At 43.0% G+C, this 109,774-nt stretch overlaps 3 protein-coding genes across 16 annotated transcripts in view; 1 reads left to right on the forward strand and 2 right to left on the reverse strand.

The window, feature by feature from the left end:
* adm2a (adrenomedullin 2a) overlaps positions 1-448 on the reverse strand; it is a 16,541-nt gene extending 16,093 nt beyond the window's left edge. The window contains exon 1 of the mRNA XM_024416030.1: positions 361-448. The gene's annotated coding sequence lies outside the window, so the exon portion shown is untranslated. The remainder of the gene's footprint in view (positions 1-360) is intronic.
* A 10,621-nt stretch (positions 449-11,069) lies between these two features.
* LOC112247333 (SET binding factor 1) lies at positions 11,070-87,794 on the forward strand. Of its 11 annotated transcripts, none has more exons than XM_042311116.1 (44): positions 11,070-11,317; positions 41,412-41,497; positions 42,198-42,335; positions 46,562-46,687; positions 46,921-47,031; positions 47,649-47,735; positions 52,222-52,251; positions 53,729-53,834; positions 56,372-56,504; positions 56,737-56,860; positions 57,886-57,999; positions 60,834-60,911; positions 61,170-61,283; positions 61,533-61,661; positions 61,759-61,857; positions 64,064-64,274; positions 66,287-66,399; positions 68,079-68,228; positions 68,488-68,556; positions 68,676-68,834; positions 69,017-69,309; positions 69,540-69,712; positions 69,990-70,063; positions 71,709-71,901; positions 71,982-72,109; positions 72,312-72,487; positions 73,872-74,008; positions 74,207-74,414; positions 74,861-75,075; positions 75,392-75,529; positions 76,359-76,454; positions 76,784-76,858; positions 77,622-77,794; positions 79,790-79,966; positions 80,156-80,257; positions 80,459-80,644; positions 83,159-83,285; positions 83,508-83,638; positions 83,861-84,103; positions 84,223-84,330; positions 84,584-84,789; positions 84,887-84,974; positions 85,050-85,181; positions 85,327-87,794. In XM_042311116.1, the coding sequence occupies exons 1-44, from the start codon at positions 11,263-11,265 to the stop codon at positions 85,423-85,425; spliced, it is 5,910 nt and encodes a 1,969-aa protein (XP_042167050.1). In that variant the 5' UTR covers positions 11,070-11,262; the 3' UTR covers positions 85,426-87,794. The 11 variants fall into 11 exon arrangements, with proteins under 11 accessions (XP_042167050.1, XP_042167053.1, XP_042167051.1 ...); XM_042311119.1 differs by having other exon boundaries at positions 74,861-75,057; XM_042311117.1 differs by having other exon boundaries at positions 69,017-69,297.
* A 1,010-nt stretch (positions 87,795-88,804) lies between these two features.
* Positions 88,805-104,022, reverse strand: LOC112247335 (serine/threonine-protein phosphatase 6 regulatory subunit 2). Of its 4 annotated transcripts, none has more exons than XM_024416082.2 (23): positions 103,667-104,022; positions 100,070-100,235; positions 99,263-99,517; positions 95,538-95,724; positions 95,314-95,451; positions 95,111-95,176; positions 94,764-94,990; positions 94,361-94,487; positions 93,943-94,095; positions 93,525-93,764; positions 92,913-92,977; positions 92,662-92,777; positions 92,465-92,550; positions 92,249-92,329; positions 92,077-92,174; positions 91,895-91,952; positions 91,669-91,796; positions 91,411-91,556; positions 91,129-91,273; positions 90,856-90,929; positions 90,545-90,725; positions 90,086-90,208; positions 88,805-89,808 (listed from the first exon to the last, which is right to left on the reverse strand). In XM_024416082.2, exons 3-23 carry the CDS (start codon positions 99,487-99,489, stop codon positions 89,757-89,759), a joined length of 2,718 nt encoding a protein of 905 aa, XP_024271850.1. In that variant the 5' UTR covers positions 99,490-99,517; positions 100,070-100,235; positions 103,667-104,022; the 3' UTR covers positions 88,805-89,756. The 4 variants fall into 4 exon arrangements, with proteins under 4 accessions (XP_024271850.1, XP_024271851.1, XP_024271848.1 ...); XM_024416083.2 differs by having other exon boundaries at positions 91,129-91,210; positions 91,384-91,556; XM_024416080.2 differs by having other exon boundaries at positions 91,384-91,556.
* Between the last annotated feature and the right edge of the window lie 5,752 nt (positions 104,023-109,774).

Here is a 109,774-nt window from a genome sequence, read left to right on the forward strand (position 1 = left end):
AAAAGTAAATACAATTGTCTAATTTAATCAGGATATTGATTAGGTTATATTATCGAAATATGCACGAAATACAGTTATTTTGCAACAAATATTCAAGAGTGCCTGTGGGACACCTGCAAGTGCATTATTCACTCACTATTCAGTAGCCTAATCATGCGTATAAAGTGTACGAACCACTCTATGTGTGGCCAATTGAAAGCTATGCATAAAGAAACCTCAAGCACTAAAGATTTAAAAATATATATATATCCAGCTAGACCCATTTTTCATATTTTACACAACAATTATATTGCATTTCAAATTATAGTTATAATAACTCATATAAAATAGTACATTTTATGAATGTTAGTAATATCTTACGTATATGAGGATTTTCAGAAATATTCTCGTAGGTCTAAGTACTTTCCCACGGATCTAACAAGTGTTGGTCAAGATGAAATTCTCAGATTCAACTTCTGAAGTTGAGCGAGACGACATTGTGCGTATAAATACTGAGTGGGCGGGACTCATTCTGAACCGGTGTACCTGGTAGGCTCCGTGGTTTGGTCGGATAATTTATTCCTCATTCACTAAATGTCATGGATGTGTGCATGTTGAAGTGTGCCATTTACAACTATGTTGTTGGTTTTGGTGGCAAATGCCAACTGAAATGCCAAAATGATGATGGTTCTTGACTGGTCAAAGACCTTCCAAGAACTTAGTTATAGATATTAATATTTAAGATAGATTTTAAGAAAGATCCATACTAATCCTTAACCAACCATTGATCCAAATGTTGTTTTATTAACAATTTCCCATACTATATGTCATGCAAACAAATGGTGGCATATTCTCAAAATTATTTTCTCAGACTTCTATCATGTATTTTTCACCCCCTCCCTTTCCCTTCTCTCTTATCTTTGCCTTCAACACCAAGTGAGCCTGAGGGATAGGTATAGATAGTTCTCTTTCAGATTCCTCTGAATTTTGGACAGACACACCCATGGCTACACATTCTAAGTACTGCCCAATGTGCTATTGATACATTAGATTGCTTCCTGATTATGCCACAAACATGTATTTATTCTACATTTTCCAGAACTATAAGGAAATATGACCTCACAAAGAGTACCATGTGACCTATGAGTGGTTACAGTGGCTATCATACAGATTGATGCCACCAGGTCTATAAAGATCACGTGCAGCTAATTTGTTTCATTTTCTTCCTGTATACAATGAGGATGTTGTCATTTGTGTTTAGTAACCTTACTACGGCGTTGTAGATGTGTCAGTCACATGTTTATCCTAAAACGGACTCACACGAGTCATATTCCACTCAGTGTCCGTTGGGAAAGTGGGTGAGTCTGTATTGTCTCCCGAGCTTAGCAAGCATGAACACCTGTGCTCTATCCTGTTTGTGACATGTTTTATTAATTAGGCTGCATAGTCATAATGTGCATACCTGATCCACACAAAACACAGAGGAGAGTTACGAAGTTATGCAACCGTCATTTCAGAGAAAACTGACCAAATGTGTTGCCAAAGGTTGAGTGTCTTTCCTAGTTTAGGAGAGCCCCCTTGAGCTCCAGCTTGGGTTAATATAAACTATAGAGTGGGGAAAGTAAATGTAGGGAATATAGGTCTGAAACAGAGCACCCTAGAAGAATCACATACATTTTGTTTGTTAAGTCAGTCAGACAATTTTCCACATTTTGAAATTCTCCATCCCCCCTGTTGTTATGAATTGTGTTTTTAAGCAATGTTCATTACTCGCCAAATCGTCTGACTGCTGCCAATTTCCCAATTTCTCACCCTCCACTGTTGTCACTGTGTGTCTTCCAGCAGTGTTGAAGGCTTTGAAGTCCTCCATTAGTCTCTCATAATCATTATTATAACATTAGTATCAGTGCCCACACAGGTAATAGCCGCTAGCAGCCTAATCCAGCCTGGGCTGAAATTAAAGGATCCACTCCCTATAATCTATAATAATCTGTGGTTTGGTGTTATTTTTCCAGGGGGGATCATAACAATGACACAGTAAACCAATCAGGAAGTCAACTCACCTTCTTCTTGACCTCGAAAGGCATCAGACAGGTCTAGCCTGTTACAGTGTTTAGTAAAAATGTACATTATACCATACATTACCCATCCATAAGCATGTTATAAACATGGCATTATAGCTACATAGAGCATTGTGATGTTCTGACCCTAATGAATGAGACATGTAATTCTCCTACTCTGTAGACGGCAATTAAAATTTGACCAAAGGTGAGTTCCCAATCAAGATTTTTTTTAATTGACAAAAAGTCCAATAGTATATAACTTCACCCTTGCAAAACCAAGAGATGAATATCAACCGCAAGGATTCGGCAATGCATTACAGGTATCTGAATTGGTAACTGATTGATTCAAACTGAGGTTAGGATGTATTGGATATCAAAACTGGACAGCTCTACCAGGATTTTGACCCATTTATGTAGCAATGAGCAGGCATCGTGACATCGGCCCTGTGAAGCAGTGCCCTCAGTGTACTGATGAACAGAGGGGTTACCGCCTGGTTTGATCTCTCAGTCTGTCACGACTCCCGCCGAAATTGGCTCCCCTGTCTGTTTGGGCGGTGCTCGGCAGTCGTCGTCACCGGGCCTACTAGCCGCCACCGATCCCTTTTCCTTTTCTGTTAGTTTAGTCTTATTAGTTGCACCTGTTCCTATTTGTGTTTTCTTGATTTGTTCGCCTATTTAAGCTTGTGAAGCCCGCTCTTGTTTGTGCGGGATTATTTTGTGTTCACGTTTTGAGTTGGAGGTGTTGTTGTGCTCCGGGCCGTGTTACCTTGTCTTTTGGGTTGGTCAGTGTTTTTCACCCGGTGTTTGGGCAGGACCATTTTGTGCCGGAATAAATTGCCATTTTTCCTTGAACCCTCTGCTCTCTGCACCTGATTCCTACCTTCCACTCCTAGTCATCCGTGACACAGTCATGCACTGGCGTTACTGGTTGTGTAATAATGTGGCAATTAGTGTACATGAGTAAGTGCTCTGTGCAGCACACACGGTGCTTGAAAAGATTCTCCAACTTTTACTCACTCTGGCTTTGAAATGGACCGACAGAGCGCCGTGATGTCCTGTCGAAACAATGTCTTGGTCAAGCAATCAAAGGACATGGATCTGTGATTGTGCGACCCTGCTTTCTTTTTATATATGTATATAATTTAAAACAGGGTACACATACAAAATTATGCACTTGATTAAGAATCATCGAGGATGAACACCAAAAAGTCTACGACTTATTCCCATTGTGGTCCTCATTTTCATGATAGCACGTAGAAAGTTTGGCATGTATCAGGATAAAAAAAAACAGAAGCTAAAATTGAAGGCAAATTGGTTATTTAGTCATAACAACACAACATATCCATACTATACACAAAGGAACGTTATTTAGCCATCATCAATGGGCGTGGAGGGAATTCTCACAGAGGCACACTATCCAATAACCGGGATGTCACCTTCCTTTAAAAGCTACACAGATTGGGAATAGTTTTAACAGAGGCTGACTATTCCACTCAGTGGCTCCTTAGTATAAAAAAAGTACCTTTCTCTGTCAGGCTTCTGAATCTATACACACACGCACACACACACACACACACACACACACGCACGCACACACACACACACAATCCTAGCTTTAGTGTTATGGTTGTGTGAGTCTCAAACATGGGGGAAGTAGTCAGACAAATACCTTGGGGCTGCCCCATGGATGATCCTATGTACCAGACTAAGCCAAGTCTGTGTGACCTTTGACTCAACGGGCAGCCAGTTGAGCTCCTGAAACTGGCTTCTACCAATATGAGTACGTGGGCTCAGATTCAACACCAGCCTAATCAACTTGTTCTGGGCTCTCTGAAGCTTGCAAAAATACATATACAACAATGTATTTTCATTGTCACAAGAAATGCACAATCTCCTGGCCTACGTAATGTCCAAATACTATCTTCAGCTCCAGGAGCGCCGTACAACTGTACTACAAGACAGACTTCAATATCACACAAATAACACTAGGTTTATACATTCCATTCACATACTCAAACAGACAATAATAATGTGTTGCCACGGTCACGGAGGGCGTGCCCAGGGAGAAGGAGAGCAAGTCTAGGTGAAATATGGACGCCAGTGCCTAAACACACTACATGTACAATAATTCCTATTTCTCATACTTTATTAAAAAACACCATCACTGCTCCCGCCCTCCCAAGGCAAGCCAACCAGCACATAGTGAGGGGATCCCCTGAATGACACAAACAGGAAGGGTTTTATACAAAAGGCCACACCCTTAAATAACAATGACACACACCTGGCGCAGGCAGACCAACAAGCGTGCGTTCAAAATAGGTAGACGGTTCTAACCCTTTACACTAGCATAGTCAAAATGAGTGCATTAGCTAGCCCTTTCTTACCACGTACCTTAGTGGCCATACTCCCCCTCCGATGTTGCCATCTAGTGTACATTCTAAGTAATTGCCGACTGTTTTGGCTGTGAGTACCTCTCCCGCTAGCTGTACCCTGATGCCTGAGGACTTGCTTAGTTTAAATTTAGACCCCAACAGAATTGCTTCTGTTTTGCCAAGGTGCAGAGATAACTTGTTGTCTATGAGCCATGCATGGATGTTAGTGAGCTCTACATTCATTCTGCAGTGTGGTTTAGTTTTTGTGAGACACCAGGAGTGCAGAATCCTCTTCATACAGAAACCGGTTACATGAGCAAGCATACTTTTTTTTATCATTAATGTACAGCAGGAATAACAGAGGCCCTAGCATGCTCCCCTGTGGCATGCCACAGTTTATGGATAGCCTCGGAGGGAAAACCATTTCCCTCTACCACTTGTTCCCTCCCCAACAAGTAGGACTCCCCCCATTCAAGAGTGGTACTGCCCAACCTCCTCTCTTCTTGTCTCAGCGTATGTGACATTTTTGGGGTCACAGACTGGCTGATTGGTTGTGTAAACGTTCTGAAATTGCAAAATGTTTTACTATAATTTCACTGGAGCCCTTATAAACAGAGGCTCCCCAGGGGCGAAACAGAACATATTACACACCATAATCTGTGTAGAAATCATCTGTGCTGTCTAATGTTGTGTACATAGGGGGGTCAGGGGATATGTCTGCTTATGGTTTCTGAACAGGAAGCACCACATAAACACATTACAGAGCTGAAGTGTTCTGATCATTTCTCTCAAAGTAGGTGGCTTCATTGCGAAACAACTTAATCGTTTTAGTACCAGTAATGTGCAGTCAAATGGCAGAGAAGATGTGCATACAAACAAACAACACCTGTGGGCTGGGGGAAGATTTATGGAGTCTCCCAGAGTCCAAAAGTTCCCCCCTGTTTCTGAGAAAACCTCTTGATAGATCCCTAAAAATATTTTCTTCATTATAGTACTTCATTTTCCGTATGTACTGCAAACAGTTACAGTACAGCCCACTAGGCACAGACATCAATTCAACGTCTATTCCACGTTGGGTAAAAATAATTTCATTGAAATGATGAGGAAACAACATTGATTCAATTTCCCAGTGGGTACCCAATAGCTGCTTTTCTTCCTTACACAGCAACTTGATCATAACTCAAGAATGATTTCTCAAATATTAATTTCTACTTTATCCATCTTCCAAAAATTCCATGTGCATCTATTCATTCATCCATCAATTCACTCATTTATTAATTTACTTCCTGCTTTTTCTGTCATTTCACTTTGTTATAGTGCAGTTCACTGTTTGTGAGTGTCTGCACAGTACCAGAAACCTCACTGTATCTGGTTATCTTACAATTGCTGCCCCCTAGTGAACCTCCTATCAGTCGAATGTTCTTCAGCAGAGGACAGTTACTGAGGCCAGCTGCAGAGGCACACATAGCTGAGCCCAGTGGAGCTTTGCCAAGCACAAAGGCTTTGACCTCCAATGGGGCTGGGGACAGACCAGATTATGTCCCAGATAGAAGATAAACATAATTTGTCAGCATTTTTTAAAACACAAGAAAACAAACATGATCAAATTAGGACTTTTTGTAATGTCAAGCAGACCCTTGAACCCTAAGTATGAGGCACCATTAAATCCTCCGTGAGAAATCATTTTGGAGACATGGTCTTTCCCACTGGGATGAGCATCTCCGTCTCCCCTGTGTGCTCACAGGCATAGTGGCTCCCCCCATCAAATTTGTTTACACCGCTAGTTTGTAGGGGATTGGGGCACAACCAAGATTGTTTGCGTGGCTAGTCGTCTCTCTGACAGCTCACAGTCAAGTTTGTTTGTATGGCTCTTGTTACCAGCGAGGGGCCGAAGGTGACAGGGGTTGGAGGAGATGGCCTGATTGAGTTAGGGTTTTGCCCAGTGTGCCCATTTCATGCGCAAATGAGGGATCACTCCTATGTGTGGTGAAAGATGTTAGCACAGACGGGGGGGGGGTGCTTGTTGCTCGGTGGGACAGTGGAGGCAGACAATAGTGGTGCTTCCAGAACTGACAGCGCCTGACTGGGCCCTTTTTAACTGGCGGCAGGAGAACAGGAGATCACAGTATCAAATAGCCAAACAAATAAAAGATTGATGACAGTATCATGGCTATGTACACTGAGTTTACAAAACATTAAGAACACCGGCTCTTTCCATGGTATAGACTGACCAGGTGAATCCAGGGGAAACCTATAATCCCTTATTGGTGTCACTTGTTAAATATAAAGGGTTAAAGAAGATTATTAAGACTTGAGACAATTGAGACGTAGATTATGTATGTCTGCCATTCAGAGGGTGAATGGGCTAGACAAAACAATTAAGTGACTTTGAACGGGTTATGGTAGTAGGTGCTTGGCACACCGGTTTGTGTTAAGAACTGCAACGCTGCTGGGTTTTTCACACTCAACAGTTTCCCGTGTGTTTCAAGAATGGTCCACCACCCAAAGGACATCCAGCCAATTTGACACAACTGTGGGAAGCATTAGAGTCAACATGGGCCAGCATCCCTGTGGAATGCTTTCGACACCTTGTAGAGTCCATGCCCGGACACATTTAGGCTGTTCTGAGGACAAAAGGGCAACTCAATATTAGGAAGGTTTTCCTAATCCTTGGTATACTCAGTGTAGAATAAAACAAGGTTTAACCTACTGCAATTAACCTACCTCATGCATTCTCTCAGAGGCATGCTTGGTTCATTAATACATTTACTTACAGACCTGGCAATGACCATGGGCAGGTGTTAAGTTTCTTTCAACTCATTGAATGGGCAGGAATTTTCAAAATACAACTTGCTTATAATATATATTTTTTATATACAGTAAATTCATGTGACCTTTAATTCACTTTAAATACATGAACAGAAGAGGTCTTGCACCAGAGAGCTCAGGAGAGACATCTCTGACATCTCTACCAGCCTTGAAGCTTTTTCTCTGTTATGAGTGAAAACACTAATAATTACATAGCAGGAATATAGAGTTTACTGTACACAAAGCCCTTTGCTACATTTCCCATCGCCTGCGGGTGTGTGCGTGCTCCAGGCACCTGGGTACCATGGGTACTCTGTGGATCTCTGACCCCAGGGAAGTAGTGAGGAGGCTGAGCCTTGCAGCCTGGGTCAGGGCCTCTCCTATCAACCACAGATTGGTCCAATGACCACTTCATACAGGCCTCAGTCTGTCTAACACATGCATTTGGTTTGTTTTCTCAAATAGTAAATTCCCACGGCAGATAAACATCATAGGCTCAATTACTATTGTGTTTATGTATACTTAGATGGTATCTGCCTCCTTGAGAGGAAACATTCTGTATTATTGCAGCACTATAGACGTCAGTTGGATTGACATCCTGAACTATCTCTCTTCCTTCCACAGTGGCAGCACTGCAGTATATATAGACCAGATTGGACCTTTACCAGAAAATCATAAAACAGTTCCCCTTTTCACTTCTATCGTCAGATACAGTACAGTTTGAGACCCTTGGGGAAGTGAAACCTTTTGATCTCTACTCTTCTTGTCCTCATTAAGGACATTTTCACGCTTGCATAATCTCAGAGGATGAGCAATTGAACGCTTGATGCCCCACGAGAGCTATGATTTGTAAGAGGCTTTCAACCCACTTCCTGTCTGTTGGTTTGTTAGCAGGAAGTTAGCAGGAAGTCAGAGGCCTGACAGTTCTTCTCTTTGTGTTCTGAGTGGGCTGTGTGTCATGAGTTACAGAGAATCAGTGACAGGAGGAGCTGGCCCTCTCTGTCGCTGTTTCTGTCTCGGTCTTTTTCTCTGTTTGACAATAATAATTGATGTAGGAACTGAGATCAATAACTGTAGCCAATTCTCTCTGCTTAAAAGTCCGTTTTCACACGCTAATGGCACTTTCAAGTGTAACTCAAAATATTAACTTATTAATTTTGCTTAGTAATATTAGCAACACACAACATAATAACAGTGTATGTATGCCAATCTGAGATGTTGCTATCTGTGCTATGTCTACCCAGGGCATGGATGCTCCTAACAGGGGAGACACATGAGCGGTGAGAAGGACCAGGAATGTCAGCATCGCTGGGCTGGGTCGTCTTCAGAGGGGAACTGGAACTGGATGTGGAGATGAAACAGCTGCAACGGACAACTTCATTAGTTTGGACTACGGGAAAAGGAGGACTGAGCACGCCCCCATTCTCATCGGCGGGGCTGTAGTTGAACAGGTTGAGAGCTTCAAGTTCCTTGATGTCCACATCAACAACAAACTATCATGGTCCAAACACACCAAGACAGTCATGAAGAGGGCACAACAAAGCCTATTCCCCTCAGAAGAATGAACATTTGGACCATTTTGCATGGGCTTTCAGATCCTCAAAAAGTTCTACAGCTGCACCATCAAGAGCATCCTGACTGGTTACATCACTGTCTGGTATGGCAACTGCTCGGCCTCCAACCGCAAGGCACAACAGAGGGTAGTGCCTACGGCCCAGTACATCACTGGGCCAAGCATCCTGCCATCCAGGACCTCTATTCCAGGCGTTGTCAGAGGAAGGCCCTAACAATTGTCAGACTCCAGCCACCCTAGTCATAGATTGCTCTCTCTGCTACCGCATGGCAAGCGGTACCGGAGCGCTAAGTCTAGGTCCAAAATACTTATTGTACAGCTTCTACCCCCAAGCCAAAAGACTACTGAACAGCTAATCAAATGGCTACCCAGACTATTTGCATTGCCCCTCCCCCCACACTTTTACGCTGCTGTTACTCTCTGGTCATTATCTATGCATAGTCACTTTAACTCTACCTACATGAACATATTACCTCAATTACCTCGACTAACCGGTGCCCCCGCACATTGACTCTGTACTGGTACCCCCTGTATATAGCCTCGCTATTGATATTTTACTGCTGATCTTTAATTATTTGTTATTTTAATTTCAAATGTTTTAGTTATCTATTTTTTACTTACCACTTAGTTTTCTTAAAACTGCATTGTTGGTTAAGGGAATGTAAGTAAGCATTTCACTGTAAGGTCTAAGATACCTGTTGTATTTGGCACGTGACAAATACAATTTCATTTGATTTGATTTGTCTTTCTCAAGGCATTGTGGGGGAACTTGATCAGTGTATCCATTGTAACTAAGGCCAGAAGGCTCTAGGTCGTTCTCTCAGGTCTCTCTGTATCTACAACACCTTTATTTAAGCACCAGCAGGGTTACTGCAGTTAACAGGGCAGTGAATATTGCTACCTTAAAGCCTAGTGCTCAACCAGGAAAGCCAAGGAGATGGATCTTGTGTGTTTCCCTCCCTCCTTCCTACTGGCAGTTTGTCAATTGAAGTTCAAGGCCATGTGTCCCGTCAGCTGTAAGAAGCATAGACCATCCCCCTTGACCTGACTCACTACAGGCATAGGAAAATAGCATCACTCTATTGTCAACAATGATTTATCTACAGTATATGCTATTGGGTTGACACTGTGCTCACTAAAGGGGGAAGGTATAGGGTGTTTCTTGACATACATTTTTTTGCCAACCACCCACAGTGACAGTCTATCATTCTAAGTCAAGGGGTGATACCAAGTGCAGTAAGAGAGAAGGCTATACAAAACAAAAACAAAAAACAAAAATGCTTAAGAGCCATGCTTGGTTTTTAATCCTGGAGTGTTAAGTACTTTGGGTCAAAGGTCACAGTGCAGGAAGTGTTGGAATTTTCTCAGTGGTGTTACGGTGCCAGCATCCAAGGACAGCAGGCTGCACGAAACAGGGCCTCTGTTTCAGAGGATGGATAAATGTCATGGAACAATGTCAAGTGCTCTGCAGATTTACGCTGGAATTTGACATGGGCATGAATGTATTGTGTAACAGGTACTTTAGTCCTGTTCAGGCGATCACGAGGAGACAATGCGAGTGACGCTTGTGGTTAGGATCACACTGGCTATTCAACTGCACACAGAGGTGATGTTCTATTTAATCTCTCTCTCTCTCATACAAGCATACTGCGGAAAACTGAACATTTATAAATCCTATTTAATATTGATTATTTTCTGTATAGTCCAAGATTACATTTCAACTATATGGGCTACCATCTGTTTTGACCACACACACACTGCGAAAGCAGGAATTCCTGTGGGCTGTCCTCTGATCAGTTCTGGCAGACCCTCTGATTCTAGAGTAATTTCAGCAATGACATGCGGGCTGGGGAACACTTGTGACAGATATGAGGAAGATATGGTCTCTAGTTTAGATAACCAAAATATTGACAGTGAGTGCACAGAAAGGTTATGATACAGTTTTGTCATTTTCACTGTAAAAAGTCAATTTGGGCTGTCAAAGCCTTGTTTCAACGTGTTTATTTGATATGTTGATGTGCATTGGTAGACTACATAAGGTTTCCCAAGTACCTTGCCTTGTAGCCAAGATGTTATTGATGCATGCTAAATACACTAATTGTTCAGAATCATTCTACCGCAAATATTGCATGTTTTCAGTAACATAATTGTCAGCATCTAGCTAGCAACGTGTTGCATTTCTAGGCAATAGTGGTTATAGTTTTTTTGCAAGAGATCTACACCCAACTACATTCATTAATGGGACGTCGTGGGACATTCTTGCCGTGCGCCCCTCCCTGTAACCCAGTGCGCAGAATCATCACACTCCGCTGTCAGCGCAAGACATACTGACGGTATGGCGGCAGGATACAGCAGGAAGGATGCTACTGTCGCCCGTGATGTGTCTTTCGCCAACAGAATGTGAATGGAATATCGACGGTAAAGGGAAAGGATACCGCAATAAAGGCCTGTCTCCGTGAACTCCGAGATGGCCAGGCTCGCCGACTACTTCGTGGTGGTCGGTTACGACCTCGATAAGAGAGGTGAGTTTTGGGCTAGCTATTTTCCTAAGTGCTAGCTAGCTAATGCTGGCGTATTAGCCGCGGTTCAGCCCTGGTAAACATGAGGAGGCGGAGGAAAGGGAGGCGGGGACGGGCCGGGACAAAACGACGTCCCACAGTTGTGGGGTGTCTTATCCGGCAGAGCACTGAACTATAAATCGCGGATGTCAAAGGCCTCTCGTCTGGTGTCATTTCAAACCACGAGGAAAGAGTTTGAGTGAATGTCTGCATTCCATTTTTTTTTTGCTGTCATTCATAATTTTCATAGTCAAACGAATAATTTTCAAACGAATAACTGAAGTGAAATTGCCAGCTAACTAGCTTAGTGAAGGATTCTTGTTAGCTTGCTAGCTAACGACTTGTTGGCGGCGTTGGTTAGAGTAGACTTCTAGTTCATACGGATTTATTAAATCAACTTGTTAACTAAAGCAAAACCATTTTCTGTCACCTCGCCAAGCTAACAGGAATGAGCTAGCAAAGCAAACGTCACACATTCGTGTCGAGATTTTACATGATGAGGTCGAAATTATAAGGACCAGTTGGTCATTCTGAGAAGCAAAGCAGATCTTTGCTTGATAAGCGTACTATTTTTTTTTTATTGCCAATGCTTGTGAACAACTAACGTATGTTTTAGAAATGAAAGTATTGTTGGTTGTTTTCTTTGTCTGTTTTTGTTTGTGGACTAACCTAGATGGCTTTGCCCCTCCCCAAGCCACTTGAACCAGAGTGGCCGGAACCGAGCCCAGTAGATGCTCAGTTTTCTTCCTGTTGTGTTTCGGACGCTGAGCGTTTGGGACCGTTATCTGACGCTCCCCCGGTTTGTGCGGTGTCCTAGATCTGTGCGGTATAATGGCCTGTTCACCATGAAATATTAAAGCCGCTTTATCCGATGAATATATTAAGCTATTTGGAAACTTGTAACGTCTTTTATTTATAGAATGGATTCTGTTTATGATTTATTTAGATGGAGCATGCAGAAACATCGTAGCATGACAAGTTCTCAGCGTCTAAAATCAAGCAAGAACTGGCTTGTGTACTTATTTCTTGGTTGGAAGGTTGAGGTTGGACAACAACGAACATTTAGTTTTTCTTTACATACATTTAATGCATGTCTGTCTTTGAAGGGGCCAATCCCTGCAAGGTTGAGTGGCAGGATGTTATGATGTGGACGTTGCACACACTGCAGAATGTCTCTCCTTCCTGTATCTACCCTGCTGTTCTTGCTGCTGAATGCAGACTAGGCCTGTAAAGCATCTGGGAAGCAGACAGTAAAACCCCAAGCGCTGAGGTGATCAAGGAGAAACGAGGCCTACGTACACAATAAAAAAACAAGACTTGGGGATTATGATTTGTCTGTCGTTGAAACCCCCGTTTACAGCAGCCCAATGCTTAATAAATACATGCATTGTAAATAACTTGCTGCAACATATGCATCTGACATTTTATTCTTTAAAGTATGCACTTTACTTTTCAGCAACACAAGCTTATTTTAGTCTTACCCCCTGTTCCTGAACACTGACCCCATACTCATTACCTAAAGTGGCTACCCACTCTTCTGCAATCAGATCGATACTCCAGTTTGATACTCTTTATTCTGTTAGGCTGACGCATGCTCCCAGGGGCAATGACATTGTCTTCTGACATCATTCTCGCATACCAGAGAGAGCTTGGTGCTCCCTGACATTTTGACAGAGCTGTAGTCCTGCCATGTCCTGAAAGCACAGATGTGGAGGTGTTGCTTCATCTGTGTTTTGACTGACACACATTTACACAGGCCTGGAATGTTTCACAACTGCTGACTAACAGGTTGGGTGTGTGAGCTCATCTGTGTTTGCAAGTTACTTCCACTGTCTGAGTTGAAACATCACAGTATTTCTAGAGAAGATGCTTCCCGGGGGATAACATCCTCAACATAACATTCAGGGATGGAGAAAAGCTTTTACCTGCATACACCCATCCTTTTAATTGTATGTGACCACGCTTAGAATTAGAGTCGACAGTGTACAATGTAAAGCATTCATCAGTTGAATTATTAGAAGAGGATATCCAGAGAAACAAAACCTCTCTACACCCTGTGGGGCAGGTTTTGCTACTGTACTGTTTACAGTCAATGTTGTGGTTGTAGGGCACGCCCCTGCCCTGATGACCACTGCCTACAGCTCCCATTCACACACCCCATTAGTCACTAAGGTGTCAGGTAGCCTGATAGTTGTGCTCAACCCAAACTCTCATCGATCAGATAGACTTCACATGGGGAGCCAAAATGGCCGGGATATGGTCAGCCTGACTGGGGCTTCTTGTGTAGCTCTGTTTTGACAGCCGTCCCCTTTTGTGCTGAGAACACTGCGGCGAATCGGATACTCCGTCCGCGGGGCTCCTGGCCCAAACAGGAAATAGGAGAGAGGACTCTTGGGAGATGTTTAGAGCGAGAATCCAGGTTGTCCCTCTGTTGTGTGTCTGTGTTCTATGAAAACTGGGAGAGGAGGAGGAGGGGGGGGTTGTGTTCTCATGTGGGTGGGGAGCTGTATGTAATTTTGTGGAAGCCAAGATCTCATTCCATGATCAGCCACAACACACACTGCTCTCTGTTCTGACCCCTTTTCTACTTCCCTCCCAGGCAGTTGGAGGAGTGTTACTGTTTGTGTATGCAGCAGTGGGGGACTAGACAGAATGCACAGCAGTTGTTTTTCACCCAGGAGTGACAACTCTGGCACTGTGAGAGAGCCTGGACCAGAGCTCAGCGTTGTGCCTCCGCTCCCTTTACAACAGCATGCAGCTCAGCTAGAGGTACACAGATCTGTATAGAGGAGAGAAACATGAAGAATGCCACCTACTGTAGTATTGTCCAATTCATTATAAAACAAAATACCTATCAGCGACAAGTGAGCAGCATTCTTGTCATTGACAGCCAGGAAATTCACCCAATGCTTCTTTAGGTCAGGTGCATAGATATGCCTATGTTTTGCTGGACGATTTGAATTAGCTTTACATTTAGAGACTGCCAGAGTGAGACTGAAACACCACAACAACCATTGCAGCGGAAAAGGACATGAGAGAGAGGAGTGCTGGGTTCTTGCCAGCACTCCTCTCGTCTCGATCTGTGGGCTACCACTTCCCCCCTGGTTCTAGAGCAGGCCAGGGTGCAGCCACTCAGGGCTTCCAGAAATAGACCTCACAATCTGTCTTTCATAGGGGACGGGGGTGCTGCTGGAAGGGGGACAGAGCTGTGTGTGTGTGTCGGAATGTCTCTACCATGGGACTCGTCATGCCGTGGTATCTTGGTAACATTACTGCTTCCCTGTCTGTTAGGCTGTAAACAAACACTGCTTGTCTCAGTGTGAAACTACACTGAATACTGGCTGGTCTGGTGTCTCTCTGGGCTTGTGCCGGATACTTCTCTCCCTGCAGACATGATGTAAAGTGACTCTCTGGTCCCTGCTCTGACCTGGATGTAAGCCTACTGCTCTTCTAGTGAAGGACTTTTGTTTATGTCCCTGCCCCAGCCTGGGGCTGTGTGCTTGTGTGTGCGTGTGACTGTTTCATCGCTGTCTGTCCGCTGAAATGAATGCTCCTTGTTCAGGAGGCAGACGAGTGCCCCAGGGCCCTGCAGCCTGACCTCAGTGACCCACTTCTAGAAGCTAGTGATGGGGATAAAAATGGATACAGTTACATATTGGGATATTATTTGACGATACATCTTATTGCTTTGCAAATTTCACAATATTATTTTTGCGCTAGTAGGCTGTACCTGCACCAATACTCCAGTATTTTTCCTTCATAGCTTGTTCTCAATCTACTTTTTAAATAGGGAGTCAATTGTTTAGAATCTCATTACGTATTGTATTGGCACATAAATATTGTGATACTATTCTATCGTGAGGTCTCTGGCAATTCCCAATCCTGCTTTGCTTTGATGGTCTTCCATGGAATTTGGAGAATTTATCCCCCTCACCCTTCCTCTCCTCCTGCTGTTACCCCTCAGGGCAGGACTGGGGCAATCCTGTTCCCAGTCAGCCTGGGATTAGAGGAGTAATCGTTCCAATCCCCCCCAGGGTATATCAGCGGTGGGACTAGATTGTCTCTTAGGCCAGTACAGTTTTATCTATGATCAAGACCCCCTCCCCTTCATCATTACCATCAAAGAAAGGAATTATAATCTGGTGGCCCACTGTGTTTGGCCTAATCCCGCACACAGCATCTGATTGGTTGAAAGGGACAGAGGAAGCAATGCTGATTGGTCCTGGGCCGGAAAAGGTTGCTCCTGATTGATGATTATTCATCTCTGGTGAATGGATGATTACATTTAAAAAAAAATGTTTTTAACAGTTGTCAACCCCACCCCCTTCCCTCTCCCAGGGAAAGCTGTTTGATTTCTGGGTTCCAGATTATTACTGTGTGTTGTTCACCCCCCCAACCCCTGCTGTTTTTTGTATGCACCCATCCTTGTAGGTCACTCCAGATTTGATTGTCTATTAATATGCAAATGTGCTGTGTTCCTCAAAGTGTGGTCCACTGGCTCTTTTCTCGGTGTCTCTGTACCCGTCTGTCTACTTGGCAGCATTTTCCAGTAGAGCCGGCCGGCGGCTAATCAGCGGGATACAGACTCATTTTCAGCAGGCTGTTTGTCCGTACGTTAGTCACACGTGATAGCTGACACGATTTTGACGAAACTTGGTAAATGATGCGTCTTGCCATATAGATATGGCATTTACAAAATTACACACATTTTCCAGCTGGTGATGCTATAACGATATTGAAAATGCAAACTTTGAAAGGACCCAAACTCATGAAATTTGGTACAGATGTCCTTCTCCTCACAAGGAACACATTTATCCCAATGTCCCATAAGGTCTGCCATTATGGTTCAGAATTTCTTGAAAAACACTTAACACTACTCTTCTGGCACCTAATGACCGATCTGCACCAAACTTGATATATGGCATCTATGGACAACGGTCTCTCGACGCAATATTTTCCAGACTAGTACCTAATGAATGATGCATCATGCCATAGAGATTTGTCATTTACCAAATTACAAGGATTGTCCCAAAGGGGGCCGTTGCATCATTCGTGGGGGACGACCTGTTTACTGTTGCCATTGTATTAAGTAGGCTACTTTTCATTTAAGTTTCAATTCTCTAGTCCGTCAAGCCATCGCCCGCTAGAAAGAAAGATCTGCATCTTCTAGTGATCTATTGATAGGATAGGTGCCTGTCGGTCACAAAGCGAGCGATGACAGGGAAATGCAGTCTGTTTTCTGTCCTGCCTCCTGGTACAATTTGTGTGTGCTGTGTTTGGTTGCAGTCAAATTTCTTTACACAGAGAAAGGAGAGAGCATGATGCTCGTGAATTTGCACGTCCCCATGTAATGTAAGCAGTAACGATGAGAGAAGTGACCATATACACGTGGATAGGTATATGCCCGCTAAAAACCACTTAGCACCTCGAGTGATGGAGTAGCCACTATTAACCACAAAAAATGAGTGATGTAGGCGAAAACAGTGGCAGTGATAGCCATGGAGAAAAAAACAGCTTCCAACGAAGAAATGATTGATTCAAAGGGTTAAACTGTTTCAGTAATTTGGAAGTGGTTTGGCTCTTTGAAGTCCGACAAAGAGCAGAGCAATCAATGTTCAATGTAAATTGTTCCGTAGACAGGTGGCTACGAAGTCTGGTAATACGTCAAACCTTTTTCAACATCTGAAGCAAAATCACTCTTTGGAACATGCAGAAAGTTTGAGTTTGTGCCTTGGTATTTATAAACGCCCATCAAGCACCAGCCAATCTAGGGATGTTTGCAAGCAAACCTTGAAAAGACAAAGACATGACAAATGCTATTATGCATTGCATTGGACATGCTACCAATTAGCACAGTCGAAAAGGAAGGTTTCAAGATGCTTATCAATTTAATTGACCCCAGGTACGTGCTCCCTGGCCGCAAACATGGAACATTTTTCCTTGAAGTATAATTTTATGTGTAGCTCACATAATAAGAAAAAATGTCACCTTTATTTAACTAGGCAAGTTAGTTAAGAACAACTTCTTATATACAATGACGGCCTATTGGGGAACAGTGGGTTAACTGCCTTGTTCAGGGGTAGAAGGACAGATTTTGTCAGCTCGGGGATTCGATCTAGCATCCTTTCGGTTACTGGCCCAACGCTAATTATCGTTATCGAATGAAAAAATATAGATATCGTGATAATTTATTTGCCATATCGCCCAGCCCTAGTTACATATCGTAATATTGTTATGGATGCTATATCGTGCCCTTCGTCACCACAAACGACTTCACATCGTAGACCTCAATACAATAGAATTATGAGAATTGCAATACATATCGCATCAGCACTTATTTAGTGATAATATCGTATCGTGAGGTCCCTGGCAATTCCCAGCCCTAGTGAGTGAATCTTCTATCCCCCAGTTTACTTGCTTTAAGTGAAGGGTAGGGAGAGGGGTTTGATACATTTGATTGCTGTAAATCTATTGTTTGAATTTTCTGAGCCACCCTCCCCTGTCCCACTCATTGGGGGACGACGACATGGGCATTAAGCCATAGGCCTTCTATCTGTTGTGGTCAATCTCTGTGGTCAATGCCCTGTGTAACAGCTCTCCCCATAGTCACTCTGTTCTCTGTTAACTTAGGGCCAGGCGTCCTGTGAGCGGGACACCTGTCGACAACTTCCGGTGAAATTGGAGGGCGCACAATTCAAATAAATAATAATAAATTATGGATATTAAACATCTAGGTACATACAAGTGTCTTATATCGGTTAAAAGCTTACATTCTTGTTAATCTAACTGCATTGTCCGATTTACAATAGGCGTTTACAGTGAAAGCATGCCATGCGATTGTTTGAGGACGGCGGCCCACATCAAAATATTTTTCAACCAGCACAGGCTTCGTAAAATCACAAATGGCGATGAAATATTTACTCACTTTTTGAAAATCTTCCTCTGATTTGCAATCCCAAGGGTCCCAGCTACAACATGCATGGTCGTTTTGTTAGATAAAATTCTTCTTTATACCCCAAAAAGTCTGTTAAGTTGGTGCCATCGATTTGAGTAATCCACTCGTTCAACATGCAGAGAAAGGAATCCAAAAAGCTACCGCTAAACTTTGTTAACCTCACTGGCGCAGGCGTTTAAGAAGTTAATCTTTAAGCCGATGTATAACACTTGTATTTTTTATTTGTTTATTATGACCATTTCTGTATTTTGAATTTGGCGCTCTGCAATTTCACCAGATGTTGCGCCAAATTCAAAATAGAGAAATGGTCATAATAAACATAAATAAAAAATACAAGTGTTATACATCGGCTTAAAGATGAACTTCTTGTTAATCCAGCCACGTTGTCAGATTTCAAAAAGGCTATACGGCGAAAGCATACCATACGATTATCTGAGCACAGCGCCCCGCTTACAAAAGCATATAAGCATTTTACAACCAAGTAAAGGAATTACAAAAGTCAGAAATAATCACTTACCTTTAAAGATCTTCATATGGTTGCAGTCACGAGTCCCAGCTACACAAATGTTTGTTTTGTTCGACAAAGTCCCTCTTTTATATCCCAAAACTCAGGTATGTTTGCACGTTTTGTTCAGTAATCCACTGAACAAAACGGCGGTCAAAACATGCAGACGAATACATCCTAATAGTACCGGTAAAGTTCGTTGAAACATGTCAATGTTTATAATTAATCCTCAGGTTGTCAATTGTCTAAATAATCGATAATATTTCAACTGAACAATAGCGTATTCAATGGAAAGGAGAAACAATGAAGGTCACGCGCGCAAACCAGCTCTGCATTCTTCCTCAGTCCACTGACAGAAAGGTCTCATTCTTCTTAATTTTTCAGAAAACAAGCCAGAAACAATGTCTAAAACTGTTGACATCTAGTGGAAGCCATAGGAACTGCAATCTGGGTCCTAACCCATTAGGTTCTCTATAGGCATTAAATTGAAAAGTACCCGCATAAAAACAAAAATCCCACTTCCTGGATGGATTTTCCTTAGGTTTTTGCCTGCCATATTAGTTATACTCACAGATATTATTTTAACAGTTTTGGAAACTTTAGAGTGTTTTCTATCCACATCTACCATATGCATATCCTAGCTTCTGGGCCTGACTAAAAGGTAGTTTACTTTGGGCACGCTTCTCATCCAGATGTTGAAATACTGCCCCCAAGCCATAAGAAGTTAAAACAAGTCAAAATACATTTCTATTCAATCCTCAGGTACCCTAAAATGTAATTAAACTATAATATTTCATACGGAAAGAAGTATGTTAAATAGAAAAGCTAAATTAGCAAGTGTGCATCCTCTTCGTCGCGTGTGCACACAAGACTGATTTCCAACTCTGACTCAAGCTTGAAACCTTGAACAAAGACTATTGACATCTAGTGGGAGCCATAGGAATTGCAATCTGGGAGCTGGAATTGCATAGGACCCATAGCTTTCCAATGAAAGAGCATGGGCTCTCAAAAAAACAAAAAAAATTCTGGTTGGTTTTTCTTTGGATTTTCTCCTACCATATCAATTGTGTTATCTCAAATTATTTTAACATTTCTACAAACTTCAAAGTGTTTTCTATCCAATGGTACCAATGATATGCATATCCTGGCTTCTGGGCCTGAGTAACAGACAACAGTTTACTATGGGCATGTCAGTCATACAGGAAGTGGAGGAAAAATAGACCCTAGCCTGAAGTTTTAAAGACCGCACCAATAAATATATACATTTATTAAACTTCACAAAGAGATTGAAAAACCATCCTGTCACTTTTTCAAAATACCTCTGTATAGGGTATATATGGTATACCGCCCTAGCCTTGTTGATGATCCCTGCTCTAGAAGTCACTGACCACTACAGGCCTAAAAACTGTAGGCTATTGCTGTTAGCATAGCATAGCACTATGCTAACATGCTGAAGAGTGTCACTGATTAAAGTTGGAGATATTTGGATCCTTTCCCCCCTAGTCTGTCTGCATACAGCTGTGATGTAAATGTGATATGTGGGCAACACTAGTTTAGTAGCTTGTCACCTAACAGACTGTGCTGCTGCTGCTGCTGGCTGGCCAGGAGTGTGTTGTGCGTGAGTAGTTCAATGTGTGTCTGCCATGCTCCACAAGGAATGTGACGCTTATGAACTCTTGCATGATCAGTTCTCCCCAAACCTGACCCCTTCCAAGATAAGTGAAAGCCAAAACACTCTTTCTATACCAGGGCACTAAGGGCTTTGAGACAGGGCAGGTAGATACTGTAGGCTGCTGTATTTCCATACCGGTAATGTAGAAAAGACAGGGGATCAAATGGAGAAGTCTGATACAGAACAGGCACTTAGTTTGGTATTAGAAAAAAGTCTGACCTCTGACTTCACAGTGCTTAGATTCATTGGAAAGTTTACACGTGTGGGTGGTCATTGCCAGAAAGTAGTAGAGTAGGAGGAGAAGGAAACAGACCTCAGAGACAAGCGCAGACGACTGCAAAGGAAGCGAGTAATTAAAAAAAAATATATATGTTTATCAGTTGACCATATTTGGAGGTGAACAGTGACCTTGACTGTTTTGCTGCAAAACAAAAAGGGAAAAGTTAAAGTGAATACTTGTTGGCCACATCTCTCTTGTCTGAATGGTACCATATTCTCTATGTAGTGCACAACTTTTGACCAGGATGTGCATTTCAGGTTACCTACATAGGGTGCCATTTGGGGGACAACCTTCTCTCTCGCTCTCGTATTTCCTCTCCTTGAAAGGCTGTGTTTTTGTTTTGGGGGTTTGGGGAGGGGGCTGACAGAGGGGGCTATAAGTTTAGCAGGAAGGATGTGTTTTTTTCCACAAAGAAAATGACCCTCATGGTCACTATGGCAATGGCGGTTTCCCTTTTTGGTCTGTCTGCAAGCCAGTGTTGGTTGCTAGTAGAGATTGCTTTAAAATGGATTGGGCTAATCTTTTTTTTGCCTAGTGATTATTTTTTTCCCCTGCTGACTACTATTTACAAATTCTGGGGGAAAAAAAACATTATAGAGATATTTGGATTCTATTTATTTATTTATTTATTGCCATACTCTCCAGTGACCAGTCACATTGCATCCCACCCAGTGTCTCTGAGCCAAGTAGAGGTCTGGGCCTGCACTGCTGCTTTTAATCAGAGAGAGTGACTCTCACTTATTCATATTACACATCAACACTGTGTGTGCGTGTGCAGCATAGAGAGAGGACAGTGTGAGTGGGTGTGGTGATAGGCTTGAAAATGATATCATGTTTATGTGTGCGAGGGAGAAAGCGTGCATTGTGCATCGGGCCTGTAATGGATCCACTTCTCTGGCCATGTGTGGTTTGGCCTCAGGAGCCTGAAAAATGCAGAGCTTGCACAGTGCAGTAACCATGTCACGCTAACCTTGTTAGTGTCCTGCTGTCTTTTTTTTTTATCGGGTCGATACATATTTGATCATGTTGAAACTATAAAGATTAGATAAAATCATGACATATGTGCTAAGGATAAGTGATGTAATGTGAAGGCAGGTACCAGAGCAGCTCCCCTCCTGTCACCATTTTAACCTGTCAGTTGCAGTAACCAGCTGTCACATCATGGTGGTTTGGAGACGAAAGCGAGAAGCTGTTGTCTGTTCTGATGCCAAGAACACAACATTGATTGGTCTTTCACATTTAGTAGATGTTATCGCGGGTGTAGCAAAATGCTTATGTTCCTAGCTCCAATAGTGCAGTAATACCCTTGACTGTCCATCCAAGACAATGATCATTTTCAGTCAACAGCCAGTCACTATTCCAACTTGTATATTCTCCAAGATCACTCAGTGTTTCATGGTCATCTAAGACCGGGTTTCCCAAACTCAGTCCTAGGCCCCCCCACCCGGTGCACATTTTGACTTTTGCCCTAGCACTACACAGCTTATTCAAATAACCAATGCATTGTCAAGCTTTGATTAATTGACTCAGCTGTGTGGTGCTAGGGCTAAAACAAAGGGTCCTGGGGCAGTTTGGGAACCCCTGATCTAAGGCCGCCATCTCAGCCCCTTGTCAGCATAGGACCCCTTCCCAACTTCAACTCCGTCCCTGCTTCACCAGTTTCTTACCTTTCTCCACCTATCTACCCCACTCCCTTCCTCTCTTTCTCCACCTCCAGTAGTTTTTACCCAACAGCATGTCCTGCTGATAGTACTGTGTCTGATATTCCCTCACGCTGCCCGGCTCAGTTCACATTCCAGTCACGCTCCAGTCTGAATGCTCTGCAAGGAAACCCTGCTCTTACATCAGACTCTGTTACTTCGTCACCCAGGAGACAACTAAAGTCGAGTCTACCTGACTGTCCACGTTGGCCCGGACTCACTCTGCTGAGGTTTCACTGTTGATAAGCTCACATAGTTGTACCTGAGCCAAGACAATCAGGGTCTCTCACCATATCTAATTTAGGCCCAAGAGCCCAGTTTTGAGAGTTCCTGCCTGTAACACACCTGATTCAATGAATCAACTGGGCTTTTGATGATTAGTGGAATCAGTTGTGTTAGTGCAATGCTGGAACAAAAGCCTGCACAGTCCCTGTGAGTAACCTGGAGTTAGGACCAGGAGTGAGAACTCAGGTTACTATGATGTCTATAAAGGTTACTATGGTCTCTACAGGTTACTATGGTCTCTATACAGGCAATCTCCATGTCAGCTTTCTTTCTAAGGGGGAGGTCTAAAGAACTTAGAACTATGGTCAGGGCTGCTACCAACACGTCAGGTGTCGAGTGGCTACTTCTACCTTGTGATGCAAGGGGAAGCACTACAGTACTGTCTAGTGGCTACTTCTACCTTGTGATGCTAGGGGAAGCGCTACAGTACTGTCTAGTGGCTACTTCTATCTTGTGATGCTAGGGGAAGCACTACAGTACTGTCTAGTGGCTACTTCTATCTTGTGATGCTAGGGGAAGCACTACTGTACTGTCTAGTGGCTACTTCTATCTTGTGATGCTAGGGGAAGCACTACTGTACTGTCTAGTGGCTACTTCTATCTTGTGATGCTAGGGGAAGCACTACAGTACTGTCTAGTGGCTACTTCTATCTTGTGATGCTAGGGGAAGCACTACTGTACTGTCTAGTGGCTACTTCTACCTTGTGATGCTAGGGGAAGCGCTACAGTACTGTGTGAGACATTTCCTCTTCTCTGGAAGAGCAGAACCACCCGGTCAACACTTAACATCCGCTAACTTTCTCACCTTGTGACCACGGACCAAAATGAACATCACCTGCATAGTTTCACTTCACCTCCACCGTGTCACACTTAGTGTGTCACTGGGCCTCTCGCAGGTTTTATTTATTTTAATTTACCTTTATTTAACTAGGCAAGTCAGTTAAGAACAAATTCTTATTTTCAATGAGGCCTAGGAACAGTGGGTTAACTGCCTGTTCAGGGGCAGAACGACAGATTTGTACCTTGTCAGCTCGGGGGTATGAACTTGCAACCTTCCGGTTACTAGTCCAACGCTCTAACCACTAGGCTACGCTGCCACCCCAGCGGCCTCTCGCAGGTGGGTCCTACTGATCAATGGCCTGCAAACCTCACTCATGAAAATATCTGCGTGTTAAAAGTTCACCAGGCATAGGCCTAACTTTAATTTTGACATGCTGCTGCCAACTGCCTCTGCCTCTCCAGAACTGTAGCTATGATTCATATTTCAAATCATTATAATTTAGTTTGTGTTTGCAGTTAACACCCTCTACTGTAAATGTTGATAGTGCCTCCAGGGCCTAAGGTCTAGGGCCTGTTCTTTTCCCATCAACCATACTCTAAATGGTTCAACTTTCACCTACAGGGTGAACTAAGGATTAACTAAGGATTATGCAAGGGCTCCTGCTTGTGCCACCGCTCACCAAAAATGTAGGTTTTGAGAATAACAGTTGCAAAATCATAGGTAAAGGCCAAAACCAATAGCAACAGCCACTTTAAAGGGGTAATCTGCAGTTGCTACATCATTTTTTGATTAATAAATGAATGATAAACTTAGTACCAATTGATTCTTGAAGAATGTAACTTATAAAAGACTCATAAGCTTAGTTAAACTGTCGTACCCCATCAGAACCCCAAATATATGCTTGTTTTACGCCAATGTTTGTAAACAAAGTAAAACACTATATAGCCTCAACATGGTTGTAACTATAATGTTGATATCACAGATGGTCAGTCCTTGCATCCATATCTCTGTCTATGAATTTGAGAGCGGTTGCATTTTTTTCAGCCCCATCCCGCATATTATTACCGAAAAAACTTTTGTTTCAACTGCTGATTGTCACTGTAAGGCAAACAGTAATGTTTAATAATTTATCTGACCATGTCATTGACATTGCTCTAGTACCTGGTGCCACCCTGTGCTGGCCAAGCCTGGTACACCTTTGTAGCACAGACCTTTCTAGGGACCAGGTCCCTTTGAATGTTTTAGACTTGCAGACAGTTGCCGGTCTATTGTTTCCTGGTTAAAAAATGTTGTCCATTAAAATAACATCAAATTGATCAGAAATACAGTGTCAACATTGTTAATCTTGTAAATAACTATTGTAGCTGGAAACAGGAGATTCTTTATGGAATATCTACATAGGTGTACAAAGGCCCGTTATCATCAACCATCACTCTTGTGTTTCAATGGCACGTTGTGTTAGCTAATCCAAGTTTATAATTTTAAAAGGCTAATTGATCATTAGAAAACCCTTTTGCAATTATGTTATCACAGCTGAAAATTGTTTTTCTGATTTAAAGAAGCAATAACACTGGCCTTTAGACTAGTTGAGTATCTGGAGCATGAGCAGTTGTGGGTTCGATTACAGGCTCAAAATGGCCAGCAACAAAGTACATTCTTCTGTAACTCGTCAGTCTATTCATGTTCTGAGAAATGAAGGCTATTCCATGCGAGAAATGACCAAGAAACTGAAGATATCGTACAACGCTGTGTACTACTCCCTTCACAGAACAGCACAAACTGTCTCTAACCAGAATGGAAAGAGTGGGAGGCCCGGTGCACAACTGAGCAAGAGGACAAGTACATTAGTGTCTAGTTTTAGAAACAGACACCTCACAAGTCCTCAACTGGCAGCTTTGTTAAATAGTACCCGCAAAACACCAGTATCAACCTCAAACGTGAAGAGGTGACTCCGGGAGGAAGCTGCCATTTGAGGACTTGTGAGGTGTCTGTTTCTAAAACTAGACACTAATGTACTTGTCCTCTTGCTCAGTTGTGCACCGAATATCTACCTATGTAGATATTCCGTTTAAAAATCTGCCGTTTCCAGCTACAAGAGTCAATTACAACATTAACAATGTCTACACTGATTTCTGATCAATTTGATGTTATTTTAATGGACAAAAAAATGTGCTTTTCTTTCAAACACAAGGACATTTCTAAGTGACCCAAATCTTTTGAACGGTAGTGTATATTGTCATGGTAAGCTTCATTACATTGCAGACTTCTAGGCTCTGTTGTCCAGTACATAGAGACTGTTGTTATGACAACCATGTTTATTTGAACAGTGGTTTGTTTTTGTGCAGTGGGTGTGTGCATACATGCTCTTCCATGATTCTCTATGCAAAACTATAGTGAAATGACTTTTTTTTTAAATGAAGTGAAGGAGCCAATGACTTGAGTGTTGTAAAGTGTTTTAAAGTGGTGATATCCCACATAGACAGAACCAGCAGCAGAGAGGAGATCCATTAGCAATACCTCTGAAACACTATAAGCATCCCTAAACGTGTGTGTGTGTGTGTGTGTGTGGTCCTCCATGCCATGTATTAATGGAAATCTTTAGAGCCTGTTCTGTTTCGCTAACTCAGCAACATAAATATCCTGAAATGGCACCTGGGAATGTTGGAACCTGAGTGAGACTTTAGTATTCCACCATCAGCACTCAGGGAGTCAAGGAAAGTCAGCTTGAGTGTCCTGTTCCAGATGGCTGGCTGAGCACACAGCCACTGACAATTCATCACATGGTCTCTGATAGGCTGAGGGAGAGTGGGGGACGGAAATAAGAAGAGGGAGAGTATGATGGAAAGGAGGAGGAGAGACACTGGAAGTGATGGGTAGGATGACTCCGGTACAGTGATGGAATGTACACTGACAGACTAACTGTGCACTTTCCACCAGACGTGGTGTTGGCAGGAGAATTTCGGGGGGACCTTAATTAACAATATGCAAACAATGTGTGTTTAGCTTTTCAATGCTTCAGATGTACAATGACAGGGGCGCGTTGCACATGCCCGTAAGGCCACTAATGCCATCATACTGTGGGCCTATGGCTGACAGCCCTGACTATTAAATTGCTATCACAGGAGGTTGGTGGCATCTTAATTGGGGAGGACGGGCTCGTGATAATGACTGGAGCAGAATGGGTGGAATGCTACCATACATCAAACACATGGTTTGCAGGTGTTTGATGCCATTCTATTAGCTTCGTTCTCCCCTCCGCAGCCTGTTGTGGTTCCTGTTGACTCTGTCGGTCTTCATAATTTTCCCCTCTAGGATAAATAATGACCTCCCGTAAAATCTAACTAGCTAGTAGACTACTCTCTCTCTTTCTGGCAGCTGAAGAGGCAAATCCGTTCAACCTCCTCCATGCCTGTTATCAACACATGCATTTGCAGCATGTGTTTTTAATTTACAATGAAAAATACATCAAGATAACAAGCTAAAATGAAGTTAGCTAGCTGATTATATTTATCTTAGCTATACAGTATGTCAGGTTGGCTAGCTAGCTAGCACCTCATTGGCCTAAACACAGTGGCCTGCTGTAGCCAGCTAGCTACTAGGCGACATTCTGTTAGCTGTCTGAAAGCGCTTAAGAAAACACATTGCACCGAAGTATGGTGTGCTGTTTGTCTGCCACAAATGTTTGCTTGCTGACTACACAGTGTATGTAAGGGACCACCCGCCTGGGCGTCTGACTGTTGCCATTTTTGTCCGTTTTGCAAATTATAGCCGCCACTTTGTTCAGAAGTGCTAAGTACTCTCGGCCGGCAAACACTTGAATTGTGTCTGTGCCTTAAGGCAGACTCCTTCCCTCAGCTCTGCTTGGTAATATCACCTTTACCAGATGCAGAATGTCCTGCACCCTGGCTTTGTACTCAATGCCATAAACAGCACTCTTATCTGCACTATATAGCCAAGTTAACGTTATTCCTTGTGTTTTTTTTAATGGGGGCTGGGTCAGCTTTAATATTGCAGATTGTGGTTTTATTCCTTCTGTTACTTTTTTCTACTATTTCTCTTGTTTCTCTGCATTGTTGGGAAGGGCCCGTAAGGAAGCATTTCACTGTTAGTCGACACCTGTTTACGAAGCATGTGACAAATACAATTTAGATTTTATTCTATCCACCCCAATCACTGCCCAAGGCTGATAGCATATCTCAACCTTGTGGCAGAGGAATCACTCTGCCAGGGTGTGTACCTGACTGTGTCTGTTATGGTAACTGTAGTCTATTGTGAAACGTTATTATTATCAAAGGTCATTTTAGGTCACTAAGTTTGTATGGAGGGAAATGTTACTACTGGGCCCAGTTACTCCATTTTCACTGAAGATTTACCCTGATTTACCCTGGCTCCTGGGACTCACTGGGCCATGGTCTCAGTTGACCTGCTCTGACTTGGGGCCAAGGAAGCCCTAGTTTTGTAAATACAATTTCCCTAGTATAACATCAGGATGTCTGCATTATTAGAGGTCGACCGATTAATCGGAATGGCCGATTTAATTAGGGCCGATTTCAAGTTTTCATAACTATCAGAAATCTGTATTTTGGGACACCGATTTGGCCGATTTTTAATTATATATATTTTTTTACACCTTTATTTAACTAGGCAAGTCAGTTAAGAACGCATTCTTATTTTCAATGATGGCCTAGGAACGGTGGGTTAACTGCCTTGTTCAGGGGCAGAATGACAGATTTTTACCTTGTCAGCTCGGGGATTCAATCTTGCAACCTTACAGTTAACTAGTCCAACGCTCTAACCACCTGATTACATTGCACTCCACGAGGAGACTGCCTGTTACGCGAATGCAGTAAGAAGCCAAGGTAAGTTGCTAGCTAGCATTAAACTTAATCAATCATAATCACTAGTTATAACTACACATGGATGATATTACTAGTTTATCTAGCCTGTCCTGCGTTGCATATAATCGATGCAGTGCATATTCGCGAAAAAGGACTGTCTTGCTCCAATGTGTAACCATAAACACCAAAGCCTTTCTTAAAATCAATACATAAGTATATATTTTTAAACCTGCATATTTATTCAATATTGCCTGCTAACCTTCCTCGTTGCGAACTCTGTGAAGACTATTTCTTCCCAACAAAGACAGCCAACTTTGCCAAACGTGGGATGATTTAACAAAAGCGCATTTGTGAAAAAAGCACAATCGTTGCACGACTGTACCTAACCTAAACATCAATGCCTTCCTTAAAATCAATACACAGAAGTATATACACTGCTCAAAAAAATAAAGGGAACACTAAAATAACACATCCTAGATCTGAATGAATGAAATATACTTATGAAATAGTTTTTTCTTTACATAGTTGAATGTGCTGACACCAAAATCACACAAAAATGATCAATGGAAATCAAATTTATCAACCCATGGCGGTCTGGATTTGGAGTCACACTATAAATTAAAGTGGAAAACCACACTACAGGCTGATCCAACTTTGATGTAATGTCCTTAAAACAAGTCAAGTCTGTGTGGCCTCCATGTGCCTGTATGACCTCCCTACAACGCCTGGGCATGCTCCTGATGAGGTGGCGGATGGTCTCATGAGGGATCTCCTCCCAGACCTGGACTAAAGCATCCGCCAACTCCTGGACAGTCTGTGGTGCAACGTGGCGTTGGTGGATGGAGCGAGACATGATGTCCCAGATGTGCTCAATTGGATTCAGGTTTGGGGAACGGGCGGGCCAGTCCATAGCATCAATGCCTTCCTCTTGCAGGAACTGCTGACACACTCCAGCCACATGAGGTGTAGCATTGTCTTGCATTAGGAGGAACCCAGGGCCAACCGCACCAGCATATGGTCTCACAAGGGGTCTGAGGATCTCATCTCGGTACCTAATGGCAGTCAGGCTACCTCTGGTGAGCACATGGAGGGCTGTGCGGCCCTCCAAAGAAATGCCACCCCACACCATGACTGACCCACCACCAAACCGGTCATGCTGGAGGGTGTTGCAGGCAGCAGAACGTTCTCCACGGCGTCTCCAGACTCTGTCACGTCTGTCACATGTGCTCAGTGTGAACCTGCTTTCATCTGTGAAGAGCACAGGGCGCCAGTGGCGAATTTGCCAATCTTGGTGTTCTCTGGCAAATGCCAAACGTCCTGCACGGTGTTGGGCTGTAAGCACAACCCCCACTTGTGGGCGTCGGGCCCTCATACCACCCTCATGGAGTCTGTTTCTGACCGTTTGAGCAGACACATGCATATTTGTGGCCTGCTGGAGGTCATTTTGCAGGGCTCTGGCAGTGCTCCTCCTGCTCCTCCTTGCACAAAGGCGGAGGTAGCGGTCCTGCTGCTGGGTTGTTGCCCTCCTACGGCCTCCTACACATCTCCTGATCTACTGGCCTGTCTCCTGGTAGCGCCTCCATGCTTTGGACACTACGCTGACAGACACAGCAAACCTTCTTGCCACATCTCGCATTGATGTGCCATCCTGGATGAGCTGCACTACCTGAGCCACTTGTGTGGGTTGTAGACTCCGTCTCATGCTACCGCTAGAGTGAAAGCACCGCCAGCATTCAAAAGTGACCAAAACATCAGCCAGGAAGCATAGGAACTGAGAAGTGGTCTGTGGTCACCACCTGCAGAACCACTCCTTTATTGGGGGTGTCTTGCTAATTGCCTATAATTTCCACCTGTTGTCTATTCCATTTGCACAACAGCATGTGAAATGTATTGTCAATCAGTGTTGCTTCCTAAGTGGACAGTTTGATTTCACAGAAGTGTGATTGACTTGGAATTACATTGTGTTACCTTTTATTTTTTTGAGCAGTTTATTTTTAAACCTGCATATTTTGCTAAAAGAAATCCAGGTTAGCAGGCAATATTAACCAGGTGAAATTGTGTCACTTCTCTTGCGTTCATTGCACGCAGAGTCAGTGTATATGCAACAGTTTGGGCCACCTAATTTGCCAGAATTTTATGTAATTATGACATAACATTGAAGGTTGTGCAATGTAACAGGAATATTTAGACTTATGGAACGGTTCCGTATTTCACTGAAAGAATAAACGTCTTGTTTTCGAGATGATAGTTTCCGGATTCGACCAAATTAATGACCTAAGGCTCGTATTTTTGTGTGTTATTATGTTATAACTAAGTCTATGATTTGATAGAGCAGTCTGACTGAGCGATGGTATGCACCAGCAGGCTCGTAAGCATTCATTCAAACAGCACTTTCGTGCGTTTTACCAGCAGCTCGTCACTGTGCTTCAAGCATTGAGCTGTTTATGACTTCAAGCCTATCAACTCCCGAGATTAGGCTGGTGTAACCGATGTGAAATGGCTAGCTAGTTAGTAGGGTGCGCGCTAATAGCGTTTCAAACGTCACTCGCTCTGAGACTTGGAGTGGTTGTTCCCCTTGCTCTGCATGGGTAACGCTGCTTCGAGGGTGGCTGTTGTCAATGTGTTCCTGGTTCGAGCCCAGGTAGGGGCAAGGAGAGGGACGGAAGCTATACTGTTACACTGGCAATACTAAAGTGCCTATAAGAACACCCAATAGTCAAAGGTATATGAAATACAAATCGTATAGAGAGAAATTGTCCTATAATTCCTATAATAACTACAACCTAAAACTTCTTACCTAGGAATATTGAAGACTCTTGTTAAAAGGAACCACCGGCTTTCATATGTTCTCATGTTCTGAGCAAGGAACTTAAACGTTAGCTTTTTTACATGGCACATATTGCACTTTTACTTTCTTCTCCAACAGTTTGTTTTTGCATTATTTAAACCAAATTGAACATGCTTCATTATTTATTTGAGGCTAAATTGATTTTATTGATGTATTATATTAAGTGTTCATTTAGTATGGTTGTAATTGTCATTATTACAAAAAAATGTTTAAAAAAAATGTCCGATTTTAATCGGTATTGGCTTTATACACGGTTTACAAAACATTATGAACACCTGTTCTTTCCATGACAGACTGACCAGGTGAAAGCTATGATCTCTTATTGATGTCACTTGTTAAATCTTCTTCAATCAGTTGAAATGAAGGGGAGGAGACGGGTTAAAGAATACTGTTTACGCCTTGAGACAATTGAGACATGGATTGTGTGTGTGCCATTCAGAGGGTGAATGGGTAAGACGAAACATTTGAAGTGCCTTTTGAACGGGGTATGGTAGTAGGTGTCAGGCGCACCGGTTTGTGCTAAGAACTGCAACACTGCTGGGTTTTTCATGCTCAACATTTTCCTGTGTGTGTCAAGAATGTCCTTTGGGTGGTGGACCACTCAGCCAACTTGACACAACTGTGGGAAGCATTGGAGTCAACATGGACCAGCGTCCCTGTGGAACACTTTCGACACCTTGTAGACTCCATACCCTGACAAATTGAGGCTGTTCTGCGGGGGGGCTCGATATTTGGTGTTCTTACTATTTTGTACACTGTATATATTGTGAATCACCCATATGTTTGAACAAAAATCAAGATATGATTTTTAGGCCATATTGCCCAGCCCTAGACTAGTTGCATTGCAAACACAGATGTGTGAACACTGGCCAGGCCACGTGCATGTAGCAACAGACAGGTACTGTCAAATATTCTACTTTAGACCAATTATTGGTCTCATAAGCTCTTACTGCACAGATTAACCCATTCAACATATACTACGTGCACTTACACACACAAAATGCATGAGGACTATATTCTGTGAGATAGACACACACACCTACCTGTGCTACGTGCTGAAGTTCTCAGAGCCAAACCTTAAGGAAGTTTTTATGAGCTCCTCTCTTCTGTCACAGTTTACAGTCCACCACTGAGGAGTACATGTAGAAAACACACCACCACCACCTGGCTGCCACTGAAACAATACGTTTCAATATCCACTCTAGCATACTACTTAAAATGAAGGAATGTATTTTACATGCACTTGTAAGTGGTATTCTAGTATGGATAATTTAGCCAGATGTACTATTGATAATCTACCACTAGCCATCCCGTCACTTTATATGCTACCTGCACATCACTTAATGTAGCACGAAGGAGGTCTAAATTAATAAACAGCAGTGCGATAAAGTTGAAAATGTAAATTCCTTCCTGGTCCCTGACCCGCTGCTCACGTCTGTTTAGACAGAACGTGAGTGGTGTTTTAAACGAATGAGAGAGTACATGTAATATGAAAGGCTGGCTGCCTGCATTTCTGCAGCACTGTGTTTGACTGGTCAAAGTGTTTTTGACACCAGAAAGTTTTTAAAAAAGTGCTCAGGAATGAAGGACAGCTGGTCTACTGAACACAACCCACTGTCTCATGACTCCCACCTTCTCACGAGAAAGGGAGAGCGAGACAGGGATGGTAGCAAAGGTGAGATGAGTAAGAGGAGATGGGTGAAGGGGAGAAGGAGAGTGTGCAGAAGAGACGATGAGTAGGCTATTTCCTTCCCATCTGTGTGTTTGGTTTTGGGAGCTGCCTGCCTGCCCTATAGTTGTTGTTTGTATTGTGACTGGGCTTAGCGGGCTCTTGGTTTTGTTCCCCGGGATAAAGAGCCTGAGACTTTTGTTATTCTCTCAGACTGATGCAGCATTCAACCACAAACTCTCTCTTCCTTCTTTACTTTGTGAATAATGTCTCTTTCAGTGATTGGTCTCATGCTGTGATATAAAGTGAATTCTGTGTGAAGACGACTGTCTGGACAGAGAAGCTCAAATGATGGTTAACAGAGTGATTTGTAGAGGTTATGTAAGAAGGCTTTTGTCATTCTGCTAAGACAAGCAGCACTGACATCTTAGCTGAAGTCTGAAGATAAATCATACTGTGTTCGGGAATAATCGCAAGGGCGTTGTGCCAAGAAAGTGTGCCTATTAGTGAGGCAGCCTGGAACAAGGCCAGTCCCTTCTGGGTCATGATCCCTCAAGGCCAGGTTTAAGGCTCACACACGTTACACAAATGTGGATCCAGCGTTCGTCTGCCGATCGTTCAGCGTGCTTTGTTTTAGGGACCACCCACTTTAGATGTTTTTCTGCCGACATTCTTCATGTGAATCTACAGTACATGTGAAATCTGTGCACGCTCAATTTGCAAATTACATGCAGAGGTGAAGTACTCCCGGCCAGCAAACGCCGTTGATGTGTCTGAGCCCTTAGACTGAAAGTACCTCAACCACTGTGTCAACAATAACTGTGTCATGAAGTAACAGTTTGGCATTGAGCTCATCTTTTTCTTTACGACAGACTGACAGTAAAGTGGGGGATCAATAGTTACATATCACAATACTTTTTAGTTTAATTTATTGGCACCAAAGAAAATAAGTGATCGACAATACAGATAACAACAAATAAATAAATAAACTGTGTAGGTGTGGTTAGAAGCCCAAGGGCCTTATATACTGTAAAAACCACACCACAAACTATATACAATTCAAGTACAAAAATAGAAAAGGTTTGTTAAAACACATAACAAAACCCACTAATCGTAAATGTACAAATGAACTGATCAGCAATCACAACACATTATAAACAGTTTGTTTTGTTTAAATGTCTGTGTGAGAGTTGGGCTATATGGAGGAGATTACTGAGTAGTTTGGTTCATCAGGCTGACCCCCAGTCTTGCCTTGAAGTTATTGAGGGATGATGATGTTTTGGCAATGTGAAGATAAGAATTACAGAGTATGGTACCTCTGTATCTGATAGAGAATTGGCTATGTGAGGTGTGGCAGTTGGGAGGGTGAAGGTTATCGCAGTGTCTTGCTATATAGATAGATTTCAGAATTAACCCGGAAGAATCCATTGAAGGGTTTCAGTAAATTGTCTGGGAGGTATGAGTTTCGTAAATAAAGGTGCAAATCAAAGTTTATTTGTCACGTGCACTGAATACAACAGTGAAATGCTTACTTACAGGCTCAAACCAATAGGGCAAAAAATGTATTAGGTGAACAATAGGTAGGTAAAGAAATAAAATAACAGTAAAAAGACAGGCTATAAAAGTAGCGAGGCTACATACAGACACCGGTTAGTCAGGCTGTTTTGAGGTAGTATTTACATGTAGATAAGGTTAAAGTGACTATGCGTATACGATGAGCAGAGAGTAGCAGTAGCGTAAAAGAGGGGTTGGCAGGTGGTGGGTGGGACACAATGCAGAAAGCCTGGTTAGCCACTGTGCGTGGGCACTGGTTGGTCAACCCTGTGGATGGAGCTAGGTTATTAGAGGAGGTGGCTTGTCTTGGAAATGTATTTTCTATGATGAGTAATTTGTGTAGATAGGAGGCATAGGTGCAGTCCCATGTGGCTCAGTTGGTAGAGCATTGTTCTTACAACAACAGGGTTGTGGGTTAGATTCCCACGGGGGTACCAGTACGGAAAAAAAATTGAAAATGTATCCACTCAATACTGCTCTGGATAAGAGCGTCTGCTAAAAGACTAAAATATAAATACTAGGGATGCACTGATATTACATTTTTGGCCGATACCGATATCCAATATTTTCCATGCCAAAAAACGATACAGATAACCAATATACAATTTTTTCTGCTGCCTTTTTAAGAATTCTAGTGCAGTTAAATAGTTAACACACACACAGACGCAGTGGTCTAAGGCACTGAGTCTCAGTGCAAGAGGCATCAATACAGTCCCTGGTTTGAATCAAGGCTGTATCACATCTGGCTGTGATTTGGAGTCCCATAGGGCGGCGCACAATTGGCCCAGCGTTGTCCGGGTTTGGTTGGGGTAGGCTGTCACTGTAAGAATTTGTTCTTTAACTGACTACTTAAATAAAGGTTACGCGCGCACACACACACACACACACCAACCACACCGACCAAAAAGTTATTTTGTTGAAATTTACACATGTTTTACTGGTAATGGGGACATAATCAAAACCTATTTCTTTCACTTACTTGCTGTACTGTTTTGTTCATTTATTCAGTCGTTTCATTCTCAACCAGGATTTCATCATACATGTCAAGCACTGAAGTTTCAGCTCTGTCTGTCCGTGGCCTCACTTCCTCGGTGCGCACTGTCATTGTGTCCATTTCCATCTTTCCATCTTGTCCAGCTGTGTATGTAACATTTCACGTAAACCCTGTTTCTTTTCTGCATCGAAGTAGCATTATTTGTACCTAGCGTCGAGCATGGTGGCGACACAGTAAAGAGGCTTATCGAGAATGCCACCGAATCGCTTGTTCACAGCCTCGAGTAGTTTTGTAAGTTTTAACGCCACAATCACGTCTGCTGCAGATGCAGTTGAGCTTATTTCTCGAGTCAGTTGTTTGAATGGAACTAGGAGTGTTCATGTTTTAAACATGTTCTCAAATGCCATTGAAATGGCAGCAGCGTTATGAGAACCAGCACATTCTTGAGCGTGCAGTACGGCTTCAGTTCGAAATCAAATCATTTTATTGGTCACATACACATGGTTAGCAGATGTTGTGAGTAAAGCGAAATGTTTATGCTTCTAGATCTGACAGTGCAGCAGTATCTAACAAGTAATATCAACATTTTCACAACAAAACCAAATGCACACAATCTAGTAAAGGAATGGGATAAGAATATAGAAATATATGGATGAGCAGTGACAGAGCGGCTAAGATGCAATAGTATAGAATACATAGTGTAGGATACAGTATATACACGAGATGAGTAATGCCATATATGTAAACATTGTGGCATTATTAAAGTGACTAGTGTTCCATTTATTAAAGTGACCAATGATATCAAGTCTTTAATTAGGCAGCCACCTCTCTGCGCTGTTTAACAATCTGATGGCCTTGAGAAATAAGCTGTTTTTTAATCTCTCTGTCCCAGGTTTGATGCACCTGTACTGACTTCGCCTTCTGGATGGTCGGCAGTGGCTCGGGTGGTTTGTCCTTAATTATCTTTTTGACCTTCCTGTGACATCAGGTGCTGTAGGTGTCCTGGAGGACAGGTAGCTTGCCCCCAGTGATGCGTTGTGCAGAACACACCACCCTCTGGAGAGCCATGCGGTTGAGGGCGATGCAGTTGCCGTACCAGGCGGTGATACAGCCCGACAGGATGCTCTCAATTGTGCACCTGTAAAAGTTAGTGAGGGTTTTCGGTGACAAGCCACATTTTTTTTCAGCCTCCGGAGTTTGAACAGGCACTATTTCAGTTTGTTGGTGATATGTACATAGAGGAACTTAAAACCTTCCACCTTCTATACTGCTGTCCCGTCGATGTGGATAGGGGGGGTGCTCCCTTTGCTGTTTCCTGAAGTCCACAATCATCTCTTTTGTTTTGCTGGCATTGAGTGAGGTTATTTTCCTGACACCACACTCCGAGAGCCCTCACCACCTCCCTGTAGACTGTCTCGTCGTGGTTGGTAATCAGGCCTACCACTGTTGTGTTGTCTGCAAACTTGATGATTGAGTTGAAAGTGTGCATGACATGCAGTCGTGGGTGAACCGGGAGTACAGGAGGGGGCTGAGAACGCACCCTTGTGGGGTCCTAGTGTTGAGGAGGGGAGATGTTGTTTCCTACCTTCACCACCTGAGGGTGGCCCGTCAGGAAGTCCAGGACCCAATTGAACAGGGCGGGTTTGAGACCCAGGGTCACAAACGGAGCGGTAGTCATTTAGTTCAGTTACCTTTGCTTTCTTGGGAACAGGAACAATGGTGGTCATCTTGAAGAATGTGGGGACAGCGTCCTGGGATAGGGATTGATTGAATATGTCCGTAAACACACCAGCCAGCTGGTCTACACATGCGCTGAGGACGCAGCTAGGGATGCCTTCTGGGCCGGCAGCCTTGTGAGGATTAACACGTTTAAATATTTTACTCACGTCGGCCACAAGGAAGGAGAGCCCACAATCTTTGGTAGTGGGCTGCGTCAGTGGCACTGTATCAGCCTCAAAGCGTGCAAAGAAGGTGTTTAGTTTGTCTGGAAGCAAGACGTTGACGTCTGCGACAGGGCTGGTTTTCTGTTTGTAACCCGTGATTGTCTGTAGACCCTGCCACATACATCTCGTGTTTGAGCTGTTGATTGCGACTCGACCTTGTCTCTATACTGACACTTTGGTTGTTTTGATTGCCTTACGGATGGAATAACTACACTGTTTGTCTTCGGCCATATTCCCAGTTGCCTTGCCATGATTAAATGTGGTGGAACATACTTTCAGTCTAGTTCGAATGCTGCCATCCATCCATGGTTTCTGGTTAGGGAAGGTTTTAATAGTCAGTGGGTACAACATCTTCTATAGGTTTCCTTATAAACTCGCTCAGCGTATTATTGTGTTATTATCAGTGTTATTCCCTGAGGCTACCTGGAACAAATCCCAGTCCATGTGATCGATGCAATCTTGAAGCTTGGAATCCGATTGGTCAGACCAGCGTTGGATAGACCTAAGCACAGGCACTTCCTGTTTTAATTTTTGCCTATAGGAAGGGAGCAACAAGATGGGGTCAGGGTCAGATTTGCCAAATGGAGGGCGGGGGAGGGCTTCGTGGAAGTTAGAGTAGCAATGGTGGAGCGTGTTACTCACCCATGTACTGCATTCGATATGCTGATAGACTTTAGGTAGCCTTGTTCTCAAATTAGCTTTGTTTAAATGCTTTAGGGGGGATATACATGGCTGTGACAATAACCTAGGAGAGTTCTCTTGGGAGATAATACCGTCGGCATTTGATTGTGAGGAATTCTAGGTCAGGTGAACAAAGGGAACTGAGTTCCTGTATGTTGTTACATGTTGGAATCAGTTCAAATACCCTGGGAGGTGCATGATCCGCTTTGGGAATGTCGTATTCCTGGTCGTAGTGCTGGTAAGTTGATGTCTCTGATATCCAATAGTTCTTCCCGGCTGTATGTTGGGAAGTATTTCTTAACTATGTAAGAAATAATACATAAACAAAATACTGCACAGTTTCCTACAGACTAGGACTGAAGCTGCCATCTCTATTGGTGCCAAATCCTCGTCGACCCACTGTGCTGTCAGACTCGCTGGTCCAAATGTCAGTCGTGACGCTAATAGCAGTGGATGTGTGTTTCAACAATACTGTGTAACTCCGGTAGGGCAACATCTGAAAAATAGTGTGTACCGGGGATGGATCGACCAGTCGGCGAAAGCCAACATCATCTATGACAGAGCATGGTTGATTGTCATGGGCAATGAATTCCATTATCTTGGCGTTAATGGATTTCGCCTTTTGAGTTGTCTTGCTGAAATATTCTTACTCTTTCAAATGACTGCTCGACTTGAACTTGTTTAGTTGTTGGAAGTGTACGCTTAGTATTTTTCTGCTTTTGTTCTGCGTAGCGCTGTATATCTTTTTGGCATCATTACGTCATCTACTTACGTTATATAATAAAGGTATGCACGTCAGCTTTGACATCGGTTTTGTACATCGGAGTTAAACTAGACATCGGGCCGATGCCGACGTTGGCATTTGTAATCTAATATCAGCCTATTCCAATACGCTCACCGATTTTATGTTCTGCATCCCTATAAATACTAACCCAGACAATATTACAGTAATTGAGATCTGGGTAAATTAAGCTATAGTAAAGAGGTAGGAAGCAATTCTGATGATACCAACAGATTTCATCACTTTGCTGTAGACAAATGTAATATGATCTTTCCAGGTCAACTTTTCATCAATTAGAACTCAGAGGAATCTAGTGGATGTAACTTATTCCATTTCATTCCCACCAATTGCGATTCTGGCTTTTTAAAATTATTGTATACATTTTTTATACAATATTTCTTATTCTTAATAGTGAATACTATAAAGTTCAATTTTTTTTTTTTTTTTTTTTTTACATTTAAAGATAATTAGTTTATCTGGAACCATTCATGAAATGTTGCCGTGCCTGAGTGGGCTTCATGAACTATTGAATCAAAATTCTTATGTGATAAAATCAAATTGGTATCACCAGTGAAGAGCATGGGAAGTATGGTAGAGGACACATCAGCAAGGCCATTAATATAGATTAGGAATAAGAAAGGTCCAATTTTCAAACCCTGTGGGACACCACAGGATATCTTGGCCCTGGTAGATGCACAGCTATTTGCGTAAACAAATTATTTTCGATCATAAACATAACTATACATCCAATTATATGTATAATCATGAAAAACATAATGCAATTTAGGAAGTAATATTTCATGATCAACCATGTCAAAAGATTTGGCTAAATCTAGAAAGATGACGAGCCTATTAATTGTTAAGGGCTGTAAATATTTTATCCACAAGATGCAGAAGAGACATATCGTTGGAGTAGTTTTTACGATCCTCATATAGAATAGTGTTGATTTTAAATGTTTCAACATTCTCTTAAACACCAATTTTTCTAGAATTTTGGGTGATAATTTGTAAAAGATCTTGGATCCCCAGATTTATAGAGTGGGATAACTTTGCCAATTATCACATCTTTAGGAACAATACCAGTTTGCGTAGATTTGGTGAAGGTATACGTTGGAGACTCCGTGATCAAGGAAGACATGGATTTCATCAAAGAGGCACCCACATTCACAAAGTGATTAAATTAACATGAAATACCATCAGGATCACTGTCTTATTTCCAACTATACATTTAGATGGGATAGCTGTAGATGCCTTTTTCTTATTCAACAGTTTATTGATGATTTTCCAAGTTGACTTAATATTATTGAAGGATTCTTGGAATTTGTTAGTAAAATTATATATTTTGGGGGGGTATCTAAAGTAGGTGAGTAAATAAATTTGTTCATATATTTTTTGTAATTTGCAGAATTCAGGGGAGAGGGATTTGTGGGGGACTTTTTATACAACTTGTTGTTTTTTTAACTGAGGATTTTTTGAGACTGGTTGTAAACCAAGGTTTCCAGAACCCTTCTGCTGCTCTCTTACGTGGTTTAACTAAGGGAAAGCAGTGGTGAAATGAAAGATGTGAAAAAAGTCTGGAAAGCAGATTCCACATCGGCCTGATTTATAAACATTTTCCTATGAAATATCATCAATAAACATCTTAAAGCGCTCACAATTACTTGAGTTAAACATTTTACATGTAACGCTTCTAATCATTCCCATCTGTTCATTTCCAGTTGCCAACGAGAAGTGGAACATTGGAAAGTGGTCAGAAATATCAGTATGAAATATACCTGTATTAGCTACTTCTGGTACATTTCAGGAAATTTAAATCTGAATCAACAATCATATTTCCCATTCGCTTCATTAATATCTAATGGGTTAAGGGTCATGTTATCAGGGTTGATATCCTGCCCAACTAGGAGAGAGACAGAAGTGCATGTCTCATGTCCAATACAACCATACATGTGTGTTAGTTTTATCAATAGGGGTGCACTTCCTTTGGAATGCACATGACACAGTCCACATAACACCACTAAAGACTTCAGAGGGTTATGACATTTAGAGCATTGTGTGTGTTTGGTCATGAGGTTAGCTAAAACACATGAACAAAGTTCTGTGTGTGTGTGTGCGTGCGCGCGTGCGCTTGTCAAATCAGTGGACTATAGCTGACTCGAAGTATCAACTTGTAAAAATGAGCGTTAGTGCTAATCGGCTGTAGCTGCGCTAGGGTACAGCCTATATTTTTATTAATTTTTTTAAATATATTTTTTTAAACAGTGAGTTAACATATTTTCAGCACTTTAGTTTCCAACTCATTTTCTCATGTTCTCTCTTGTCTCTGTGCAGCAATATAGTGAGAAATATGTTTGGAACATGAAATCGCAGTATTGAATTGCAATACATATAGAATCATGAGAATCGCAATACATATCGTACCGGCACCTAAGTATTGTAATAATATCGTATGGTGAGGTCCCTTGTAATCCCCAGCCATACAGTAGTGGACTAGGCCCTGACAGATAACTTGGCTCTCTGATCAAGAGTTCTGACCTGACTTTTGTCACCCTCTTTTCTCTCGCGTTCTCCAGGGGGCAGTGAGGGCCAAGGTCACATTCTCCAGCGCTTTCCTGAGAAAGACTGGGAGGACAATCCCTTTCCACAAGGCATCGAACTGGTATGTAACTAACATTACTCGCACACAAACAAATGCACAATAGCCTACATATTTACCCGATGCTACATGCATCATCCGTAACCTGAAGAAAGGTTGCATCATGAAGGGATCAACATCACCCTGAATAATTTACTGTTAATGTGTATTTAATGTCTCCCAAATAACCCTTATTCCAGTATTGATTACCTCATTATTGTCTCGTGTTTTTTGCCCGAGTCAGTATTGAAGAATTCCTAAGTGTTCATTATGTTTTACAAGATGAATGCCTACAGAACAATGGTTATTCCTTGGTTTGCTTCTAGCCTATTTCTCACCCCGATCCAAAATAAGGGTGTAAGGTTAATCATTTCTGACACGTGGAAAGTTTTCTTAACTTGGTGTAGCCTAGTGGTGGAAAATAACCTAATGATAGGCTAGAGATCAGAGGTGAGTCACAGAGATGCAGAGTAGGGACATGTGACATACCACACTGGGATACGGCCCACTAATACTGTATGTTCCTCTCCTGTCATCGCTCTCTCTCTCGTGCTTCCTCATCTATCTCTCCCTCCTCTCCTTCTATCCCTTTCACCTCATTCCCTTTTCCCTCCTTCTTCCCTTCTTTCTCAACCCCTGCGCCCATTGACTCATTTTCTGTCGATCTCACCCTCTCCCTCCTCCTCCCTCCTCCTCTTTCTCCCCATCTCCTTTTCTCTCTCAGTTCTGTCAGCCCAACGGATGGCAGTTAGTTCCAGAGAGGGAGCGTCCGTCGTTCTTTGTGTCGGTTCTGACCGACATCAACTCAGAGCGTCACTACTGTGCCTGTTTCACGTTCTGGGAGGGCCTGGACAACCCACAGGTGAGAGACTAGAGGAGAAAGAGAAGATTCCCCCTAGCCACACTACTCCTCACACACTGAGCCAATGTCATTATGAACCAATAACAGTATCCTTATAGCTGTACTAGAGGTTGACCGATTATGATTTTTCAATGCCGATTTATTGGCGGACCAAAAAAAGCCGATACCGATTAAATCGGCCGATTTAAAAAAACAAACTTTTATTTATTTGTTTGTAATAATGACAATTGCAACAATACTGAATGAACACTTATTTGAACTTAATATAATACATCAATACAATCAATTTAGCTGTTCAATTTGGTTTAAATAATGCAAAAACAAAGTGTTGAAGTAAAAGTGCAATATGTGCCATGTAAGAAAGCTAACGTTTAAGTTCCTTGCTCAGAACATGAGAACATATGAAAGCTGGTGGTTCCCTTTAACAGGAGTCTTCAATATTCCCAGGTTTATAGGACTATTTCTCTCTATACCATTTGTATTTCATTAACCTTTGACTATTGGATGTTCTTATAGGCACTTTAGTATTGTCAGTGTAACAGTATAGCTTCCGTACCTCTCCTTGCTCCTACCTGGGCTCGAACCAGGAACACAACGACAACAGCCACCCTCAAAGCAGCGTTACCCATGCAGAGCAAGGGGAACAACCACTCCAAGTCTCAGAGTGAGTGACGTTTGAAACGCTATTAGCGCGCACCCTACTAACTAGCTAGCCATTTCACATCACATTGTTACACCAGCCTAATCTCGGGAGTTGATAGGCTTGAAGTCATAAACAGCAGAGCTGCTGGCAAAACTCACGAAAGTGCTGTTTGAATGAATGCTTATGAGCCTGCTGGTGCCTACCATCGCTCAGTCAGACTGTTCTATCAAATCATAGACTTAATTATAACATAACAACACACAGAAATACGAGCCGCAGGTCATTAATATGGTCGAATCCGGAAACTATCATCTCGAAAACAAGACGTTTATTCTTTCAGTGAAATACGGAACCGTTCTGTATTTTATCTAACGGGTGGCATCCATCAGTCTAAATATTCCTGTTACATTGCACAACCTTTAATGTTATGTCATAATTACGTAAAATTCTGGCAAATTAGTTTGCAATGAGCCAGGCGGCCCAAACTGTTGCATATACCCTGACTCTGCGTGCAATGAGCGCAAGAGAAGTGACACAATTTCACCTGGTTAATATGGCCTGCTAACCTGGATTTCTTTTAGCTAAATATGCAGGTTTAAAAATATGTACTTCTGTGTTTTGATTTTAAGAAAGGCATTGGTGTTTATGGTTAGGTACATGTTGGAGCAACGACAGTCCTTTTTCGCGAATGCGCACTGCATCGATTATATGCAACGCAGTACACACTAGATAAACTAGTAATATCATCCATGTGTAGTTATAACTAGTGATTTTGATTGATTAAGTTTAATGCTAGCTAGCAACTTACCGTGGTTTCTTACTGCATTCGCGTAACAGGCGGTCTCCTCGTGAGGCAGGTGGTTAGAGCGTTGGACTAGTTAACCGTAAGGTTGCAAGATTGAATCACCGAGCTGACAAGGTAAAAATCTGTCGTTCTGCCCCTGAACAAGGCAGTTAACCCACCGTTCCTAGGCCGTCATTGAAAATAAGAATGTCTACTTAACCTCTAGCGTCGAGCAATCCCGTATCCGGGAGCGTAATTATAGCCTCAAGCTCATTACCATAACGCAACATTAACTATTCATGAAAATCGCAAATGAAATGAAATAAATATATTGGCTCACAAGCTTAGCCTTTTGTTAACAACACTGTCATCTCAGATTTTCAAAATATGCTTTTCAACCATAGCTACACAAGCATTTGTGTAAGAGTATTAATAGCTAGCATAGCATTAAGCCTAGCATTCAGCAGGCAACATTTTCACAAAAACAAGAAAAGCATTCAAATAAAATAATTTACCTTGTTGATGTTTTCAATGAGGAGACTCTCAGTTAGATAGCAAATGTTCAGTTTTTCCAAAAAGATTATTTGTGTAGGAGAAATCGTTCCGTTTTGTTCATCACGTTTGGCTAAGAAAAAACCCAGAAAATTCAGTCATTACAACGCCAAACTTTTTTCCAAATTAACTCCATAATATCGACAGAAACATGGCAAACGTTGTTTAGAATCAATCCTCAAGGTGTTTTTCACATATCTATTTGATGATAAATCATTCGTGGCAGTTTGGTTTCTCCTCTGAACCAAATGGAAAATTGCACGCAGCTGGAGATTACGCAATAATTTTGACGGAGGACACCAAGCGGGCACCTGGTAAATGTAGTCTCTTATGGTCAATCTTCCAATGATATGCCTACAAATACGTCACAATGCTGCAGACACCTTGGGGAAACGACAGAAAGTGTAGGCTCATTCCTGGCGCATTCACAGCCATATAAGGAAACATTGGAACACAGTGCCTTCAGAATCTGGGGCATTTCCTGTTTGAAATTTAATCTTGGTTTCGCCTGTAGCATCAGTTCTGTGGCACTCACAGATAATATCTTTGCAGTTTTGGAAACGTCAGTGTTTTCTTTCCAAAGCTGTCAATTATATGCATAGTCGAGCATCTTTTCGTGACAAAATATCTTGTTTAAAACGGGAACGTTTTTTTAAATCCAAAAATTAAAAGAGCGCCCCCTATATCGAAGAAGTTAACTTCTTATGGCTGGGGGGCAGTATTGAGTAGTTGGATGAATAAGTTGCCCAAAGTAAACGGCCTGCTCCTCAGTCTGTTGCTAATATAATAATAACTCATATGGCAGGCAATATCCTGAGGAGAAATCAAAACAGGAAGTGAGAAATCTGAGCTTTGTATGTATTCACCACAGTCCCCAATGAAATGCCCCTGATATATTAATGATGTTGCACTGCGTAGGGGTTCCACTAGATATCAATCATCTATAGAAATTTGAATGAGACCTCTGCTGTGCTGTGTTGTGTGAGTGAATGAGAGCAGAATCTATCAGGTGTCTGGCAGTCAGTCATTTTCTGATCACGCGCATTCCTCATGGTATCCACTTGCGTTCCATTGCTCATGAAGACACAAAGGAATAATCTGGGTTGGAACTTTATTGAAGCTATATGTTAAAAACATCCTAATGATTGATTGTGGACCTGGGATTCCTGGAGTGCGTTCTGATGTAGATCATCAAAGGTAAGGGAATATTTATCATGTAATTTCTTGTTTATGTTGACGTCAACATGGCGGCTATTGCGACATTCTTCTGAGCCCCGTCTCAGATTTTTGCATGGTTTGCTTATTCCGTAAAGTTTTTTGAAGTCAGACAGAGGTTGCATTAAGGAGAGGTAATATCTATAATTCCATGTGTATAACTTGTATTATCATCTACATTTATGATGAGTATTTCTGTTGAATGATGTGGCTATGCAAAATCACTGGATGTTTTTGGAACTAGTGAATGCAATTCGCCAATGTAAACTCATATTTTGATAAATATGAACTTTATCAAACAAAACATACATGTATTGTGTGACATGAAATCCTATGAGTGTCATCTGATGAAGATCATCAAAGGTTAGTGATTAATTTTATCTCTTTGTGTTTTTTGAAACTCCTCTCTTTGGCTGGAAAAAAAATGGCTGTGTTTTTCTATGTCTATGTGGTGACCTAACATAATTGTTTGTGGTGCTTTTGCTGTAAAGCATATTTGAAATCGGACACTGTGGTGAGATTCACAAGATTTGCTTTAAAATGGTATGAGATACATGTATGTTTGAGGAATTTTAATTGAGATTTTAGATGTTTTAAAATTGGCGCCCTGCACTTTCACTGGCTGTTGTCATATCGCTCCCGTCAACGGGATTTTAGCCATAAGTTAACTGACTTGCCTAGTTAAATAAAGATTAAATAAAGGTGTAAAATTTTTTTTTTTTAAACTGAGTCCAAAATTAACGATTTCCGATTGTTATGAAAACTTGAAATCTGCCATTCCGATTAATCGGTTGACCTCTAAGCTGTACTGTATAGCAAGTGTTTATCCCTACATTTTACGCTGGCAACAAAGTTGTGGAAATAAGACGATCTGATCATATGAGAAACCGATAACAATTTATAAATGTTCCAAGCAGTACTTGACGTCCTGATATTACATTTGATCTTTAATGATACATCTATAGAACATTTGCACAGGGTAGGCTACGTTCTGTACACTGTATGATATTCTGTGTCTTTCTGTGTGTGTAGCTACAGAAAGCTGAGGCCAGTGAGGTGGATGAGGACGAAGTCCCAGGGCTGGTCCAGCCGGCCCAGGTCTTTGCCCCCAAGAGCCTGGTGCTGGTGTCCCGTCTGGACCACACAGAGGTTTTCAGGGTACAATGCACCTCAAAACAATACTCCATGTCCCTGTCCGATACTCCCATTGCACTTCTCATCTCTGTTTCTTGTTACAACGAAGTGTGTTTGAGACAAATCTAGGCTTGATTTGGCTGTATTTTGCTTTAAGTAGTAGATGTGTTATTTTCCACACAAACCTCATTTGTCATTTCACTACAAGTCAAGGAAAGGTTGTTCTTGTCTTCTGACTGGGTGCCTCCCCTGTGCAGAACTGTTTGGGGCTCATCTACACCGTGCACGTGGACAGCCTCAGTGTTCCCTTGGAAACAGTGATCGGAAACCTCCTCACCTGCGTCATCCCCGTTGCTGGTGGTTCTCAGGTAAACGCACCTGCATGCATACTGACTTGTACGTATTCTCCTGAGCAGTGCAACACTCCAATCCAGCTAGCCTATTAGCTTGTTAGCCCCATCCAACCTGCTAGCATATTAGCTTAGCATATTGGCCGATGCCGACTGCTAGCACATTAGCTTAATTGTAGCGTTAGCGTTGTAGCTTAGCATTAGCGGGTGTGCTATGCTAACCCACAGTGCCGAGTCAATTTCGGGTCCTCAGCACAGGCCATCCTTGTGGTAATGGCTTGAGCGGAATTAGTGGAATGGTATCAAATACATCAAACACATGGTTTCCATGTGTCTGATGCCATTCCATTTGCGCTGTTCCAGCCATTATTATGAGCCGTCCTACCCTCAGCAGCCTCCACTTCTACACACTATGTATAGGAATATCTACTTAGCGCTTGTATTCGCCCTATATGCACAATTTAAACGTACTGTTTGTCTCAAAATAATTCAAGGATGCTACAGTGTAACATACTACTACTATATTGTAGTACTACTACTATATTGGGCCTATACGTACATTTCTGTACATTTTGTTCCCTTGTGTAACATGCCATTGAACTCCGCTGTACATTGGTTCCTCCTGTGTGTTACAGATAAATGAGTCCCCAGTATGTAGTTTAAATCTTTCGGTTCCTCAGGCCCTAGCCTGTGACTGGCTACTGGGCTGCTTTCAGGACCAGGTAACATCACCTTCCGGCAGCTTCTTACCAATCCGCTTGCCTCATTGTGATTTTTTTAGCTATTTAGATAAACATGACGATTCTAAAAAGTATGTTTTGTATTTCCTGTAATCATCTCAAACCATGCTGATTAATATTCACTCAGTGGTTTGCACTAATCTGCTTTTGTGGGTTTTGTGGCCTAGCGATGCTGCATATTCCATGCTACATTAACCTGTCAGTCATTTTGATCATTTTTGAGACCTTTTTAAAATCAATGAACTGTTTTGATTCTATGTGCCGTTGTTTGTCGTGGATCGATCTGACGTGTTCGCCATTGTTGATCTGTTATAGAAGTGTGTAGACTTTTCACTTGATGAGGAACACACATTGGATCTCTGAGGGTGACCATATGGGGCACCAGATGGCCTCATAGCAGGCAGTGCTGTGGTCTGAATGAGAGAGTGGACTAAACAGCATTAACACAGACACGCGCAGATCTTGCAAACAAAAACAAACATACACTTGACTTACACACACTCAGAGACCTTCATGCATTGGATAGTATAGCACAGAGCGTTCTGTAATAAACACAGCAAAAAAGAAACGTCCCTTTTTCAGGACCCTGTCTTTCAAAAATAATTTGTAAAAATCAAAATAGCTTCACAGACCTTCATTGTAAAGGGTTTAAACACTGTTTCCCATGCTTGTTCAATAAACCATAAACAATTAATGAACATGCACCTGTGGAAAGGTCGTTAAGACACTAACAGCTTACAGATGGTAGGAAATTAAGGTCACAGTTATGAAAACTTAGGACACTAAAGAGGCCTTTCTACTGACTCTGAAAAACACCAAAAGAAAGCTGCCCCTGCTCATCTGCGTGAACTTGCCTTAGGCATGCTGCAAGGAGGCATGAGGACTGCAGGGCAATAAATTGCAATGTCCGTACTGTGAGACGCCTAAGACAGCGCTACAGGGAGACAGGACGGACAGCTGATAGTCCTTGCAGTGGCAGACCACGTGTAACAACACCTGCACAGGATCGGTACATCCGAACATCACACCTGCGGGACAGGTACAGGATGGCAACAACAACTACCACAGTTACACCAGGAACGCACAATCACTCCATCAGTGCTCAGACTGTCCGCAATAGGATGAGAGAGGCTGTACTGATAGCGTGTAGGCAGGTCCTCACCAGACATCACCGGCAACAACATTGCCTAGGGTCACAAACCCACCGTCGCTGTACCAGACAGGACTGGCAAAATGTGCTCTTAACTGACGAGTCACGGTTTTGTCTCACCAGGGGTGATGGTCGGATTCATGTTTATCGTTGAAGGAATGAGCGTTACACGAGGCCTGTACTCTGGAGCGGGATCGATGTGGAGGGTCCATCATGGTCTGGGGCGGTGTGTCACAGCATCATCGGACTGAGCTCGTTGTCATTGCAGGCAATCTCAACGCTGTGCGTTACAGGGAAGACACCCTCCTCCCTCATGTGGTACCCTGCCTGCAGGCTCATCCTGACATGACCCTCCAACATGACAATGCCACCAGCCATACTGCTTGTTCTGTGTGTGATTTCCTGCAAGACAGGAATGTCAGTGTTCTGCCATGGCCAGCGAAGAGCCCGGATCTCAATCCCATTGAGCACGTCTGGGACCTGTTGGATCGGAGGGTGAGGGCTTGGGACATTCCCCCCAGAAATGTCCGGGAACTTGCAGGTGCCTTGGTGGAAGAGTGGGGTAACATCTCACAGCAAGAACTCGCAAATCTGGTGCAGTCCGTGAGGAGGAGATGCACTGCAGTACTTAATGCAGCTGGTGGCCACACCAGATAATGACTGTTTACTATTGATTTTGACCTCTCCCTTTGTTTGGGACACATTATTCAATTTCTGCTAGTCACATGTCTATAGAACTTGTTCAGTTTATGTCTGTTGTTGAATCTTATGTTCATACAAATATTTACACATGTTAAGTTTGCTGAATATAAACGCAGTTGACAGTGAGAGGACGTTCCTTTTTTTGGAGTTTATAACAGTACATGAAAAGCTATGGTAGGTGTTTGTTACGGTGTAATAGCAGGTTTGATACTATCAAATGTCAAACTTCTAATCACACGTCTTTTTATTAGACTCAGGTCTGGACTTGTTAGGACTCTCCCCAGTCATGCCACATCAACCACTGTCATCCCAACATGCATTGCAACATATCCACTTTACTACTGGAACTGGCAATCATCTCAACTGTCAGATACGCACTCCTGGCATACAGAGTAGCAACCTTTAGCCCCAATACTGTACACTGGAATATATATGAGTCTGATATGGAACCTGCCTGAATGTTTGTGTGTGCGCACATCTGCCCGTCTGTATGAGTGATTGATTGAATAGATAATTGTAAATGACTGTCTGTCTAGTCTCCACAATGTCTTCCCATGAACCAGCCCAAGGACGTTCTGTCAATGGGCCAAGCTCCATAAATAACTTAATTTTCTGAAATAGTAACTGTACAACATTAACTAAGCAAATTTCCCTTTTTAAATTAACTTTACTGAAAATTGTCAATGTTACACAAGTTTAACATTTCAGTCCTCAGTTATTTCATCCCATGCTCATGAACACATCGTCTGACTAATTCACATGTTGGATGTACAGTTGAAGTCGGAGGTTTACGTACACCTTAGCCAAATACATTTAAATTCAGTTTTTCACAATTCCTGACATTTAGTCCTAGTAAAAAATCCCTGTTTTAGGTCAGTTAGGATGACCACTTTATTTTAAACAAGTGACATGTCAGAATAATAGTAGAGTGATTTATTTCAGCTTTTATGTCTTTCATCACATTCCCAGTGGGTCAGAAGTTTACATACACTCAATTAGTATTTGGTAGCGTTGCCTTTAAATTGTTTACCTTGGGTCAAACATTTCGGGTAGCCTTCCACAAGCTTCCCACAATTGTGGCCCATTCCTCCTGACAGAGCAGGTGTAACTGAGTCAGGTTTGTAGGCCTCCTTGCTCGCACATGCTTTTTCAGTTCTGCCCACAAATTTTGTATAGGATTGAGGTCAGGGCTTTGTGATGGCCACTCCAATACCTTGATTTTGTTGTCCTTAAGCCATTTTGCCACAAGTTTGGATGTATTCTTGGGGTCATTGTCCAGTTGGAAAACCCATTTGCGACCAAGCTTTAGCTTCCTGACGGATGTCTTGAGATGTTGCTTCGAAATATCCACATAATTTTCCTGCCTCATGATACCATCTATTTTGTGAAGTGCACCAGTCCCTCCTGCAGCAAAGCACACCCACAACATGATGCTTCCACCTGCGTGCTTCACGGTTGGGATGGTGTTCTTCGGCTTGCAAGCCTCCCCCTTTTTCCTCCAAACATAACGATGGTCATTATGGCCAAACCATTCTATTTTCATTTCATCAGACCAAAAGACATTTCTCCAAAAAGTTGGAAACTGTAGTTTGGCTTTTTATGGCAGTTTTGGAGCAGTGGCTTCTTCCTCCCTTAGCGGCCTTTCAGGTTATGTCGATATAGGACTTGTTTTTACTGTGGATATAGATATTCTTGTACCGGTTTCCTCCAGCATTTTCACAAGGTCCTTTGCTGTTGTTCTGAGATTGATTTGCACTTTTTGCACCAAAGTAAGTTAATCTCTAGGAGACAGAACGTGTCTCCTTCCTGAGTCGTATGATGGCTGCCATGTTCCCATGGTGTTTATACTTGCGTACTATTGCTTGTACAGATGAACGTAGCACCTTCAGGCTTTTGGAAATTGGTCCCAAGGATGAACCAGACTTGTGGAGGTCTACAATTTTTTTCCTGAGGTCTTGGCTGATTTATTTGGTTTTCCCATGATGTCAAGCAAAGAGGCACTGAGTTTGAAGGTAGGCCTTGAAATACATCCACAGGTACACCTCCAATTGACTCAAATAATGTCAATTAGCCGATCAGAAGCTTCTAAAGCCATGACATCATTTTCTGGAATTGTCCAAGCTGTTTAAAGGCACAGTCAACTTAGTGTATGTAAACTTCTGACCAAGTGGAATTGTGATACAGTGCATTATAAGTGAAATAATCTGTCTGTAAACAATTGTTGGAAAAATTACTTGTCATGCACAAAGTAGATGTCCTAAGCGACTTGTCAAAACGATAGTTTATTAACAAGAAATTTGTGGAGTGGTTGAAAAACGAGTTTTAATGACTCCAACCTAAGTGTATGAAAACTGCCTTCAACTGTATGTAGCTGTGGATGCTTCCATTTTATTTCCCCTAAGTTGATAGCTGGTTTGACTCTGTGCCTTATGTTCATTTTGCTGCACTCTCATGTCATAATGCAACGCTGTTACCATCTGAATATATTTGTAATGTTAATGTTTTGTCATGGTTTTGCCATGTTTTTGTTTGGATCCTGTTGTCTCTAATTTGTGTGTTCTCCTATGGTGTATTTCTCTCTCTCTCTCGTGTGTGTGTGTTGCTGGACTTGTGTAGCCGGGCCAGGAGGAGAGAGAGGAGAGCTTGGTACGCTGCCTGACTACTTTATTCTCCTTTCAACCAATCAGCTCCTAGCTTTCCCCAATTCTGTCGGGATTCTCCTATGTCTTTGTAACTCACATACCTTTCTCAGCCCATCCTCCTCTCCTCCTCTGCCAGTCAAAATAGTTTTCCCTTGAGAGGTCTGCATTCAAATCACTTTAAGGCTCAATCTGTTACCCGATGGCTGATCCTTTTACAATCTGTTATTGGTAGCCTGGAAAAATTCAACGATATCTAATTTGTTGTTGACCAGACGAGTGACTGTGAAATGGTGATCAACAGCTGGGTCACTGTGTTGTCAGTGCTGCTGTTGAGAGCATGAGCGAATGCCAACCTTTCCTTCTAAGCTATACACAGATATACCTGGGCCCTGTATTTTATGTACTTTGAGATGAAGATTTGGCTGCAGTAGATTCCTGCTTCTGGAGTTTATTTGAAACGGCTGTATTTTCGAAGAATTTCTGTACTTAAAATAATTTGCATTCCTACTTGTCAACTGTGGTATACAGCCTCTGTAGGTAGTTCCAGTTGTTTCTGTATATTTTGTTGTATTACTATGTGATGTCTGTCCTCGAGGCTGCTGTGGTTGTGTTTCTTTGATGTATTGGATGCCTTATTTGACCTTGTGCTACCTGTCCTGTATGCAACTTTTTGCAATCTGTCTTCATTTGCAGGCAAGACTCACTGCTAATCATGCTGTGCAAATTATGCCTTAATTCATGTCGGCTAACTGGCTTTTTCGGTCTTGCAAATACTTAAAAATCCAAAACAGTCATTGAAATTTCATGCAACATAAAGATCACACTTACAAATTATGGCAATTTATATCTTACACCAACTACTACAACTCTCTTGAGCTATAAATGTAATGTATGCGCTGCAATGTGAAGTTTACATGGCTAAGATCAGATGTTTCATGAATGTTAAAATCAACAACAAAAATCAATCATTGTCTTTCACTTTCCTTCTGCGTCACATGGCCGTAAGAGCTATCCCGTAACACTAAACCAATAAGACACTAAACCAATAAGACATTTCAAATGGTAAGACCCCCTGAAATCCTTCAAACGTATGAACTCTGCCCTTTCCATACTCAAAACAAAATGGAAATCTTTCTGTATGGACAATCTGGCATGTCATTGATATTTGACTCCCATAAAGGCTCATTAAATATAGTGGGCTGATTGAGTCTGTGGTAAGGCCCATTTCTATGGGTTTCTCAGTTCAGCATAGGTCAGTTCTCTCATGTTCAGCTGTGAATGGCCGGTTACTGTGGAGTTCTAATGTACCTGCTAAACCCCTGTGATTCTCCCCATCTGATTTCTCCTCTCTTCGATACCTCTGTGATTGTGCTGATTGTTGCTGATCCCTTTTTTTTTTCCAAGAAAGGGCGTTCACATGATCTGTTCTCTTTTTCCACGCGTCCCTCTTTCTCTCTTTTTCTCTCTCTCTGTCTCTCTAGAGGACTATAACATTGGGTGCGGGCGATCGACAGGTCATCCAGACTCCTATCAACGACTCCCTCCCTGTCAGCGGCAGCAGTGTAGCCCATCTCTTTAGACAGCTTGGTATGGCAAATCACGATGCAGCTTATTCAGCCCTGGACCGATGGGGCACTTTATGATCAGTGATATGGACCAATCAAAGTCCAATGTTCCTTTGAGAGAAGACCTTCACCAATTGTTGAATTTCTAAATGAACACAAATCACAGGCCTATATTTGATATGAGTTAGGGGACAAGGCAAAAGTGTGTGTATATATCTCTATACTACCGTTGAAAAGTTTGGGGTCACTTAGAAATGTCCTTGTTTTTGAAAGAAAAGCACTTTTTGGGCCATTAAAATAACATCAAATTGATCAGAAATACAGTGTAGGCTTTGTTAATGTTGTAAATGACTATTGTAGCTAGAAACTGCAGATTTAAAAAAATATATATATAAAAAAATGGGAGGCCCATTATCAGCAACCATCACTCCTGTGTTCCAATGACACGTTGTGTTAGCTAATCCAAGTTTATCATTTCATAAGGCTAATTGATCATTAGAAAACCCTTTTGCAATTATGTTATCACAGCTGAAAACTGTGGTGCTGATTTAAAGAAGAAATAAAACTGGCCTTTAGACTAGTTGAGTATCTGGAGCATCAGCGTTTGTGGGTTCGATTACAGGCTCAAAATGTCGGGAAACCAAATCATTTCTTCTGAAACTTGTCAGTCTATTCTTGTTCTGAGAAAGTAATGCTATTGAAATGAACGCTATTCCATGCGAGAAATGACCAAGAAACTGATCTCGTACAGCACTGTGTACCACTCCCTTCACAGAACAGCTCAAACGGTCTCTAACCAGAATAGAAAGAGTGGGAGGCCCCGGTGCACAACTGAGTTAGAGGACAAGTACATTAGTGTCTTGTTTTAGAAACAGACACCCCACAAGTCCTCAACTTGCAGCTTCATTAAGAAACAGACACCCCACAAGTCCTCAACTAATGTACTTGTCCTCTAACTCAGTTGTGCACCGGGGCCTCCCACTCTTTCTATTCTGGTTAGAGACCAAATAGTACCCACAAAACCAGTCTCAATGCAGTGAAGAGGCCACTTCGTGATGCTGGCCTTCTCAGCAGAGATGTAAAGAAAAAGCCATATCTCAGACTGGCCAATAAAAATAAAAGATTAAGATGTGCAAAAGAACACACACTGGACAGAGGAGCTCTGCCAGCATCCAGGAGTCGCCTCTTCACTGTTGACAGTTCCAGCTACAATAGTCATTTACAGCTGATCAATTTGATGTTATTTTAATGGACAAAAAATGTGCTTTTCTTTCAAAAACAAGGACATTTCTAAGTGACCCCAAACTATATATACATACATTACAGCCTCATTCAAAAATGTATTTAATCGTTTTTCCCCCTCATCAATCTACACACAATACTCCATAATGACACAACAAAAACAGCTTTTCAGAAATTTGGGCCAAAAAATATACATTTTTGCACATGTATAAAAATAAAAAACTGAAATACCACATTTACATAAGTATTCAGACCCTTTACTCAGTACTTTGTTGAAGCAACTTTGGCAGCGATTACAGCCTCAAGTCTTCTTGGGAATGACACTACAAGCTTGGCACACCTGTATTTGGGGAGTTTCTCCCATTCTTCTCTGTAGATGCTCTCAAGCTCTGTCCGGTTAGATGGGGAGTGTCACTGCACAGCTATTTTCACGTCTCTCCTGAGATGTTCGTCCGGGCTCTGGCTGGGCCACTCAAGGACATTCAGAGACTTGTCCCGAAGCCACTCCTGCGATGTCTTTGCTGTCTCCTTAGGGTCATTGTCCTGTTGGATGGTTGACCTTTGCCCCAGAATGAGATCCTGAGCGCTCTGGAGCAGGCTTTCATCAAGGATCTCTCTGTACTTTGCTCCATTCATCTTTGCCTCTATCCTGACTTGTGTCCCAGTCCCTGCCGCTGAAAAACATGATGCTGCCACCCATGCTTCACCGAAGGGATGGTGCCAGGTTGCCTCCAGACGTGGCGCTTGCCATTGAGGCAAAAGAGTTCAATCTTGGTTTCATCAGACCAGAGAATCTTGTTTCTCATGGTCAGAGTTCTTTAGGTGCCTTTTTGCAAACTCCAAGCGGGCTGTCATGTGCCTTTTCCTGAGGAGTGGCTTATGTCTGGCCAGTCTACTATAAAGGCCTTATTGGTGAGGTGCTGCAGAGATGGTTGTCCTTCTGGAAGGTTCTCCCATCTCCACAGAGGTACTCTGGAGCTCTGTCACTGACCATCACCAAGTTGTAGAAACCTCTCAAGGATGATCAATGGAAACAGGATGCGCCTGAGCTCAATTTTGAGTCTCATAGCAAAGGGTGTGAATTCTTGTGGAAGTAAGGTATTTCAGTTTTTTATTTGGTATAAATTATCAAAACATTTGAACAACCTGTTTTTGCTCGGTCATTTTGGGGTATTGTGTGTGTGTGTATATATCAGTCTTTATGCCTGCATGTTTGATAATTTGTTCGAAGATACATTTGATTTTTACAATCCACGCAGTCGGTCTTTCCCTGCAGGTGAAGTGAATACTGTACTTCTGTTATGTTGTTGCTCTCAGGTATAGTGAACGTCCTGTATCTGTTCTGTGCTGCTCTGACGGAACACAAAATCCTGTTCCTGTCCAGCAGCTACCAGAGACTAACAGACGCCTGCAGAGCACTACTGGCCATCATGTTCCCCCTCAAATACAGGTGTGTGTGTGTGTGTGTGCGCATGCAACTGTGTGTATGTGTGCGACTGTGTGTATGTGTTTTTCATTGTAAAATAGGGTCATAGATGTCTTTTAATATAGGGAATTTACAGGATTTGATTAATAAGATATTGGTCTGTTTGGGGAATTTTATGATTTCCTCACACTTATCATATCATCTCCTAATCTGATTGCTTGTAAATCTGTTGTCCTCTTGTTTTCCCTCCTGTCAGTTTTACGTATGTCCCCATCCTGCCGGGAAAACTCCTGGAGGTGCTGAGCACGCCCACGCCTTTCATCATCGGGGTCAATTCTTTCTTCCGTTCCGAGACCCAGGAACTGGTGGGTAGCATGACCGTATGTTCCAATCTACAATACTTCTTTTTTTATTTTCTATGTAATGTTTATATATTCCGTCAGTGTATGCATTTGTAAAGCATATCTGCCAGTAAAGACCGTCTTCATTCTGTGTTGCCCCCCCACCCATACTTTGACAGCCTGTAGTACTATCTTGATTACTAGATATGTGTTTGTCAGTTCTCTGGCCTTCCTTCCTTATCTATAATTAATCTCACTCAACAACCCAGACCTGCTGTGTTTTAGCCATCTGAAACCTCTTTTAGCTTAAATATCTCGCAGTACTAACACAACAGTCTTTGTAACCAATGCCAAGGCACATTCGCAATATACCTGACACGCAAATGAAATATCTTCATTCTATATTAAGTAGAATGTTGGATGACTTTGAAAGTGTTTCCTTTGTTATTAAGGACAAATTAATGAATAATACTAATAATACGTTTATTTTGTATATCGCTTTTCATTGGTTATCTCAAAGCTCTGAGGAAAAAATAATACAAAGGGATATTCAATAAAAACAAGGTACATTTTAGAATGAAGGCAGGTAAAATGGCAGTAGTGGGCTAGGCACTAAATACATTTCAGATTGGGACTAGGTCTATGAAAAGACAGCCATTATAGTGTCATGTTTCTGAGGTCTAGGTTAGGGTGCGTCAAACTACATGTGGTCCCTCGCCATGCTTTGTTATGTAATGACTTTAACAGCAGCCCGCCTGTCTGTATAATATAGTATACGATACAGTCACATGGCTCTGGTAGAGCGATTTGATCATGGAGTGTAAGGGGTGAGAGGTTATCGCTTCTCACCCCTTAAAATGTTCCTGGTAAAAGGTACATTTCACTGCTGCAGTAGGTAAAGTTCTGTAATGAACAGCTTTTGACAAGCGTTTGTGTCTGGCTCTGTCAGTCACTACTGTTATCAATCAGCACACTTGGCCTCATGTACAGTTTACAGTATAGTGATCTCTTACAAGATCAAAGATATCGTACTGACTGGGCCGTCCGTGTGTGTTGTTCTACAGTTGGACGTGATCATCGCTGACCTGGACGGAGGCACAGTGACCATCCCGGAGTGTGTCCACATCTCCCTGCTCCCCGACCCCCTCTTGCAGCAGACCCAGACCGCCCTCTCCATGGTAACTACCATGACGACAACACTCACACCCCACCGCAACACCCTTCAGACTTCTACACCTTCACTTCATACAGCTACATCAGTCAGCAATACCAGTACAGCACGTTAACCCAACACAGGGACTCCCACTATGCATTACCCTGAACCATGTACAGCTATAGTGGTTTAACCACAGCATCACATTGAGATGTTGATTTACTACTTCTGAACCAACTCCTTTTCTAAATAAGATCAAGTTCCTTATTGTAATCGAGCTTCTCACTGCCAGCACAATCTGGAAATTCCTCTTGTTCAGATAAGATCCATGTTATGTAAAACAAATCTGATTTCCTGACTGGGCCTGCCTATCGTTGGTATCTGCCGGCTGGCTTAAGCATTTGTTCCTATGTGGAGTAGAGGCGAGTCATGCCATAGCTTTCCCATCAATAGCTACAACAAACAAATGGTGGCAGAATTGATTTATTGAATGATTCTCGTTGATATTGTATGCAATCATATGTTTGTGGGAAATTACTTTGATCACAATCTTAAATTCTAATTGTAAGAGATCGGCACTACCATTACACCCCTATAAAACAATATCATATTTTACAATATTGAAATTACCCATGAGTCACAACTACTGTATAAAAACAATACAGTCTTGAACTGTTCATGAGGATATGTCTGTTTTTAGTTTCACAATTGGTGTGAGTTGCCGCGTGCTGTAATGAGTTTACTGTAATGTGCAGAGTTTACTGTAATACACAGTAGTCCGATAAAGAATTATGAAATGGATCTTCCCATCTTCAGTGAATGAAATGATACTACAATCTGCAGCCAAAAGAGGAGTTTTTTGTTTGCCTGTATGACATTGGCATTGATTCCCACAGCCCAAACAGTGTGTGTTTGTGTTATCAGAGTTAAACCAGAGGGAGAAGATGAATTATAGAATCTGACATGCAGTCCCACATGAGAAATATTTGGGAACATATTATTCCCTAGATATAATTGTCTTCCTCCCCTCATTTCTTTATCAGGATAAGAGTCAAGTTGTATGTTTTAATATGAAGGAACATTTGATATGGACTTGGCGTAGATTGCTTAGAATATTGCCAAACAGACATTGCTCGGGACTTCTCAAAATGCGTACTTCATTAGTTTTTTGGCACATTTCTTAACTGTTATAAATGAATTCCAATTTGGGTTGTTTTCTGACACATGTCCGTGGTGAATTATATCTTAGTACATGTGACAGTATACAGTGTTTATGCTTTTGTAACTCTCCAAGGCTGTCTGTCTGAGACCAATGGGGTTTATATCAGGCCGGTCTCTATGATCTCTATTGGCTGGAGGGCATGAAACATGAGCCATACTCAATCTGCACGGTTACTAGCCAATCTGTTACGGCTAGACTGAACAGGAGAAGAGGGGGCGAGGGAGGGAGGGGGGTAGAGTAAGAAAAGGCTAAAGAGAGAATGAGACTGGGTTAGGCTGTTATTGTGTCCTCTCGGTCAGAGGTACATTGAAAAGGACCTGCTCCTAAACCGGTATACTTTTCCATTGTCCGTCATTACCATGTTTAAACATTCCTTGGTGTTTGATGAACAACACAGTAGAAAGAGCTAGGTACCAGCTAATACCTGCTCTGGTAAGTAATAGGGACTGTAAAATTGTTCCATCTCAACAACCAGTCCTGTGATGGGACCTGACCATTCTACAATACAATATACAGGCCTCTCCCTCTTCCCTCTGTTCTTTCCTCCTTTCTTCCCCCTGTCTCCCTCTGTCCTAACCTGTGTGGGCCATAGAGACTTGTAGTGCTGGCCCGGTGACCCTGCATGGCTGGAATGAGACCAGAGCACGATAATGCAGGGAGAATTTCACTGGAAGTGCTAGTCCTCTGTGTCCTGAGTCAATAAAACACTTTGCGTTCATGTGACATGTATGCACACATGCTTCCTTCCATAACCAATGAAGCACTTTGTGAGTGTGTGTGATCGTGGGGTCCATTTCACCCTGCATTTGTCTGTCTGTGCACTGTCAGTCTGTGCGGCGCCAGCCCCAGGACCCATGGCCCTGTCAGTCTGGATGGGGTCTGACCTACGTTGTCAGGGTGGGACACACTTCCCCAGTCCCAGCCTCCGCCTCCCAGCCGGCTCACGTAACATAACAGGCCTGAGTCTAAGTGACCTTCACCCAGACCAGCACAGAGAGGATAATTGCCGAGCGTGAAAAGCGATAGCTTTTGCAACTGGAGGGATAATTAATTTGTTTAATCATCTGGAAAAGTTATGTGGGGGTTGGTGGAGTGCAGTGTGTGTGTGTGTGGGTGGTGGGAGTTGGTGGAGTGCAGTGTGTGTGTCTGGGTGGTGGGGGTTGGTGGAGTGCAGTGTGTGTGTGGAGGCGGGTGGTGGGTGAAGGTTGTTGCTATGATGCGTCTAGAGATAGTTGGGCAGCAACTGTTAGGTGTGGGCTTATCTAGGTACTCTGCTACTCTCAGCGATTAGCTGAATTTATTCACATCACCATCCCCAAATATAAATAGGACTGTGAATAGGAGATGCTGCAGCTAATTTAGTTAATGGGTGTTTGCTGCTTAGACTGAAGCCACATGTCTCATTTATGAGAGGGGCTTCCTAGAATTCTCATCTTCTTAAAAGCTTCTGACCGCATATTGTAATTTATGGTACCCGATGAAGCAGTGTCCGAAAGCCAAAATATAGCAGCAGCTGCTGTAGGATTTATGTACTGAATAATATTGATGAACTGAACGGATGTAATGAGAAGACTGTTAGATTCTATTTCTGTCCATGTTATTGTAATGTGATTCCTGCCATCTTGTTGCGTTTGTAGGTGTTGGACCCAGAGCTGGAGATAGCTGACCATGCCTTCCCCCCTTCCTCCACACAACCCTCCACACTCAAGATCCAGGTAATGTAGAGCCCTTCTATCCTCGGTGGAAGATGTGTTTGGAAAAAGTATGAATAAAATTGCACTCACTACTGTAAGTCGCTCTGGATAAGAACGTCTGCTAAATGACTCAAATGTAAATGTGAGAAAGTCTCTGTCCCTTTGTTTGGGGCAATGCTGCAGCAAGGTCTCTGGATTTCTGAGCTTTCCCAGGCTTACTGTCCAGCTGTCCCATACTTTCCCCTCAGTATGTTATAATTCCCTGTCTGTGTGTTGCAGGATAAAGAGATCCGGGCGGTGTTTCTGTGGCTGTTCGGCCAGCTGTTCCATGGCTATCGCTGGTGTTTGCACATCATCCGGATCCACCCTGAACCAGTCATCCGCTTCCATAAGGTACACATCACCTTCTATCTCTCTGAACTTTATTCCTAAGGTGATATATTACATTGTGTTCATACAAGCCTGGAACTAATTACGGTCTTTATGAACACAATGGAATATATCACTTTAATGTCTGCCTGGAGGAGAAAAACATTTAGCTCTAAACAGACCTGCGAACTGTCTGTTTTGAGTCTAACACTTAGAGAGGAAGAGTGGAACAAGAATCTCAGGCCTGATGAGAGTGTGTGTGTGTTCCTCCAGGCTGCGTTCCTGGGCCAGAGGGCTCTGACTGAGGATGACTTCTTGATGAAGGTTTTGGACGGTATGGCTTTCGCTGGGTTCATATCGGAGAGAGGGCCACCTTACAGACCCACAGACCTGTTCGATGACGTGAGTATCCCCACACACACACACACCTTCCCAATCAGTGGTAAAGATGTGAAGGATAAAGCATTCTAACTTCATGTTTTTCTTTTCCTGTGGACAGCTGATAGCCAATCAGGTGGAGCGTATTCGCCAGGAGGAGTGCAGTCCTCACAAAGTCATGAACCATATCAAGGAGCTAGCCGAGCAGCTTTTCAAAAACGTATGTTGTCCATAAAACAAATGAGAAACATGTTTTTTGATTTTATTTACAGATGCAGGATCATGATTTTATCACCCTTTTGATGCTGAGAATTTATGCTGATGAGCTTCGTGATTTATGTAAAATTCACTGAAAACCCAAACAAACGTGGTTATTTTAACAGTATAGGCCGATTTTCACGCCAGCATGGCCCATTAATATTTTTGGTATCACAGATAGTTTGTTTTGAAAATCATGATGAAAGTAGCTGTTTTAGGCCCATTTTAGACCTAAACATACCTCCTGTAAGACACTATGATCTGTGAACTGTACATGGAACAGATAACATCTTGGTATCATTATACTCCTTACAGTGTGCTCTAAAATATGGGGCATGTCTTGATTCTGAAAAAAAAAGAACTAATTTATTCAACATTAAAACTTCTGTTCATATCTCAAAATTATCCTTTTTGATTTTGTTTATTTTAAGACATTGTTTGGAACTATACTCCCCTTGTTCATACCCCAGATTGGTGGGAGTAGAGTATTCTGCCTATATCGAGCATTTGTGTGAGTAGAATGATTAGGGGCACAGAAGTCACTGGAATTGTGTAATCCAACCAAATTCAAAGTTCAGGCATAGAAGTAATAGATTGGCTTAGTCCACTATAATCCAAAGCAATACACAGCAAGTTTCCAGTGCAGTCTCTCTGCTGCTTTTGAAGAAATGATCAATTTTGTACATAGAGATTGTCATAAAAGGTCATTAACCAATCACAGCCTCATGTAGGATTGCACGTTTAGCAAATCACCAGCAGAGGGAATTCCCTTTGAATTCATTTTCCCATTCATTGTGTTGGTCTACAGTATCCCTATATGCAAATAAGATCATTGCCATATATGGATCTGTGCTTTTCCCTTTTAACTGGACTGTGTTTACAGCATGATTGATTGTGTGCAGATATGCTTGTTTTGCATGTGTCCTGGTGTGTACATTTGTTCATATTCTTGGCTATTAAGTGAGTTATTAGCACATTTCTAGTCAGCAATGGGGGAGTGGTTGCTTCCGACAAGAGCACATAATGTGTGCATTTCTAGCCATCTTTGAAAAGCAAGTCAGGTGAAGAGCTTTTTTTCTGTCTTAAAGGGGCAGTGTTGTATTTTGAGACAGGCTTGAATTAGCTAAGGCAGAGGGTAGCATAATTTGTCTTATTCTGTGTAATAATGGTATGGGAATAATAATACATTTTATTTTGTATCAAACATGACATTTTCAGTCACCTCCTTGTCTGAAGGACAAGTGCATAAACAGGTTAATGGAAATCCCTACATCTTTTTTTTTCTCATGGTTTTCACAAGTCTCATGGAATTTAGGCCTATATTGAACACCACAAATTAGCTGCTATTGTTGGCTGAATGATAGAACAGCTATTTCCATGTTAAAATGTTATGGGATGCATTTTTTCCATATTTTTTTTTATGGTAGACCACTCTGATGATAGGCTTACATATGATCAAATAGCCACAGAAGCTTGGCCACTGTTAAAACGGTAACTTAAAGCCGGTACAGCCTCAGTGTTCACAGTAAACGCGCACCAGAAGTTGCACAGAATTTACACAACGTTTGCACTCAGCAGACCTGAAATTTGTTCAGTGCCTAATTTTTTAAACAATGTCTAAAAATGTTGAATGAATTAATGTGTAAAAATGTATTTCAGAAAGTATTGATATTCCATATTTTAGAGAACACTATAAGGAGTATAATGACACCAATAGGTATTCTGTATCATATACAGTTCACGGATCATTGGGTCTTACAGGGGAGGCATTTACAGGTCTAAAAAGGGACTGAAATGTTCACTTTCATTATTTTCTCAAAATGGTTTGTTACAATGTACAAAGAGTATCAACCATCCTTCCTCCCAAAAAAGTTTCTATGAACAATCTGAGATACCAAAACTATTTTTGTGCCATGCTGACATGGAATAGTCCTATTGCATTTTTGATGTAGCCTATTTTTGGCCAGCTAATAGCCTAACCACCGATGAAGTAACATTATGGACTAAGCGTTCAAATCCTGTTGCTGTGACAATTAAGGTCAAATTAAGATCCTCCATCTGTATGTAAATGTAGTAACTAAAATAACAGGCGACCACTTACCTCTTTTCTTTGCCCTTTCTCCCCCTACAACTTTATGGTCGCTCACCTTTTATTCTCCCCCCATCAGGAGAACCCATACCCTGTTGTGGCCATGCATAAGGTGCAGCGGCCAGCTGAGAGCCCTGGTCACAATGACCCCAAGAACTTGGCCATCTTCCCTCCGCTGGACGACGTCACAGTCCAGCTCTTCATCGACCACGCCGCCGCCAAGCTCAAGACCGCCCCGCCCATGGTCAAGGCCGAGCTCAATGGCATGGTGCCCTCCGGACCTCCACTGGGTGAGTGTGCCAGGCTGGGTGGGAAAGACTGAGTGGAAGGGATAGTGTGGGCTGGGGGGTGGAGCACTCTTGACCCAAACTGCTACAGACTTATATCTATCCTACCCTGCCTTTCTAAGGTCTTCGAAAGCCAAGTCAACAAACAGATTACCGACCATTTAGAATCTCACCATACCCTCTCTGCTATGCAATCTGGTTTCAGAGCTGGTCATGGGTGCACCTCAGCCACGCTCAAGGTCCTAAACGATATCTTAACCGCCATCGATAAGAAACATTACTGTGCAGCCGTATTCATTGATCTGGCCAAGGCTTTCGACTCTGTCAATCACCACATCGTCATCGGCCGATCGACTCTCCTTCCGTGGCCTCCAATTGCTCTTAAATACAAGTAAAACTAAATGCATGCTCTTCAACCGATCGCTGCCTGCACCTGCCCGCCTGTCCAACATCACTACTCTGGACGGCTCTGACTTAGAATAAGTGGACAACTACAAATACCTAAGTGTCTGGTTAGACTGTAAACTCTCCTTCCAGACCCACATCAAACATCTCCAATCCAAAGTTAAATCGAGAATTGGCTTCCTATTTCGCAACAAAGCATCCTTCACTCATGCTGCCAAACATACCCTTGTAAAACTGACCATCCTACCAATCCTCGACTTTGGCGATGTCATTTACAAAATAGCCTCCAATACCCTACTCAACAAATTGGATGCAGTCTATCACAGTGCCATCCGTTTTGTCACCAAAGCCCCATATACTACCCACCATTGCGACCTGTACGCTCTCGTTGGCTGGCCCTCGCTTCATACTCGTCGCCAAACCCACTGGCTCCATGTCATCTACAAGACCCTGCTAGGTAAAGTCCCCCCTTACCTCAGCTCGCTGGTCGCCATAGCATCACCCACCTGTAGCACACGCTCCAGCAGGTATATCTCTCTGGTCACCCCCAAAACCAATTCTTTCTTTGGCCGCCTCTCCTTCCAGTTCTCTGCTGCCAATGACTGGAACGTACTACAAAAATCTCTGAAACTGGAAACACATCTCCCTCACTAGCTTTAAGCACCAGCTGTCAGAGCAGCTCACAGATTACTGCACCTGCACATAGCCCACCTATAATTTAGCCCAAACAACTACCTCTTTCCCTACTGTATTTATTTTATTTATTTATTTTATTTATTTTGCTCCTTTGCACCCCATTATTTTTATTTCTACTTTGCACATTCTTCCACTGCAAATCTACCATTCCAGCGTTTTACTTGCTATATTGTATTTACTTTGCCGCCATGGCCTTTTTTTGCCTTTACCTCCCTTATCTCACCTCATTTGTTCACATTGTATGTAGACTTGTTTCTACTGTATTATTGACTGTATGTTTGTTTTACTCCATGTGTAACTCTGTGTCGTTGTATGTGTCGAACTGCTTTGCTTTATCTTGGCCAGGTCGCAATTGTAATGAGAACTTGTTCTTAACTTGCCTACCTGGTTAAATAAAGGTTAAATAAATAATAAAATGGGCATGAGATGGTGCGATTAAGTAGTGGAGTGAATGGACGGTTGAAAGACTGATCAGACATTCCTATTGGGTTGTGGGTTAGAAGTTAGCAGAGATGCCAACATGAGATTGTGTCTGATGGATTGGCTTGATGTCTGGTGTAAAGAGGCTGATACAGGCCACCCGACAAGCCTCCAGACAGTCCACTGTGTTAGATAGGATGACCTCTATGTGACCCATCTCTCAGCATGGGTTTAATTGAGCTGGATTCAGTGGAGCTTCAGTGTAGACTGATGAGTGTGTCGGGTTCACCCAACAATCCACCCGACAGTCTTCCAGTCCACCCGACAGTCCTCCAGTCCACCCGACAGTCCACCCGACAGTCCACTGTGTTAGGACGACCTCTGTGTGACCCATCCATCTCTCAGCATCGGTTTAATTGAGCTGGATTCAGTGGAGCTTCAGTCTAGACTGATGAGTGTGATGTAATAATCGCTGATTCGTGTTGTTCCTCCAGGAGACATTGTGGACAGGCATGGTCATGTCCTGGCTAACAGCGCTCGCAGGCTGGAGGTGGTCAGGAACTGCATTACCTACATATTTGACAACAAGATGCTGGAGGCCAAGAAGGTGAGAGACAAGGCCACAACAGCATCTCCATGCTCGGCCATTTTAGAATGATAAAAGTTGTTTGAAATTGTTAACAATTTATAGCTGATTCATAGTAGAGGTCGACTGATTAATTGGAAAGGCCGATTTAATTAGGGCCGATTTCAAGTTTTCATAACAATCGGTAATCTGCATTTTTGGACACCGATCATGGCCGATTACATTGCACTCCACGAGGAGACTGCGTGGCAGGCTGACTACCTGTTATGCGAGTTCCGCAAGGAGCCAAGGTAAGGTGCTAGCTAGCATTAAATATATATTATATAAAACAATCAATCTTAACAAAATCACTAGTTAACTACACACGGTTGATGATATTACTAGTTTATCTAGCTTGTCCTGCGTTGCATATAATCGATGCGGTTCCTGTTCATTTATCATTGAATCATAGCCTACTTCGCCAAACGGGGGATGATTTGAACAAAAGCGAATTTGCGAAAACATCCCAATCGTTGCACGAATGTACCTAACCATAAACATAAATGCCCCTTAAAATCAATACACAGAAGTATATATATTTTAAAACCTGCATATTTAATTAAAATAAATTAATGTTAGCAGGCAATATTAAACTATGGAAATTGTCACTTCTCTTGCGTTCATTTAATGCAGAGTCAGGGTATATGCTACAGTTTGGGGCGCCTGGCTCGTTGCGAACTAATTTGACAGAATTTTAAGTAATTATGACATAACATTGAAGGTTGTGCAATGTAACAGCAATATTTAGACTTTTAGATGCCACCCTTTAGATAAAATACGTAACGGTTCCGTATTTCACTGAAAGAATAAACGTTTTGTTTTCAAAATTATAGTTTCCGGATTCGACCATATTAATGACCCATAATTAAGTCTATGATTTGATAGAGCAGTCTGACTGAGCGGTGGTAGGCAGCAGCATTCATTCAAATAGCACTTCACTGCGTTCGCCAGCAGCTCTTCGCAATGCTTCAAGCATTGCGCTGTTTAAGCCTATCAACTCCCGAGATTAGGCTGGCATTACTAAAGTACCTATTAGAACATCCAATTGTCAAAGGTATATGAAATACAAATACTCTATAGAGAGATAGTCCTATAATAACTACAACCTAATCTTCTAACCTGGAAATATTGAAGACTCATGTTAAAAGGAACCAGCTTTCATATGTTCTCATGTTCTGAGCAAGGAACTTAAACATGAGCTTTTTTATATGGCACATATTGTGCTTTTACTTTCTTCTCGAACACTGTTTTTACATTATTTAAACCAAATTGAACATGTTTCATTATTTATTTGAGACTAAATGGATTTTATTTATGTATTATATTAAGTTAAAATAAGTGTTCATTCAGTATTGTTGTAATTGTCATTATTACAAATATATATATAAAAAACGTCTGATTCAAACTGAATCTGCCTTTTTTTGGGTCCTCCAATAATCGGTATCGGCGATGAAAAATCATAATCGGTCGACCTCTAATTCATAGCTAGTTTAGAGGTTTGACCTAAATGAAAGTCTAGTGACTTTTCATCTTTTGAAAACATAACATTTTTTATTAAAGCAAAATGAAGTTCCTGCACATGACACCTAACCATAAATATCTTCCTAAAGTTGCCATCTCCTAATATTGTTGTCCTGTGTCTGCTGCCCCCCCACCCCCAGCTGATGCCAGCAGTACTGCGGGCGCTGAAGGGCCGGGCGGCCAGGGTGTGTCTGACCCAGGAGCTCAACCAGCACGTTCTGCAGAACCGAGCTGTGCTGGACGACCAGCAGTTTGACTACATCGTCCGCATGATGAACTGCACCTTACAGGTACATGCCTACACCACAAAAATGTCTCTCTCTTATACACAAAGTTCTATTGTAGACCGCAGCACACAGTCGGGTTCAGTGCATAGAACGGCTTTAACTCATTGGGATTTTTTCAAAACACTGCAATGCTACCTATTTTTACACTGCGATGGAGGCCTTTATATTTTCATAAGATCATACACTGAATAATGGAGCCTAATCGGTGGCGTTTGCATGACTGACATTGTATGGCGATGTTGACCTCTATTCTCCTACTCAGGACTGCTCCCACATGGATGAACACGGTATTGCAGCCATCCTCCTTCCTCTGGTCACGGCCTTCTGCAGAGTAAGTCACAAAAACAAGCAATCCTTATTCAACACAAAAGAAACATCATTGTCCTCGTATCTTTTAAAGTGGTCTGTTTCTAAAGCTTCTGTGTGGCCTTGTGTGTTTGTGTCTGGCAGAAACTAGGCGCGGGCATCACCCAGTTTGCCTACAGCTGTGTGCAGGAGCACATGGTGTGGACTAACATGCAGTTCTGGGAGGCCATGTTCTACAGTGATGTCCAGAACCACATCAGAGCCCTGTATCTGGAGGCAGACGGGGGGGAGCAGTCCATCGCTGTAAGAACGGAACCTACAATTACACAACAAGCAGGACCTTGTTTAAACTAATACTCCTGTATATTAGCGTCAAACACAGCAATAAAAACATAACCGAGGCCTTTTCTTTGATAATAGTACTTAATCCTTGGAGTACATCTTTACATTGACCCCATCTGATCTTCCCCCTTCCACCCCCCCAGTCTCACGGTCAGCAGGAGTCTGGTCCAGCAGCGGGAGGTCAGGAGCTGCTGGGCGCTCTGGAGCTGGCGTCAGAGCAGAGCAGGCTGTGGCCCACGCTCAGCAAGGAGCAGCAGAGTGAGCGCGTGCAGAAAGAGGAGAGCACGGTGTTCAGCCAGGCCATCCACTACGCCAACCGCATGTCCTACCTGCTGCTGCCCCTGGACACCAGCAAGAACCGCCTGCTCAACAGGTCCGGGATAGGGGATGTGGAGAGTGTTAGCAACAGCTACGTCACCAACAGGTACACCAACAGGTGGGGGACGCACACACACACACAAAAACACACCTGACAACAGACAGACAAACACACCCAACAGCTTCATCACTAACAGACATGTTAAAAACAGCTTGTCAAATGGTGGGCAGCGTTGTAACATCTTACAGTGGAACCAGCAACAAACTTATTCCAAGCGATACGACTTTAACTTTGAAGTTCAAGCTCATAATGGTCGTTCCTAAGATGCCTTTGTTGTTTTTATTTAGCATTGCTGGCAGCATGGCGGAGAGCTACGACACAGAGAGCGGCTTTGAGGACGCTGAGAGCTCTGACGTGGCCAACTCTGTGGTGCGATTTATCAACCGCTTCGTAGACAAAGTGTGTAATGAGAGTGGGGTGACCAACGAGCACCTCAAGGCACTACACACCATGATACCAGGTAGGAATCTCCATTTTGTGTTTTCGGTGCTCATGTTGTGAACTTTCCTTGACAGGTCAGGGTTGTATTCATTAGGCACTAAATGGAAGAAAACGGACTGATGGGGAGGGATTCCCTGAACTTGTCCAATAAGAAACACTTGTTTTAGTTTTCCTTTGCAAAGCGCTTTGCTACTGTGTTCCCTAATGAATATGACTCAGGTTTTCTAGAGTTCAAATTGTGTGTTAGGGGAGAGTTTTAATCAGTTTCTCTCTCTCCCTCCTGTGTTGTTCCACAGACATCGTTCAGATGCACATCGAGACGCTGGATGCAGTCCACAGGGAGAGTAAGCGACTGCCACCGATCCAAAAGGTAACCAATTCCTTATTTTACATTACGCTGGAAAAAAGCCACGCAGATCCCCGCCCCAGGCCAGCCCCGCTCAACCCCCTCTCCACCAATCCCTGCTCAGTGTCACAGTGCCACGCCCACGGCAGGTACGTCTGTCCCAGTGACAGCACCATGTGTGACTCACACTACTACGCCTGAGCCGTGCATGCTGGGTTGATGTAGTTCCCCCCTCAGAAGCCGGGGTCTCGTTCATTTGGAACTAAAATGGGAGAATTTTTTTTTGAAAACGAGGTACTACCTAACTTTGTCCAATACGAACAAGAATGTGGATTTCCTGTTTCAGTACATTTTCTCCCGTTGGTGCCTACTGAATGTGGACCTGGAAGACGACTACAGCCCGAGCAGTGCATGCTGGGGGTTGTAGTTCTCAGTGACCTGGTTGACTACCGCCTGCGTCACTGACTCTTGTGCCTTCAGACAGAAGGGTGCAGTTTGCTCTGGTTGTTCTGTGGAGTTTTCTGCCAGCAGTTGGAGAGGGATAGTAGCTTGGCACGGCATCATCGGCATGTCTGTTGTGTTAATGGCATCTCAGCATTGCCCTAGCATATGCATCAACCAAGAGCTCAGGGATGCCCTGTATCAGATATCAGTCCAATTGGATCTCACCTTTTGTGCGTTTTCTGTGTTTATCCCATCTTATTATTTGACCTGATCCCACCTCCCAGGATGCGCTATTTTTTTTCTCCCTGCATGAGCATTCATGTCATATGAATTCCAGTTAAATCCTCTCCCAATGAGCTGGACCTAGGGCATTAGGAGTTGCACAACAGATTATGAAATGGGTTACAAAACAAGTGCCTTAACAAATGTTCTATTATGAGTTGAGCTGCTCTGTTTGGTGTAGTTCCCCCAGGATAGGCCTCTCCAGCATCGCTGGGCACAGGAAATTATGTCATGCTCTGAGCCAGATGTTCTATTGGTCTTTAACAGAAACTGGACCTGCCGCTCTTCATACTTTGAATACCTCTCTATACATCCAAGAATGCTGTGAGATGATTTTGTGAGAAAATATACAAATGGTTGTAAACATGTTACCTCTTTTGAAGGGGAAAACCCTAAACCACTCAAAATTGCAGTTTATATTATACTAGTCTTAAGAGATTTGAATAGTTTCATATCCAACTTGTTGAGCATCAGGGATGTCTTTGCCAAGATCCCACCAGCCGATTGAGATTTAGGCAAACCGTTTATGTTATGTAACATTAACAAAAATAACAAATTGCAATCAAATGTCTCCATTTTGATATATCCGTTTTCAACTGTCTGTCGTGTGATACATTTGTGCTTCAGCATGCGATCTGGATTGACGTGTGCCATTTGTTGTGGTGAATTTGGTTTGAAATATAGAACCACCAATGTAAGGATGGCTTATATATTTGAGTTCTGTTGGACATAAAGCACTAGCAACTGCCCCCATCCTTACCTACCTTGTCCCTCTACTCAATCTGCTTACTCTTCTCCTTCCATCAATTATCAACTCTTCTCGTTTCTTTACCCCACATCTACCTCTTCCTTATCTTCCTCTGCCCTCCCTCTCTCTTCTTGTTCACAATCTCTTCCTCCTTTCCTTTTCTCTCCTTCACGCCTCCCTCTCTCCGTGCTGCAGCCCAAGCTTCTGAGGCCCATTCTTCTGGCGGGAGAGGAGCTGGTGATGGACGGCATGCGGGTGCACCTGATCTCAGACGGCCGGGAGGAGGCCACGGGGGCCTTGGGGGGTCCAGCCCTCCTCCCTGCCGAGGGGGCCATCTTCCTCACCACCTACCGCCTCATCTTCAAGGGCACGCCCAACGACCCACTGGGTAAGAGGGTGTTGAAAACACAAACATGCACGCGTGTTAATACACACACTTTCTCTCTAACCCTGAGTGTTGTTGTGCAGTGGGTGAGCAGGTGGTGACTCGGTCGTTCCCCATCGCCTCCCTGACTAAGGAGAAGAGGATCTCTGTCAGTCTGTCCATGGACCAGTTCATACAGGAGGGTCTGCAGCTACGCTCCTGCACTTTCCAGGTACACCTCTACCCTCTGTCCTGCCACCCTCGTATCCTTCACCCTACTGCCTAAACACCAGGCCCCTAGGCCTTCATAGCTTCTCCTCCCTCCACACAATCTCATTCTGCATCGTAATGCTCTCCATTTAAAATTTGACAGAACACTCATTAATATGTGTTTTTCTGACACTCCTCCTAATATCGCACTCCTCCTCCTGTAGCTGCTGAAGATAGCGTTTGATGAGGAGGTGGCGTCGGACCTGGCCGAGGTGTTCCGGAAGCACATGCACAAGCTCCGCTACCCACAGCACGTCCAGGGAACCTTCGCCTTCACCGTGGGCCAGAGTGGCAAGACGTTGGTCGAACACAAGACCAAGGACAAGAACCAGTCAATAAAGTAAGACCAGACCGATATAACACACACTCACGTCAACCACAAGAACCAAAACAACACTCAAAGGAAACAGGAAGAGCATACACACGCCAAACGCATTTCAACACACATCCGCGTTGTATAAAACGTCAGTACCGCTCCAGTTTTATTGTCAGTTAGCAGAGTAATGAGAAAGTGTAAATCTGTAAGACGTTTCACACCTCTCACATCCTCCACCTCAAGTACAGAACATCCATTTAAAAAGTGCTTACTCACTAAAGGATGTGGGTCACGGATGACACCCCAGCACTGTAATGTGAGCTGAATATACGGCCTGCCCCAAGCAGCAGCCTCTGGAGATATAGTAGTCCACATTATTGCCCTACATTTCATAGCCGTCCTGACAGTTTAAAGAATAAATCTGACGGTCTCTGATTTAAAGTCAGTGTTTGGTGTGATGTATTAATAAAAACAGGATTTATAGACTTTTTGCTTGCGAGTGTAAGTGCTTCAGTGAGTGTGAACCCTTGTTCTTGTGTAACCACCAATGGGCCATATAGCATGCAGACTGTCTAGTTCTGCTCGCTGCACACTGACTTATTTCAGGCAGGGTCAGTAGAGAGGAATGCAACTTCACATCCTACACTCTATTCTGTCCACTGTCACTGCCAGTAGACCCCCAGAGTTCCCTTTTGCTTTATCATCCCCCACTCTCTCCACTTCTCCCTCTCTCTCTTGTCGCTCTCACTCTGTCTGTGTGTATCGCCCCCCCCCCATCACTCCTTCCTTTTTTCTCTCTCATGTGGGGTATGAAAAGAGCATGAGCTCTCTGAGAGCTGGCTTCTATCTGTTGAATAATGCAGCAGTGGAAACAGTGATGGCTCCTCCGTGTTTGTCCCTGGTGTTTCCATCTCCTCCCCGAGCCCTCACGCCACTAAAAGACTCCATTCATTCACTGATATTAACCTCATGACAATGCGGGCCCAACCCCCCTGCAGCAGTGAGCAAGCTCAACTAGCAGTCTTTTAATGCATTCATTAGCTTTAATTATGCATACCGACTACTGCCGAGTCTGCATTAGGGATGTGCCTTGGATTTAATTGACCGGTTATTTAAACTTCTAAGTACCACTCAGAGCTTTTGTACCTTTAAATTTATAACCAGGGTTGTATTCACTTGACATGAAATGGAAGCAAACGGGCCAAAACAGGGAGGTACAATCGAAACTTGTTCAATAAGAAACACTTGTTTTCATTTTCCGTTGCAAAGTGTTTTGCTATGGTGTGCCCAAATGAATATGACCCAGGAAGTAGACGTCATTAAGTTTTGCTTTAATTGAAGTTAACTATGTTGTGAACCCCTTTCTCTCTCTTCCTCCTCACTTCCTCACCCCTCCACCCTTCCTAAGAACGCTTTCCAAAAACCTGGTGAAGAGTGCCAAGAGGACGATCGGTCGACAGTATGTGACCCGGAAGAAGTACTCACCTCCCACCTGGGAGAACAGGAGCAGCCTGCAGTCAGAGCTGGACGAGGATGAGATCTCCGGTAGGACATGGTGTTGACAACTCAAGCAGCAACGTCAAGGTTTAGGGCGGCATTTTGACTTAAGATCCACTTACTCCCGTTGACATAAATACATGTCTTATGTAAAAGTCTTGAGTTGCTGTTGAATGGTCTCTACAGTGTTTGATCTGAGGTAGTAGGCCAGTGTACGCTGTCTCTGACTGTCTGTGTCTGCTACAGTCTCAGAGGAGTTGGACCAGGGCTCCCTCACCCTGTCTTCCACCATCCGCTCCTCGGACAGACAGACCATGAGCAACGTGGTGGAGCGTGCCTGTTGCCGTGACTACCAGCGGCTAGGACTGGGCACGCTCAGTAACAGCCTGACGCGCTCCAAGAACGAGCCCTTCCGCATCTCCACCGTCAACCGCATGTACACCGTCTGCAGGAGGTAAGTTCACGGTCCAACCGCAGATAGAATATGTTTTTACGACGGGTTCACGGTCAAATATCATGTGGGACTCCCTAAAAACACGCCACTTTGACACACTTCATTTTTAGCGGATATCAATCGCATGGTAGGTTTATGGTCAAACCATACATGGACCATGTTTCAAGTAACTTCCTGAGTTTAGTCTCAAAGCACTGCATTCAGGTTGAATGCCGTCTTGATTCAAGTACACGTTTGATCTTAACATTTATATAAATAAACATTCAGTCATGTTACTTTGATGTGACTTGATATGCAGAGTGGGCCAATGAGCAAACTATATTTTAACACATGACATTATCTTGTGGTCATGACATCCTGCAGTGATGTGAACAGAATGTCATCTCAACCCTAACTCCCTCTGCTCTCTCGCTCTCTCTCGCTCTCTCTCTCTTGTTTGTTACCAGTTACCCCGGCCTGTTGATCGTGCCCCAGAGCATTCCAGACTCCACCATCCAGCGCATCTCCCGCTGTTACAGACAGAACCGTTTCCCTGTGGTGTGCTGGAGGAACTCTCGTACCAAGGCTGTGCTGCTGCGCTCTGCAGGCCTCCATGCTAAGGGAGTGGTGGGCTTCTTCAAGTCCCCCAATGCCCCCAGCGCCGGTACGACACAAACTAAAAGTTAGTTAGATGGTGTCTTTAAGGGAATGACTGGGGATGTTGGGCTTTGTTTAGGAATAATAAAACACGCCAAACCACTCCAAAGCCAGCTATATCAGTAGCAATGTTATGTGAAAGTATAAGAATGTGATCCAGAAAGTCTCAACTCCTCAGAAACAATGAGCAAATAAACCAACACTTTAGATGCATAGAAATGCACAATGCACAGCTCATGCCCCTTACAGCTTGAGCATCATTTTTTAGTCTTCAGCATTTTATACCCAGCATGCAAATCTGCAAAAACCAGTGGTGATTGACAGTTGGGATCCTTCCCCAGGCCCCTCCCAGGCCGACTCGACCAGCCTGGAGCAGGAGAAGTACATGCAGGCGATCATCAGCTCCATGCCCTCCTACTGTGAGCCCAGTGGCAGGAACACACTCGGCGGCTTCACCTCCACTCACATGAGCACCTCAGGTAAGACACACACAGACACACCAGGGTTTCTGTTAGCCTGCTAAAATCTGGCTTTTGGCCCAATTTTTTTAAATGAAAATCTAATAGAATTGACACCGGCCAATTGTCCCCCAAGAAATAAAATAATCCCAATTCAAAATAACGCTTTTTAGCCAATTCATTGCTGGAAATACCAGTCGATGGAAATACATTTGACCGGTCATGCTTATCGGTCTTTTGTTTAATTTGCATAATTTAGTGGAATTAAATTGGCCTGTGTTTATTTTCGTTAGTCGATATGATTCTTATTTATCACACACACTTTTTGGGGCGGGAAATCTGTAAAATAGTGCCAGAGCTGCTGCTACAGCTCCAGTTGCTGCTGGTGTGAAATGTGCTTTTATAAGCCCAATCATTGCACAACAATTCTAAATGCGATCGCATGTTTAAAAAAAGTCACCATTAAAAAAAGCTACTATATTTCTCAACAGGTAATTGAAGCACCATTCAAGTGCTTAGGCAACAGTAGGCATGATTCAGCAGGTCACACACCACTTTAGAATGTGAGCTGGAGATGGAATAGATTTTGAAAACATGTATACTTAATTGTGTGAAACCTTAACGTTTTACTTCATATTATGTGGCACGTCTTACCTTGTTTCTATAAACGTGGAGGCATTTATTTTCTAAAGACTTCCATATGCCAATGAAACAAGTAGCCAAATGTTCTCTTTTTTTCCCCAAACTGTTTTTCATTGTCCAGTAGCCAAAAACACAATCCGAATCATTTTATTTCATACACTCTCTCATAAGCCAGAGTTTGTGACCCTTTGCTTGTGTCTATCTCCAGACTCGTCAGATAAGCTGAGGCAGCCTAAGATCGGAGCTCTGATGAAACAGGTGATGGGAGGCAAGGAGGACGTACCTGGAACCTTCAGCCGCGGAGGTGAGATTGTGGTTTTACTGTGTTTGTGTGGGTGTATGTGGTTGCGTTACTTGCATCAATTAGTTCGTAGAAACTTCCTTTGCAAGGAATGCCTTATATTTCTAGGTTTGGTTTGGGTTTGTATTGTGGCTCGCCCTACAATTACCTGCCAAGGAACATTCACTGGAACTAACCCAAAAGAGGAATGGTGGTTGTTACCTTAATAATAACCAATCTCCATAGTGTATCCATATTTGGGCTTGTGTGTATGTATAGCTGTGTGAAACCTTTTCCCCCTGTGGTCTATGGTGTTGGTTAATGGGCATTATCTCTGTGTCATTTGACCTCAGCTCTGGGTCAAAGGGCGAGAGTCATCTCCCTTTCTCAGCCCAGAGTTTCAGGCAAGGCCAGAAACCCCCCTGGAGGTACAGTATGCACCGACCCCGGTTTCCCCAATCTAACCAATCAGGACTCTTAACAGTTACGTCAGTCTGTCTGCGTTGGCTGGCGTCCCCGCCCGTTGGTCCCTCTTTCCCTGTGATGTCCTAGTGTGTCTCTCTCGCTCTCAGGACTAACTTTTTGTTGTCCAATCTCTTTGTTAGAGAGACTCTCTTCTTCTTTTTAGGCATCTGTTTGCATGCTTTTCTAGTGGGCTGTCGACTCTACACACACTGCTGCAGATGGTCCTGTTTGTCCATGTTTCTGTTCTGTGTTTGATTACTACTCTGTGCTGTGAGTGGTCTGATGACTCATGTTTTCCCAGCGCTGTTTGGTTTGGAGCATCATTTTTACATATAGCCTATTTAGCAACATAGATCAATCTTATTATAGTTGTTCAATTATTCATACCGTGGTACTTTTTTTTCAGCATGGCTTTCAGTTAGTCTAGTGGTATAGAGTACAATGAATGTATCTGCCACTGCATAAATGGCTTGTGTGTGTTAGTAATGGCAAACTTGGAGAGTGCACATTGTATGTGTGTGTGATAACCCCCTCTAAAACCTCTCCCTGTGTGTGTGTGATAACCCCCTCTAAAACCTGTGTGTGTGTGTGTGTGTGTGTGTGTGTGTGAGATAACCCTCTCTAAAACCGCTCTGTGTGTGTGTGAGTGATAACCCTCTCTAAAACCGCTCCCTGTGTGTGTGTTAACCCCCTCTAAAACCTCTCACTTGTATGTGTGTGCTCTAGGGAAGTGGGGCAGTATCCGGGGTAGTGGGCGTCTGAGTGCCTACAACCCAGAAGTGGGGAACAGGCTGTCCAGTAAGGAGTCTCCCCAGCCCAACGGGGGCCCCAGCGAGGCCCTGTTCCTCAGACAGCAGAGGGCCTACCTCTACATCATCGGAGACAAGACACAGCTCAAAGTAACTGCCAATACACAATACTACACTAGACTGTCTACTTATTTAATATTGATTGACTCAATATCCCAGAAGTCTTTGGAGGTCTTAGTGTCATTGAACCTTCAATCAATCAATCAAATGTATTTATAAAGTCCTTCTTATATCTCAAATTGCTGTATAGAAACCCAGCCTAAAACCCCAAACAGCAAGCAATGCAGGTGTAGAAGCACGGTGGCTAGGAAAAACTCCCCAGAAAGACCAGAACCTAGGAAGAAACCTAGAGAGGAACCAGGCTATGAGGGGTGGCCAGTCCTCTTCTGGCTGTGCCGGGTGGAGATTATAACATGGCCAAGATGTTCAAATGTTCATAGATGACCAGCAGGGTCAAATAATAATAATAATCACAGTGGTTGTCGAGGGTGCAACAGGTCAGCACCTCAGGAGTAAATATCAGTTGGCTTTTGATAGCCGATCATTGAGTATCTCTACTGCGCCTGCTGTCTCTAGAGAGTTGAAAACAGCAGGTCTAGGACAGGTAGCACGTCCGGTGAACAGGACAGGATTCCATAGCTGAAGGCAGAACAGTTGAAACTGGAGCAGCAGCACGGCCAGGTGGACAGGTGACAGCAAGGAGTCATCAGGCCAGGTAGTCCTGAGGCATGGTCCTAGGGCTGAGGTCCTAGGGCTCAGGTCCGAGGGAGAGAGGTAGGGAGAGAGAGAGAGAGACAACAAGGGCAGTTCGTTGCTCCAGAGCCTTTACGTTCACCTTCACACTCCCGGGCCAGACTACACTCAATCATAGGACCTACTGAAGAGATGAGTCTTCAATAAAGACTTAAAGGTTGAGACCGAGTCTGTGTCTCTCACATGGGTAGGCAGACCATTCCATAAAAATTGAGCTCTATAGGAGAAAGCTCTGCCTCCAGCTGTTTGCTTAGAAATTCTAGGGACAGTAAGGAGGCCTGCGTCTTGTGACCGTAGCGTACGTGTAGGTATGTACGGCAGGACCAAATTGGAAAGATGGGTTGTAGCAAGCCCATGTAATGCTTTGTAGGTTAGCAGTAAACCTTGAAATCAGCCCTTGCCTTAACAGGAAGCCAGTGTAGAGAGGCTAGCACTGATACATTTTTTTGGTTTTAGTCAAGATTCTAGCAGCCGTGTTTAGCACTAACTGAAGTTTATTTAATGCTTTATCCGGGTAGCCGGAAAGTAGAGCATTGCAGTTGTCTAACCTAGAAGTGACAAAAGCATGGATACATTTTTCTGCATCATTTTTGGACAGAAAGTTTCTGAGATTTGCAATGTTACTTAGATGGAAAAAAGCTGTCCTTGAAACAGTCTTGATATGTTAGTCAAAAGAGAGATCAGGGTCCAGAGTAAAGCCGAGGTCCTTCAAACAGAAGATCTCTTTGTTTCTTGGGACATAGAACAAGCATCTCTGTTTTGTCCGAGTTTAAAAGTAGGACATTTGCAGCCATCCATTTCCTTATGTCTGAAACAGTCTTCCAGGGAGGGCAATTTTGGGGCTTCACCGTTTTTCATCGAAATGTACAGCTGTGTGTCATCCGCATAGCAGTGAAAGTTAACATTATGTTTCCGAATGACATCACCAAGAGGTAAAATATATAGTGAAAACAATAGTGGTCCTATAATGGAACCTTGAGGAACACCGAAATTTACAGTTGATTTGTCAGAGGACAAACCATCCACAGAGACAAACTGATATCTTTCCGACAGATAAGCTCTAAACCAGGCCAGAACTTGTCCGTTTAGACCAATTTGGGTTTCCAATCTCTCCAAAAGAATGTGGTAATCGATGTTATCAAAAGCAACACTAAGGTCTAGTAGCACAAGGACAGATGCAGAGCCTCGGTCTGACGCCATTAAAAGGTCATTTACCACCTTCACAAGTGCAGTCTCAGTGCTATGATGGGGTCTAAAACCAGACTGAAGCATTTCATATACATTGTTTGTCTTCAGGACAAACCTTGACCCCTGTTTGTCCCATATCATCAGGGTGGGAAGCAGGACTCGTTCCAGCAGTGGGAGGTGGTGCCCATCGAGGTGTGTGATGTGCGTCAGGTGAAGAACAGCTTTAAGAAGCTGATTAAGGCCTGTGTTCCCAGCTCAGCCACCTCTGAACCCAGCATGACCTTCCACCGCTGCCTGGAAGAGTCCGAATGGATGTGCCTGGTAATGCTCTCATTCATACAGTGTGTGTATGTTTGTTAGCATGTGCAGCTGTAAAAGTGTATGTATTGTGCAATAGAGAGACCTATGGATGCATTTGATTTTTGTATGTTTATCCTGACTCTGCCTGCATAAGGTAATGTGTGTATGATTTAAGTGTGCTAATCATGATGTGTGTGTGTGTGTGTCCAGCTCCACAGAGTTCTGCAGGTGTCTGTCCTGGTGGTAGAGTTGTTAGACACGGGCTCGTCAGTCATGGTCAGCTTGGAGGACGGCTGGGACGTCACTACTCAGGTATAGCACACGTACTCACTAAACATACTCACAATGCAAACACACCTCTCACAGCTAATGTAGGTCAACTTGTACATACATGTGATATATCGTCTCTGCCTGTGCTACCGATCTGTCTCCTCACTCCGCTGTTTAGGTAACCTATAAATTACGATCATCCTGTCTATCTGACTGTCACACCGATTCTTGGTCTCTCTCTAGGTGGTGTCTCTGGTCCAGCTTCTGTCAGACCCGTACTACCGGACCTTCGATGGCTTCCGCCTGCTGGTGGAGAAGGAGTGGCTGTCGTTTGGCCACAGGTTCAGTCATCGCGGCGCCCAGACCCTGGCCAGCCAGAGCAGCGGCTTCACACCTGTGTTCCTGCAGTTTCTCGACTGCGTGCACCAGGTATGTACGTGTGGGGGTGGGTTTTATGGTTGCAGGTGTGACAGTAAAGTGTGTGTGTGTTTGTCTAACTGGGTGTTTACATGTCAGCTACTTTACCCATATCATCTGGATTCTGCTATTTATCTGTATAGGTGTGCATCTGTGTGTCTGAGTAAACATGTGCGTGTGTTTACCTGAGTGTGACAGTGAATTTCTTTTTTTTTCCCGGCCAGTGATGTGGACTCGCATGTGTGTTGCGTCTCTGGCAGAGGGTTTCAATAGTCCTGTCTGTATTTATGATCCCAGCTTCACAATGGCTTGCTCTATTTAACCCCCTGTTACACAGGGACATACACTGCGTGTACAAAACATTAGGAACACCTTCCTAATATTGAGTTGCTTGCCAGTTTGCACTCAGAACAGCATCAATTTAACAGGTGACACTAATAAGGGATCGTAGCTTTCACCTGGTCAGTCATGGAAAGGGCAGGTGTTCCTAATTTTGTACACTCAGTGTTATATGGGTTGTCGTTCCCACAATGAGTGCCTTTTGCGTCCATTTGATATTTTAAGTAGAAATTGTACACAAATATTGAATTTTAAAATCCTATTATATTAAATGAAGTGCCCTTGAATATTGACCAAATGGAAAAATCAATACATTTTGTGCGTCCTCTGACTTGTAGGAAGCTTTTTACCCACTCAATCACAATATCATTGTAAAACACTAGTTGCTTTTGTTGCTTTGATTTGAAGGTCAACCCTGCTACGTGAACGCTCTTTTTAGTATGGTGGGGGGGGGGGGAATCAGGCCCTTGAAATTGAGCTCAGGTGCATCCTGTTTTCATTGATCATCCTTGAGATGTTTCTACAACTTGATTTGAGTCCACCCGTGGTCAATTCAATTGATTGGACATAATTTGGAAAGGCACACATCTGTCTATATAAGGTCCCACAGTTGACCGTGCATGTCAGAGCAAAAACCAAGCCATGAGGTCGAAGGAATTGTCCGTGGAGCTCAGAGACAGGATTGTGTCGAGGCACAGATCTGGGGAAGGGTACCAAAACATTTCTGCAGCATTGAAGATCCCCAAGAACACAGTGGCCTCCATTATTCTTAAATGCATGAAGTTTGGAACCACCAAGACTCTTCCTAGAGCTGGCCGCACTGAGAAATTGGGGGAGAAGGGCCTTGGTCAGGGAGGTGACCAAGAACCCAATGGTCACTCTGACAGAGCTCCAGAGTTCTTCTGTGGAGATGGGAGAATCTTCCAGAAGGACAACCATCTCTGCAGCACTCCACAGGCCTTTATGGTAGAGTGGCCGAAATGGAAGCCACTCCTCAGTAAAAGGCACATGACAGCCGGCTTTTAGTTTGCCAAAAGGCACCTAGAGGACTTTCAGACCATGAGAAGCAAGATTCTCTGGTCTGATGAATCCAAGATTGAACTCTTTGGCCTGAATGCCAAGCGTCACGTCTGAAGGAAACCTGGCACCATCCCCTCAGTGTTGCTGCCACCCATGCTGTGGGGATGTTTTTCAGCAGCAGGGAAAGGAAGACTAGTCCGGATTGAGGGAAAGATGAACGGCGCAAGTACAGAGAGATCCTTCATAAAAACCTGCTCCAGAGCGCTCAGGACCTCAGAGTGGGGCCAAGGTTCACATTCCAACAGGACAACAACCCTAAGCAGATAGCCAAGACAATGCAGGAGTGGCTTCGGGACAGGCCTCTCAATGTCCTTGAGTGGCCCAGCCAGAGCTCGGACTTGAACCCAATCGAACATCTCTGGAGAGACCTGAAAATAGCTGTGCAGTGATTCTCCCCGTCCAACCTGACAGCTTGAGAGGATCTGCAGAGAAGTATGGAAGAAACTCCCCAAATACGGGTGTGCCAAGCTTGTAGTGTCATACCCAAGAAGACTCAAGCCTGTAATCGCAGCCAACGGTGCTTAAACAAAGTACTGAGTAAAGGGACTGAATACTTATGTAAATGTGGTATTTCAGTTTTTTATTTTTAATACATTTGCAAAAATGTCTTAACCTGTTTTTACTTTGTAGTTATAGGGTATTGTGTGTAGATTGAGAAATTATTTAATCCATTTTAGAAGAAGGCTGTAAACAAAATCTGGGAAAAGTCCAGGGGTAGGAATACTTTCCAAATGCATCCTACCTGAGTTCTTTGCGGAAGAGTTCTGAAATCTGCCACATCCCGATTGAATCAGCTTTTGTCTTTTCGGAGGAGAAAAGTATATACACGTTTAAAAACAATATGCTACTTCTATCTATAAAATGTCTTTCACAACTAGCTATCGTTTGTTATATCACGTAATTCGCCGATGACGCGTGAGTGGAGAGGAGAGTCTTAATTTCAATTTCAGTTTCTCCTCGATGACCTTTTTCCTAAAGGAGGCGAGAGAGGACGCAGGAGTGCGCAAATGCAATTGAGGAAGGGCCAGTGAATGTTTGATCAAGAAGTTGAGCAGTAAACACAGGAAGGGCAACTGACGTGTTACCTTAAATCCTGTCCCCCTTCAGATCCACCTGCAGTTCCCCATGGAGTTTGAGTTCAGTCAGTACTACCTGAAGTTCCTGGCCTACCACTACGTGTCCAACCGCTTCAGAACCTTCCTACTCGATTCGGACTACGAACGCATTGAGCTCGGTGAGCCTTTTATCCGTTCTACGCATAAGGGCAGGAGGTTTACCTTATCAGATGGCCTCCAGATTCAGGTTACATGGTTAGGAGAAACTCCAGACCCCATAGATACTATCTGAATTCTTAGAAGTAGGTTATTTCAGTACACATTTGGGTATGTGAGTGTGACTTATATGCCAGGTGAGTGATTGGGTTCAGTGAGTTGATGAATCTTCTGTCTGTGTTAAGGGGTTCTGTACGAGGAGAAGGGGGAGAGGAAGAACCCGCAGGTGTGTAAATCAGTGTGGGATTACATTGACCGGCTCAACAAGAAAACACCCATCTTCTTCAACTACATGTTCTCACCAGAGGATGAGGAGGTGAGTGAGCCTGGAACACAACTGGGTTACATTAGACTGCCCCCTGGTGGTGAAGTTTACTGAAAATCCAAGTGGCTATCACACATTTTTAATCAAGTGGAGGTTTGGTTTTACGATCTTAGACTCGACCTAAGATTTACTAGCCGATCTTGAAGTTAGAATTATTACTTTTAATTACAAGCACATTTTGTGGTAACAAAAATAAATCCATGTGGTCCCCAGGTGCTGCGGCCGTACAGCTTCATCTCCAACCTGAAGGTTTGGGACTTCTACACAGAGGAGACGCTGTCTGAGGGCCCGTCTTACGACTGGGAGCTGGTGCAGAGGGGCCGGCAGGAGAGGCTGGCTGAGGAGGTGCCTGACAAACCAGACACCACCACCCCCAAATCCCAGCGACACATCGTCTGGCCCTGCTACGACAGCCGCAGCCGAGTGGTACCCGACGCCATCACCAAACTGCTGCAAGTTAGTGGAGATTACTTACACATTACGTACCATCAGTATACTGCTGTATACTGTATAACCCTAACTTGTTGTAAAATTCTCATACATGAATCTGACTTGCTCTGTGTATTCTGTCCTAGGACCTGCAGAGTCTGGAGGCTGAGTTGGGGCTGCCACCAGAGAAATGGAAGGACACTTGGGACAAGATCAAGGCCAACCAACGGGCCGAGGCCAAGCTGGAGAACAAGGTGAGAAACGCTGGACAACCAGAAGCTAACCTAGGATTTCACTAGCTATTAGGATGCCATCCTTCTGACAATTTAACTTAGACACTTACTTAGACTTTTTGAAAATAACTTCTTGTAGATTTATAGTAATGTGTTCTACTGACCTCTTGTGGAAACTATTTGTGTTTTATTGAATAGATTAGCCCTCCCTAATCTAATCAGAGGATATCCCCCTGTATTTTCTTGCTCTTCCTCCGTTCTCTCACTCTTTCAGCCGTCGTTCAACAGCTCCTTGCTGATGTCGTCCAACCTGAGTCACCAGCGGCGGTCTCAGGGGGTGTACCTTCCGGAGAGTGGGGTGGGCTCCTCCATTAACCTGGCCATGGACCGTGAGACCAGCACCACCTCCACCCCTGTGGCAGGGCGCCCCAGCACCAGCACCCTATACAGCCAGTTTCAGAGTACGGAGAGTGAGAACAGGTCTGTACCCCCACCCTTATCGCTGCCCCAGCAACACATTACCCCTCGGTGTGTTACGAAAGTGGCTGACTGGGTTTCCTCTACCTTTGACTCCCAGGAGTTTTGAGGGCATCCTGTTTAAGAAAGGTGCATTGCTGAAGCCATGGAAACCCCGCTGGTTTGTGCTGGACAAGACCAAACATCAGGTAAGAGGAGGGAGGTGGACCATGATACTGATGGTGATTGTTACTGTGGTGGTGATGATAATGATCTCTTTCTAGCTGAGATACTATGAGACCAGGCAGGACAAGGAGTGTAAGGGGGTGATTGAGCTGGCAGAGGTGGAGTCCGTCATTCCAGGCACGCCCACCATGGGAGCGCCCAAAAACATAGAGGAGAAAGCCTTCTTCGATGTGAGTTACCAGAGCCCTCAGGGTGATGTTTTTTATGACATGTAATGATCAGTGAATGCGTTTGCTAAATGACTCAAATGTAAATCTACGAGTTAACTTAAGAATGGTCACATTCTTAACCTCTCTCGTTCTCTTTCTACGGCAGCTCAAGACGACCAAAAGAGTGTATAACTTCTGTGCGCAGGACAGCCCCAACGCACAGCTGTGGATGGACAGTATTCAGAGCTGCCTCTCTGATGCCTAGAGAGATGCACGGCTCCACCATAACCGGAACCAATGAGCAGTGCTGAGGCACCTGATGGACATCTCTGCTGGCCAATCACAGGAGTTCCTCTCCAAAAGGAGGAATTGAGACAGATGGGGGAGGGTCCTTTCCACAGTTGAGCGCCGTTGAGTGTCGAACTGATGTCACGTTTCAGTGTTGTTATAAAAATGAAAATTAAGTAAAGTCCCTGAATAACCACTCGCTTTTGTCTCACCGTGTTGCTGGCTGCAGCCTGTCACCTTGGTAGTACAACCACTATTTGCGCTGGATGTCTATGCAAAATGGAGCTAAAAGAAACAAAGCATGATGTAGTTTGTTGTGTGAGCTTGAAGATGGACAGTTTCTCACCAGACTAATCTAACTGGTGCCTCCAGCATGCATATGTAGCCAGACCCACCCATCCCAACACTCCAGGGAGGAAGTACATTATCCAGCCATGCAGAGGATCCTGCCTGTAGTCAATGAAAACTGGAAGTGGAGTGTTTCCTTTAACAGAAGAACACAGAATCGGCCCCAACTAATACAGGACAGTCGTCATGGTCACCTGCTAGCTGACGTTGAAGCCTCCCCTGTCACTGCCTGATGTAGCTGAGTCTTACCCGTGAGGAGTTGGACACTCACAGATCCCCTCTCTAAGATGTCTCTTATTCCCTAGACACACCACCAAGGGAGCCCTCTCTACGGTTTATGAAGGATTTCTATTTTTGGGTCACTCAAAATTGTGTGAGATATCAGTCTACCTAGTTATCACCCACAGAGCAGTTGATGGTGATATGCTGTTATTAGTCCTCGTGATCAAACCAGGAGAATGGCAGTCAGAGATTCTAAATCTGCCTGTCTGCAGAACAATATTAGTGTTTACACAAGAAGCTAAAGTTCTTCCTCTATTTATCAAAAACAAATAACCACTATTACAGTTCAGAATGTTAAGGGATGCTGAAGGAACATGTTTTTGTGAAGATTAATTTATGCACAAAATGATAAATCAAAGGTGATGGGAGGAGATTATGGGATGGATGACTAGTCTGTTTACATGACACAGTGCTGAGACTGGATCTGACTAACATGACACGACCCCCCTCCCCCTCTGTTTCTTTGGTCAGGTTTAATGTTGGACAAATGGTATCAGTTATACAAGTGCCAGTGGATTTTAACATGTGACAAGTATTAGACAGTTGGATTGGAATATGCTCTAAACAAGTAAAAACAACCAATTTGTTAATGTAATAGAGTTCTTGACCAGAGGGGGGTGTTAGTGGTCAATGCACTTAGACTAATACATTCACATTTCCAACAATAATTACAGCCAATTAATAGCATTGAAAGTCTCAAAAGCATGTGTCTGAGCATAAGATATCACTCGGTGCACCTTACTCAGCCTTTGTGTGGTGGTCTGTGAGTCACAGCTTGGCTTCTGAACAACTGCATCTACGTGAACAGTAATACTTCAGCGAGTCCCGACTTTCTCGCCGCTGCTCTTCTGTCTAAACCAGTGTTTTTAGCTAGAGGCTGGTACATTCTATTCTTACGCCTGTACATAGGAGTCAATGTCTGTTAGAGCCTTGTAGAGAGAGTATGTTTAGCTGGAATTTGTGAGATTGCAATTAAGTCACTTGTTAGTTTTTTTACGCTACAGAGCAGTATCGGTTAGCCCTCATTTTGAGCCCCCAAGTTACGAAAACGGACACATACTCCTCGTTTAACACACACATTGCTGTGTAAAATATGGTTATACTGCTGTCTTGTTGAACATAAAATTTGAATTGTAGATTTGTGTCTAATAACTCCTTTTGTATATACTACTCAGATTTGTATGTAACGTTTATGGTAGTAATTTATTTAACTTTGTCTCCTCGGTAAGAAAAGCACCACTTATTTTTAAAATTAGGAATCCAATGTGCCATTTGTTTTTCTGTGTTAACGTGACTAATGCTACTACTTTTTGGAAAATGTGTTGTGGAAGTAAATCCTAAATGTCTTCTTTTTTTACATTGTCCTTCCCCGATATCAATCCCTAAGCAGAGTGGAAATGGTGTGTTTGTATGAGCAAGAACTAGCCTCCCTAGTTAAGGTGGATTTTCTGGAATGGAATCTCATTTAGCTGCACAGGTGGGGTGTTTCTAAAACGTCACACCCACCCCAACACACACTTAAAACCCAGCTCACCCAATTTACTAGTCTACTCATCTCTCCTGATTTGGGTAGATTATATCCACAATGTTAATCAGTACAATAACTTTTTTTACATTTTTTTTCTTCTCTCTCTAAATAGGAATTTCCTTCTGAGCTGGGTCTGTCAATCATGTAATATATTTTTTAGAATTAAAACACTGTGGGTTTAAACATCACTGTTTTGGTGTAGGTTTGTCCTTTTTTCTCTAGTCCAAGATTAAGGATCTGTTAACACTTGCTTTGGGTGTTAATATCTCCGATCACTTATGAAGCTCTCAATTTTAGCACTACATGAGTGCAAAGACACAGCACCAGCCAGGTAAAACCAACCTCATTCCCTGGTTATGAGAGCACCAGTCTGAAGAATAGAGGGTTATGATCAATACTGTATCTATGCATGTGCGGATGGTTGTGTCCAGAGGGGCCCCACCCTGTTGGGAGTAGTTAGTGGTATGGGCAGGGAACACCATTCTGAACTCTTTATATAGCCTTCCTAAAGCCACTGTTAGACTTGGCAGGAGAAACATCAGACTCGCCAAGTTAGAACATGCACTTTGAAGAAAATGCTGTTAGAATCTACTCATTTCACCGTTCAACCCTAAACTTAACCAAGGCAAGAACTGTCGGCAACATACTATTAATGACAGAGTGAGGAAAGCTGATGCTATGACAATTAACCTGTTAATACAAAAGCATAATCATTTGTTCTACACTCACATTTTATATATTTAAATTGAAACAAGTTGGTATTTTGATTCACCTCCATTCTGGCCACAGTCCCAAAAGGAGGGTGTGGGGGGGAAACTAAAATGCATCCTCTGCCTGAAGGAAACCATACATGATTGGATGGGTGAAAGCACTATAGTTGTCATCCAGCAAAATCTCAAAGGGAAGGATGCATTTAAGTACTTTGCTATTCATGTGGTCAACCAAAGTGTCAAATGAGTAAGTACACTACTGCAGTGGTTCTTAACCTTTTTCGGATGCTGTACCACCTGAATTTGGCTCTGCCCAGAGTACCTTCCCATGTGAATTTTACCAGTAGACCTATCGTGTCATGAGTCAAGTATACCCTGGTTGGGAACCACTGCACTAGAGGTATTTAGCAGAACCCAACGTTGACCCTCTCAAAAAGACAGCTCCTGCCCTGTAAGTGTTTTGGAATAACAGAACATTAACACAGTGCTCAAGATTGCGTGTAAAATTTACTTTAAAATGTAGATATTTGAATATAGGTAGATCATGTTTGGTTGATTTTAAGGGGGATAGCAAATAACAAAGTCAAATACAATCAGGTCTCAGCTCACTAGCTAGGTCAACGGAGAACCGGTTATACATGCAGTAACAAATCAAAACCTTGTTCAGTTTATATCCAAATTAGTTGGCCCATATAACTATACCGAATGAGTCTTCCTTCTGACAACACTAAAAGTTGATTTAAATAAAATGGCTAATTGTCATTATTGCACTTGAGCAGAAGACTAATACTATATAACTGTTTCTTGACCCACCCTTTTCCTTGGATACTTTAAAACATTCAGAACTAGTGAGGTACAAGAATAGATGTTTTTCCATGACAAAAAAAAAACAGGTTTGGTTAAAACCTTGATCTGAGAGAGAGACAAGATGGCAGAACACTTAACATTGTCCTATAATGTACAGTAAAAATGGCTGCATAAGTGCCTTTTAAGCTCAAGGAAAACATTTTCAGAAAGGTATTTATTGTTGAGGCATCATTTCGTTAAGTTGACCTGTGCTATCCGCTCCTTACTCAGGTCCAACCATTTGAAAAGAGTACGAGAACAAATCCTTCAGAAAACCTTTATACTCCTCTCAGATTTCGGTTGTTTAAGAGATCACTGCTACAATAAAACCACACGTATTTATGTGCAACATTAGAAAAGGCTTTGAAGACAATTTCCTCTACACTGTTCTGCCTGTTGGTTGGGATGATTGGTTGCTTTTACATGTCTCCTCTCCCCATTATTGGTGTTGATTGGCAGTGTCCAGGTCCAATAACATGGCAGCGTGATTCATTAAAACACTGTAGGTTGCAGTGAGGTTATTTGGGAGGGGGTGGTCTCCCTGGAAATGGCACAGTCTATCACACCAGTCTGGGGTATAGGACTGTCTGCCCCTCAGACAGGCCCGTTGACTGCTGGCATCTCTGGGCACTGGGGTGGATCCTCTCTGGAGGGGGGAAGAAGGTGTAGAGAAGATGGGAGACTAAGTGAGAGGAGGGTGATAACATAATCCTACATTGCAGACAACCTCTCCTTCTCTGGCAGGCTAGAGTTCACAGTAAATACTTCTTCAGGTGCGCAATGCTGCTGTTCAACATCCAGATGTGTCTTGGCTCTGGCTTGGAAAAGGAAACCCGGTTGCTAGAATATTCTTTTGCCCTAAACTGCCTGGGATCTCTACGTGCAAGCATGCATTATTTGTACACACATGAGCTGGCACCTACTTGTTGTCTGTCTGAGAGGTGGGGGCCGAGGCTGGCAGTGTGTCTGCTGCAAGCTGTGCCTTTGGGGGGGACTTGACAGTGTCTGTGAGGGACAGCTTTTCCAGAGGGATGGGGTTCTCCTCACTAGCAGAGGAAAGGTTAGGTTGCTTGTTAGTCAGTCTTCAACAGAAGTGTTGTTCAACTATTTTGGTAGCTACACCACTCCAACTCTTTTTTTTAAATAAATGCTAGTGATTCTTCCTCTCCAGTAAAGTACATTCATAGTTCATGGGAAGCTCCATGGATTTCCAAACTCTGAATCCAGTAATTTCATTTCAAGTCCAGTGTATAATTACTTCAATGTGGTAGTTATGTTTCAAATATAGATGTTTATTTACATGGGTACTAAGGCTTGAGTGGACTTCAACAGAAAATGTTTTCGCATTGACTGTGCATGAGTTTAACTCTTGTTAAACAAACCTTTTGACTTCAGCATTCTTGATGGTTTCCGTGGCGGTGGCGGCAGTCTTGTCATCGTCCTCGCTGTCGGAGCCCCCGGAGGAGCTGCTATCTGAGGCTACGAGGGGAGCCTTCCTACCTTCACCCACCGGCCACTCACCACCAGCAGAGGGGCTCGCACCTGGACACACAATCACTTTACCTAACGCACAAGCCAAAGCGATAATGAAAACCTTGTAACATGTTTTGTTCTCAATGCAATAGTGAATGTCTCCACAAGGGGGAGCTAGGTCAAAATGTCAGGTGGCTGAAACCTCCCATCCCACACTCACCACTCTTGTCCGGACCCAGTTTGTCTGCATCACTGCTGCCTACGGGAGAGCTACATCTGGGGCCAACCTCTGGGCTGCAGGGAGAGGAGGTAAGCTTCAGGTACAGAGAACTGACAACACACCACTAGGTATGTCACACAATGAAGTAATCAACATCTTATGTTGGTGATTTAAAAAGGGCTTACTAAAAACATGATAAATTGACAAGTTACAATATCCCAGACACTAATATCAAATGTATATAAAACTGTATGGAGAGTGTTTAGTTCCCACCTGCTGAAAGGTTGGAACTCTGTGAAGTTGGCCCAACCTGCCTCCTGTTTGTCTCCTCCACTCCCCCCTGGGGAATCCCAGCCTGCAGGACCCGGAGAGGACGAGTTACCCCCAGCTTCCCCGAAACTCGCTGTCCAGCTTGGACCTTCACATGATAACATGGTAAGAGGAAAAAGTCTACAATGTTTTGCAAAGTGGAGACCATTAATGATTGTCTAATTGGTTGAGTAAGAATGGGTAATAAGCATAGTTTACAAGTAGCTGATTGATTGCCAGGTGTACTGGGAGTGTTGTCCTTGCTCTCCTCCATGCTGCCTGGAGCTGAGGCGCTCTGTCTGGAGGAGTCGTCCTCGTCAGAACCCGACCCGCGGTCCCGCTCCCGACCCCCGTTCTCCAGACTGCTCTCTGAGGTGTGGGACACCCCAAATCTGACACACACACGGGAGAGAAAGAGAAGAGCAGTTTGATGAGAAATCGATGGAGAGCTGCACATTGACATAACATCCCCTACTTTGTTTTTGCATCTTGAATTTTACCAACCTTGTTCTGGATTTGACTTGTGTTGCATAGTTAATCTCCTTCTCCTCCCAAATGTCCTCCTCCTCTTCAGCATCGTCAAACTGACGTATCCTCTCTTTACAGCAGGCCTCAAAGGCAGTAGCGTTGGCCTGTTATCACACACATGGAGAGGGAAACGCATGTAAACATTTAACTTTCACTACACACACAATGAAGCTGGTAGACATTACATAACAATACAACTTACACTATTATCATCAGCATCTAGATTGAAGTTTATTTCTGCAATCCGGTCAAATGTGGCACTTAGGAAAGGAAGGAAACAAAATAGCAGCTGTTAGCCCCCAGAGGTCTTTGTCATAGCAGTCTGTTTCAAAGCTGATTTCTGGTTATTGGAGAAGGAATAGTGGAACGGATAAGGAAACTCACTTGATGTTTTCATCATGCTCACTGAACTCCTCATCGTTGAACCCAAACTGATCCACAAAGTTGGCAGTCATCTGCTGGATCTGATAGTCTGAGAAAGCCTGGGGGGGGACATGAATTTAGTCCTTTCAAAATAATTATATTTCCTCATGGGTAGACAAATGTGTCTTCCTACCTGTTGGAGTGACAGATCGTTGGGGAAGGGACTCTCCATATCATCATCTTCACTGGAGGAGTGCAGGTTATGGGTGCTCACCTGGGACACACAGGACAGACAGAGAATTAGAGTGAGGAAATGACAGAATGTGTAGAAGGGAATGCTTGCGTGATTGAGCAAGGGAAAAAGCATCTTTGTGTGGAGAGACAGAGATGGTGACTGAATGGTTGATACCAGTTCCACTGTGTTTCTCCTGTTGGTCTCTCTCAGAGTCTCATCCACAAAGCTCTCCCAGCGTCCTCTGCAGTCCTCTGGCAACTCTGCAATATCACAGACCAGTTCTAAGCACTCACCCAGGCACAGTAACATTCTTTGCTATTCTTTTCTGAATACAGAAGTGTTAATCTGGCAGCTCATCAAAACACGCATACCTTTGATGAGGTCACTGATCTGGGACTGGACTGGTCCTTTCTCTAGGTTCTGTACCACCATGTTGGCCATCCTGGTCAGGTGACCCATGTTACCTCTCCTAGCGCCACCCTCCGCCCTAAGAAAAAAACCACACACCGGTTAATGACCTCTAACAGACACTACTATCATGTTAGATACCACTATTGTAGTGAAACAATACTGGACAATAGCTGTTGTTCCCCAGATTTGAGCGTCTGACATGTTGTCTTACTGTATTTGATCGTTCTCCTCCCAGGCGTCCAGGATCCTCTGTACCAACCGACACTTCTGGAAGAGCTGAGGAAGACAATGTTTAACACTCTCGGACCAATAAGCTCATCTGGCTTCTACCCCCTAAATAGTCTTAAAGGTACCCAAACTATCTGCACTGACTCTACACACACACTCACTAGACCCCTCAAACTCAACTCTGGATCTCGAAGCCAGTTCCACTGTTGTTTCATTGTTCCCCTCTAAGGGACTGATTTAGACCTGGGATACCAGGTGGGTGCAATGAATAATCCGGTAGAACAGAAAACCAGCAGGCTCTAGACTTCGTAGGGTAAGTGGGTTTTGTCAATGAAGTATATATACACACTTCATTGACAAAACCCACACTCAATTTGCTGCTGTTACTCTGTTCATATATCCTGATGCCTAGTCACTTTACCCTGCCTTTATGTACAGACAGTCTACCTTGAACCTCTGCACATTGATTTGATTTCTCTTATGCTACTATGTTTTGTTGTAAACTCTGCATAGTACAGAAGGGCTCATAAGCAAGTAAATGTTTTACACCCGCCTATTACTGCACATAGACAGACAGAGCTGCCAAGCCACCTACATGTGCCACCAGTGTGTTGTGAAGGGTGGTCTCCTCCACCGAGTCACTGGCCTTGGCTGGCTCCCCAGCTTCACCTCCTGCCTCCCCCTGGTTCTCTGGGCCTGCTGGGAGCTTCTCCTCGTGGTTCTGGAGGCCAGGGATGGGCCGCTCCTCTGGGACAGAGTGGTTCAGGATGGACGCCACACACAGCTCCACTTGGAAGTGCAAGAAGTTATTCCATGAGTACTTGAAGAACAGGTCCTGTAGAGAGCAAAGAGCGAGAGAACCGTGGTGACCGATGGTAGGTGACTGAGTGACAGAACAAGAATGTGAACGACAGAAAGGAGAGGTAAAGAAAAGAGCCAGAGTGTGAACAAATGAATAAATGCGAAAGAGTGAGAGATAGACAAGTTGATGAGTCCCGGCAGTGCAGACACACCAGTAGCTGGTCCATGGTGGTGAGCTTGCAGAGCTCCTGACAGACACTGGGGGCGCTGGTCTGCAGCAAGGCGGCCACCAGCCGGGCCACGTGAAGGCGGGCGTTCCCCAGCGGCTCCTCCAGAAGGCCAACCGTCGTCAGTATTGCACTTTTCTACACACACCATGTTCAATTCAATTACTAAACAGTCATTGTATACAGGAAGAACTGTTGAACAAGTTGATTCAATTGTGTGTTAATGGTTGGTAAACCCCCCGAACAGTTTGTATAAAATTATGGTTGGAATTTTCTGCAGTCTGTTGGCCTCCAACATAATTTAAAAAAAGTATTATTTGTATGTTTCATGACAGTCTCTCGTACCCACTGACCACTGTAAATTGATCAGCCACAGGCATAGGGCCTTACTGTATGTCCTTACCTTGGGGGGATTCAGGAGAAGCTGCTGGAAGTCCTTTAGATGGGGCTCAATGGCATGTAGAATACTGCTGTTGACAGTGTAAGACCTTTCATATCCCTGAGAATAGAGATCCATCAGCCCCTCCAACCTGACGGAGAGAGAACGAGGGTGTTCACATGCTAAAATAGCTGGAGAGATGGTCCCCGTCTAGAAACAACCTTTAGCCCCTGCCTTAAGCATTTGTGGTGATAAATCCAGACAGCCTATCAGAAGGCAAGGTGGATGTATTACCATATTGCTTAAATCTATCATGTCCTTTTAAGATGTCCACAAGTGGCTAGAGGTTGTTTCTGGACAAGGCAATGGAAAGAGATATGAGGGAGGGAGAGTACATATGAGGAGAGAGAACAGTTGTTCCACTCACCCGGACCTCCTGGTCTCCAGTAAGGTAAGTAGCACTTGAGTTCCGTTAACAATGGAGGCCTCACTCCTCTCCCCCTCAAACATGGTCTTCAGGAGCCCCGCTACGCTCTCCTGCGACTCTAGAACAGCCAATAAGGGGTCGGTCTCAACATTCTCCTGCATCTGATTGGCCTGGTCTCGACTAAGGCGGATGATGTCACAAAGCGTCTGAGACGCATTTGATTGTCTCTGGAAAAAAATAAAGATTCATGCAAATCAGGATTCATACTTCTGACCAGATAGTTAATATCAACTGCCATGCCTTGTCCAGGAGAATACTGCAATATCAGACTACGGTCTATAACTCACTTCCTCGTCTTTGCCTGTATGGATGAGCTCTGTGAGTCTCTGAATCAGCTTCTCTTCGCTCAGCCACTGAGATCAGGAAAGAAAAAGTATGACAGAGAATGAATGAGAGAAATACAAGATGCCCAAGTCAATAAGAAATTATATTTATAATTGAACACAACATTTATGAGAACAGGAATGGCTGGCAGACAGTGGCAGCTTACATTAAGGACCTCTTGTCTCAAGGGGGCAGGCTCCACACAGCTGATGAGGCGAAGCAGCAGGTCCATCATCGCGGAAGCGTCAATGTGTTTCAGCACCAGGCCGATGAAGCCATCCTTTTTCCTCAGGAAGGAGATTACCTGGAGCAAGAGATGTTTGGTAAGCTCCAGGTAGGTCCTTACACTTTCTTTATCCACCTTTATAACTTCTTGGGCATTGAGGTTACCTGTTCTGTTTTCCTAGCGATGAGGTTGCCGATGGTCTTGCTGAAGAAGCTGGCTAGTAGCGGGTTGAGGGGCGGGTCCTGCTCCAGGAAGTGGTAGAGAGTCTCCAGGAGTGACGTGTCCCCGCCCAACTTGTCGTTGATAAGGGACACGTCTGATGTCAAGAGCTCACAGGCGATGTTAGGGAACCTGTGGGAGGGAGGTGTACAGTGGTATTAATTCTTGAAATATTACTTTTACGATGTTTGGAAATATTCTGAAATGCTCATTGTCAATTCTGAATTCATGTTTATTGGACTGAGTATGCTGAAGACCACATTGTGTATGCTATGTTAACAGACCCAATCAAGACCAGGGCCCAGTTTCCCAAAAGTATCTTAAGACTAAGTTCTTCGTTAGAACCATAGCATCCTATCCTAACTCAGCCTTAAGATGCTTTAGGGAAACAGGGCATATTTGGTGTTTTGTGTCTTGTAAGCTACTTTAGAGGGCGAGATGTTGTCCACAAGAGGGCATGCATACAATTAGGAATTAGAATAGTAATGTAATAGGATCTCTGGGCATGTTTCAAACCCAACGCCACCTGTTGTACTCTTCTGTTACATTAAAGGAGCAACCTAAAAACATGAACTAATTCAGAGGCATCTATCATGGCACTGGGAGTTCTGTTCCCAGTTCATGACATTGAGTTCAAAACAGTGTTTCTACTGTCAATTATCAGTCTTCAACCTTAAAAAAAGCCTTAAAATATATCTTGGCTCCCACTAAATTCAGGATTCAATCCAATATCGAGTTATAGGCATTGTGGCTTTTAAAGGCTACGTTCCCATTTTTGCATAGATCCCTTTCACGGTAACCTTTTATCTATTTAGTCAGTTAAGAACAAATTCTTATTTACAATGACAGCCTACCCCAGCCAAACCCGGACGCTGGGCCAATTATGCACCGCCAATCACGGCCGGATGCGATACAGCCTGGACTCAAACCAGGGACTGTAGTGACACCTCTTGCACGGAAATGCAATATGTCTGCTCAATCGAAATTGCCTTTAAAAAGCCACAATTCCTATTATATATGGATTGAATCCCAACTTTTATATTTAACATTTTCAAAGAAATGTCACATTCTGGAGGAGACAGTGGGTGAGATAACAACCTGGCCTCACGTCTAAATGTGTGGGTTCAAATCTAGCAGGCTGTGTTATTGTTTAAACAATTCTTAACATCAAATATTCAAAGAGAACTGTATTTTTTGGGGGAGTATGAGGGAAGACCATTGCCTCAAGCATTGGGTAAAATGTTTGAATCTAGCTGGTTGTGCTTGTTTGTTCTACTCAATCTCAACTGTATGAAGAGAACATGTATAGTGAAGTAGTCAGTGGCTCTGGCGTAAGAACCTTTCCTCAAACTGATGGCCGTTGGTTCAAAGCTAACTAGTTGTGTTTGTTGGTGCTTTCACAATTCTCAATGTCAATCATATGCAGAAGCACGTATGAACTGTGAAGGTGTTGTGGCTCTAGGATAAGAAGCCATACTGATGGCTATGGGTTAAAATCTATGGGTTAAAATCTAACTGGTTGTGCTTTCTCAATGTCAAACATATGCGTTTTCAGTGTGAAAGAGTTATGGCTCTGGGGTAAGAACCTTTCCTCTGGTGGTTTTATTCATGTTCTTGGAGTGGCTGCCACAAAAAAATGGTTGGAGGGCAGTGATGTTAGGAGTGATGAGCAGATGGGATAAACCCCCCCGGGGTTACAAGGCGAAGACTAGACCCCACAGACACAAGCTCTTTCGCTCTAGACAGGGATCTCTTCGTTTGTTTGACATTAAGAATCACAGGAAAACAAAGAACGTAATAGTGTATGCATGCTGGTCTTAGGTTGGCACTTATCCACTGAGCGTAGAACCCAGGCCATGTAGAGCATGTTACGGAGAAGCCCCTTTCATTTTGTACAACTGGTCTTTAGAGGAAAGGTCAGTCCGTGATGGCTTAAGCATAGGATGTATTTGAATATTTATTTAAAACTATTCTTTGTTAAGCACAGATTCTCTTACAATAATGAAATAGTATACAGTGGGGCAAAAAAGTATTTAGTCAGCCACCAATTGTGCAAGTTCTCCCACTTAAAAAGATGAGGCCTGTAATTTTCATCATAGATACACTTCAACTATGACAGACAGAATGAGAACACAAAACAAAATCCAGAAAATCACATTGTAGGATTTTTAATGAATTTATTTGCAAATTATGGTGGAAAATAAGTATTTGGTCAATAACAAAAGTTTCTCAATACTTTGTCATTGCCAACAAAGGGTATATAACAGAGGTCAAATGTTTTCTGTAAGTCGTCACAAGGTTTTCACACACTGTTGCTGGTATTTTGGCCCATTCCTCCATGCAGATCTCCTCTAGATCAGTGATGTTTTGGGGCTGTTGCTGGGCAACACAGACATTCAACTCCCTCCAAAGATTTTCTATGGGGTTGCGATCTGGAGACTGGCTAGGCCACTCCAGGACATTGAAATGCTTCTTACGAAGCCACTCCTTCGTTGCCCAGGCGGTGTGTTTGGGATCATTGTCATGCTGAAAGACCCAGCCACGTTTCATCTTCAATGCCCTTGCTGATAGGAGGTTTTCACTCAAAATCTCACGATACATGGCCCCATTCATTCTTTCCTTTACACGGATCAGACGTCCTGGTCCCTTTGCAGAAAAATAGCCCCAAAGCATGATGTTTCCACCCCCATGCTTCACAGTAGGTATGGTGTTCTTTGGATGCAACTCGGCATTCTTTGTCCTCCAAACACGACGAGTTGAGTTTTTACCAAAAAGTTATATTTTGGTTTCATCTGACATTCTCCCAATCTTCTTCTGGATCATTCAAATGCTCTCTAGCAAACTTCAGACAGGCCTGGATATGTACTGGCTTGAGCAGGGGGACACGTCTGGCACTGCAGGATTTGAGTCCCTGGCGGTATAGTGTGTTACTGATGGTAGGCTTTGTTACTTTGGTCCCAGCTCTCTGCAGGTCATTCACTAGGTCCCCCCGTGTGATTCTGTGATTTTTGCTCACCGTTCTTGTGATCATTTTGACCCCACGGGGTGAGATCTTGCGTGGAGCCCCAGATCGAGGGAGATTATCAGTGGTCTTGTAGGTCTTCCATTTCCTAATAATTGCTCCCACAGTTGATTTCTTCAAACCAAGCTGCTTACCTATTGCAGATTCAGTCTTCCCAGCCTGGTGCAGGTCTACAATTTTGTTTCTGGTGTCCTTTGACAGCTCTTTGGTCTTGGCCATAGTGGAGTTTGGAGTGTGACTGTTTGAGGTTGTGGACAGGTGTCTTTTATACTGATAACAAGTTCAAACAGGTGCCATTAATACAGGTAACGAGTGGAGGACAGAGGAGCCTCTTAAAGAAGAGGTTACAGGTCTGTGAGAGCCAGAAATCTTGCATGTTTATAGGTGACCAAATAATTATTTTCCACCATAATTTGCAAATAAATTAATAAAAAATCCTACAATGTGATTTTCTGGATTTTTTTTTCTCATTATGTCTGTCATAGATGAGGTGTACCTATGATGAAAATTACAGGCCTCATCTTTTTAAGTGGGAGAACTTGCACAATTGGTGGCTGACTAAATACTGTTTTGCCCCATTGTACATGGGCTGAATGGGGCCGCTCAATACACATCCCACTTTCCCCTGGGGTGACCCTTTTCTCTCACTTAAAGCGGCTCTTCTCCTCTAAGTCAGCAGGGGGCTCTGTGGTGATGAGGTTGACCAGCTCTGTCATGCAGTGGTCCTGGGAGAGGAAGAGCAGCAGCCGGCGGTTCTGTGCCTTGCACTCCTGCAGGACGTCATCCTCCTCCATGAGCTCCCGCAAAGTCACGTCCTCCCGGTCCAGCAGCTGGTCGATGTGGGACGTGGTGTGCAGGTCAAACTTCCAGAACATGGTGGCTGCTTGGACAGGGGGCACAGCCCTAGGAGAAGGAAGGAGAGAGTCGGAGAGAGAGAGGGACGCAATATTGGCATATTGGTTTTTATTATTATTTTTTTTTATTAGACGTTTAATTTTTCTGCACATTTCTGGTGGTTATGTAGCCCTCTACAAGATCATCAACATCTCCCTGACTACAGTCCTCTGAGCAAGCCATGAACTGTCCCTCTCCATCTTTAAAGGATGCATGCACTCTATTGTTTGAACTAGCCAACTATAGTTAGGCTACTCATGACGATGACTTATTGGTTGACCTAGGCTACTCATGATGTATTGTTTGTTTTTTGAAGCGCTTTGAGATGAAAATGAATCAAATTAATGAGGAAGAAAAAGGAGATTAAAAGAGCTGAGGAGATTAAAAGAGCTGAGGTTCATGCGTGGTAGGGAGGGTAACAGGGGAAATACAAAGAAACAGATAAACAATGAAGCAGGAACATCTAAAAACATCAAACACGGTCACTGACTCGGTCCACACATGAACAACAAACTCATTACAGATATCATTTGAGATGTAACATCCAGTAATTGTGCTTACCAGCAGATTAAATGTGGGTATCTTTAATCAGACCTCCCTCAAAGGCAGGCATTTGTGTTTGTGCAGACAGCAGAGAGCGTGGCAAGGCCTGGCATTTATCAACATGGGTCTCCTCTTAGAACACAGGCATCCTTAGTACACAACACACTGAAAGGCTCACCATAACCTGAGAGAGACAAGGGGATGGGGATTATAATTAAATTCACATAGGACCTTGCATCTGATCGCAAAGTCATCTATTATTAGTCAGCAGCAGTATTATATGCATCTTGTGTTTAAAGATGACTGTGTTGCATCAGATTTATTCGACATTACAAGGAGGATTCTGAACAGAGCTTTTCGAGAAAGACGTTTGTCTGGCTGTCATTAGTTATAGGGTCATGACCTAGCCTTCTAGTTAGTAGACTGCTAGTGAGAATGCTGTAGCGGGGTTTGACTTTTGAAATCTTAGCCTAGAGTAGCCAAACCCTAAGTCAACCTGCTTCTATAGAACTCTTCGCTTTCAGTTTTATGAATGAGACAATGAACTGATGTGCCAACAGCCTGTCCTGACTTGCCTTGTGGCTTATAAAAAAAGAGAACAAGGCCTAGACTAACATTATATATCAACTCAACTTAGCCTAACAACGGTGAAATGTGCAACGCTTAGTGTTGTGTCATAACGAACACAAACAACAAATGAACTCCAGCTAACTTAATTACTTGAAGATAGTAGTGAATGGTATTTTGGCCAACAATGGACAGGCTCACACAGAAAAATGGGCATGCCATCAACTAAGATGCCGGCTGGAAAATCTTAAACAAAATTCCAGATACATGCTTTGGGTCTTGTTAGGCCTATGCAAATGCTTTATGAAATGAGACAAGCATTTTTAAATGGATTATAGGCTTGCATAGGCTACCAATTAGTCAAATTCATGAGTATTTTGTCTTAAGTCTAATGTATGAACACTGGGCTGACTACCAGGGGTTGCTTCCTAGCTACTACAATAAATATTATTACCTGTATGCTTTAAAATATATGCAGAAGTAAAAGCATCTAATGCACACTATCCTTTCCTGGACCCTCACTCATACATCATTTATGTGAAAAGGTTGTGGTTAGCTCTAGCTACTTCACTGTTCTTGACGTCAGCATCTCACACTAAACAACCTAGCTATAAGCTATAGCCTAGGCAACCACAACTACAGACAGGAAATGAGAATAGTTTAGAATAATCTGTTGTCTATGGTTGCTATGATAAACACACTAACTAGCCTATCAAGACCATTATTCAGGCATGTTAGAAGGGACAAAGTCAAACTAACTTGCTTAGTCAACAAAAGACGAATGTGCTGGCCTGTGCAATACAACACTGACTGGCCGCCCACACAACACAATATAAGGAAATCAAAGTGTTTCCTACTTTTTGGACAATCCTGCACGTGTGGGAGAGTCCATTTGGCATACATTTATACAGAGCACACTAGTGCAACTATAACCCCTAGAGTGCTCCCCCGTGAACGCTACACAGGAAAAAGTTAAAACTTGACTTCTCATCTAAAATAGAAGTCACCAGGGGCATCTTCAACAAAACAGTCCACTGGCTAATAGAGTAAATGATGAAAAGAACAATGGTTGAAGTGCAATCAACTGGATGCTATGACCTAACAGTAGCCTGTCATTAAGCAAAGCAAGTGGCTTATGGGGCAGCGTAGAAACGCAGCGTTCGTTCACATGCTCGTCGGAACTTCCTATTTCCTAGTTGTGATGTCGGATATACGGCAGTTTCATGCATGTGCTTTTTGATCGGAACAATTCGTCAACCAACAAGATTTTAGTTATCTTGATAAGCTGGCTAACATTGCTAATAATAATAGTTTGCTAGCTTGCTTAAAATTGAGAATATGGTCAATCTAGCTACATCATCCATATTTGTAAGGTTGTAGATGTCAATAAAGTCACAACAATTTCTCCAGTTTCCCACTTGTAATTCAGATTTGGAGGGTCGTTTAATAAGTGAAACTTCCCCAGTCGGAACTAGGAATTTCTGATAGCACATGAACGTGGCATAGACAGAGAAATCACAAATCTTAGACGGCTTCCTTTCCTTGGCTCTTCACCTTCATGACCACTAATTAGATAGGCAAAAGCAAGATGGTGGAAACTAATTAAGTCTACTACGATCAGTGGTTATGAAGGAGAGTTGATAGGGAAAGGAGGCTATCGAAGATAATTGGGACATAGCCAGGCTCTCCCATTTCCTAATTAGGTGCTTATCGGTCTCAGTTGGCTGCACTGCTAAGCACCTGCAGGTGTGCTTCCCCATGAGTTGCTAACAAAAGTAGCAACAGGGAGCCCCATTTAAGGCGCTCGTTTTTGTTGCCACCTTATACCTAGGATTCAAGATGTGGTTGGTTTTGGATAACTGCTTTTACAAACTTGACCATTTTGTTGTCTGTAAGCCTATGAAGAACCTCAGACTGTTCTCCCCACTTCCATTATTTAGATACAGACAGTACAATTACCCTGCCCCCAACTCTCCAATGGACATGAAAACATTGCTACAGTTGTCAAAGTGTATATTATTATTATTTGTAGTATTGTCTCAGGTAAACATGTATATAATATTTTTTCTATTATTGTTTTATTCACATCAACCCCCCCAAAATTATACTTTTACGTGTTTAATTTCTCTGAAAATAAATTGGTAAGATGGTTTAGGGTCTACTATCCCTCCTTGTCTGACAATGCAGGGGCAAGTGCTCTGGTAGCGCTGTAAAATTATATGGTGGTGGCCTTGGCAAGAAATGCACATCAACTGCTGAGTGTTGGAAGCTCACATTTCTGTTTACTTCAAGTCACTACAGTAGTACTTGCTGGCTACTTCTATTTACTACTTGGAGACTTGACATCTGATTATTTATAAGGTAACGCTGCCAGTGCCAAACCCTTGCCCTGCAGTTGGAAACGGGGTTGAGTTTGTTTGTTCAATAGATAGAAATTCCAAGACCGTCGATTTGTTTCTAGACAACTATAATTTTACAACGGTGTGGAATTTTCCGCAACAAGTATATCTTCACAAATGCAGGAAGTAACATGTTTGGTAGTTAACATTTCTTGCAACCGAAACATGATCTTGAACCAACTTCACTTCTCTTTTTGATCTTGCTAACGTCGAATGTCTGAACAGCAACTAACGTCAGCTAGTATTAACGTTAGCTAGCTAGGACATAGCTACCTAATTCAGTTAGCAAAGTAGATTGGCTAAACCAGAGGGATTCGACACAGTTAAAGGCGTAGAGAATCCTGAGTCGCTAGCTATCCAGGTAGCTAGCTAACTTAACGTTACCATACAATTTAGCTAGCGTTAGCACAAGGAGTTGAGCAAATTATCATCAACTTTGTCGCTAGTTAGTTACAGGGGTAGTTGTCGGCGTTAGTTTCTCTCGGAGTCCGATAACTAGCATTTAACGTTAACATGAACACAACTTTAGCTGGCTAAATTGGCAAAAGCTAGCTAACCCTCTTTAGCTAACTAGGTACTGATAGCTTAACCAGGTATTTTAAGTCGCCAAGCACAAATAGCTAGCCAACGTTGGTCCTGAGAAACTTACCGTTTTGTTCAAAGTTTGCAATCCACTCGTCTGTATGGCTAATGTTGCGCTACCTACCTTCGTTAGCTAATAGCTAACGTTAGTTAGCGAACTAGCCAAACGTGATTTGTTTTGATGGGTCAGTCTGACGAGGAGTATGAGCAAAGTATCTGTCAACCTGGTAACACGGATATTTGTCTCTTGTGACGTGGCAACGGACAGGCCTCACATTTGTACCTTGTATATTCAATATTATTACGCGTAATATATATTTATATATTCTACAGTACATAAATTCATAAGCTAGCCTCTTCCCAGCTCAAGCATGCAAAGCAGGAAAAACTCGGTCATATTTTCGAATCAAAATGGCGAATATTATCGCGGAGGCGCGCAGGGCGAGTGTGCATTGACTTCTTCTGTGGCCAGGGTGTCAAACAAAATTTGCTAGGTCCGGAGGGCCGCACTGAAAATTGGTAATGTTCCTGTGCCTCACCATCTACATTTGCAAAATATAGTTCTCTATCCATCGTTTTTGGAACACCCTGTCTACCTTTAATTTCCGTCATTATTAGGGAGCTGGACACATTCAATAAACTGTATAAAAAGGCCATTATCATTTTCTACACAGTTTCGAGTTGGTTTTAGTCATTTTAAAGTATACTGATCAAAAATATAAACGCGACTATTTCAGCGATTTTACTGAGTTACAATTCATATAAGGAAATCAGTCAATTTAAATAAATTCATTAGGCCCTAATCTATGGATTTCACATCTGGGAATACAGATATGCACCTGTTGGTCACAGGTAACCTTTTTTTTTTTAATTAGGGGCGAGGATCAGAAAAGTTAGTATCTGGTGTGACCACCATTTGCCTCATGCAGCGCAACACATTTCCTTCGCATAAAGTTGATCAGGCTGTTGATTGTGGAATGTTGTCCCACAATTGTCTTCAATGGCTGTGCAAAATTGCTGGATATTGGCGGGAACTGGAACATGCTGTGCCTGTGGTACATCCCAAACATGCTCAATGGGTGACATGTCTGGTGAGTATGCAGGCCATGGGACATTTTCAGCTTATGTACAAATCCTTGCAACATTTATTTTTATTTTTTATCCTTTATTTAACTAAGCATGTCAGTTAAGAACAAATTCTTATTTTTCAATGACAGCCCAGGAACAGTGGGTTAACTGCCTTATTCAGGGGCAGAACAACATATTTTTACCTTGTCAGCTCAGGGATTCGTTCTTGCAACCTTTCAGTTACTAGTCCAACCACTATGCTACCTGCCGCCCCGTGCATTATCATGCTTATGCCTGCCCATACCATTGCCCCATGGTGGCGGTGGGGTTCTCTGTTCACAATGTTGACATTAGCAAACCGCTCGCCCACACGACGCAATGCACGTAGCCTGCGGTTGTGAAGCCGGTTGGACATACTGCCAAATTCTCTAAAACTACTTTGGAGGTGGCTTATGGTAGATACATGAACATTACATTCTCTGGCAACAGCTCTGGTGGACATTCCTGCAGTCAGCATATTGCATGCTTACTCAAAACTTGACACATCTGTGGCATTGTGTTGTATGACAAAACTTCTTCTGTGACAAAATCTTCTTAATATGCCACACCTGTCAGGTGGATGGGTTATCTTGGCAAAGGAGAAATGCTCACTAACCGGAATGTAAACACATTTTGGGACTAACAATTTACATGTTGCGTTTATATTTCTGTTCAGTGTATATTGAGTCATTTATAGTATTTACTCCCTAACAGCCTAGCTTGAATTTCTGTGATTATTAGCAAGCTGGACACAGTCGAGAAACTGTGTAAAAAGGTCCATTATCATTATCTCATTTACTCAAACCACTCGCTTTTAAACCACAAACTTTAAGGTGCATGCTGCCACCTACTGTGCTGGAGTGTGTGGTCAATCACGGTTTACATTAGATCCACCTACCTAACTGTACTATTAAGAACATTTAAAAGAGCCCTGCTAACTTCTAACAGACCCTTCCCCAGCCCTTCCAAATTCGTCCAACCTCAATGACAAACCATGCATGCCAACCAAATGTAATGACGAGTTCAATGTCCTAGACACAACTGAGCAAACACCACCTCTTCCTTCATTATCTGACCTTTGAATCTTGGTCCGTCTAACATTTTTGGCGCAAGGACTTCAGAGAGAGACGAGGAATAAACTATAAAACTTTGCATCTGTTCCCTGTCAAAACTGTCGATTTATCAAACAATATAATTTCAATTATTACATTATGATTGGGATAAACAGTATATTTAAAAAATAATAATATTCACCAGGTCCTGGCTGCATGCATGAGGAATTTTATGTCTGTCTACTAAAGTTTTCAATACATTGGGACCAGGTTGGGGCTTAAGTGGATTGTTGACAACAAGCTGCATATTAATGTAAATAAATCACAAATATACAGTATATGACATTTCCTGTCTGCAACATTACTGTCTAGGATAGTGGACCTAATGGTCTTGGCCTGCTCCTCTGATAAGGCCCTTTTCCACTAGATTGGACTAGAGGTCTTCGATAATTACATCAAAAGATAATCAAGTGATTTACCACTAATTACCAGTTGAATACAGAAATTACCATGCATCATCTGCACTGTGTATGGAATAACTTTTATTGTTCATGTATGCCTACAGATCTAATACAATGTTCAAACATACATTTTTCTGCACAAACACAATGCGTTACATTTGCAACTCAGTTATTATGTATGATAAAGATATTGACTTTATATTTGTTAGATTTGCATATTTTATTATATTTGTTAGACGCTGGGATGAATGCGGAAGATGGAATTCATGGCGCATGGCAAGATGAAGCGAGGCTGAAAGAAGAGCGTGAGGTTCAAACCCAAACCAACATCTGCGAAATACAAGCACAGTACTTTCTCCTTTGAGTCAAGTACAGAAGAGATAATTACGTGCCTGAAACCCCTGAGCAGTCAACAGATAGTGAACTCTCAGAAATTGAACCTGACAGAAGTGAAGAGGAAGAACCTGCACCGACAGGTGATGTGAAGGCTTCCGAGCCTCACCCTAATGATCAGGAAAATGGCCGAGATGACTCTAGCCCAGTGGGAGTACAATTCTTGGAGAAAGTAGATCCATGCCTTTTGGCCGACCCGTTTGTGGTATCAGGATGTGTGAAGAAGGAGTTGGTTCTTGTCAATTCAGTCAAAGTATCCAGAAGTGGACTTGAGTAGATTTTTTTGTGTGTCTGCTGCCCAGAGGGAGAGGGCGCTATGCGACTCGGGATGAGAGCTGTGTCCTGCTTTGCTCTCCGGAGTAGAGCACTGCTGAAAGGAGTGATAACTGGGGTAGCGTTGAGTGTTGAGGTGGATCGACTGATGCAGACCCGGTGGAAAGCACAAGCCTGAGGAGACCCTGCCTGTCCTTCTGAGTTTTTATGCATTCACACCCCTTGACTTTTTCCACATTTGTGTTACTGTACATCCGGAGAGCTTTTGTTTCAAACCCACTATGGTGTTTCAGGTGCCAAGTTTATGGTCATGTTGCAGCAGTATGTAGGAGGGAGATTCCGAAGTGTGAGAAGTGTGCAGGAGGGTATGGGAGAGTGTGTAGGTTCGGTGGAAAAGGTGGAATGCTTCGATTAGGGGGTGGCCATGTTGCTTGGGATCAGAAATGTCCTATGTAAGTGAGACAGGTTGATGTTTCCAGGGTGAGAGCACTGCAGCAGCAGAGATGTTTTTGGGTGTCAAAGATTTTAGTGCAGAAGAACTAAAGGGGGTTTTGAGAGAAGGGGTTACAGCCAAAGTAGTGGGAAGGGATGGTGGGGTGTAATGGGGATAGTGGTATTTTTTAAATCTTTTATTTAACCTTTATTTAACTAGGCAAGTCAGTTAAGAACAAATTATTATTTACAATGAAGGCCTACCCCGGCCAAAACCCAGACGACGCTGGGCCAATTGTGTGCCGTCCTATGGGACTTCCAATCATGGCCGGATGTGATAGTCTGGATTCAAACCAGGGACTGTAGTGACAGCCTCTTGCACTGAGATGCAGTGCCTTGGACGCTGAGCCATTCGGGAGACCAAAAAAGGATATATACAGTATCTGGTTAGATGATGGTGCATTTTCCTTTTTCCCCATATCCTCTTTTTTGTGAACAAATGTTTTAAAATTCAAAAAGGCACTCACACATCTGAGCAATCTTTTTTGCAGGTGCATGGCAACAGTTGAACAAGATGAAGGAAAAAGGAAACCGCACACTGCTCTTGATAGAATCACTGATCTTAAATAAGCTTACCTATCGGCCTCACAGCTTCGTCAGAGCTTTTGTGATTAAAAAAAAAGAATTGGCACCCTTATGTAGATCTAGCCCCACCCACATCCGTTCCATGCATCGACAGGGGTTGAAGGAAAATCAAATAAGTGCTACCAAATATAACAATATGCATTTCATAAATATTCGAATAAAGTGTGTAAATAACACGTATTAAACACGTCTGTAAAATCACAATGAGGACAAGTTCTCATTAATCATTTGGTACATCGTACGAAAAACAGAGTAATCTTAAATAGGGACATAATTCATGTTCAAATTCACAACATAACATACTTAGGCATTTCATCATTAAGTCCTTTAGGAAATAATGTCTACAGGGTGAAAATCCCAAAACATGATATTTTACTCAGAGTATTATTATCACCTCCCCTATCTGATATCTTAACTTTCCCTAAGCCACAAAATCTAAAGGTAGAAATGTCATGCTTTAGGTCATTAAAATGTACTGCGAATGGATAATCCCTTTCGTTTCTCCTGATTGAACTTTTATGTTCACTAATTCTCGAGAAGTTTTACCGACGGAGATAGGCCCACATGGACAATAAATAATGTAAATAACATGGGTGGTGGAACACGTAATACTGTAATTTATTTGGAACCGTTTTCCTGTGTGTGGGTGGCAGAAATATTCACACTTCATCATATTGTTGCACTGTGCGCATCCTCTGCATTTATAGCTACCATTTGGTAGAGGGCGTAAAAGAGCCTGGCTGATTTTCTTTTGTGGCTGGCAGTTGGCATGAACCAATTTATCGCGTAAATTGCGACCTCTCCTATACACAATAAGTGGTGGATTTTTAAATTCAGCCGGCAAAACCGGGTCCGATGATAAAATATGCTAGTGTTTCTTGATCACATCTCCCACTTTTCGCGAGTTCAAAGTATATGTGGTTGTGAACATTACGGAATGTTCTTTAGCGGGTCTTTTTTGTAGCAGTTCAACTCCTGTTTTTCCTAATGCCAAATTAAGAGCTTCATCCACATATTGTGGCGAATAGCCTCTTCTTAGAAACCTAATGCGCATCTCCGCTGCTTTTTCTAGATAATCGTCTGTGGAGTGGCACATACCGCGCAATCTGAAAAACTGGCTTATTGGAAATCCTCTTTTTAAACTCAGGATGGAAGCTGTCCCCCTGTAATAGAGTATTTCCATCCGTTTCTTTTCTATACAGAGTTGTAAACAGGGTTCCATTTGATTTCTCAATCCACATATCGAGGTAATGAACACGTTGAGTGTCACATTCAATTGTGAATTTGAGATTGGGGTAAATGTCATTGAGTAGCGCCATAAAATCTGACAGCTCTTTTTCCGTTCCTTCCCATATGCAAATAATGTCGTCAATATATCGATACCATTTCAGGACTTTATTCAAAAATGGATTTTCGTTTTCATTATTAACAAAACGTTCTTCAAAAATACCCACATAGAAATTAGCATAGCTCGGAGCGAATGTGGAGCCCATCGATGTTCCATTCGTTTGGAGGGAGTATTCATCATCAAACCTGAAATAGTTATACGTCCAAACATATTCAGCCAGCTCTAGAATAAAGTTTGTTGGTGGATATTCGTTAGTATCTGTCTCCCAAATAGTGTGCTAGTGATGCCAACCCCTCACCCACACGGGGAATGCTGGTATATAGACTCTCGACATCTAATGTGAACAAATGTGCAATGCACTTTCCGAACTGTGAAAAGCAGCAACACACAACGAAGCGTCTAGCCTCCCGGATGAAATGAAGAAAGGAGGCGCTGCATTGAACCAGAGTTTTTAAACCTAGAGA

The sequence above is a fragment of the Oncorhynchus tshawytscha genome, linkage group LG33, assembly GCF_018296145.1.
Source record: "Oncorhynchus tshawytscha isolate Ot180627B linkage group LG33, Otsh_v2.0, whole genome shotgun sequence".
Classification (NCBI taxonomy): Eukaryota; Metazoa; Chordata; class Actinopteri; order Salmoniformes; family Salmonidae; genus Oncorhynchus; species Oncorhynchus tshawytscha.

What these genes read in the sequence shown, in the direction of transcription:
- LOC112247333 (XM_042311116.1), top strand. Translation starts at nt 11,263, where the DNA reads ATGGCCAGGCTCGCCGACTACTTCGTGGTGGTCGGTTACGACCTCGAT. An exon ending in CCTCCACACTCAAGATCCAG is followed by an intron (nt 60,912 to 61,169) that starts GTAATGTAGAGC and finishes TGTGTGTTGCAG; the next exon opens with GATAAAGAGATCCGGGCGGT. An exon ending in CACGCCCAACGACCCACTGG is followed by an intron (nt 71,902 to 71,981) that starts GTAAGAGGGTGT and finishes GTTGTTGTGCAG; the next exon opens with TGGGTGAGCAGGTGGTGACT.
- LOC112247335 (XM_024416080.2), bottom strand. Translation starts at nt 99,489, where the DNA reads ATGTTCTGGAAGTTTGACCTGCACACCACGTCCCACATCGACCAGCTG. An exon ending in TGAGACAAGAGGTCCTTAAT is followed by an intron (nt 95,177 to 95,313) that starts GTAAGCTGCCAC and finishes TCCTGATCTCAG; the next exon opens with TGGCTGAGCGAAGAGAAGCT. An exon ending in CCACCATGGACCAGCTACTG is followed by an intron (nt 93,765 to 93,942) that starts GTGTGTCTGCAC and finishes TGCTCTCTACAG; the next exon opens with GACCTGTTCTTCAAGTACTC.